General features: G+C 42.1%; 3 protein-coding genes across 5 annotated transcripts in view; 1 reads left to right on the forward strand and 2 right to left on the reverse strand.

The window, feature by feature from the left end:
* The first annotated feature begins 1,984 nt into the window (after window positions 1-1,984).
* On the forward strand, window positions 1,985-46,447 carry CD247 (CD247 molecule). Of its 2 annotated transcripts, none has more exons than XM_053455503.1 (8): window positions 1,985-2,391; window positions 39,507-39,610; window positions 40,315-40,362; window positions 41,144-41,224; window positions 43,317-43,352; window positions 43,486-43,542; window positions 45,244-45,285; window positions 46,148-46,447. In XM_053455503.1, the coding sequence occupies exons 1-8, from the start codon at window positions 2,334-2,336 to the stop codon at window positions 46,211-46,213; spliced, it is 492 nt and encodes a 163-aa protein (XP_053311478.1). In that variant the 5' UTR covers window positions 1,985-2,333; the 3' UTR covers window positions 46,214-46,447. The 2 variants fall into 2 exon arrangements, with proteins under 2 accessions (XP_053311478.1, XP_053311479.1); XM_053455504.1 differs by having other exon boundaries at window positions 45,247-45,285.
* An 11,877-nt stretch (window positions 46,448-58,324) lies between these two features.
* Window positions 58,325-109,038, reverse strand: POU2F1 (POU class 2 homeobox 1). Its single transcript, XM_053455492.1, has 16 exons — window positions 108,963-109,038; window positions 75,857-75,919; window positions 75,540-75,640; window positions 71,993-72,046; window positions 68,692-68,811; window positions 66,923-67,102; window positions 66,699-66,825; window positions 65,911-66,005; window positions 64,760-64,933; window positions 63,012-63,153; window positions 62,715-62,860; window positions 62,065-62,244; window positions 60,619-60,724; window positions 60,201-60,528; window positions 59,244-59,332; window positions 58,325-58,892 (listed from the first exon to the last, which is right to left on the reverse strand). Exons 1-16 carry the CDS (start codon window positions 109,006-109,008, stop codon window positions 58,588-58,590), a joined length of 2,256 nt encoding a protein of 751 aa, XP_053311467.1. The 5' UTR covers window positions 109,009-109,038; the 3' UTR covers window positions 58,325-58,587.
* A 25,231-nt stretch (window positions 109,039-134,269) lies between these two features.
* The window catches only part of STYXL2 (serine/threonine/tyrosine interacting like 2), a 23,183-nt gene continuing 13,273 nt past the window's right edge, over window positions 134,270-144,179 (reverse strand). Inside the window, exons 3-6 of one of the 2 annotated variants that reach the window (XM_053455491.1) lie at window positions 142,513-142,607; window positions 140,680-140,911; window positions 139,789-140,006; window positions 134,270-137,151 (exon numbers count right to left, since the gene is read on the reverse strand). In XM_053455491.1, coding sequence (XP_053311466.1) covers window positions 134,552-137,151; window positions 139,789-140,006; window positions 140,680-140,911; window positions 142,513-142,607 — 3,145 coding nt within the window. In that variant the 3' untranslated portion in view covers window positions 134,270-134,551. Of the gene's footprint in view, window positions 137,152-139,788; window positions 140,007-140,679; window positions 140,912-142,512; window positions 142,611-144,179 lie in introns of both variants that reach the window. The other variant, XM_053455490.1, reaches the window with a different exon arrangement.

A 144,179-nucleotide genomic window follows, 5' to 3' on the forward strand; every position in this document is an offset into this window, starting at 1 on the left:
GGCGGTAAAGGTGTGACAGACACACACTGGTGATGTAGCTGGAACATCATTTGGTTGAGATTACTGTTCAGGCTTTTATGTCAAGTGTGAAGGCCTTTAACTCCCACTACTTTCAGCCAACATCTTTCACAATGGAGAAATACAAATACCAACATGTTTCTGAAAATATGTTTCTGGTTTGCACCTGAGTTTTTAATCCCAAATTCAGGGTCTTAGGGTGAAGGAGCAGATTCTCAGAGTCACACAGTATGGAGTCATCTCCCTATTGTGCTCTGACCAAAAGATATCTGGGCGACCCGGTTAGTACTTTTCTCAGCTTTGTAATGGATATTGTATATTGTAGCTATGTATTAGATATTATAGACATGTATTGGATATTGGATATTTTAGATATGTATTGGATATTAGATATCTATAGTATCTAATACATATCTATGGTGTATAAAGTGTCTGGTAGATATCTACAATATATAATATATATCTATCCTCAAAATTGTAAGCTTGCGAGCCGGGCTCTCTCCACCTAATATATCGGTTTGTCTTAGTCTGTCAATTCTCGTCTTGTCAGACCCCTTGAACATATGTATTGTATTAAGCGCTGCGGAAATTGTTGGCGCTATATAAATAAAAGATAATAATAATAATATAGGTGGTCTGTATGAATGAGTATGCGTGATTGAGGGAATGAATGAGTATCTGTGAATGATTAGTATCTGTGAATGAGTAAATGAATGAGTGAATGCATGTTTGTGAATGAGTAAATGAATGAATATGTGTGCTTAAGCATGGATGTGTAAGTGGGGGGAGGGTGGCACAGGGAGGCTGTAAGTGATGTGTAGACCCCATACTGCTGGCAGCATCAATACACAAGGGGGGCAGCTAGACAGATTTCAGCATGTATTGGCTGCTTGTGCTTGATAGGAGCGTGATTGCCATTGCTATTGCTATTTTTTTTGTCCAATTTTGGTGTGTTACTTTTAATAAAAGTGTGGTTATTTATTTTTATTATTTTTTTAAAAGGTGTGGGTCATTTTGGTTTCGGCCAAGAGAATCCTGAATTTTCAGTTTCGGTGCAGAATTTTAATTTTGGTGCATCCCTAGTGTTGGTGATGCAGAGCCTGTCCTGGTCTGTGTTTGGGTGGAGGTGTGACAGAGTCTGTCCCGGTATGTGTGTGTTTGAGTGGACGGTAACGTATATTTCATACAATCACTACATAAACACATACCAAATACATTGCAGCTATAGTTTGAAGAGAATTTGCTTATAAAAATGTTTTTTAACCATTTGCCAATTTTAAAAAAAATGTCCCCGGATTTCATTTTAAAAATCTGGTCACCTTAACCTAATATGTATATGATGGGAGCCCTAAGGATCTGCATTAGTGTTCTTCCCCCTTTTAAGTTATCCCTCTCCTGTTGTTAAGTTGCTGATTACAGTGATCTTAGTTATTCTGAGAAGAACGTTTATGGTATATATCTTAACTGGCCCTGTGGCCCTAAAGGCACTCACACAGCTGCTCGTTCACTCGGCATATGTAAAGGAACTGCGGTCCCCTTTGTCAGAAGAAGCTGGCGTCACAGGCTTCTTGGTGGCAGATACTGCGTGTCGGTGTTTGCACTGAGCACTGTTACATTTGAATCGATTTAAATGCCTGAACCTCCTTTAGGTCATTCCCTTCCTGCAATTTCAGCGCTGGTCACCGTGTGGTCAGCAGGCAGGGAGATCCTTTAATAATAATAAAAATAATAATTATTATTAGTAGTATTATTTCTTATCAACACATTAAATAATAAAGGAAAAATACAAAAAATGTTAAAGTTAAAGTTTTTTTGTCTTTTTTTAAAGTTTAATAATTTGCCTTTTTGTTTCATTGTATATTTTGTTTATATAATAAAAGAAAAAAAAAAACCCTAATTTTTCTCGCACATTGTCCTTCTCCACCTATAAGCATTTATGATGTCAGAACCCTACGAGTCGATGAGGGATGCCGTAGGTTTATTTCCAAAGAGAGTAAGAAATACTTTTGTCGGCGAAATTAATATATTCACTAAGTTAGGCTTTCACGTTCAATGCATTCCTTATCAACGTCAAACACAGCTTCCAAACACAGAGGAAAAAGGAAGAGAGATACTGAAGTGGCAGCGGTGAGAGAATCCAACTGTGGTCTGTTTGTGTGTCGGTTGCTGAACAACGCAACACGAAAAGAGATGTTCGAGATGTTCCGTTTCCGGGGCTGCTGCCGTAGCAGAGCCGTGTGGGTGAGGCAGTCGCGCAAGCTTCTCAGGCAGGTGGATGCCAGTGCTGGTCCTTTGTGTTTAATTTCGCAGTCACCATGAGGTCCAAGTGGATCCCTTTATCGGCATTACTGCTGACAAAAGTCCCGGCAGCAGGTAAAGTGAAAAACAACCATTTCTGGACATGCTTTTTTTTTTTTTAATAAAAAATTACTATAATATTGCTTAAAACGGTACTCAAGTATCGAGAGTCGTTTTAAGCAATATTATAGATACAATGAGTCCCTCTGCGTCGTATAATTTTATTTATGCTGTAAATTATAGGTCATATGTTCCAGAGTCTTAACACAGCCGAGGAAGCCCTTTTAAGTGAGCGAAACGCGTCAGGTTTCTACATTTTTTTTAAAAAAAACAGAGCGTGGTTCGAACCGATCACATTTCATAAGTGTATTGCCCAAAAAATGATGTATTAAAAAGAATTCTGTATAGTTTTAGATTATTTCTCTGTATATTTAAAGGGGCGCCTGCACTAGTTTCCTGTTTTAAGCCGAGGGGGGTCTCGCCATTGGCAGCCTCCGGGGGGGAAACGCTGAGAGGAAGGCGCAGACCTAATCTGTTGTATTTCCGAAGTACAAATGTAGGATTATTACGATAAAAATTATGGAAAAAAAGGCTGATTAATAATAGGCTAAATTATATTTTTGTGTTCCCCCACCATAAATTAGGGTTTGCGTAAAGTTACAAAACTAGACTTTATTCATGTTTTTTGCCACTTAACCGATATATTGTATTGTGCTTTATGATTATAGAGCGAGGTTTCTAACACGGCTCTGCGTTCTTAGTCATTTAAAGGAATACATATTTTTTGGACGGCCATTTTTGTTGTAGATCGTATATCGTTGATTTATTTTGACGTAGGTACAAATTTTATTTCCATGCTAAATTTATCAGCAAAAAACCCCCAAAACAATATTTTTGTATGTTTGAGTGGCTCCATAGTATATATAAATATAAAGGTAAGATCCTTGGGGTCATTAACTCGTTATTGGCGTTGGACGCCGGAATGTTAGACGCTTTTAAGGGTGCTTTTTAGAAGCCTCGGCATTAGATCTCGGATCGCCCTGTAAGCAGACGCATGGGCATTCACATTACGGCAGTTTGAAGCGTAAATACAGATAAACCATAACGGGGTATTGCACGGAATAAGCCCACAGAGTTCTGACGATCTGTTTACAGGAAGATCAAAAGTTCTAAAGTCAGCATCTGTTATAACGCTCATCATATAACGCCGCCTGACTCTGCCATCGGTGGGGTCTGTATGGGGCGTATAGACCACAGGCAGATATTAACCCTCTCTGAATTATTGCTGTTATGGCGCGTTTATCCCAACAGAGGATCCAAATCAATGTTTTCAGTGATACAGCATAATATATTTACATATGTATAGATAGGTCTGATACGTGTAGATATGTATAGATACGTAGGTCTTATATATATATATTCGTATGTATAGAGAGGTAGGTATGAGGTCCGAGAAATTTAGGTATGTATAGATAGGCCTGAGGCATAAAGATAAGCAGAGACACATAGGACTGATACATATAGATATGTATAAATAGATAGGTCACATATATATATCCATTTGTATAAATACATAGGTCGGATACATATAGAACATATAGATATGTATAGATAGGTATGAGACATATAGATACGAATAGATAGATAGGTCTGATACATATAGATAAGTATAAACACATAGGACTGATACATATAAGTGGAGTGAAGCATTCCATTGGTTGCTATGGTGATTGCACCGCTCTAACTAGTTGGAAACGGAACTGCACTTTATTCATAACCCCTAACATGCCCGGTGGAATCTTGACAATATTTCGTATGCATTTCAAGTATATTAACAACTTTAAGACTAAAGATTCTCATTGGAATAGAAGATTTGTGTTTGAGGTTCCAAGGCCGACATAGTTTGGTGGATTATCGAACACAACGTGCCATTGGAACGTTGTGATGGGAGTGATAAAGGGCCATTGGAACACAGGAGTGATGGGAGTGATAAAGGGCCATTGGAATACAGGAGTGATGGGAGTGATAAAGGGCCATTGGAACACAGGAGTGATGGGAGTGATAAAGGGTCATTGGAACACAGGAGTGATGGGAGTGATAAAGGGCCATTGGAACACAGGAGTGATGGGAGTGATAAAGGGCTATTGGAACACAGGAGTGATGGGAGTGATAAAGGGCCATTGGAACACAGGAGTGATGGGAGTGATAAAGGGCTATTGGAACACAGGAGTGATGGGAGTGATAAAGGGCCATTGGAACACAGGAGTGATGGGAGTGATAAAGGGCCATTGGAACACAGGAGTGATGGGAGTGATAAAGGGCCTCTGTGCGCCCGTGAAGAGATTCCATTAAAAAACAGACGTTTCCAGCTACAATAGTCATTTACGTTAACCCCGTCTGCGCTGGGTTTCTGATCCATTTCATGTTATTTTAATGGAAGAAAATTTCCTTTTCTTTCAAAAACATTGAACAGTAGTGTAAGCCTAACTAGAGGGGGACAGGTAAAACTTTTTGGCTCTGTGGGTCTTACTGGATGAACAGAGGTTCACTAACAAGTATCACAAACCTCTGTGATCTTTCAGTGTAATTTGAATGATGAAAGAGTTGCTAAAAACAAAGGAATCTCATAAAATGTGCTTTTCTCTGTGTTTCTAGGTTTATCGTTAGCAGCGGTGTCTTAACTTAGAGGTGTGGAATTGACCCTTTCACTCCCTAGACAAATCTCCCATGGGCTCGTAACAACGGATATAGCCGGATGAGCCGTAGAGAAAGTGCTCTTTAGTTGAATTTACTAACTTTTATTGGGGCAACATAGAAAGTGATGAAGAAGAGACCTCTGAGGTCTTAATTGCATATGTCATTTTATATCTTTTTTGTATGTTGGCTCAATAAAAAGTATCAGCTTCAACTAAAGACTCCAAAATACCGTAATAACGTGAGAGGAAAGGGTTACAAACGGACATTGAAATACATAAAGAGAAGTATATATCAAATAAGGAGAAATGTCATGCAGGAAGTCAAAGTTTAAAACAAGAGGGTCAGGATCTTAGGTGTCACATAGGGAAGTTTAATTTTAATGAAAGAGTGGTACATAAGCGGATCAGCCTCCCAGCTGAAGTGGCTGTGGTTAATACATTAAGGAAATGTAAACATCCACATAGATTAAATGACAAAAAAAGTATTAAAGCTGGCAGATCATAGAGAGATAGACACATAGGCAGACAAATATAGAACTATAGCGATGTATAAAAGGGGTGGTAGATAAACAGAACAGCCTCCCAGCAGAAGTGGTAGAGGGTAATACAGCGAGGGGATTTAAACACGCACGGCTTCTGAATGTAAGACGAGATTAAGGTTTGAGTCTTTACAGCAGGAGAAACGGGCGACTAGACGGGGGCCGAATAATAATAATAATAATAATAATAATAATATAAATCTAATAATTTAAATATTTATATTTAATATAAATCTGCAATAAAACGCCGAAGGATCCATAAGACCCGCTGTAGCTTTGTCTGGCGGTGAGGACATGGAAACAAATTATAAATGAAAGCAGCCTCGCCGCCCAGTATATTTCTGTATAAATTAAATGTCAATCATTTTCTGGGTCGGGGTCTTATTTGTAACAGAAGGCTGGGAGCACCGTTACGTTTAACCCCGGATACGCCTAATTTACATTCTTCCTGTAAAGAGAAAAAAGATTTATATTTTTAAATAAAGCATGTTTCTGTCTGATTTTCTCGGGTAATATTTTCCTTTTTTTTTATTGAGTAACATCTCTCCGAAAAGAAGCTTTTTCGCTTTTCTTGGAAAAAAAAATAATTAAAAAAATAAAAAATATATATAGTTAAACCCAGTGCCCTTTACATCATACAGTATATATACAATTGTACAGCACTGCAGTGTATGATGGCGCTATAAAAATCAATAAATAATGATAAATAAATAATATATCAACAATAATATATCAATATATTACTACCAATAATAAAATATACCCATAAACATTTTTTTTATTACAGCTGTATTATTATTAACACTATTAAGTACTGGATCTTTTTGTTTTGAGAGGCTGTACATCGAATTTCACTGCCAATCGCTAATAGACTTAATCTCATACTAATATCACATATAATAAAAATATAAAGTCATAAATGGGGAGAAAACAGACATTAAAACTCCCCTGTAACATACGCAAGCCCTGCTAACTTTTTGATTTTAAGTATAAAAATATTATAATATTTTACAAATTCAGTTAAAGCTGCTAATAAAAAAAAATATAAAACATATATATATATAGATATATATATATATATATGTATTAATAAAGAAGCTAGAATAAATTTATAATTTATTTATAAATAAATGTACAACATTTATTTCTGTATTTGTTGGCTATATTTTGGGCTGGCTGCCTTTTTTAGTCAATATATATATTTATTTATAATAGTATTTATTATGTATTTTTTTACATACTATTTACTAATGTGTTCTGCATTTTTTTTACTTCTCAATATAAAAAAGGATATCTAATAATTCAAATATATTTAATCCAGAATTTAGATTTAATTGTTGTTGGAAACTCAATCTCATACTATTCTATTTTATTAAGAAAAGATTTCGTTATGTAACGATCTGGATTGAATATTTTAATTTAGTTTTTTTGGATTTTCTCAACAAAAAAATGGTATCTGCTTGCATTATGTTCTAAGGGGTTTCAAAAATGCTTTGTCTGCATTTGATATTCTGGCCCCTGATGTCTGAAAACCCCAATCTTTCCAACTTCTGGTGGTAAAGGTTGTGTTTTTATGGAAGGCAGTTTTACAGAGAGGGTGGTAGATAAATGGGAGAGCCGCCCAGCAGAAGTGGTAGAGGCTAATACAGCGAGGGTATTAAACATGCATGGGATAGACATACGGCTCCTGAATCTAAGACGAGACCAACGACTGATTAGGGTCTGAGTCTTTACAGCAGGAGAAACGGGCGACTAGACGGGGGCCGGATGGGGCCGATCTGCCGGCAGATTCTGTGTTAAAGTGTTAATGAAGGGGGTCAAACTGTATCCTGAAGAGTTAACATTTAATCAAACAATTAATATTGGACATCACTGATTAATCCTTGTGGGCTTTTGACTCTTGATAACCGGAGTCCATCACCCCCCCCCCGGACTAATGTTGCATAATACATTTTATAGACAAGAACAAGACAATAAATCTATATACAGCATATTACATCATCATGGAAGAATCCATCCATTTTATTACAGAAAAAAATCATATGAAAAATAATTTATTATTATATTATTTATTCTTCATGACCAGTGTTCTATATGAATCTTTTGTAAGAAATATGTTATTTTTTTATTTCATTTTATTTTAATTTTAAGCTACGGCTGTTTGATTGGCTTTACATGATATGTACATGATAATGTAGATTCTCCGCTTGGCTCGGTTGCTTGAGAAATGCTCTTTGAAAACAGGCTCACCTGAACAAGGTTTTTTAATGGAGCTAATATATAATATATATATATATCTATATATATATATATATAAATTGTATTTAGCTTTCGGAAGATTGGTTTCACTTTCCCATATATTTTAGATACTTTGTATTTGATTACTAAGCTACCTTAATTTAGGCAAAAAAACATTATATTCTGGCACATGCTGAGCCTTCTCATACATTTACTATTGGCACTTTTTTCACAAACGTTTGAAAGAATATATTCTGTCTATATAGAAAGAGGAAGCATGGAGCAAAAGTGAGATTGGATATTACAGTATCCTATAAATTTATTCCAAAGGTCCACAGGCCAACAGACATAGACCTTCTTCCAGGAATTACAGAAGCTATGGTGAAAATGTCCATCAAGTTCCGAATTTCCAGAATCCTTAAACTCATTCATCTACTTTTTGCACAGAAGGGGAGAAAAATAAAGTCTGTTATTCCAGGGGCAGTTCGAATAAAGCCAGCATTACTAACTTTTAAATTATAAGGGGGAACTTTTTCTTGTGAATGCAGTTTATTCTCAAAGAATAGTGTATTCCGGAGCTTTACAGCCCTTACTGTGGAGAGCATCCTTCTCTGTTGAAGATGGAGCTGTGAATCTTATAATTTTAATGAGCTTTTAATGAGCTCTATCCGCGGCTGAACATTTCCCCTGCCACGGCTGCATATGGACCTGGCGTGTATTTGCACGTTGTGCTGAGGTCACACCGCAGGTCATAGTAATTTAAGGTGAAAAAAAGTCCAAATTGCATCAAGTTAGTCCTTTCTACCGACCCTTCTGGCTTTTAATCCAAAAGAAGACAAAAAAAAACGTAATTATGCTCTTTTTCAAAATGCTGTCACATGGGGGAAAAATCCTTTCTTGACAGCAAAAGGCATCCAGATTTCTCAATGGATAAAGACGCTCTAAAAATTAACCCATTAAGGACAATAAACCCATTGAAAACAATGCATTTTGAGCCCGTACATGTACAGGCTTTGTCATTAAGGGGTTAATGTTTATTTTATCATTTATAGCCCTGTGTGTTCTGTGTTTTACCCTTTTTTGAAGACATCCATTGTATCTGATAAAAACTCCTCTGTCAACAGTGAATTCCGCACCTTTACTGTCCTCACTGTAAAGAATCCCTTCCTTTGTCGTCTATGAATCTTCACTCTTACCGTCTCGGAGGATGATCTTTTGTTCTTCGTACATTTTTGTTAATGAACAGATCACTTTATATTGGCCCCCGCACTTATTTTTTCTAAGACAAGACCAAAGGCTGATCAGTGATTACGATCAGAGTCTTTACAGCAGGAAAAACGGCCAGACCAGACGGGCCGAATGTGTTTGATCTGCAAGGTTTCCATAGTCCATGCTTTCTAAAGTAAATAAATCCAATGACACTAACTACTCTTAGCCGAAATCACCCATGCCCCTTATAAGTATGTCGCTTTTTTTTATAGTTTTTCCAATAAAGTCACATCTTTCTTATAAACCGCCTCCCAAAATGTAACAATGTACAAATTATTTTTTTTATGAGAATAAAAGTTTTTATAATTTTTTTCCTGTTTTTTACTTATTTTTCCTCCAGTATTTTTCTTACTGATTAATGTCCAACGTTTAGGTTGAACGATGAGATTTTTTTTATTTATTTTTTTAACAGTTTTTCCTACAGTAAGATCAGTAAATATATAGAATTCACCATGGAGCTTGCACTATAATATAAAGATCAAAGCCTTCACGTCGGGGCTGTAGGATCAGTAGTGAGCGATATGGATATTTTGCCGTCCTATTTGCCCGTTGCATGTTACAGGCAAGCTGAAAGTCCTGCCTATGGGTCTCTCCCTGGAGGGGTAACATTGGCCGGTGAAATAAAAGAATATCATTGTAAAGGATTTGTAGCCTTTCACTTGATTCATCGTACACAGTAAATGGACTTATATAGGAGGATGGACTATAATAGAGATACTTATCTCGCTTCGCAACAATATATATGCAGATGTAAGCATCATTTTTCGTTGGGGGATGGGAAAGAGGTTACTGGTCTTTGAAAAAAAAAAGAAGAAGGAAGCCCCTCTGACACAGAAGGTATCTGAAAGCGAGATACACACAATGTAGGTCATTTGTGAGCTCGATGCGTGATTGTGGGTTTAGCACAAAGAGAATGTGGTAGAGCCGAACCCTGCGAAGCCTGATGACCAACACAAGAGAACGGAACCCACAGCTAATATGTGAACCGTGAAGCACAAAGAAGGATAATGGCGCGTCACGTGACAGGACGAAAAATGTATAAGTGTACGTCGGCGTATTAGCTGTGGCAGCCTTACATGTGGAGACCCAGAATACAAGCAAGCAGCCGGCCCATCTTGTCACCATAACTGGTGACTTCCCAGGGTAGAGCTTTCCGTCTTTTGGTGGAGCCACTTTGTTAGGGGACAGGGCCAGCCTCAGACAGCCTTTAAACCGGCTGGGAGTAGTAGGAGGAGGATGGCTAAACATCGCTCCCCTACCCCAAGACCCGGGGTGCGACACTCGACCAGGAGACTCCAGGTCAAACCCAGAGTCCACAGATCTCACGCCATCATCCTACTATTATCCCGGTAGCTTTATGCCTATCCCTGTTATCTATCATGATCTTTAGATGTACTTACCGATAATATTTCTACTGGAAGAGCAGCTCTTGCCAAAATAATTGGGGTTTATAAACCAGCGTGTTCAGAGTAGCAGAGAACGGCAGCCGTTAAAAGTGCGATTGCCGATAAATGATACGATCAGAAAGTCAATAGTTAAGAAATCAACTTCTTTGCCTGGTTGCCCGGGCTGGCTGTGTAACAAATGTTTCTCTTTGCTACCGGCTTTCATGTGGAGGAGTAACAAAAAAAAAAAAGAAATTAAATTAAACCAAAACAGGAAAAAGGCACAGCTGCAAAATGAAATAAATGGTGAGCCGTGGGTAAGACCTGAATACAATGTAACCAACGTCTGAAATGTGCTACTCTATAGGGGTGTGAATCTCGCCCGCCATACACTCAACTGGATAGGTACACGTGTATGAGCTGTGGCCGTGCTGTAGCATACTGGGTCTAATGAACGTCTAATGAGTCCTCCTCTAGTAACCGCGGTATAATAACACTTATTATCATTTAGGTGCCCATGGAGTCCACTTTTTATCAGCGTACAATCTCTTCCTCTGCACGATCTTCTAGGTTAGGTTATGACATCATGTCTCTGCCCTCATCGCCCAGCAACTCTTTAATGTAGGTCCTGGGGTGGCTCAGGGTGCTTACCTTTATGTTTCTCCTACCCATGTACCCAATTACGTCATAAAGATGTCGGATATGTGTCCCATGTCCCTTACAGAAGCCACGTATTTCTGAAAAGGCTGCAAAATACCTTATTTCTTTGTATATATATATATATATATATATTAGTATTTTTATATATTAGCAATTAAAATATGTCAACACCAAATAAGGTCTTATATTTTAGATCAGGAAAAATAGGCAGACCAGATGGGCCGAATGGCTCTTTTGTGGCATCAATATGCTGCCGCGGAATTTCTGATCCCAGTGGCGTTGACATGGTTAAATCCCGTGGTAATATGGTGGAAGAATGGCGGAGCGGAGGATCGGAGGTTCCCTGTCAGGAATACAAGCGCGGTTCAGGCGTAGCTCATGCATTTAAATTGGACCTGGATGGATTTCTCTGGGGAAATCACAGCCATGTTCTTAATACAGCAGCCTATCCTATAAAGGGATGCCTGGAAGGGAAATGTCTTTTGGGGGGGGTTTCATCTCCCAGAGGGGAGGGGATAGGAGATTTCATACCCCCCGGACAGAGCCGATGTAACGGTAATTTGTAAACAATGGTCAAACTTTGTGAGGTCATCCTGCCGTCAGAACCTCAAATTAATAAAATGTATTGTGCACGAGGCACACGTTATCTTAAAGGACATACAATGTGGGTTTTTTTTATTAAAAACATAAAATCTGATGGCCACCAATTTTTTTATTGTTGTAAAAACCTGAAACCTTATTGGCCTAATGCTTACCCCACATGTGGTCGGGTATCATAACACACACATATACAGTATATATATTTATATATATTTATTAGATTGTAAGCTTGCGAGCTGTATCAGTTTGTCAATTCTAAGCTTGTCATATCCCTTGAATATATGTATATATATATATATATATATATATATATATGTGAGAAACACTGCGTAAATTGTTGGCGCTATATAAATAAAAGATAATAATAGTATATAAATATATATATATATATATATAGTAAATATATATATATATATTTACTTTATATATATATATATACTTATATATATTTACTATATATATATATATATATATCCTTATTTAACAATACATTTATTTAAGTTCTAAAAGTTTCTGTTTGTGGAGAAATCAGATATTGCAAAAAAAAAAAAATAATAAGGGAAAACACAGCTTAAAGCTTTACTCCTAAAGTATCAGCAATGGTCTATGACAGGGGTGTCCAAGTTTTTTCTGCAGTGGGCCACTTCATCAGAATTGTATACGTGCGCGGGCCGCACTCATTTTTCACTGTGACAAAAAATATGGCCTTTAATAAAATATGCAGATTAAAATAAAGTAAATAACACAAAACCTTTACTCTTCCTCTCACTGATTTCTGGGCCTAGAAAGTTTTGCGACTACAAATTCAGGATTCCCTAGATTTATTCTAGGGATGAACTAAAATGAAAATTCTGGACCAAAACATTCAGGGTTCACTTAGCCAAAACCGAAAATGACCCCCACCTTTAAAAATAATAATAGAAACTCACATTTTTAATAAAAGTAGGTAACACACAATTGGACAAAATTAGCAATATGACTTGGCAACCAGTAAATGCTGGCAACCCAGGCAACCAGTAAATGCTGGTACCTAGGCATGATGGGACTGTGCTCGCTGTGATTGCTGTTAGCAATCACACTCCTATCATGCCAAGTCAGCCAGTACATGCTGGTACAGGGTGGCTGTAAGTGATGTGCAGACCCCATACTGCTGGCAGCATCACTACACAAGGGGGGCAGCTAGCTAGGTTTCAGCATGTACTGGCTGACTTGGCATGATAGGAGTGTGATTGCTAACAGTAATCACAGTCCCATCATGCCTAGGTTCCAGCACTTACACATCCATCCAGTAAATACTGGAACCTAGGCATTATGGGACTGTGATTGCTGTTAGCAATCACACTCCTATCATGCCAAGTCAGCCAGTACATGCTGGTACAGGGTGGCTGTAAGTGCAGACCCCATACTGCTGGCAGCATCAATACACAAGGGGGGCAGCTGGCCAGGTTTCAGCATGTACTGGCTGACTTGGCATGATAGGTGTGTGATTGCTAACAGCAATCACAGTCCCATCATGCCTAGGTTCCAGCACTTACACATCCATGCTATCACACACACACACACACACACACTCATTTATTCATATAATCATTCATTCACAGATTCATTCCCTCAATCACACACACATTCAAACACCCTCCCCACCTCCTTACCTGCAAGCCAGCTCCTCGATGCCGCTTACAGACTTCAGCAGGGGGCGCGGCCTCCCTCTGCCTTCTCTGCTAAAGCACAGAGGAAGTAGGATGTCACGTGAACTCCGCTTCCTCTGTGTGCAGTCCAGAAGACCCTCCCACAAGTAAGTAGCAGGGCTTGAGGTGCGGCTCGCGTAAGATCGGTTGCCCTGGCTGCCGATCTTACGCGGGCCGCACCTCGAGGTCTCGCGGGCCGCATTTGGCCCGCGGGCCGCATGTTGGACGCCCCTGGTCTATGACATCATAACAACGTGCAATGTTAAAAAGTGCGTGTTGTTGCGGGATCAGGGTTGTTCTCCTGTTTCAGGAGACATAACGATATACCTGTCAACACCTTCTACAGCGCCATCTATTATGACTGATCTCTTCCTATTTCTATCAATTATTATGTTCTTCTCCTTCCTACTTTAACCCAACACACCGCCTCCAAACTCAAACCCGAGCACCACCTGGGGTATAAATTCTGCCCTTTGCATAGACTCTTTATAGTGGTCCCGCTTGTCTAGTGCACATAGTGTTGCGGTCTAACCTGTGCTTCGCGTGTCATCTCCTTGTGGTGTCTCGATGGTCCACCTCCCAAGTGTCTCTTTTTAGAAGGACCCCTAATCCCTGTGCCCGTCTTGCCCCCCCCTGCTGTCTCTCTTTTCTAGGAGCCCTAAAAGCCCCAATAATGTGCATAGAAACAGCAGGAAACTGGGTCACAAATTAACCCGTTAATAAAGTACTACTTTTTGTAAGTAGCTTACTCAATTACAAAAATGATTATGTATTTTATGCTGGTTTCCCCATCTCCCCCACAATTATTTATCACTCTGGGACAGTGAATACATTATTATATGATCCATGACAAAATGAAAACTGATTATTTAAAGACTTTTTGCAGTTCTGCCCAGCACCTCGCTGCACGGCTCTCTGTAAGATGACCACATTTCCAGAGGACAGTCCCCAAAATAAGACTTCTGCCCCCAAATATTATTGATCGCTGGAAATGTTCCCTGATCCCTTAAGCCTTAAGGTAACTTAAGGTACTATATATATATCTATATATTTATCTATCTCTATCTATATCTATCTATCTATCTATCTATCTATCTATCTATCTATCTATATCTCTATCTATCTATCTATCTATCTATCTATCTATCTATCTATATATATAGATATAGATATAGATATAAAAATAATAAAACATATATATAAATAAAACAGATATACTAGTTAATGATTTATATATACATATATTTTTGCGTATATAATATAACAATATCCTGTGATTCTGTAATGGCAGCTTTCGTATAATATTCTGGTCGGCGACCGAAGCCTGGAGCATCAGCAGATCACGGCGTGGACTTAGTTTGTTATATGCTGTATTTTTCCGGTGATGTTGTTTCTTTAGCGTTGTGATTCATTGTGCGGATGAAGGTGTACGAGGCGCACCGGGGCTCGCAAACACCCTAGCTGCTAAAATGTGGGAGTTTGTTTTTGCCAACAATCTGTAGATTCAAGCAAATTCATTTCGGTTTTTGTTTTTCAAAATGGTTTTCAGAAACAAAGTTTCAGATTTCCACGCTGGAAAGTGTGACTTTTATTTGTGTTTTGGTCTGGGTGACACATTCTTATTATTACTATTCTATCTGTACCCTGCGTGGCATGTTGGGACAGGACATTTTTTTTCCGCTGAGATTATCCCCGGCTGTTTGGCTTTTAAAATATATTTGAGCATGTAGCTGCCCAGCTGTCACAGAACTATTATTATTATTATTATTATTAATATTATTATTATTATTATTTATTCCGTAGTGCTATGAAATGGAACTATTCCTATTCCCGGTGATTAAAATGATTCTTTTATTTTTTCTGCTAGTGATGGGAGTTGGAATCCAATGGATAGAGAGATGCTGGTTGTTCGAACCTGATTTATGCCTCACATTATCTAAAGAAGAGATTGCATTTAAAGGTGTTGTTAACTAGACGGATTTCTCATTATCTTAATTTTACTTCATTTAATTTCTGTGCGGAACATATTAAGTCTAGAAGCTCAGCCTTCGTCCAGATCCATGGCACGGGAGCAGCACATGGAGTAGGGAGCTGATGGCCAGTAGCCCGCTGGTCATTTGCCCGGTGTGCCAGTCCAGATCCAAGCAGTTATTAGACCCAGTGGAGTGGCCAAGTAACAAAACAGGACCTCAGCCCCATTTCTGGGCAAGTAACAGTGTCTTAAAACAAAAAAGCTGCCCCTTACAATCTGTGCCATGGGGGCACCGTCAGCGTGTATGCGTTATACGGGTCTCGGAAGATCATTGTGCATGGATTATTTGTAGTTATATTATGAAACAAACAAACACAAGGTGCGTATGCGGTAATAATTACAGACATCATTACTTCATAGCTTCGAAGGGTCCACTTGTGCCTCCAGAAGCCTTAGAGGTCCCATAAGACCCAGGGGTTCCTCCCGCAGCCCCTGCTTGGAACTCACCACCTGAATAAAAGTAACTGCAAAGCATGCTGGGAGAGAAACATTCTCGGTACTTCGTTCTTTCTTCTTACTTTCATGACCCTTGGCGTGGATCTTCTTCAGTGTCCTGTTTTCTACTCACCTGGTGTGCGTAGTGTTTGGCTATCATTATCTTATACTTCACAGGTAAATCTGCTGTATGATTACCTATATTTATTTCATCATTTCATTCTTAGAACAGAAAACCTGCCATGGTGGCGGGTATCTCCTTTCCTTTTTTTCTTTCCTTTTCCCTTTCCTGTTCTCCTTTCTTTTATCCTTTTATTTTCTTTTCTTGTTTCCTTTCCTGCTTCCTTTCCTGTTCTTTTTTTCCTTGTTTACTTTCCTTTTCTCTTACCTTTCTTTTCCTTTTTCCTTTCCTTTGCTCTTTCCTTTCTTTTCCTTGTTTATTTTCCTTTTCTCTTTCCTTTATTTTCCTTGTTTACTTTCCTTTTGCTCTTTCCTTTCTTTCTTTCTTTCTTTCTTTCTTTCTTTCTTTCTTTCTTTCTTTCTTTCTTTCTTTCTTTCTTTCTTTCTTTCCCCTTTTTCCTTTTCTCTTTCCTTTATTTTTCTTGTTTACTTTCCTTTTGCTCTTTCCTTTCTTTCTTTCCCCTTTTCCTTTTCTCTTTCCTTTATTTTTCTTTGTACTTTCCTTTGCTTTTTCATTTCTTTTTCTTGTTTACTTTGGTCGGTCCGTCACACTTTCCTTTTTCCTTTCCTTTCTCTATTTCCTTTTCCTTCACTCCATCTCTCTTTTCTAGATCAGTTCTGCACAAACCCACAACCCTGGAAATTAGTAATATGGATACAGCCACCCCCCACCCCCCCATTCAATGGGAACCTGGGCACGTGCCTCAATCGCATAACGGGCGACCCAGTCGTATCAGTTCTGGAAACAGGTCGGTGAGAAGGTTAAACCCGCAAATTAACACAAAGAAGGGAACTCTTGTAGCGCAAGAAACAAAGTAAAGCCACCCTTTTTTTCGTTGCTGAATTACTCGCTTCTTTTGTTCCAGAAGGTTACCGGTTACCAATGAATATCAATGATTCAAATTGTCTTTTTTGGCAAAATAAACCATCTCCCGGTGAATGTAAAGATAGCAGCTGGTAGAGCTGCGGCCCCTGCATATCAAACACGCTTTCTGGGGTTAGAGGTCATCCCCGGAACAATGCGACAATTCCTGCATTCAGATGCGCCCCTGACCCCGTCCTTTGGAAAATTAAAGTGCAGACTACTCCGGAATATTTTCCATCCCCGCATTAATTAAACGAAGTGTCCATGGGGTCAAACTGTAAAATTGGGTGTCTCATTATACGGGTTCTTGCCTTACCAGCTGATATATATATATATATATATATGGCGTATTTATTTATTTATTCTGCTACTAAACATTATAAACACATTTCTTTTAAAATCTGGTTACATTTGTAGGTCAAACTAAATATCTCAATTGATGAATTTTTAAAAATGATTTAATTTAAAAATTATTTTACCGGTTTCAATTTTTTTGGAAAAAAAAAAATACAAAATAGCGATTTTAATTTAATTTGGAATTTTAATAGATTTTCTAAAATAATGATTTCTAAAGTAAATTATAATTTGATAGTAAGACGGCACTTTTCACGCAAAGGGCTAACGAGCAAAGTAAAGCTTTAGTGCAAAGTGATTGTTTATATATATTTTTATATATATATTATATATATATAATATATATTATATATATATAATATATATTATATATATATAATATATATGTTACTGTGAAAGACCGAAATTGGTGAATGTCGACTTTCACCGGTGAATGTCAACACATACCAAATACGTTGGTGAAAGATCGAATATTTCATTTCATGATATTACATTCGGACCCTCACCGGTGTATGTCGACAATCACAGATATGCTCTGGTGGAGGTCAAAAAGAGTACATTCGGACCCTCACCGGTGTATGTCGGAGACAAATAGGCGACTGGCTGTCTCCCGCTGCTGTCAGTCCGTATGCCAAATCCTTTGTTCTGCTGTCAGTCCGTATGCAACTCCCGCCAAATCCTTTGTTCTGCTGTCAGTCCGTATGCCAAATCCTTTGTTCTGCTGTCAGTCCGTATGCAACTCCCGCCAAATCCTTTGTTCTGCTGTCAGTCCGTATGCCAAATCCTTTGTTCTGCTGTCAGTCCGTATGCAACGTTTGATGGTGCGAGTAACGTTTTCTACATTTTTTACGACACCCTTATTTATAATCAATGGATACCGCAGTGAATCGTGATCTTTTTATTGAAAAGTTAAATGCATTAATTGCGGAAAAACGAGAAGACAATTGTTTTTATTTTTCTCAAGAAAAGTACTCTAAAATACTTTCTGAAGTGGTTTCTGCTAAAACTAAGTGCAATACACCTTTGGATTACAGACGATTAAAACGTTTTGATGTTTTAAAAATTAATGATGAAGAGAAGTTAATTGTACCATTAAAACAAGGAGACACGAATATCCAGTATTATGTTACCAATGAGGAATTGTTCAGTATACTATATGAAACTCACACCAGAATAGGCCACGGAGGAAGAACACGTATGCTGAAAGAATTGCAAGTTAAATACAAAAATATTACGTATGAAGTTGTCATGTTGTATTTAAATTTATGCAAACAGTGTCAAATGAAACACAGTGCACCTAAGAAAGGTATTGTTGTGAAACCAATGGTCAGTTCTGAGTTAAACTCAAGATGTCAAGTTGATCTGATAGATCTACAGTCAAACAGCGATGGCGAATATAAATTCATAATGGTTTACCAAGATCATTTAACTAAGTTTGTCCAGCTACGACCTTTGAAAACTAAGAGAGCTGAAGAAGTAGCGCATCACGTTCTTTCAATATTTTTAACATTTGGTGCTCCAGCAATATTGCAATCAGATAATGGTAGAGAATTCAGTAATCAAGTCATATCCGAACTATGCGCTATGTGGAAAGATGTTAAGATAGTCCATGGAAAGCCTCGTCACAGTCAAACACAAGGCTCAGTTGAAAGGGCCAATCAAGATATACAGAATATGCTATCCGCATGGATGAACGATAACGATACAAATAAATGGTCAGATGGTTTACCCTTTGTACAATTTGCCAAGAACACTACATACCACGAAGGAATACGCCAAAGTCCTTATGAAGCCATGTTTGGCGTTAAGGCTAAAAGAGGCATAGCATCGTCTTTTTTGCCTAGCGAACTAATCGCAAATATTGAAACCGAAGAACAACTCAAAGAAATTGCCAATACTTGTGAAACCGAAAAACAGCATGAAGAAACTGTTGATACTTCTGAAAAAAATTTGTGCGGTGGTCTTTCGGAAAACCATATTTCAAGGAAAAATATTGAAGAGGACCTGCATTCTACTACGTTTCCACATCAAGCTCTAACTGGAAAACACGAGTTAATTTCAATAAAAAGAGCGGCCGCGAAAGAGAATCTTGTACTGCAAGCAAACAAAATGTTACGCACCTCACAAAAACAATTTCCTCCTGCTCAAATTGGCGATAGTGTACGAATACAAGTGCCTGATGTCGACCGTGGTCGTACAGATAGCCGAAATGTGTTAGCGGTTGTTGTTGGGATAGAAGACTCCGACTTCTATAAACTGGCAAATAAAAATGGTACCCTCAAGCAGCTTTACACACGTAACCAGTTCGTAATTTGTAAAGAAAAGTTACTTTCCATAAATGAGATTTCGGCTCAAGAAATTTCGCTGAGAGAAGCAGCTGCAGCTAATTCGAGAAGCGGCGGGCAAGGCTATACACGCTGTCATTGCAAAAGGAAGTGTTCCACAAATAAATGCAGTTGCAAAAGCAAGGGACTTCTGTGTAATTCAAAATGTCATAATAGTTTCAGTTGTTGCAATAAATAAGTTTCTAATCACATAATTGAATCCTTTTATTATCACCCTTGTGATATTTTATCGCCGCTGAAATACGGAGAAGAAAATAGAAATCTCCGACATTCACCATTAGTACTTGGTGAATGTCGACATTGGCCGGTGTAAGTAAGAAATAAGGGTATTTAGCAATTATTTTGGACATACACCAAGCGACTATGTGAATGTTGTGACTTGATTACTGAATTCTCTACCATTATCTGATTGCAATATTGCTGGAGCACCAAATGTTAAAAATATTGAAAGAACGTGATGCGCTACTTCTTCAGCTCTCTTAGTTTTCAAAGGTCGTAGCTGGACAAACTTAGTTAAATGATCTTGGTAAACCATTATGAATTTATATTCGCCATCGCTGTTTGACTGTAGATCTATCAGATCAACTTGACATCTTGAGTTTAACTCAGAACTGACCATTGGTTTCACAACAATACCTTTCCTAGGTGCACTGTGTTTCATTTGACACTGTTTGCATAAATTTAAATACAACATGACAACTTCATACGTAATATTTTTGTATTTAACTTGCAATTCTTTCAGCATACGTGTTCTTCCTCCGTGGCCTATTCTGGTGTGAGTTTCATATAGTATACTGAACAATTCCTCATTGGTAACATAATACTGGATATTCGTGTCTCCTTGTTTTAATGGTACAATTAACTTCTCTTCATCATTAATTTTTAAAACATCAAAACGTTTTAATCGTCTGTAATCCAAAGGTGTATTGCACTTAGTTTTAGCAGAAACCACTTCAGAAAGTATTTTAGAGTACTTTTCTTGAGAAAAATAAAAACAATTGTCTTCTCGTTTTTCCGCAATTAATGCATTTAACTTTTCAATAAAAAGATCACGATTCACTGCGGTATCCATTGATTATAAATAAGGGTGTCGTAAAAAATGTAGAAAACGTTACTCGCACCATCAAACGTTGCATACGGACTGACAGCAGAACAAAGGATTTGGCATACGGACTGACAGCAGAACAAAGGATTTGGCATACGGACTGACAGCAGAACAAAGGATTTGGCGGGAGTTGCATACGGACTGACAGCAGAACAAAGGATTTGGCATACGGACTGACAGCAGCGGGAGACAGCCAGTCGCCTATTTGTCTCCGACATACACCGGTGAGGGTCCGAATGTACTCTTTTTGACCTCCACCAGAGCATATCTGTGATTGTCGACATACACCGGTGAGGGTCCGAATGTAATATCATGAAATGAAATATTCGATCTTTCACCAACGTATTTGGTATGTGTTGACATTCACCGGTGAAAGTCGACATTCACCAATTTCGGTCTTTCACAGTAACATATATATTATATATATATATATATATTTTATACACTGTGTGTTAATATATAGATATATATATATATGCAGTATATAGTATATATATATATATATATATATATATATATGCAGTATATAGTATATATATATATATGCAGTATATAGTATATATATATATATATATGCAGTATATAGTATATATATATATATATGCAGTATATAGTATATATATATATAAATATTGGATGATATTGAGAATGGCAAAAACTGGGAATTTTTTTTAAAGGGAGGAACTGTGATATTTACAGAATTTAGCATATATTTATATTTATGTTTATTTAGCGTATAAAAGCATAACTTGTTAGATTTGAGAAAAGTGACTGAGCCGCGATAATAATGTAAACTCTGCAGTAAAAGTATAGTTATAATAGTGATAAAGCGAGCGGTAAGATGTCGCTGCTCCTATAGATTTAGGAATAGGGGGCGACTAAAATCCAGGGCGAGCAGGGGGATAACAAAATAATGTAATATTAATATAGAAAGCGGGAGAGAGCTGCAGTATTTTAAAAGCCATTTCTCCGCTTCGCCTAATTTTTGCTTCTTCAGCCTTTTTTTACTCCCAAGAATCACCCCCCCCTCCTTCCTTCCACTGGAAAGCAATAAAATCCCATTTATTTTCTCTAAACGCGTCCCCCGTGTGGATTCCATCTCGTATTTTACCCCATTGATATAAGGAAGACCCTCAGATTATGAACCGCTAGGTCTCGGCGAGCTCGGCCGTATTCAAGTTTTACGGTGGGTAAAAAAAAACATTAAAACAATTATTTTCCAGGGTTATAAATCAAGGCTGAAATAATTCTAATACAGCAAACATCATGCATAATAAATCGTTTTGGGGCATTTTAAGCACAAATAAGCACTTTAAAGGGCTAAATATGTTCCTTCTTCATGTAAACATTGTTGCCTAAATCAAATATTTAACCTCTTCATATCACATAAGTTATTAACCCATTTGGCGCCGGAGTTCGGTGGCATAATTACAGAGGTAGCTAGGGGTGTAGCAATTCACCCTTTCAATGCCGGAGCTCAATGCTACGAGCACAGGTGTACCCAGCAGTGTAGATAAGGTTGGCTCGGCTCGGTTTGTGAGCAGCTCTACAAACCATGCTTAGTCACCCCATGGGGCAACAGCGGCCCATATTGGCCAGCGGGTCCGCCCCAGCTGTGAGGTTTACCTAGACTTAGAGGGAGACCGGCACTTGTTGCTAACAGTCCTGATTTGTCTGAGACAGTCCTGACAGATTCATTGGGTTATCTGTATGCAAGAGGGATAGACAGCAGGCATTTCGTGGGCAGAGCATTCTGGGATATATGACACCAAGTACCTGATGCCCACGCCGTTTATGAGCGGAGTTGGCACACAGCACATGCTCACAGTACAGCACATGCTCACAGTACTGCACATACTCACAATACTGCGCATGCACAAAATACTGCACATACTCACGATATTGCACATACTCACGATACTGCACATACTCACAATACTGCACATACTCATAATACTGCAAATACTCACACTACAGCACATACTCGCACTACAGCACATACTCGCACTACAGCAAATACTCATGATACTGCACATACTCACAATACAGCACATAGTCACAATACTGCACATACTCATGATACTGCACATACTCACGATACTGCACATACTCACAATACTGCGCATGCACAAAATATTGCACATACTCACGATATTGCACATACTCATAATACTGCAAATACTCACACTACAGCACATACTCACACTACAGCACATACTCGCACTACAGCACATACTTGCACTACAGCACATACTCGCACTACAGCACATACTCCACTACAGCACATACTCACAATACTGCACATACTCACAATACTGCACATACAATATTGCACATGCGCAGTATACATTCTGTGTAGTTGGGAACCCCGCTGTCCCGCCAAGCTCTAGATAGATAGAGCAGGAAAACCGGGACCGTCCCGCGCAAAGCTTCAGACTCTTCTTCAAGGCCCGGAGTCTGATACCCCGCGTAACAACAGCCAGTAAACTGCTGGTAACCACAAATGGTTAATACCCCTCGCTTTGCTCAGCGTGTCCCCGTTTTGAAAGCGACGCGGGGGAAATGCTGACCAAATACCCGGCACTGGAAAGGCTGAGGTGGCAGAAAGTCGGCGGAGAGCCGAGACAAATCAACGCGGCTCCTGTCTGTGAACGGAACAATTAGCCGCGGCGGGGTGAACACCGAAAATATATAATGACTTCTAGGAAGGGCGACCCGCGTCACTCCGCAGAGAACGGGTTATTCTTTTATTGGAAACGGTGTCAGCGAGCGGGGCTTCTGTCTCCGACCCAGACATTTCCCCCAAGCCTGGGGCTTCGTCTCATCTTAAAGGTCAGGCCTCATAAACAGGCAGCCTGCACTTACAAGGGAGGAATATTCAACGCAACACAGCTCGCAAATAGTTAACACACACACACATATATATATATATATACCGCTATATATATATATATATATATATATATATATATATATATATATATATATATACACACACACATATATATGCACTGCCTTCCCCAAGATGGTACTTAAAGGGTTCATTATTTAAGTAACTCAAGCAAAACATGGGTTAAGCCTTTCAGTTCATAATTATTTCTGTCCCCCCTGTTAACCCTTTAGGTATCCCTATTAAAGTATGCATTGATTAATGCCTCCGTTTGTCTGGACCAGAAGGTGGTAGATAAGGGTAACTGGCAGCAAATGTAAATGGAAGATGACCCCCCCCCCCACACCCATGCTTTATTCTCTAACATCCAGGGGGGCTTCCGATGATTACGGGGTAAGTAGGCATTGATTGACAGGTTGTAAAATAGGTATTACTTGTTAGGGTGATTTTTAGATATGCTCCACACATGACACGCGGAGGAGTTTTGTTTCTCCTGTATAAATCTCATAAATCAGGATTAATGGAGGCTCAGCAGCGATGGGTGACAGATCTCTGTATAAACCCCTTTGTCTCTTTATAAGACGATCCAAGCGGTGTTTCTTGTTGTATGGAAGCAGCGCTCGGTTCCCGTGGGATCTCATTTATGGCAGATGAAAGATCCAGCCACGGGCCTGTCTGGGTCTTTATCCTGTTCGGTTTTGGGCTTTTCCAACATTGAGTTCCCTCTGAAAGGAAAAAAAACCCCACAGTTTCAGGGTATGTCAGTCGGCCGTGGCAGCTACGCGCTTGGCTAATGACTGTTCCCAGTCCAAACACAGGGTTTCTTTTAAAAAATGTGTTTTTCAGCCCATAGGTAAATTTAAATATCATTAAAAACCAACATGGTTTGTGGAGATAGTGGTATCCAAATATCACAGAAGACGGAATGAATACATTGTAGCGATAACACACATCCCACTCCCAACTACACAGAGAAACACAGTTTAGTAGCCGAGAGAGAAGACGTCCATAGAGCGGCCCTGGAGTTGGCAATGTGGCTTTACTATGCATAATGAGGGGGTCAAGCCTAGGGAGCCTAAGGCTGGTGCCACGAACGGACTGGGGGGCCTAAATTGGCCCTGGTAGCCCCTGAATACATGCAGCATATTACACAGCTGCGCGAATCAAGATGGCAGCCACCAGTATAAGACGTGAACGACACTGAAGGCACATGGGAAGCGCCAGTGGGTTCTGGCCCATTTGTCAGGTTTGGGTGATGGTCAGTCTTGGTCTGGCTACAGCAACCACTACACGGCTCCCGAATCTTTAGTTTATACCCCAACGTGGTACCTTATCAGGACCCTTAATCCAAGCTCTCTGATTGGTTCTTCGTGTTGGTCTACGCGACTATTACCCTGCGTATAACCCCTGTAGATGCATACAACGTCTGAGCACTAGAAGTTGCTTCGTACACAAAAAACCCTCTCTGACCGTTTTCGTCACGCCGCTCATACGGTAGAGAAAGGAAGCGACAGATGTACGACGGCAGAGTGATTTCCGCTGACTGCGGCAGGCTTGGTTTTCGTGCTGAGGGGGTCTCTGCCCCAGAGAGTGAAAACTGCAGAGCTCGGGGAATCTCTGCCCCGACGAGCACGAGGTGTCACGTATTCCGCCGGGCTCTCAGAGAGCTGCTTGAGAGTCACGCGTGGTTGTTTGGTATCAGGCTTCCCACCCTGAGTGGTTTATTTACAAAACTCGGAGCTTCTGCAAAATGAAACAGGTTTCTTCATCATAGACGACCTTTGTGGTTTCGGCTCACCGACTTCACTATACATTTTACTGGGCCAACCAAACACCTTTAGCTTAGGCAACCGAATGGGGCAGACCCTTCATAAAGCGGAGTTTAATTCCAACAGACTCCCGCTTTAGACCCCCTAATCTCACTAACTATGCAGTATAGAAACTCAACCCTCCGTCTTCTTCTGAAAGGACCTCTTACCGAGTTTACTATCCTTTAAAGGGACAACCCAGTGAGCTTCTCTTCAAAGAAGGGCTGAATTGGTCCGGCAGACCCCTCCAAGCACCTTTTTTTATTGGTAATACCTCACTGAAACATGCCCTAGCCTATGGCTGGTAGAGGAACGGGTAATTTGTTTTAACACCAGTCATGGGCCGGGGCCCTTATGGCCACTTTTGGTTGCACTAAAAATGCCGCAGTAGAGCTGGGCCCTGAAGACTTGGTGTTTCGACCTGTGGGGGACCTTCCTCGGAAACCTCAGTGGGTCCTCTCATTTTAAGTTCGTCCCTACTTAGTCTTTGGTGGAAAGGCAGGGGCCGCATTTTACCCGGTGGGGAATTTAGCCCCAGAAGAGGAAGATTTTGAGACCTGGTTGCCGCACATAGTGGCTTTAGTGCCAACGCAGAGACCTCAATGTATATGGATGAAGGCTTTGGTCGGAGAAGATGACTCCAACCTCTCCTCCCCAATGAACCAAGCAGGCAAAAAAAACTCTTCTTTAAGGATCATGACTTCATAAGGTCCTTTAAATGTTGCTGTTTACTCTGTTATTTGGGGCTCTTGTATATATTATTTTCCCGGGACTTTGTTCTCAGGAGGACTTCTGAAGACCAGACAGAGCAAAAGGTTTTATTTATGAAGCTCTCTTAGCTTTTAAAAGGACATCAAATAAAATTCTAGAGATCAAGCAGAATTGGGTACCGGGCCTCTAACCTTCTGAAACCGTTCTTCATTAGCTTTCAAATAACCAGATATTAGGGCTTTTTAAGACACAAAAGGCTTTCTTTTGATACTACTTTTTTTTTTGTATAGTCCATCATGAATAAAAAAAAATAAAAAATGAAAAACATGATTTTTTTTTTTTTTTTTTTACTTTTGGCACATGGTCCCCAGTCCCTACAAAAATCAGAACTGCCCCAAGGAAAGCATGACGCTTGAGTAATACACACAATCAATGAAGAACCCCTGGCGTTAATGCAGTGTCTCCCTAAAAAAAAAAAATGTAACCGAGATAAAAGAGCATAAAAAAAAATATTATAAAAATATATAAATAAAATAAAAATATTAAGCGCGTTTTTTTTTGTTTTTTTTAGCTTCCCACTCCTTTATGTTAAATGAACCCACCATATAAAATAATAATGAAATAAACGGATGTTCAGCATTTTTTTTTTAGAATTATCGACAAATAAAGACATATAATAATAATAATAAAGGCAATTTTGTTTCTTAGCAAAGGACGGTTTTTATTGCATTTAGCGTCCCGCGCAGTTCATCTTTTTTTTTTATGGCGGGCGGGAGTATTGCACGGGATTGGTGGAACTGGGTTACAAAGTGACATATGTCAAGTGGCTAATCATTGCTCAATTCCCAGTAGCCACATCCGGAGATATTGGAAAGCAAGGTTTTTACGGCCTTGAGGAATGATTTAAGTTCTTAATATGATGGCCAAAATCAGGGCCCTGACTGCGAGTAATGCCTAGGGTTGGTACTTTGCACTCATATGTATTTTTTTTTTATTATGTATTTTTTATGACCGTTACCATAAAATGTTAAAGGTGCCAACTACACGGGTTAAGCTTCTACGACAAAACCTCGGCCGCTAAAATGACATCTGTGTATCTTCAACGGCACGTTCGGCCCCTTTAAGGAGTTGCTCATGTGTTATGGGAATTATAGTTTCTAATCCAGCTTGCAGCCTTGTCCTTTTCTCATGATATCATGAGCAGGGACATACCCTGACCTAGGGCATCAGGTTCCGGGGGGGCAGCAGCCACCCTGGTAAAAAAAAAAACAATAGGGGGCAGGTAGATCACCCCCGGCTTCCCTAGGGGGGCCCCAAAAGGAAATAACTCACTGATCACCAGACACAAAATTATAGGGGTGATAAAAAAAGATTTTCGCATTTAATGTCCCATAAAGCAAATCCCATTCACAAGTATTTTTGGTGCAGAAAAATGATAAACTAGTTTCAAGTATTTTTCTTTAATCAGCGCTAGAGAAAGGTTTCGTCATAGAGGAAAAGGAGGTGGGGCTAGATGGGAAAGTGGGCGTGGCCAAATGCCAGCTTAGAGAAAGAAGAATGTTTGCCGGAGACCCGGGGAAGCAGAGATTGACCAAGAGACTCTGGGTCAAACCCAAGCGATCCCGAGTGAGCAGTGTTCCCAGTGGCCTTTTTAGATCGCTCTATAAAACTATGTTGATTTTTTTTTCTGCTGCCCAAGTAAGACTTTGATATCAGTTTTACTTTACTGAGAGGGTGGTAGATAACTGGAGCAGCCTTCCAGCGGAAGTGGTAGAGGCTTATAGAGGGAGGGAATTGAAACATGCTTTGGATAGACTCCTGGATCTCAGACCAAGGACCAAGGTTTGAGTTTTTACAGCGGGAAAAAGAGGCAGCCGGATGGGTCTGATCTGCCGGCAAATTCTACGTTTCTATTTTAGAAAATGGATAATATTTCAATAAAACGGACCATTAAACGGAATCACAGAATGCTCCCTGAATCCCAAACTCTAAGAGAAACGTGTGATACGGGGGAGGCATGTAAAGGGTTAAAAGGCTGTCGCTAAACACAGTTGTTTTTTCTGCTGTTAATCCGTATTCCTCCCCGTATACCTCCGCAGCCTCCTATACGGGTGACCTTTCTGATCGCTCTGTCTGGCAAACTCATGAAATATTTATTGAAATAAAAATAAAATGAAGTCTGCCCTCTGACTCGGAAAGGTCTGTCATGTAATATGAATATGTCAGCAGCACAAAAGGCGAATTCTCCTCCCGCGGAAGGTTCTGGCGTTGGATATCCTCACCCCGCTCTGCTCTATGTTTATTTGTGTAAATCCCCTTTAATACACGTATTGATTCTTTTGATAAAGCTCGCAAGATAAATATTCTGGATCTTTTCAGACCAAGTTCTTAAAGGCAGTAAACAGCAACCGGAGCTTTTTTTTTTAACCCCTTCATTAGCACCAATGGGGGGGGTTGCGTTTAAAGAACAATTCTGGTAAAGAGCCACATTTTTGGTTGTCTGTTTGTAGAAAGGTTTCAAGGATCAACCCAATATGTTGTTTGACCAATAGGATGCGTTTGGTACATCTGATCGAAAACCGGTCAAACCATCGTAAAAGTACAGGAAAATAGATAAATTAAAAGCTTAAACGAGAGGATCCGTAGGAATGGCCCATTTTGCTTTTTGGTACAAAAAATTAAAACAGCAGAAGAGAAAAGGGAGAAGATTGGGCCATTGGGCCATATCTGTTGTGTTGGGGGTTTGGCACATACATGTAAAAATAAACATACAAATGAAGAAGATCTGTCGAAAGGCACAGCTCCATCCCATGTCTGTTGACTTCGGAAGTGGTAGGTGGAAGCATCAACAACAAAGAAGCAATGAAATAATAAATAATAATAAATGCCTCCTTTGGAGGGAATAACATCCAGATTATGTTGCCTTGGAGCCCAACACAAGTAGCCAAAAAAAACTCAAAGGCGATTGAAGAAAATTGCCATTTTTGTAGGAGCCCCAGGACCTCCCGTCACTCTTATGTTGAGTTACGAATCAAGCATGAAAGCGGGAAACAATAAAAAAAATAAACTTTGAATGAGTTCCATTCGGAAGGAACCATGAGTTGGATTCCAGGACAGGTCAGCAAGTAACTAATAATTGTGAAGAGGTGAATGAAAAGGGATCTGAGGTCCTCTCCTACTTACGCTGACACAACAAGGAAAAAATGTCCATCTTAATGTAAGCAGAGAAAACAAAAAAATTAAGAAATATCAGCAAAAAACATTTTATGGCACTTGTTACGATTCTGTAGACTCGGATCTTGGCGGATAAAAAAGATGATGTCATTAATGTTTATGAGAGGAACCTGAGGTCCTCAGCCGCCTGGCCCCATTTCTTTTGAGTTGAGTCACAGCACGTTCAAGCGACACGCAAGCAACCGCAAACAAAGGAGTCAGATGGATGGAGCCTCCCCCGGCCTCTGTTTACTCGGGGCAAACACGCGTAGGGGCACTTGTTTTATTTGGGAAAACACAAAGGGATTAGAGGAACTAAAAGCAAAGAAGCTACGAAAGACGTGGACAATGGAAGGGAGGACAGCCTGCCCCGATGCCATTCACTTGTTGCTTGAGACATGGAAGTAACAAAGTTACCAATGAATGGTAGATTTTTAGGTTGGAGACACATTTAAAAAAAAACGAATAACAAGAGCTTTTAGAAGGAACCCAGAACTTCCCCTCGTTGGTTCTTCTGTTCAGTTGGACTCATTACATGTAAGCAACAATAAAAAAGGAAGCAGTTAATTGGAATTTAGACGGCATTCCTCATTTTTTAATTTGTCCAGCTTAATGTGGCTGTTTTAAGAAAAAAATGTAGTAGTAGTAGTAATAATAATAATGTTTAAAATGAAGCAGTGATGATTTGGGGAAAAGTATGTGGATTTAAATAAAGAATTGTTTTTCAAAAGCAGTGGGAAAAAGAGTTGAAAATGGGGAAAGGTTGAGAAAAATATTTATATATTTATATATTTAAAAACTGTGTGTTCTGCAGGAATACTCCATATTGTTTCTATGGCGACTTTTACCCCTTTTATCCGCTAGACATAACCCTTAATTTTTTTGAATGGACCTCCTTATTAAATTTTGAACTTTATTTTGTAATATTTAGAGTACAGGTTTGCAGTTTATTTTTGCTGGGAGGATAGAAACTCAGTACAATAAAACATGACGATGCAGTGAAAGAAATTCTACATTTTTGTTTTTGAAGATTTTAAGTTTTTGAAGAAGCCAGAAATAAAGAGATCTTTTCAGATCTCATAATTCTCTTCTTCAGGAATGTGTTGGAACTGCTTAATGTACATAATAAAGGGGGCCAATATCTCGGGTGTTACGGTATAACAAATGTTTTTGAACATTTTAACCCAAATGTATTTTTTTTTTGTTATACAAGTGAATTACTTCTGTACAATTGTCTTTCGTTTATTTAACGATAGCGTGCGGAGATATAAAATGGGGGTGATTATTAGATTAGATCTCCTGGGGAAGTTTATTTAGTCAAGGAACTGAATTAATAGTTGAGGACTTTGGTGAAAAATAAAATTACCATTTTTTTTGTGGTTAATGAAAACAAGCTAAGCTTAAAAAAATATACTTTTTTTGCTAATTTTGTTATACTTACATTTTCTTGCTTTAATAATGACATTTTTTAATGATAAGAATCATGTCTTTATTATAAGATCGTAAGCTCCTCAGGTCAGAGACCTCCTCTATTCTAACATCTGTATATCTATTGTGGGTGGTAGAAAAATTGGAACGGCATCCCATCAGAAGTGGTAGAGGCTAATACGGTAAGGGAATTTAAACATACGTGGGATAGGCATGAAGCTATCCTTAATCAAGAGAAACGGAAGACTAGACGGGGGCCAAATGGGGCCGATCTGCTGGCAAATTCAGTGTTTCTATGCTTCTCCCTTACTCCAGCATGTGTTGTCAACATTCTAAATATCTCTCTGGGGCTTTAATATTTAATATGGTCTTTAAAGACCCCCAAAACGTCTCCACACTAAACAAAAGAATTCTACACATAGACGCTAAAGAACAATAATATAGAACATTCCGCCAATACGCTGAGTAAACGTCACCCGTGGGTTAAATTACAGCAAATTGCTTTAAGCTGAATTGTGTTGGAACCATAACTGATCCAAGAAGCGCTATAAGACCTTCCTCACATCACATTTACTTAGTAAGTCTAGGCAGGTTCATAAAGATTCGTTCATAAGGATAGATAATCATCATATGGGCTCGAAAACGGGGCAAATATTATTGAAATATATAATTACTAGATGCGGCCCAGCAAATTCAGCGGACCACCCACCGACGTCAGTGGGACCACCTACCCACATCCCGAAAAGGCAGAGCTCCACATATGGGACAGGGTTAACTGGATGTGTGAGTGAGGATAGTCTCAGACAACCTTGAGTAGGAGGCTAAGTAGGCATTGAGTGGCCAAACACTGCTTCCCTTCCCCAGAGAAAGAGGAAAGTGACCCAGAGACCCAGGGAAGCAGCGCCTCCCCCCGGAGACTCCGGGTCACACCAGAGAAGCAATGGCATCGCAGGCAAATCCGTGCCAACCAACTTACCGGAGGGTCTTCATCTCAGAGCCACAAACTTTAGAACAACCGCTAAAATATATGTTCTGCTAAAAAATAGAGCGAGAGGGAAATTAGCCGAAAATGCAATGTAGGGTAACTTAAAAAAAAAAAGAAGCCATTTGCAGGTTCACCGCATTCTAAGCTCGGTGCTATTTTTAGGACATCTATCTGATCGAAAAAGTTAAACATAACACACAAAATTCAAGTGGAAGAAAACGAGACCCCCTCGCTCTGCCGAACGCATCAGATGTACGAGGATCGGCACACTGTACGCGATGACAATTACAAAAGGTAACGGATCAGGGGTTTATTTGCAGTATTGAAAGGGTTAAAGGTATTGGTATGGCTCACGAAAAGGTTTGAGAATAGGGTGTAATCGGGAGATCTTACAGAAGCGAACTTGGGAAAGCTGTTACGATCTAGAAAGCAATTCTGGAAAGCTCCCAGAATGCACTGCAAGCGAGTAAAAAAAGGATATTTTTTGGGGAGTTTTTATATGTTTTTAGATTATTTGTATTTCATTTCTTACATGTCGTACTGCCCTGTGGCATGCATTGTGAATAATTAACAATATTCATACTAAACAGCACAAGGGCTATGACATAACCTTTCATTCCTGAAATAAGTGGTAAAAAACAATAAAAAAAAATCCATTTAATAGCATTTTTTTTTAATTAAAAAATTTCAATTTACCAAAATAGAAGCAACCGTACGCAGCTATTTATTATAAAACTTCCCAAAGAAAATAATTCATAAGAAATTCCCCTGAAATGTTTTATGTTTAAACAATTCTCCTTTTATTTTATAAATTTACAAAAAGCGTTATGTTTTAAAAACTTTTCTTATTATAGAATGTTAGAGAACATTTGTAGCATGAAGCCTTCTGTGTCTTCTGAATTAATCAGTGATGAAATCAGCAGGTTCAGAAAGTTTTACAGACTCACAAAGACAACACAAGGTGTAGACATTTTGAAGAATTATAGTAAATTTCAATAATCCTTTAAAATATTTCAAGATTTCCAATTTCCAAAAAGTGCAGGTCTGCTCGATGCGATTTTCTAAACAGATTTTATTTAAACAGACTGTCTGGGAGCCGTTCAAGATGATGATGAATACGGCTAAACCCAGTGACCTCCAAGAAGCCCAACACACTTGTCAATAAACAAACTATACGAACATATTTAAGCAATTAACCGAATTACACTTTAATTTAGATTTATTATTTTTACCGCATATGCCGGAAGATTATATTTATTTAAATGACACCCAAAGTGTGATCTAATTATTGAAGTTACGAACACAAAGGCATCCTTGTCTTGTCAGTTGTTTAGGAAATCTAAAAATAAGACTAAATTGGATTGAAATTTTGGATCTAAAAACACTTTTCTTTTTAATAAATCTACAATATAAAAATTACAAATTTCACAAAAAGAAAAAGAAAAAAAAATATTTGCAAATTCTGGAAAACTTTTATAGTTCTTTACAAATTAGTTCTTTGAAAAAAAAAAAAGCTTTAAAATATTTTAAAAAGCACGATTTGGAGCCTTTAGACATTTAAAAAAAAAACCAGATATAAACTTTTTAATAATAATAATAATAATAATAATAATAATAATATATTTAAATAATAATAATAATATATATAAATAATCTGAAACCCTCATTTCATTGCAAATGTTTTTGTTGCTGAGAGAGTTTACTAAATGGAGAGATTAAAAACAAGGCGACCCCCGTAAAATATGTTTTATTTTCCGGGTAGAAGTGGGAATATTGTAGATGGTTGCCACATGATTATTAATTATTCATCTTTTTGGCTTCCAAAGGGTTAACAAAAGTTTTTTTAAGCATTTTGAAGTATATAAGCTTTCTTAGCGTACACACAGGCATAAAACAGAAACAAAAATACGGTCCTTTCAAATGATTCCAACTTTTTGTTACAATCTCAATATTTTCAAATCTACTTCTAAACAGCTACGTTTTCTTTACAACCGAATCGGACTGTTTTCACCCCAGATTTGTATAAAGGCTGATACCATAGCTGAGTATAAATGACGTATAACTAAACATTTTTCCTCTTCTGTTCTCTATCCGTTATGCGCGTTATAATTAAATTAACATTTGGCGGTTCATGTTGTAAATACGCATAATTTAATACAATATTTTGTTGAATATATTGTGTGTAATTTATTATTTAATATGAATAGACAGACATTTTTTTACCTTAATAAAACAAAAACACAGTGACTCCCCCACATCCTCATCTTGAATCCTGACTTATTATTATCAAGGCAGGGATATAGGATATAGAAACATACACTCTGCCGGCAGATCGGCCCCATCCGGACCCCGTCTGGTCGCGCGTTTCTCCTGCTGTAAAGACTCAAACCTTAATCAGTCGTTGGTCTCGTCTTAGATTCAGGAGCCGTATGTCTATCCCATGCATGTTTAATACCCCTCACTGTATTTCCCTCTACCACCTCTGCTGGGAGGCTGTTCCATTTATCTATCAACTTCTTCTATTGGATTCAAATCTTTACGTGCACCTCTTGCCCCACAAGGAGAGGGTATTATTTAATGTTTAATACAATTACTCTTACGGTAAGGTGTATGATCAGATTTCTAGCGCCATACAGTATGTATCTAAACCAAGAGGTAAATGAAGACCCCAACAGATTTGGAGGGCTGGTCACCTGTTGCAACTGAGACATAGGGATGAACAATGGTGGAGGAAGACCCTGTGCACTGAATAAGTGAATAAAACCACAAACAATCTGTGTGTCGCTGGGCACATACTGGGAACGAGAGAAGAGACACTTTAGTCAACCGGAGGCAGAGGTCACCCTGGTTTCTCACTGGACCCCCAGGAACAGAGATCAAAGGGGCCAGGGCAAAGTTTACAAACCCCTCACGTTACGACGATGCGGTCACAAATTTCTTTCAGATTTGCCAATTTCATTCATTACGAGACCCCTCTATCTCCACTCTCAAAAAAAACCACAAATGCAGTCAAGATGATGGTGAATACGGCTAAACCCAGTGACCTCCGAGAAGCCCAACACACTTTTAGATAAAAATACTGGAGTCATGGCTAGTTTTTTCCACTCAGGGGGTCATTTGGTTTCCAGAGTCCTCTGACATTCCATGAGCCATGCAGAAGCCACAATTAGTTGCCCAGCTTAACCTCACCATTTGTGGGGCAGTTTGGCTACAATGTTGCTGACCGGATGTATTGGCTGTAATTACCCGATATAACGTGATGGCTCCCTCCTTTATGAGGCTCACTTGGATTTGATAGCTAAAAGTTGTGACTCAAGACGATCGCGTCACAGACGAGAGCCGCAGGAGTGAGTTTTATCGATGACTGGTAGATAGGGCTGAGAGTTTAGTAAAGCTGTACAGGAAACCCCTTGATCTTGAAAACACAGCTGCTTGATATAACCGCACCGCGCTCAAGTCGTGTCTTCGCTGTTAGGACTCGTCTATAGCTATACGGCAGGTTCATTGCATTCTTCTGGTCCCCGCTGTTTGTAAACTCATCTGCAGCGCCCTTATTATTATATTCTGACACAAGGATGATACTGAGATCACGTTGAGCTACACTCAGGGACTTACTAAGAGTAAGCTGGGGCAGATCCTATATTTGGCCCCCCACCCCACACATGTAAAAACGCCCGCATTCTCACTCTTACACTCTCTAAGAGTTTTCTGCCCCTCTCTTTCTCCACAAATCTGTCTGCATTATTCTGGCCTCTCGGAGCACTACCTCGAAAGGATGGAGCCACGGGGACGACCTCCCCCCCGTTCCTCCAACAGAGGTGCGGAAGTGCTCCGGGAGCTCTGGTTCATAGAGAAGACATAGGAGAAGAGAATGAAGACGGAAGAAAGAAGACAGAAGAACAGAAAAGGGCAAGTGAAGAAACGGAGCTGCGAGGAATGAGATAAAATAATTAACCTCTTAGTGACAAAGTGACACGCCCATTGTCATTAAGGGGTTAATACCTATAAAAATTGGTTTGGACCAAAACATAAAAATGATCTAACATTTTTTTGTCCTACTATAGACATTGGGGGTAATTCTGGGATTTTATTACCATACCAACCAACGGAATAATCCTACTGATCGGACCATCCCATTGGTCAAACCACCAGAAGTTCTAAATCTATATCTCCACCCTATAATAAAAATAAATATATTTCCAACACGTAAATAACGTATATGACCCGAAGAGACAAAGGATTCTCCTATCTCATAATAACGCTCATTATAAAGCTCTGTTCTCGCCGCTAGTGACTCGGGGCATTCTGACATTTACACGAGAAGCTACCTGCGACCACTAATTAATAGAGATAAATCACCCTGACCTTTCAGTTGGCACTCGACTTTCCGAGACTCTGTCCAGACCCTTCAGAAAGCCCATGTTTTATTGACATCTAAAACCCAGCCGCATGAAATAAACTACTGGAAACACATTGAATACCGTGTCTCATAACACAAATTCCTGCTTATTTTTACAATAGCGTGAAAATGTATCATCATTTTATCAAACATACGACACGTAGACTTTACAGAAACATCTGCATTAAAGGCAAGACAAGGGGCTTGTAGAGCGATCAGGGTTGCTTTTAGGGCTACCTGTGAAGGGTCGCAGGCTTAGGGCATTCGTATCTTTCTAGTTAACCCACCTAGAGATTCCCGTGTGTCCCTGAGACAGCATCAGACCGTATTGCCCATGAGGCACCAGTGAGTTCTCCGAGTTTGACAGAGGCCAGGCCACTAAGTGGAGTCTCCAACCTACTTATTATTAATAAAAAAAATTTAGGCCGAAAACGAAAATGGAAAGTAAATGGACATTTGAGGGATTGGAGGGGTAGTTGTGACCACCGGGTCACTCAAGAGCCACTCAATGGAAGCCAAAGGGTAGGAGCCCTGCTCTGTCTTTAAAGTGCCAACACTGAGGACACGGCAGTCTGTTATCAGCATCGACGGTGCCTTTTTTGTCGGCGACCAACTCTGATCACATTGACATAGAGAAAGCACATGGCGGCACGTGATCGATGATGAGTAGGTTGAGCTTCTTTTTCTACATTTAAGCTCTTAAGAAATTGATTAACCAGACGTTACTCGTTAAAAGTCATTATTATTTGAAGACTTTAAATAATTTGTATCCGCTCCCTAAACTCATGGAACTCGAGAGTCGTTCCCCTCAATATTCGTTTTACTTATTTGTTTTCCAGACGCATTTCCAAGTATTTTTATATATATATATATATATATACATATACGCCCACCTGCAATTTATTTTGCAAGGGTTAACAACTGAACAAACCTGAATTAATAATATATATAATAAGCAGAAAAGAAATAAGATATTTGTGTGGTTAACCGACTCGTTCTTACCCCACCTTACAAGAAAAAGTATTCGGAAGGCTCAGAAGTAATCAGAATGAAAGAGAAACCGAGCAGACGTCATGGACGGCGGTGATAAATGTTTTGGCCGCTTTCACTGGGCTCCTCTGTTAGGGTTTATGGGCGTTGTGTGTAAGGAAGCTTTATTTTGGTAGATGAATGGAACAGCCCCCCATCAGAGGTGGTAGAGGCTAATACAGGCTAATATGAGATGAGCAAGGACTGGTTAAGATCAGAGTCTTATATCAGGAGTTATGTATAAAAAGTGATTCTGGTTTGAAAAGTGTTTTTATTGCCATGGTAACCAACAGAATGGCCCAATCAGCAGCAGCAGCGTCCCTTTCAGCGCATCAGTGATAAGACCATCTTTTAACATCTTCACAAGAGTCACGTTTTATACATAAGTCGTTAACGTGTTTATGAGCATACCTGTCTCCGGGCATAATATGGAGAGTTTCCATGTATGGTTACTGCTGGCTGGAGTTGCCCCCGGGGGTTGAATGTTGCCAATCATTCACTGCGTAGATCCCAACATCTTACATAGTAACTTTTTAACGCCTTTAAGTTTAGTCCTTTAAGTGTGTTATAAATGGGTTAGAATTATATTTAAGGTATTACAATATAATATTTTTATGACATCATCACTGTGTACCAGCCTCCTCCACCCTCCATGACATCATCGCTATTGATGCATGTGGTTATCCCTCCCCATGTAGCACTCAGAATTGCTCTTTATAAATAAGACCCGGTGGGCGTGATGTGTAAGAGCAATTCTGGCAATCGCCATGGAAACAAATGGAAGGACCCTGCTGATGGCAGGAAGATGCTCCACGCGTAGTTTGCAGGATTTAGGGAAGAACAGAAGGGGATTTTATATATATATATATATAGTTTTTATATTTATGGCCAATAGTTTTGGATGTGTTTATACTTATTATTATTTTATACCAAACTAGCATGAAAATCCCAGAACTTACCTTTAAATAGCTTTATTTTTAACACTATGGAATCACTGATTATACCCCCCTCACCCAGTATTTTTCATTCACAAGTCATTCACTAAGTTTCATTAGCGGATAATTGAATTATATATATATATTTTATGAAACAGAACCTCCTAGGTCTCTCTGTAGCCATTCTTCACTCATTCTTCACTCCGCAGTGTTGTGGCTGTGGTAGTTAGTGTTACCACCAACGAACCTGTCTAAAAGGGACAGTTTAATGTCCTAGACAGCCTCACCCGAGAAGAACACACATTAAGGGAGTGCTTTCAGATGCATTCATTTTAATTACTTACCTAAGGGAGAAGCTGCATTTCCAGAGCTCCTCCATGGCCTGGCGTTTTGTTAGACACCACGTGCCGGGAGATGTGTTCGGCCGAACTCATCTCCTGCATGGCAAATAGCTGGGGGACAGGCAAAGGGGCAAACGTAGATCTCCAGAACCCCCCCAAATGCCTTTGCAAAGGGGGAGGGCAGGGGCGTAACTAGGAACCTCAGGGCCCCAGTGCGAGAATCTGTTAAGGGCCCCCCCACCTCACGATCTACCCTCTTCCTCCCTACCCCCCCACCTCACGATCTACCCTCTCCCTCCCTACCCCCCACCTCACGATCTACCCACTCCCTCCCTACCTCCCCTTCTCACGATCTACCTACTCCCTCCCTACCCCCCCTTTGTAGGTCACTTACCGTCAACTCCTGAGTTGGGAGCGTGAGGCATTTGTCTCGGGTGCCGGCGCTTCACTGCTGAGCGCCGGCATTTGACGTCATATGCCGGCGCTCAGTGTGAAGCGCCGGCACCCGAGACAAACGCCTCACGCTCCCAACACTGCACTCTGGGCAGCGCTGAGGCAGGCGACGGCAGCGGCGGCGGCAGCGGCGGGGAGCAGAGGCATCCTGGATTTCTGTCAGTCAGGGGGGCCCAAGAGTTGCTGAGCAGTCGTTTTCAGCAACCGCTCGACACCCCTTGGGCCCCCCTGACTGGCAGAACTCCAGGGCCCGGTCGCAGTCGCGACCTCTGCGACCCCAGTAGTTCCGCCACTGGGGGAGGGGCACCATGAAAATTTAAAGGGACTACTCCGCTACCATATGCAGTAAAATGTCCCTTTAAGCATGAGATTGCCGCTTAGTTTGGACAGATGGTAAGGTGCTCCAGAATTACCTATTTAATTTTTTTTTTTTCGGGAGCCAGCTGTGCCCCGTGGATTGCAGATTTCCATATACAGGACTTTAAGGTTTTACCCCAATGTCAAGGCGATTGGGAAGACTCTTAGGGTCACACAGTCAGGAGCCGACTCCTTCATATTCTACACTTTGTGGTTTCATTTAGGATGAGAGCATTCTTTGTTCTTTCAGATGCCCAAGTGACCGGACTGCTGGATCCTCGGCTCTGCTACATACTAGACGGGTTCCTATTCTTATACGCAATCATCGTCACGGCGATGTTCTTTAAAGAGAAGGTCAGTCACACAGCAAACCTATTCAAAATCTACCCATTGCTGGATTTTCAGGATGCCTGTGAGCGCCAGACACGTTTAGTGTTCCTCATACAGCATTTCTAACGCTCCTTGTAATTATAATGGATGTGGGTCAGGGTGTTAGAACGTATCGGTGATTTTTATGTATCCAGTTTCGCGGAGCTCTGGCCCTGGGCAACCCCATCTCAACACTAGCCATTCCTTACGTTCTGCCCTCCGTCTGATGACGGGCTCTGGAATATTTTTTTTTTTTTTGTTATTAACCCATTATTAGAGGCTTATGGAAGCTCCCTCTAACCAATAGGCTGAGCTTTCAGATATTTATCAAATATAATTATTATTTTTTTATTATTCCTAGCGATGTCTTTTGGGATTAGATTCCCCTGATTTATATTTGTTTTTAATTCTCTAGAAATATTTAGATCGATAAAAGTTAGGTTTTAATTTTTTAATAATAAAATAAATAAAATAATAATGGTTTAGGGTTACCCCCCGCCCCCCTCAAAAAAAAACATGTCGTGGAAACTTTTATCACACTGTAAAGTCTTTGATGAAGTATTCTGATACCTGTCAATCAAACGTGTTTATAGCCACTGGAACGCAGGGGGCTGGCTTGATATTAGCCCCACCCACCCCCAAAACTGCACCCATATAAGGCGATGATAATTTCCGCTTGTTTATTTCAGCTGACGAAGCAAGTCCCAGAGACAATACAGCAGGACAGCACCTATTCTGTAAGTATCACGGAGGTCGGGCGTCTCGACGTAACGTTATCACACTTTTTATTACTTTACGCACATTTTATTACTTTACGCTCTATAGTACAGATTTTACATCTAACACAAGGATCTCATTTAAGGAGCGGTAGAAATAACAAAGGAATCCTCGCTTTTCCATCTTTCAAGTTCCGTTTCCTGATATAACAGAACCATTCGGTGGTCACCGGTATATCGTAAACTCCCCATCACTTAGAGTGTAAGCTCTACAGGGCAGGCTCCTCTTCCTAATGTATTCAATCAAAACAGCACTTATTGTACCTCTCTTTGTATTTTTTACGGTAACCTGTAAAAAGCTAAGTAAATAAGAATATACATACATTACTTACCCCGATGTGTACGGCTGGCGTCAGGGTTTCTGCCACCCTTCCTGCCAGCTAACCGCATGGTGATGCCCCACTTAGCAGGCAGCCGCCTAATTTGCCAAGAGAAGAATTACTACAGATGGATGTAAAGTGGGAAGCAGGGGACACGGCTTAGGTGGCAGTGAGTTTCCCCTCAATTTTTCCTCTTGGTAGGCAAGAAAAGCAGCCTTGGTCGGGAGGTCCGTCGTGCGGAGGCTGCTGCAGCACCTGGATGGGGTCAACACTGCATCTCCAAAAAGTTTGCAATTAGGGTGACTTTGGGCTGCCAATGACCTCAGCACTACTAGATTATGGGGGTACTGTTATAGGGCTATGGTTAAAACATAAATATCCTCGATATCCTGGATATATTCATTATACTTTACTTTTTCTAGGGCATCGACTACCTGAAAAAAGACCAACCCTACGACCATCTGAATAAGAGACGGGACCCAGAGAAGGGAGAGAGGGGTCAGGTACGTCAACAATGCATCGAGTGGGCAATTTATCTGCTTGGGTGGCAAAAAACCCTAAATACATCAGAGTTTAACTGAATTCTGAATAATTCAAACCACAGTTCAATCCAACATAGACTTAGCTTTTCGGTTGGACTTTCTGGGAACGTGGTGCATGCCCTCACCATGAATTCAAGATGGCCACCGGATATGGAAGATGCATAAAGGGACGCTCCAGCATCCCATGCTTTACATTCGACTTTGTAACTTTACCTTAATAAGCCTTCTTCAAACCTAAAAGAATAACCACTTACGTTAAGGATTCTGAGGATTGCAATCAGTTGTGTGAACCATTGGAGCTGCAGCTTCTACCGAAAGGTAGTAAAGTCTTTTTTAAGTACGCGTCCTTTGTTTAAAGGGCTTTCTGGGACCCTGGATTGTCTCTTTAACTGTCTATTCATCATCTTTCTATAAAGTATCAGAAACAGAACCCAAGTTTGCAGCCTCCACCCAGCGGCAGAGGTCCGTAGCCTCGGCAATCACACGTATATCTCTTACACGCCGGCCTGGGAACGCATTTAATTGGCATCTAGATGAAAAAGATTGCGTGGAAAGTGGGTGCGAGAGCCTCAGCCTAACCCCAGGAGAGATCCCTATCTGCGTTCTGATTCCGTCTGCTTCAATGCGATATGAACATGCAGCTTCTCGCCCTGTGATGTCTCTCGCCCGCATCTCACCGCGGCACAGAGAGTATACCGACAGCGGAACATCACAAAACATCAACAACAAACAGGTACTCCGGGCTTTGAAGCGCAGAGGCTCGGCGATGACTTGTATCCCGATGCAGATCGCGGAAGCTCAAAGCCACCCGCTATCTGCACATTAACCGCTTGGCCACCGAGCAGAGGAGATGGAGAGAAAACACCGGTCCTGGAAGCCGTTCCTACGAGATTTACTGGGAAAAAAATAATCTTCACGGAACCACAATAATTAGAGGATTCTAGAACAGATCTGAAAGGTCGGGCGAAGGATTCACAAACAAAGGGACAGTTTAATGTCACTGACAGCCCCACTAAAGAAAAATGTGTGCTAAAGTACTCTGTGAGCAACTATAACCCTGTGTACATTAATAATCATTCTTCCAAAAAATAAAAAACACCCGAGGTAGAAGCTGCAGCCCTCCTCTTCTGTGGTCCAACAATTTAGCCGGTTAAGAAGCCAATCAGTGGCAAGAAAGCCTTCTATTGAAATCAATGAGCGCGGTTTCTAAGCATCCGCACAGCCCCCGGTACTGGAACCAAATGGCAAGAAGTACAAACACATCTCATGGACGGAAAATAGCTGGGGGGTGGAGAAAGGGGCAAATGTAAATAGGGGATTCTGCAGAATGACCCCACGCGTATGCAAGGGGATACCACGAAACCTTAAAGGGACCAAATACATTACGGGTATGTATGTGTGTGTGTGTATATATGTATGTATGTGTGTATATGTGTCTGTGTGTGTATATATGAGTGTGTATATGTGTGTGTGTATATGTATGTGTGTGTATGTATGTATGTGTGTATATGTGTCTGTGTGTGTGTGTGTGTGTATATGTGTGTGTGTGTATATGTATGTGTGTGTATGTATGTATGTGTGTGTGTGTGTGTGTGTGTATGTGTCTGTGTGTGTGTGTGTGTATATGTATGAAATGCAATTCCATAGAAGTGTAAGAAAGGAAAGAATTATCAGGAAAATTCCATTAGCTGCTATGGCGACTGCCTCCTTCCTGTTCTAGGCGGCTGTGATTATACATGAGACGGCCAATCGGTGCTTCTGCTGTTACGGTTGCCACACCTGCCAAAAGTCTGCTATTGGGCCATTTGGTGAACACATTTGACGAGTATCTACATAGAACATTCACGATGGGCCATGAAAGGGTTTTTGTTCATTTAGAAAATTCCCAGATGTGCCAACGGAAAGAGGACAGAAAACATTACAAAAAAGGCATTACACGAGGCATTACAAAAAAAATTATTACAAATAAAAATCTACATTTTCAAATTAAAAAAAATAATTAATAATAATGATTGCAGATGATAGAAGTGACTTTGCCTTTTCTTTCCCGCAGCTCAACCGCAAAGTGCAGGAGAATTCTGTCTATACGGTAAGTGCCGACATTATAGGAATTCAGGACCCCCGACGGCTCTCGCCCGATCTGTCAAACGACAGCGTCCAGAAAAACCGAAATATGTTCATTATTACATAAAAAAAATGTTAAAAAATATGTTTTCTTTCAGGGTCTTCAACGTGATAAGTTGAGCGAGCCGTACAGCGGTATTCACATCAAACCAGAGGTGACTTTATGATTCAATGATTTTTAAAGTTGTTTTTACTTCTAAAAAGCCTAATTTACTCGTTCATTTGGATCGGTACGAATTTCAATTTTAGTTATTTTTGTTGAAATGGTTAATTGGTAGCAATTGCAAAAAAAAGGAAAAGCTGGAGAGTTATCCGCTGGCCAGCCCTTATAGATGGCACCCGGTACACTTTTACACTTAATTCAGTATCATAAATTTAGCGGAAAATACAGAAAGGGAAGCAAACCGTAAAAAAGCACACATCCAGATTCTGGGGTTCTGCTGAAAGACCAAATCAGCGCATGTCTAGGAAATACTATTTAAAAGCCCCTATCTGAGGCATAAATATTGGGGGTTCCGTCACTCTATACGGTCATATATTGTACAGCCCAACAGTACCCCCAAACTACAGCCATGTTGGGGCTAGATAGTTATTCACAGCCCGCGTATACATCAGAAACAACTGTGGCGACCTCAAAAGCCCCCCCAAAAAATGGAAAGAAAAATCGTGGGGGGGTTTAAGCCAGCAGAGACAGGAAGTGGGTGCAGCATGGGTAAAGCCACACCCACTTTTCTCCAAAAAAGGAAAAAAGCCCATGAAACCACACCCACTTTTCTGCCATGAGACTCCAGAAAAAGTTTCACTGCACAACGGGAGGACGACATGGTTACATTCTTACAATTAACCCTTTATTTAATGAGGCAATTGCCTGCTGGGAGACTGCGAAGACGTTCGCTCATCAAAGGGACGGCTCAGGGCTGCCCTCGTCGTTCTTGGCTACTCCTGCATAAAAGTCGCGCAGAACCGTAGGACGCAGCCTGAAAATCTTCCGATGGGACCCAGGGGGTTTGTGTATTTATTCTGATGAAGTCTGATCGTTCGCCTGTATAAAAAGGTAGACGTAGAGAAAATCCAAGGCAGCGTTTTTTATGTCTCGGTGACACAGAGACCGAACTCGAAGACTTTTATTGCAATATACAACTATCAAGGGATGTTCAGTCTGAAATAATAAAAAAGAGAGCATCAAGTGAAAAAATAATAATAGCGTTTTTTTCTCTTCTCAAACCCCAATCGGGAAGTCAGACTGAGAGAAAAAAAACTGAGCGGAGAGCGCATTCGAAAATCAAACTGTGCAGAGATACCCGTCACCCAAAAAATGCCATCCTAACATAATCTCGCCAGTCACAATAAATCCCCCATAATTACCGGCATTGACGTGAAATACATTTCTAGCAGACTTGTTGATAATGAAATAAAAATATCTATTTTTTTTTTTTTAGGTATGTTAAAGGAATTATTACAAAAATTATAAAATTATAATTTAATAAAAGTATAAAAGTAAAAAACAAGCAATGCTTTTGTGAACTACAATTGGAGACGAGGGTAATACGGGAGATAAAAAAAGTAGAATAAATAATATTAAGAAACTAAAACAAAGGAAAACTGTATTAAAAGGTGTAAGCGTGACTCTGTGGTGAATATGGCTGCCATGTGTATATAAATGTGCAAATAAGTAAGACAAGTGCATTATAGACCTTATCCCATTATTATTATTATTATTATTATTTATTGATTTATAAAGGGTCACTATGAATATAATGACCCTTTATAAATCAATAAATAATAATTTATTTAGCGCTTTTCTACATATTATTAGGGCTACGCAAAATAACGTTTTATTCCTTTTTTTCTCCCAGCAGCAGAGGAGGAAGGGGAAAGGAAACGATGCCGTGTATCAGGTAACGCGTCACAAATGTCTCGAATATTGGTTGGTCCGGGAATTAACAAATATTTTTCAGAAATTAATGCAAAGTTAGCTTTTTGAGAAATGAATGCAAATGTAGCTTTTTTTATATACTTTTTTGAATATATTTGATTTTTTTAAAAAATGTATTTGAAATATTTTTTTTACATTTTTTTTTCAAATTAATTGTTTCTTAATACTTTTAATTGCTTTAAAATGTCTTTAATTTTTTTTTTCATTTTTAAAATCCTTTTAAGATATTTTAAAATAGTGTTAAAATTTCTTAAATTTTTTATTCCATTTGTTTTTTAAACGCCTGCCAATTATTTGCCCTCCACCTACACAAAAAAAACCCAACAGTTTTGTCTCGGTTTACGGCAAAGCTTTATCAGGCTGCTCATAGTCGTTATGAAATTATATTATTTTATATAAATTATAATTATATTATATGAATGAAGCAGGAGGAGGACATTTAGATCGTTGAATTTGGGTCTCTCTCTACTGGAGACCGGTCTAGTTTAAGAAGGGATGGAGGTAGTGAAGTAGAAGTTGATTATGTTTCCGGGTTTTAACTACAAATTTTAAAAAAACTAAGAAAAAAAAATTAGAGGAGGGGAAAAAAAATAAAAAAACGCAGTGACCCTATCTGCTCCGAAATCCCCAATTAATGTAGCAAGAATGTGAAATTAGACGGGTCCTATGATGCGTCTCATTGTTCTCTTTCTTATGATTCTGTTTCTTTAACGAGCATGTGACCCCAAAACATAATCAGTATTATTGGACCATCATGTGACTTATATTAAAGCACCAGACTGAATACATTGCGTGTCCGATTCATGTACGATCTCGTGTTCCAGGGACTGAGTTCGGCCACGAGGGACACGTACGACGCTCTGCAGATGCAGACTCTTCACCCTCGCTAAGAAAACGAGAGCTCGTGAAAGATACATTTCGAGAGGGGACTCCACACGGGAACACCTGGAAAGAAATGGGACGCGCTGTGTGTTCACATCGTTACATCGAGGGTTTCTTTTTATTTCTTTTGTTTAATAAATGATAACGGCTTTGGTTTAATCAGCGTCTGACGCAAACACTTTGGAAGATGGACGGTTGTTAACGGCTCTGATCTCTATGCAGTGCAATACAGGTTACAAAAAAAATAAGATATTTACGCGCTTCTGATACATCGTTAGAGCTTTCGTTATGTTTTTATTCCCCCCCTGCCCCACACACATTTTAAAGGTGAAGTTCCAGCACTTACTTATTGATGACATCGCGGTAGATGCTGTGAATTGAACAGAAACAGATTTTTTTTTTTTTTTAAATAACTTCCCGCTGATTAGATCCTTCCGTTGGTTGCTATGGTGATAAAGCTAATTTTCAAACTTAGCACCAGAATCACTTTTTATGAGTAACCAATCCTTTTGTTTTCCGTTGAGGGAGAAGCGAGGCGTCTGGACGAAGAGCGTTTATTCACTAAAGAGAGAGATGGCAGGACAGTTGTGGTTTCAACTCCCTCCCTTCACTATTCATGATGAAGGGTCAGCACTACCAGGTTTCTCCAGCGTGAAGGGCTGAGCTGACCTGTATAATGTATAATGTATAATCATACCGGGGAACTTTCTAAATGAGAGGACCCCAGAAATCTTTGCCCACCGTCAAGATTCTATGTAGTGACTCGCCAAATGTGTTACCCAAATGTCTCTAAATCCCCGTTCTCACGGAAACCTTGACTTTTTTTTTTTTTTTAAAGATACACTTAATTGAGTCACCTGCATTCAAGCAGAGACATCAAGCATAACATACTGGTAGCAAAAGCACCAATCGTGAGTCTTATAGATGAAGAATAGGGGAGAATAGGAAGGAGTCGGCTCCAGACTGTGTGACCCGAAGAATCTGCCCCTCCACCCTGAGATTGGGGCAAAAACCCTGAAATTTCCAGGTACGGGTACAATGGATGAGCAGACTGGAGAGACCTCACTGATTTAACTATACATTATACAGGGCCAGTGAAGCTCTTTCTGTGGCAGAAACGACCCGGGGAAGTCAGAGTCCTGCAAACTCTCTTTTTAGTGAATAAATCCCAGCTACGTTCACACGCAGAGCTCAAAGCCCTGGCAGGCTTTACAACCAAAGGGAACGCTGTGGGGTCTCCGTTCATTTCCTTGCCGCTCCGAAACCACTATTTTTACTTTTTTTAAAGACCTTATTTACGGGGTCTATAACATATACACGCAACTTCCCCTTTAACGCGTTCAGATCTGCTTTCCTTCCGTTGCTCCTCATAATGTTCCGGGGCGGTTTTGGTTCGTTAAGGCTTTTTTATTTTTTGATTAAGAATTTATACTCTTTATATGTTTTCGTTAGAACGGTTTGCTGATATAGAACAAGACGATTATGCTTTCCTGTTAGACGCCATATTAACATTTGCAGATTTAGGACAATATGTCACTTACGTTTCAGTAAAATTTGCATTATTTGTTGATTATTTAACGCAGTATTATAGAATCAATGGTAACGGGAAAATATCCTACTACCTTACTGTGCGTAAGATTGTAAATAAATGTACTCGATACCAATAACCCCCGAAGGTGTATACATACAGAAGAGGTCGATAAACCTTCATTTTTCCTGATCAAACGGTACATATTTTTGGATAAGTGAACGATTTAAATGCACGTCATTTTTGAGTGACCTTAATGGAGGCCTCTATTCCCAAAAAAAACAGATTAAACCTCAAATTAAATAAACTATATGTGCTTTATTTACCCTAAAGGGTATTTATTGATGTCATTGTAAAAATCCCTCTGAGCATCCAATGTTGTTTTGTAGCACCTCTTTAATAAATGTATTCACTTGTAACTGTGTTGTAACTTTGTAGTCTTTTTTTTCTCTTTCTTTAAGCTTTATTCAAATTACTGATTTGTCTATCTTGAAAATACAACACATATGGAAATATATATATATATATGTATCTAGCGATCCCAGGTAAAGGTCCGTTTGTGTGATTCCTCACTGAGCAGAAATCCAGATTCCCGGAAACTGCATTTAATTTTTCAGGCGTGTGAAAAATAAAGTACACCCTCTTTTAATTCTATGGTTTTACAAATCAGGATATAATAAAAATCATCTGTTCCTTAGCATGTCTAAAAATTAGGTAAATACAACCTCAGATGAACAACACATGGCATATTACACTGGGTCATGATTTATTTAACAAAAATAAAGCCCAAATGGAGAAGCCATGTGTGAAAAACTATGTACACCCTTAGCTTCTTAATTCCTATGGAAGCAGTAAGTACCAGACAGGTGCTGGTAATAAAATGCCTTTGATTAATTGATCATCGGCAAATGTGATCACACCTCTATAAAAGACAAAGCTTTTAGCAGTTTGCTGGTCTGGAGCATTCAGCTGTGTGTTAACACAATACCAAGAAGGAAAAGACATCAGCAATGGTCATAGAGAAGCAATTGTTGCTGCCTTTCAACCTGGGAAGGGTTATAAGGCCATTGCTAAACAATTTTGAGTCCATCATTCTACAGTGAGAAAGATTAATCAGAAGTGGGAAACATTCAAGCCAGTTTTCAATCTTCCCAGGAGCAGATGTCCCAGCAAATTCACTCCAAGGTCACATTGTGTAATGTTCAGAGAAGTTGCAAAAAACCCAAGACTTACATCTCAAACTCTACAGGCCTCAGTCAGCATGTTAAATGTTAAATTTCATGACAGTACAATTAGAATAAAAAAAACTGAACAAGTATGGTTTGTTTGGAAGGGTTGCCGCTTCTCTCTCAAAAGAACATGGCAAAGTATTCGAGAGTCAAATCTGAAGCCATCTGTCCGACAGCTAAAGCTTGGCCGAAATTGGGTTGTGCAACAGGACAACGATCCCAAGCACACCAGCAAATATACAACAGAATGGCCCAAAAAGAAAATACTCAAGGTGTTGCAATGGCTCAAAGTCCAGATCTCAGCTAATTGAAATGCTGTGGTGGGACCCAAAGACAGCTGTGCATAAACAGATGCCCACTAACCTCAATTAACTCAAGTAATGTTGTAAAAAATTCCTCCACAAAAATGTGAGACAAATCACTTGAAGTTATCGCTGCTAAAAGTGGTTCTACGAGCTATTGAATCTGAACGTATACGTTTTTCCACACATGGCTTCTCCATTTTGGCTTTATTTTTGTTGAAAAATGACGACACTGTGTAATACGTCATGTGTTGTTGTTCATCTGAGGTTATATTTACCTAATTTTTAGACCTGCTAAGGAACAGACAGGATTAGTTATATGGCCCGGATGGTATATAATATGAAGAATATACAGGGATATAACAGGTTATAAGAAAAGTATTAGTTGTACGGCTGAAGAGTATATAATACGAGGAAAATAACTGTTTATAAGGACAGGATTAGTTATGCGGGCTGGAGAGTATATAATATATAATATGAGGAATATACAGGGATATAACGGGTTATAAGGACGGGATTAGTTATACGGGGGGAGATTATATAATATATAATATGAGGAATATACAGGGATATAACGGGTTATAAGAACGGGATTAGCTATACAGCTGGAGAGTATATAATATATAGTATGAGGAATATACAGAGATATAACGGGTTATAAGGACGGGATTAGTTATACGGGGTGGAGAGTATATAATATATAATATGAGGAATATACAGGGATATAACGGGTTAAAAGGATGGGATTAGTTATACGGGGGGAGAGTATATAATATATAATATGAGGAATATACAGGGATTTAGCGGGTTATAAGGACAGCAAATTATCTTATTTGATCTCATCTGGAGGAGAGAAATGAAAGCAGACGGCATACAATGTTAAAACACTTGAAAAATGGTTTAATGATGTTTACAACAGAAATGAACTGTACAGTTACAGTAAGTTTAATATATATAAAAAAATTACAGCAGACAAATGCATCTACACAAAATCTACCATTTATCCTGATTCACTGTAGTCTACATAATCTTCCAAAGTTCATGAGCACTCGAAGGTGTCCCATTACGGGAAATGCTAGGATGCTTTTAAAGAGACGTCACCCAGTTTCTCCAACGTCGAGTGTACAAATAGTGTTGCAGTAAAAAGGCTGTGTTTGAGCTCAACGGAGAGTAACGAAAATGAGTAATTTCTTTTTTTTTTTTTTGTAGTTTGCCCTTAAATGCATTTACACAGGTTATAAATTCACACCTTGGTTTTCTGGGTGCGAAATCACCTCCGATCACTTAATTTTAAAATTTAAGGTGCAAAAAAACAAAAGAATATAAGGACCGCACTGAGATAGTTTGGTTTTAAATCGTAGGAATGTTCGTGATCGGTACTTATTAAAGTTCCATAGCACAATTATTATGGCTACATTGTACCCTGGGTTTACAACCCTATACCTTTTGTCAACATGAAGAGAAACGAGGGCAGAGGTTTCTTTAAATGTAAATCCCCCCCCCCACCGAGACGGAAACTGCAGTCAGTGAAAACGTGAGAAGTCGATATTCAGACAGCATTTTCATTATTGAATATTATGTACACATCTTAGAACTTTATTTCCTTTTTTTCCCGCCATATTTTTATTATTTTTTTTTTTTAATATGAACATCTAGGCAGTGAAAACTGTTATGTTAATACATACACAGACACACCCAAAACATACAAAAATACTATATTTTGAAACTACTAAGAGTAAGACAGGTCAGTTAATCTCCATGCTATGACTTAAGAGCATTACACGAACGAACAAGAATATCAACAATTTTTTTTTTTTTATTATTTCTTTTCTTTTTTTATTTTTTTTTTTAATATCCCAGAAATATACCAAAATATACATCTAAGCTTTGGAATTACTGAGGTTAGACTAATGCAAGTGCTGGGTTATAGTACTCAATACACAAGTCTAAGGTTCTGCAGGAAAGAAAATTATCTTTGGTATCTGCATCAGGCTATTATTTATTATTATTATTTATTATTATCAACATTTGGATTTTGCTTTGGGATAGAGCTTGTACGACCCTACAACCAGACACCCCATCATCAACTGAGAATAAAAAGATCCATTGTAAAAAGTTCCTTCATTTTGCAATCAACCCGCCCCTCCCCCGACCCCATGAAAAGTTTAAAAAGTCACAGGCATCTACCTAGCCTAGCACAAAAAAGTTGAAAAATACAATGCATAGTTGCACTTGGCGCTGAGAAGAACGTAATAGATAAAAAAGGTGGGATAGGTTGGAAACTAAAATAAATCGCACACAGACAACAATTGCACCTCAGCGTGTATTAATCAACATTACCCAGCTCACTAGGGGTTTCTCGCAATAGAGGGGAGGGCCTTCGAAATGCATTGCTATTTGGTTAGCCAAAGGTCCCCCCCCACTCCGGAAAACCCGTCGGAGGAGCCAATAATGCCCCAGCGTCTTCAGCACGACTCGGTGGAAAAAGAATGCCTTGGCACACACGCATTCTTCATGCCGGGGGGGCCAAGTATCTGAAGAGTAGCCTAGAACATAGTTCTAGGTCTCTCTATTGTATTTCAGACCGAGCACCCCATCTGCAACAGGCTGAAGACGCCCCTCTCGCTCCAACAGTGTTTTGATTTTTTTGGTTTTTTGTTTGCTTTGAGTTTATACAATCATAGAGAAATCTTTGGTTTTGGCTGGAAAATTGAAAAAGAAAAGTAACAAAAACACAACAGAAAAACCCCAATAAACTAACAGTCCCAAGTATTTATGGCAGCAGAACGGTGACCCGCCAAAGAGATGCCTAAGAGCTGGGGGGGGGGGGCATTTGCTACATTCCAAGAAAATGTAAGATGTAATACGAGATTGTCCATCAACTAACTGCATTTTTTGGTCAATACTCGTTATTAAAGCACTGCAGAAAAAGACAAAACAAGAATGGCAGCTTTTGCTCTCAACTTCAACAAGACCCACCCTTAAACTGCTGGACGGCAGGACACGGAACCTGTAAGCCCACCGCGGTAAGACATCAAACATTTTTCAGCCAGCTCATGGTTGTACCTGCACGCTACAGAAGTGGCATCATCACTTAGCCAGACTGTATACAAAAAAAAGCAGATGAAGTGCTTGGCGATTAACGTGACCACCGCCAGTAGGAAAGGAAAAAAAACGTAAAAGACTGTAATGTGCCTTAAGTGTGAATAATGGAAGATGTTGAGAAGCTTTGGGATAGTTTAAGGGGTCAGGGGCCAAATGCCGGTCACTCGGCCAACCTCACTCATGTCAGAGTTGACAACTATGTTGGGTTCTTGGAAAAGGTGTTAGGAGGTATATGACATCTGTGGTACCTGTGATGAAGTGACGCCACTGCTACGTATCTAGGTTTTAAAATAAAAGGGGGGGGCAAAAAAAACCTCGGAGGACCAATAAGTATGGTGTTTGCCACCATGAAAAACTTTTGAGATGATGTGAAACATCTGTGAAGGGTGATCTAGAGCTGAAATGGAAATCAAACTTGGAAAATGTATGCAAGATCACAAAATGAGCGCAACAGATGATGGCCGACAACTCCTAGGGGTGTAGGCTGTGCCCGTGGGCATGGGAGATGAGGTTGATAATCTTTTTGGAAATCCCACAAGCCGGGTTGTCCTTGTCCTCCAAGTATTAACGTCTTGGAAACATCATCAATCGTCTCGCCCCCTAACGCCTACATGCAAACCCGCTGAGATACTCAAGTCCTGCAACGTGAACTAACACAACACGCGTCATGTCTGACGGACAAACGTGTTCATAAAGCTTCCGAGTGACATCTATAACAAAATCAAAACCAAGAGATCTCCCCGACCAAACACTGCCGGTAAGAACGTCCCGCGCTTTCTTGGGCATTGCCTTTCCCTTCCCACCAGGTTTGTCGCAGACATAAAGGTCACTAACAAGATGCCGCCCCCCCATTCCAAGAGGGTATCACCACAAAGGTGTTTTTTTTTTTTCTGGAAAAGCAAAAAAAAAATCTGTTGGGATTCTTAGTAAATGTAAATTCTAGTAATGCAGCAAAATATAAATTCCATCTCAAAGTAGCCCTATTTTAACATTTTGGTCTTGAGCAATTATACTTTCCAAGAGCTACGGACACCACTACCAAGGAAACACGCACACGTTCTGCAAGTTAACAGAAATTTAAAGGAAAAAAACTAAAAAAAACCCACAAGTCTACTACAAACATTAATTACACAATCTTTGGAAATGCATTTCCTGAAGGACATACGGAGGCCAAAACCTTAAGTGCCTTCCTTCCACGGCCCACTGAGATTTTCAGTGTATCGACACAAACCTTCACTCGCCATTTAGTACTCACCAACCCGCGGCATTTTTTACATTTTTTTTTTTTTAAGCGCCTCTCAGACCTTAAATATTCAGAACTGGCCGGATTTTTTTAAAAAAAAGTCAGGCTCTGTCTATAAAACCGTTCAATAGTAGGTAAGGAGGCCACATTCAGAGCCTCTCTTTGCTCGTTAAACCTTCAGTAATCGTTAGGAGCGATACATACATACATACATATCTATTATATATATATATATATATTCATATATATAAAAACACTAAACAAACATCAGTCCATAAAACAAAGAAAGCTATCTGGGTCTCACAGTATTGGAGTAGGTGGCGGGATAAACGACCGGGTGCAAAGAAACGCACGGGACAGATTTCCCTTTCCGTTTTGGTTTTCACATTATGTTTTTGCTTTGCTTTTTGGTTATTTTGTTTCTTTTTTGGTAATGGCATGCGTAGTAGCGATATTATTAAAATAATAATAATAAAAATAAAAAAAAATAACCACAGTGGGGGCTAAACACAAGGAACATGTTTCCTTTCGGCTCTCACTGGTTCGGTGAACACGTCGGCAGTTGTGCCCCCTCTTCCGAACGCCAAAAAAAGGGGCTTTTGATAAATACATTTTAAATTCATAGGACAGGTGAACTCACAAGGAAAGAGTGGGGGAGGGGGGGACGCCGCAAAGCTATGGTCTCCTAGTGAATAGTGAACTCATTCAATTCCTAAATAAAAACCAGAAGGACTTTAAGCCGGATAAAGCGTATTTCTGGAGTGAGTCTACGAAGGCTTTGGCAATTAAAAACAAAAAATCTATACAAAATACATCATTCTTTATAACAAGTCTGTTCTTCACGCCCCAAATATAATAGTCTATATAACCATGATGCACAACAAACACAAAATAAAATCTACATACAGCATGATTAGGTTAAGTAATGTCTTCAAACCTAAACCTCTACAAACAATATTTTCTCAGGGGTTAATAAAGTTATTTTTTCCACAATATTGGAGCGCGTCTATGTTAAAGCCTAGATAAACCGAGGTATTGTTTTTTTTATTTTTTTTTAAATGAGGTGCCCAGAAACCATTCCGGGCAACTCGAAAATCTAAAAGTCCTACTGAGCTGCCACATAGTTTACATAGAAACGAAGGAGATGATATTGTTAAAGCTATTGGGTCAAGCAAAGTCTGGGAGAACAATGCTCAATGCACAAGGCGGACATTGGTAAGGCTTTACCCGATACGGATATGCCAAGCAAAAAAAAGAAAAAGAGAAAAAAAAAAAAAAAAGAGGAAAAAAGAGGAAAAAAAGAGAAAAAAAGAGAAAAAAAAAGAGAAAAAAAAAGAGAAAAAAAAGAGAATAAAAGAGAAAAAAAAAAGAGAAAAAAAAGAGGAAAAAAAGAGATGGGGGAAAAAAATGAAAAAAGAAAACGAGAAAAAGAGAAAAAAATAAAAAAGAAAACGAGAAAAAAAAACACAGAGATGATTTTGCGACCTGGGAAAATATAATCACGTTTTTCCGTACATAGAATTGGCTTTTCATCCAGAATCCTACTGTTTATAGCGATCTTGAACTGTTAACCTTTATTATTTTCCCCTAAAACAGGACAGGTTTCTATTGGCAATGCCCTATAAAATGTTATTTTCTCACGGAAACAATCAAAGTGTTCCAGAGGTTTGCCTCATTGGCAAAATAAAACGGGACTTTTTCTAAAGGCATAAAAATGTAATCGGAATAAACATACGAGAGGCGGAGAATCCGTCCAGGCGTTTCAGGCCGGTTACGAAAACCAAAACAATAACCGGAAACAATATTTTGAGGACACTTTGATTCTTGCACACCTTTCCTCGCTCGTAGTTTTCCCGGGAATATGAAACGGAATAAAACGGCAGCTCTGCTTTAGAGGCTAAATGAACGAGCGATGATCCAAATGAAACCGGCTCTTCAGAAATAAAAACATTATCTGGGGGGGTCTACCGAGAAGCCAAACTGGGCAAATGACCAACAGAAATTAGGAGTTAAGGTGCCCTCCGCACTTAATTCAAAAAGAAGTCTTGCTAGAATTCAAAAGTGAATCATATTGGCAAAACTACCCCAAAAGGCAGTGGAGAAGAGGCTGGCGGCTCAGCAGGGGTGGCTGTTTTTTGGTTTAGCGATAATTACCACTATGGTAAGCGGCATACAGGCTGTGGGACGCGTTGCTGTTTTGTTCTGTTTGGGCTGTTCTTAAAAGCCCAACTCCATGTCAGCTTCAATCAGTGAGAAAGTCTAATTATCCAGTTAATTATATCACCCGCGTTTAATAAATGGAACCCCTAACTCAATACATGGAAGAGATTCCTACGACATCCGTGCGGTGGATCATCTCACATGAAGCTTATCGGGTTCAAAAGGGGTGCAACGCTGTGTATCGGGTCATTATGAATAAATTTAAAGAGGTAATGGGACCCAAACTGGCGGAATTTAATTATTAGAGATGAACGACAGAAAAGCTGACCGCAGCATCGGGATTTAAGCAAATGAAGCCGTTTTTACATCCCGATGGTTCATCTAAAAGCGGTTTCGGGTGACGTGGCTCGAAATGGTTGTGAATGGCAGCGGAACACCAAGTAGATCTATTCTATTCATTTTCCCAGGAAAAACACCAAAAAAAAATATAAAGAAATGAGCAACAGAAATGAAACAAATGGCATTTCCCAAATAACGAGACTATAGCCACTTTCAGGGGTTGGTGCATCAGGCGCCACCACCGAGGACAAGTACCGGACACACGAACCGGCAGGATTCCCCCCCCGATTCCAAAGCAAGCGACGCAGCACGTTCGCCCCCTCGGCAATCGCCTGCCTACACACCTCCCGAGCCAACCGGCGCGACCAACGACCATAAACCAAAACAAACCCCCCCAAAAGAACGCCTACCACTTAATTCACGCGGTGAGGATGACGGGGTGGGGAGCAGGGAAGAGGGTAAAGGGCTGGCTGACTTCAGTATCAGAGTGACTTCTTCATCCAAATATTTACAAGAGCGGATTCATCAAGTTAGAACTCATTTTTAACATAAATCACTGGAAAAAAAGAGAAAAAAAAGGAAACATCCCCAAAACAAGCAGCAATGTTTATATAAAATTAACACCCCCCCACCAAAAACAACAAAAAAAACTCATTAATGAAAGAAATTGTCAGTAGCATCTATGTCGTCACACACTGCGCCCGAACTGCACTTACACAAACTAGTCCATTAGTACAGCAGCTGCTAGGAATTGACTTTGGTTCAAGCTTGTTTAACCGTCCTCCGCGCCGGAGACGAGCAGGCGACCGTACGCACCGAACGCCCTACTCCGGCAGCGAAGGGGTTTAAAAAAAGAACATTTAACAAAAAAAAAAAAAGAAAATCAAAAGTATAAAAAAACTAAACATCACAAAAATCAAAACAATACATTTACAAACACGGTAGAATGACACGGTTAGTATACCGTTTGCAGTTCACGACTCTAGATCGGTTAGAGATGGAAAGGATACGTATTACGAGCAGGCATAGAGGCAAGTAATGGACGAGCCCGGGATACGCGGGGGCCGGTCGGGACGCTCCTACGTCCAACGCGGCCTCCAGGAACCGTCCCGGCCGGGAGATGTAGTGTGAACCGCAACGCAGTGATCCAGTCTGTGTTATCATTCTCTTGGATATTTTTGGTTTCATATATATACGATATTGGTACGTTAAGGTAGAAAAAAATATACAATGCAGACCACGTTCCGTCCTTAAACACACTTATAAATAGCCAGATGCGGCCCCTTGGGCACGGCGACGCAGAGAACCGAAACCGGATGATGTGTGCAAAATGGCCAACGCTTCAAGAGGACACCTTTACTGACCCAATATACAATTATATATATATATATATTTGTAACGGGGGGAGGGGGGGCGAATTGATTATAGACACATATTGAGAGCTCCCCACTGAAGCAACAATGGGGCAGCCACCGATCGGTTAGGGTGAGTGAGCGGTTAACATTACGTCTCACACAGAGCCGGCAACTTTGTACACATCATCTAAAGCGAGGTTTCAGTCCTCGGAACGGAAGGGCCGCCGACAAGTCAGGTATCGCCGAGAGATCGTTAGGCTGTCCTCAAGAACGTAGGAATCCGAACCAACTTGGATCGACTCCGCAGGGTTGGCAGAAGACACCAGGCGTAGTAGGCTTGGGCAACTGTGGACCTTCAGCAGTGGCTTGACTACATCGTCGACGGGTTGTACTCCGCAGGCAGCCGGCTGGGTTCCTCCGACTTGGCCAGGCTGGTCTTGGCGCTCTGGCCTTCAGGAGAAGATGGACAAGCCACCCCCCCCCCCCTTATTCATAACAAACGGGGGCCGCAAGGAACTCGTTTACCTGGAACCGGTAAGAAAAACTCATCTGGCAGAGGAAATAAAGGGGAAAAAAAACATAAAACCAGCAATACAGGCCTGCCTAAATTGTACCAGTTAAGAAAAGGAACCCCAACATTTTGATATGACTATAAACACCTTGCATGACATAAAAAGGTCTGTACAACAGACCGATACAAAATGATAATTAAAAAAAAAATTAAAATAAAAAAAAGTATTCAGAGCAAACCAAATTTCCTCTTCCGATATCGGATTTTGTTTTTGATAACCAAGCTTTATCATGTCCATGTGACTGCTGGAAATAAGTAGTCCTTCCACTTTTTTGTATTTTTTATCCTTTTGTATTTTTTTGATTTTTTTTTTTTTCTTCGTCTTTTTCCTTTTTTACATTTTTGGTTAGAAAGTTCTCTGATCAGCGGTCACCCCCGAAAAGAGATTGTTTGTTATAAAATTAGGCAAAATGTTCTTCGGTTATTTGTTCTCGTTTCGGATCCTCTATTGAATCTCCTCTTTTTCATTTGCTCGGGAGGCAGCCGGACCCCAGGGCCTACCTACGCTAGATGGTGGCTGTGGTCGGCCCCCTAGGAGCCCGCGTGCCGCTCACTGCGCCTTGGAACTCGACGTGGTGGTGGAAACGGCTCCGCTGGCAGAGGCCACGGTAAAGAGAGAGTTCTGGACGGACTCGATGGAGGAGGTGGTGGCGTGAAGGCTCGTGATGGGCATGGCGGCCCCCGCGGAGGCTGCAGAGACCAAGCTAACAGGGTTGCTGGTGAGCAGTGAGAGGTTTTGAGGATTGAGGAATAAGGGTGCAGTCACAATGTTGGGCGTCCCGCCGGCATTGGTAAAAACCAGGTTCCCAGAGGCATCTAGCGATGTTATTGGAAGAGATCCACTAGAAGCAAGAGCTGGCATTGGACGAAACAACAGATTCAATTAGGGTCAATCATCATGAATTACCATACAAGCCATTTCATATATTTATATGTATTTACATATAAATATTCACGCACATAATTTATCTCTTAAAACTATACATCGGCAGCCTTTTAAATTTTAACGGCTCACTCTGAGACTCTTTAACCCTTCGTTGTTCCGCAGGAAGCGACATTTCTCTACCCTTAGCAGACAGATGTCTTGTTAAGTATTGTAGAGATATCGTTATAGCTGGGAATTCTCGTAAAATAAGGAGCGGCATTAGTTAAAACGTCTAGTCTCCTATGTAAAGTAAATGTAAAGTTTATTAAAGCTTGACTGACCTTGTATGGTTGCCAGTGTACTGTTACTCATCAAAGCTGGGCTTAGCGCGCTGCCGAGCGTCCCCGGGCCGAGGCTGAATAATGCCCCTCTGCGAAAGAAACACACGGCAGCAAATTAACACGTGTGCTTCATGCTGCACACACGTCAGGTATCACTGAAGGGGTTAAAGTTTCTAAATAGCAGATTTCTTCAGTTATTGTAACAGAGAAGTGCGCTGAAGGGATAGAGACCTTTGAGAGGAACGGTGCATTTTTAAATGGCTTTGTCAAGCGGCAGCTGTCGGTGTTTGTGCAGCTGCCGGCAGCTTCCAGAAACAGTTGCTGACCTTTAACTTCTCACTGAATTCACGGCATGCGGTAAAAGGATCCGGGGCCACCAGATCTAGAATCCAGGTAAGCAGCCCGGCAACAACTAAACGATCAGAGCGATATATGGAGTAAAGGAGATCCGTACGATTATAGCGGACAGGCGGCAGTAGAAAATAAAACATACATATATATATATATATAAAATTTATAAAGAAAACTGAGCAGCCAGTGTTATTTAAAGAAAAACATATATATATATATATATAAATAAATGTTTTCCTTAGAGATTAATGCAAGTTTCTTTATTTGCAACTTATTTTGCTTAATTCCTTTAATCGTTGGATATTTATGAATAGAAGAAAAAAAAGCTATAGAGAGGTCGGAAGAAGAACAGGAGATAAAATTCTAATTCTGGTTATTACATGCCCACCAAAAACACAGGGGGGGGTGTTATATAACGTTCTCCGTATTTATCTGCTGGGTGTGCGGTTATTTTTTGTATGTTTTGTAAGTGGCGGAATATTCTAGCGTGGGCCGACAGGTTCAGGGGGCGCCTGAGAATCAGCATCACGGTTTAAACCCAGCAGGTTTCCTATTTAGCAAACGGCTCTCTGGAATCCTACGGCATCCTAGCCGCACATTACTTACCCAGCGGCAAACTGAGAGGGTGCCATCAGCCCGGGGTTGAGGCCGGCGGCAGCGGCGATGGCAGCGAGGCTCGCGTTGCCCTGTAGCGCCGAAGCGGCTGCCGTGTGAATCCCAGCGGCCGTCACCATCACCTGGCCGGTATTTAGAGAGGAGGCGAGGGGCGCGGAGGTGGTGTGCGTCGTGCTGGTCTCGCTCGCGCTGGACGCTTCCGAAGTTGCTGCGGAGGCGGACGGGGAAGGAGTCAGAGACGGCGAAGTCAGGACAGAGGACACGGGAGGCACTGTAGATATCACAGTCGCTGTGTTGGTCGCAGGGGTCCCCGTCGTGCCTGGAACGGTCAATGAGCCGATTTAAAGAGGACCCACCGACTTCATAAAACGACTCGCGTCAGCGGGATGGTTCAGGAGGCTTTACTTACCGGAGGCAGAAAAGTTGGTTACAGCAGCGCTGGTGAGAGGGATCACTGGGTTCACCGTCAACGTGGTGGCCGCGCTACTCGTCACAAGGCTCGGCGTACTGGCGACCTGAAAATCAGAGGTTGCCATTTAGTGAGAAGCCACGGAGATCCCGCGGCGATCATTCAACAAGAAAGCGCTAACCTGGCGTATATCACAAAAGGGCAATTTGGTACCAACTGTAAACCTCTGGGTATTCTTAAAGGAAATAGAACACGGAACACGAGTCCGTCAACAAAGACATGATATCACTCCGTATGACATGGAACTGACTTTCAGACACACCGTATCATGACCGAAATCCCCGCTGCGCTCTCTGCATCACGAAGTAATTTATTAACTTTTTATTTCATATATATATATATATTATATACACACATATAAACTTGTGTTCAAAAGTTTGGGGTCACTCAGCTTTTTTTCATGGTAAACAAGGACATTTCTGGCTGTAACAATTCCAAAAAGGTTTCTATCCATCAATTAGTCTTTTAAACTGAAACTTGGATCAGTGAACACAACGTGCCATTGGAACACAGGAGTGATGGGAGTGATAGAGGGCCATTGGAACACAGGAGCGATGGGAGTGATAAAGGGCCATTGGAACACAGGAGTGATGGGGGTGATAAAGGGCCATTGGAACACAGGAGTGATGGGAGTGATAAAGGGCCATTGGAACACAGGAGCGATGGGAGTGATAAAGGGCCATTGGAACACAGGAGTGATGGGAGTGATAAAGGGCCATTGGAACACAGGAGTGATGGGAGTGATAAAGGGTCTCTGTACGCCTATGAAGAGATTCCATTAAAAATCAGCTGTTTCCAGCTTTTATAGTCAGTCATTTTCAACATTAACCCCGTCTGCGCTGAATTTCTGACCTATTTCATCTACATTTTAAATTGTTAAATCCTAAAAAAGTTATGTTCCCATATTCCCGTAGTTGTCACAATACATATATATATTTTTTTTAACCCGACCCATAAAACTGGGGTCTCGCCCATCTGCCCCGCGGTTACTCATTGACGGAGAATGCCTGCCGCACAGGGCTCTGTCGCCCAGCAGACGATCTCACGGCGCAAACCCGCGCTATATCTGTAAACGGCGCGGCCATAACCCTCGCTACGGTGCAGTAATCAGAAGAGCAAGCGGCAACAATATCACCGCTAAACATTAGAGAGAAGAAAAAAACACCGACCAAAATACAAATGCGTGTTCTAATTACTTACTGAGTTATATAGCGCCATCATATTCCGCAGCGCTGTAATAACACAGATGTTTGTGAAAAACATAGCCAAAAATACGGAATATCTTAAAGCTATGTCCGCTAACTAGAGCTCTGCGTGCCGCGCCGTCTCTTTCGGCTCCCGGCGGCCGCCGGCAGTTCAGTAAGTTTGGTTTTTGTCGCGCCTTACCAGTGGGGTTGGAGTGGAGAACATGCTTTTAATGGGCGAGGTGCTGGACGCCCCGCTGCTTGGAGGGTTAATCCTTTTCTCCTTTTGCCGTCGGTTACAGAACCAAACACGGATCACCTCTTTTTCCATGTTCAGCTGGTCGGCAATCATGGTGATTTCCTCCGAGGTAGGCTTTTGGTTCTGAAAGCGTAAAGAATGATATTAAAAATTGTCACACGCAATCCACGTTTGGGAAGCAAAAGCATAACGAGAGAGAGAGAGAGGTAATTATTTTAGGAACTTTTTTTTGGGGGGGGTATGTACACCTGTGAAAATGATTTTTTAACCTAAAGCTTGTGATTTTTGCTTGGCAGATATATGGTCTAAAAAATGAATGTTTTATTTTGTGGCAGGGTCAGCATTATTTCTAATTTCCTAATTCATTCACCTCCCTGAATCCTTATGAAGGATGCCAGCAACTTAATAACAGGGGAGGAATAACTTAACAGGGAAGAGTAAGTTAGGAAGGCTGTTCCAAAGGGATGTTTTAATACATATATAGCTTGTTGAAATCCGGAAACGCCGCTGCATATCCCCAGTGTACAGAACGATGAAATGTAATAAATGGGAAAGTTGGCGAGGACCCCTAGACTCTCGCACCCCCCACTCACCTCCAGGAAACTCTTCTCTAAGGCCACTCGTATGTTGGTCTCTATGCTGGTGCGTTTCTTCCTCCTGCGATTCAGCCCCTCGATTCCATGCCCCGGGGAGTTCAGGACGCTTTGGCTGGTGATCGCAGAGTCCGAAGTGATGTTTTCTAGAACGCAGAAAGCGAGACCTGCGTCAGTGACGTCAGTCCGGCATTACACCAATTAATATATTAATTTAATATATATTAAATTAACCTGTATATAAAAATAAGTAAAAAAAATAAAAAACCTGGCACATGGACCCCCGAGCCCACTTACCTGCATCATTCAGCCACTTTTCCAGGAGGGGCTTTAATTTGCACATGTTTTTAAAGCTGAGATTCAAGGCTTCGAAGCGGGAGATAGTCGTTTGGCTAAAGTCATTTCCATAGAGTTTGCCCATAGCAAGCCCCACATCACCCTACGGATAAAGCCACGGATAACAGCGGTTACAAGAGAGCCGGCAACCTCAATAATAATAATAATAATAATAATAATAAACTATAAAAGCCATCAATTTACAAACGTGTGTGATTGTATGCACACGCACAAAAAATGGATATACATACATACATATATACATATATACACACAAACTACAGTGGCCATTCTAGGCCATATTTCTAAATACATTGCAGGACGCACTGGGGTCGGGCGCACTGGGGTCGGACGCACTGGGGTCGGACGCACTGGGGTCGGGCGCAGGGTAAAGATGTTACTTAGCTCTAGTCTGTCTACGCTCACTTACAGCACTTTATCCCTTTTCCCCCGATTGGCGACATGCTTAAACCCCAAAGGATTTATCAGGAACACAGCTTTTGACTTTAATATATAAATGCCCAACACGACAGCCCGGAACCCTCGTCGCCACGTATGTTACGGACGCGAGAAGCCGCATTAGCGCATTACAGAAAGAGGCCTTCATGCTGTTGCTGAACTACAACTCACATGACTCTAAATCAGTGGTTCTCAACTCAAAAGTGGGTCGCGGAGAGTCAGGGCCGGACTGGAGGCATATTTCACTTTCCTGCCTTACACATTCTAGTGGCAATCCGCGAGCCGCAGGCTTCAGGACCGTGGCCGCAACAATCAGGGCCGTCAGGAAGCCTCCGGTCCGGCATGTACTTTATTACTCCCCGACAGCAAAGCAAGTTGCTCGATTGGTTTGCGGTCGCTGTCTGCTCCTAGTGGTGCTGAATAAAGTTTTTCTCTGATTGCTCCTCCCCTCTTCCTGCTGCAGCCCGCAGGCAGCCTTTCCACTCCCTCATCTTTTCTGAGGTTATTTTTGGGCCGCAACTTAATGACCAAAGACAAACGTGGGTCCTGAGGATGCACGGGTTGAGAACCACTGCTCTGAATCAGCTTTTCTGTTGGATGGCCGCAGTTCAGACACTGAAGGTGGAACGGTTTTTCTGAGGCTACGTAAAGCCAGACGTCCGTCCGCAAATCTATTCCATTTCGAGCATTTCCATATCTATGCGTTTATGCAAATTATCTACTCAGCCGCACACAAACTTCTCGCCAAATCTGCACGTAAGACAGGCTTTGCCACACGGTGGTGCTAAAAGAGCGGGAAATCGCCACCGCTTTCACAAAAGCGTCCTTTTGAGTGTTTTGCATTAACTTAAGACGTCTTAACGCTCATTGGCATGCGAAGAGACCGCGCGAGGCGGTGAATCGCCCGAGACATTTATTACACCTTTTGTGCGGCTTCAGCGCAGTTAACCGGTCTGACACGCTTAAGACGTGTAATTAGGACTTTAAAGGTTACACACTGCGGAGCTGCTTTTTAAGTGTATTAACCTTTAAGACGGAAAATGCTACGCTAGCGAGAAGTAGCCAAGCAGGGGCTTGCGGCGCGGCGCAGCGGTGAGAGCACCGCGCATGCTGGGAAAAATACCCACGAGTTTAAACGGCGGGGCGAATCCGACTCTGGTCGTCTTATAACAAGACGTTCTTCTCCCGGATCCACCTGTCGGGAAAGGGCTCGCGACCTGCCGGGAAAGGGCTCGCCTCCCGCCGCTTACCTGAGTGAATCCAAGTTTGATGCGTCTTTGTTTGAATGTCTTCGCAAACTGCTCGAGCAGCTCCAGGTCGCTCGGCTCCTCCAGACTCGGAGTGTCGATTCGCTTTGGTGTTGACTGGCTCTGTGGAAGTTGCTGCACGGGGGTCGCAGCTATCGTACGCGTGGGGGTTGCTGGCTGCGAGAGATCACAAAATAAAAAATGAGACAAACACGTGGGGCTCTCGGAGGAACTCGTTTTTGGTGGATGGTCTCTGGTGAATGACGCTCCATCGGAGGAAAGCGCTATAAGGGGACAGCTGGATGTATCCCCCTAGGCTGCAGCTGCCCCACTACTGCTCATGCAACGTAAGACCCCAATTAACGAAGCCCCTTGGGGGTCTACACTGCCTGAGATGACCAGCGGTCATCAATGATTTATTCGCTCTGGTCAACATAAAGGACTTGAGATAAAACCCTAACCGCCCCGGCTCGGATAACCGCTTCCCGGGATGGCGGGACCCTCGAAGGCTTGAAACGTTTACGGGATCCCATGATGCAAAATAAAATATTATCTCCTGTACATTCGCGGCCAAGGGATCTGACTGTAACACCCTCCAATAAAATAAAATGTCGTGTAACAGCCTAACAACCGGTTCATATGTTTAGCTTCTTTGTAACGATGCAATCCCCCCCCCCCGTCGGCAGGTACTGAAGGTGTGATGTCATACATTATTCATAGCCAGGAAGGAAGAGGTCAGTCGGATGCCGGGAAGCACAAGAAACTTCAGCAAAAATGAGTTAAAAGCCCTGCTGAACAATCACTAACTAAACAGCGTATAGATTGGGCCTTACTGCATCGATGGGCATAAAGTTCTTATGTTGCAGAACCAAAAATAAAGGTGTGGGGGGGTTGGGGGTCTGTCTACCATCTTGAAGTACATGGTTTTGCTGCTTTAAGTTACCTTTTCGGTATTAAAAAAAAAAAAAAAAAAAAAAAAATAATAGCAAAAATATCCCAGAAACTAAAAATTATTTTATTTAATTTATTGTTTTTTTTGGTTCTGGTTATGAAGTCGCTGGCGGCTTAAGAAGGGGTGTTCGGCACGCCAGACCTCGTTCGCGGCGGATTATTTCCGATAGAGAAGATGGCGGGGAGCACTCGAGAAAGCTGACCTGTGAGGTGAGGGTGACGCTCGGCTGAGACTGCAGGAGGTTGGCTTGGCTTTGCTGAGGTAGTTGCGTTAAGAGATTCTGCGCCTGCAGAAGGCCTGGAAAAAAATAAAATTTATTTAAAAAAGTATAAAAAATATGTAGTAACATACAAGGTATACAAACGCTACCTGAGCTCCATAATACTCAAAGATTCAATCATTAAATACAATCGGGGATAACCGGTCTAAAGAATTATTACAACTCATTTCAAAAAGAGACATTAAAAACCTTTAATTAAAAAAATAATTAAAAAAAATATGTACTACGTATACCCGGCCATCCCGCGGACTAAAGACATAAGAGCTTGGCAAGGTACTAAAGTGACAAAGATAAAAAATATAATTAAAAGCCTCTTAAAACACAACTTCTCTTGTCTAAAATATAGCAAAAGATATATATATAATAGGCAGATATATATATATATATATATATATATATATATATATATATATATATATACATACATATAAATACAGCCCTGTAATATGTAGGTATAAAGATAATGCTGGGCTGCGAACGCTCTTATATTGGGGTCGGACAAATTAGCTGCCGCTGGTTACAATGTAACTACATTCCTGCCAAAAAATGAATGAATAAATGAAATGCAAAGTCAAAAACAAAATAGGCAAAGGGAGCGGGGTCTGAAACACCCGACGCATTTCACCCACGCGGCTTCGTCAGGGGCTGGGTATACGCAGTACATGTAAAGATATTTGTATTATTCTTTGAAGTAAAAGCAGGGCGGTTACCTTGTTGCCCCTGCGGCGTCTGCGAGATGATGAACTGCGCCGGCGGCAGGTTGGTGGTCGGATGAACCAACACGAATTGCTGAAGGTTAAGATTCTGCTGCTGCAGCTGCTGCAATTGCTGTAAATCCTGTATTTGGAAACACACAAGCAATCGTCAGCCCCGTAGCTCAGAGGCGCGGGCAGGGCCGCCTGAGCGTGCTGGGAGTGGGAGGACGGGCTCGTACCTGTGCAATCTGCATGGGCTGAGAGACGGGCATGTGTGTCATCGGAGTGGCAGCCGAGGCGGAGATGGTGGCCCCGGCGGCGCTGTGTTGCTGGCTGGCCGAGTGCTGCACCGCCGCCGCCAGTAACTGTGCCTGCGCCTGCTGTAGTAACATCTGCTGCTGCGCCGGCGTCAACGTCAGCTGCAAGAGAGCAAAACAGACTCGCATAAAACATCGCGATATCAGACTGTACAGATCCAACGATCCGGAAACGGGAGTGCGATGAGCGAACCCCAAAATGTACAAATACACCCCGTTTTAGGCTTCTTTTCCAAACAAAATAACCCTTTAGACGAAACGATCGCATCTCATCCCTCCCTCTGCCAACAAGCACAGAAAATGCGTCGCGTTAAAAAGGCTTTTTAAAGCCACAGGACTTTTCACATAATATAACGGCTTTCATACAGTTGCTCAGCAGTCGTATAAACCCAGAGGGACTCTCTGACTAATGAAAGTCTATGGAGGAAGGACTTCATTAGCATTGCCATAAAGCATCAGCTCAATGTGGTGTTTGAGCCGGGAAAGTCACTCAATAGGTTCGTTGGTCTTTGTCCCCAGAGCCGCACACGGCTCGGCACCCGTAGGCAATGCTTGGCCTGAAGAGGTAAGGCCAGCCTTTCATAAATTTAGTTTTCTGTATAAATTGTAATGTAACCCAAATTTTCAGGTTTTTTTTTTCTTTTTAGTTTTTATAATATCTGTTTTGGGCTCCACAAATGGAACGGTGCGAATAAAAAGGGTTCTCGCTTAGGGGATAGAAACACGCTGGTGTGAGTGGACACACAGGCTGCGCCATCGCACCCCCATGTGAACGCGCCGTTCAGCAGTTACACACCTCGGCACCGAGAACGTCTCCGCTTTTAATATCCTTACTATTTCTTACGATCATGTACACCCCGTAATAGGGCTGCAGCTTGTTACACGCGTGTTACTTGCTGCCTCACCGTAAACGCCGTAACACTTGGGGGGGGGTAACGAAAGTCTATGAGGAAACCGCTCAGCAAGAGCCGCGATAGAGAAACACGCACGGGGAGGGCTTCACGTTTAGAGCACCAGCTCCGGGGCCGACCGCAACCAATAAAAAACGTCCGCTGAGGCAACCAGTAAAAGAGGCAATACCTTCTGCACTGGTTATCCCTTCCGAGCTCCGCTGTGCTCGGGGTCTCGCTTAGGTGGTCTTTGAACAGCGAATTTGGAGTGCTGCCACCTGAAGGCAACCGAGACCCCGAGCACAGCGGAGAAACCAAAACGAGACCGTCATCCCCGCCAACCAAGCACAGCCTCGAGAAGATGTAGAGTGTCACTCAAACCGGCAGCGCTACTGCACATGCACTCTGAGACATCACCGGAGAATTAAACGGGGTCCCCAATCCCGCCAAGCTCTACCTTTGTCCTGAAAAGCGGGACAGAGGTAGAGCTTGAAGGACAGCGGGACTGGGTGTAGAGTGTTGGGACTGTCCCCTGCAAAGCTGGACAGTTGGGAGGCATGTACTAATACATTGTTCTAGCTTCCGATCGGCCCAGCATGCGCAGGAATGGTTAGCAGCCAGCTGGATGAATTAAAACTACACTAGAGCAGATTGCACATTTTCACACTTTTGGCCCAATCCGCACTCGGCGGCCGAGCCCAACGGCAGAGAGCCATTTTTTCAATGCTAAGGGAGGCGCGGATAATCCGGGCATCCGAAACGAGTTCACATATAAAAAGGGCTAAAAATAGCGTTTCTTACCCCAGTGATCTGTCCCCCGGCCACCATGAGCTGAGTCTGGGGTAAGGCCGCCTGGAGTGAGGGCGGGTGGGATGGCTGGACTGCTTGCGGAGACTCCCCAGGCTCTTCTTTAAATTTAGTCTACAAAACAAGGGGTAGAATCCTCAATAGGCAGGAACAAGAACTGAAACAAAGTCTTCCCTTTATCGGACGGAGCCCCGCAGCGTGCGCGGCCAAGCCGGGCCCTTTAACAAGTTCTGTCCCTTTAACAGCTTTACTCAAACTGAATAAACCCATATAATCAACAAAATAAAATAAAAAAATAAAAAACATGATGTAACCGCTTCATGCGCAAAACGTGGAAATAGCCACCCCAATATATTGTTCTAAGGATCTGTGCGATTATTCCGTCCCATTAAAGAGCCGCCGGCCATCATATGGGGGGGGCTTCAAGACAGGATATATTGATTAGATAATACTGACCCTGCCACGGGCTGCCACATATATATATATATATATATATTATATTATATAACACCGCCTGCCAAACCAAAGCTACGGGTGGTTTTGCGGCACGGAGTTCTGCTAAAGCGGCGACTGGCTGAGGCAGCCCGACGGGAGAAAGACGAGCGACACCTTCCCGACGGGAAACTGAATAGTTAATCTTTTAAGCCGAATACACGGACTGGCTAACGAGAAGCACAGAGTCCGGGAAATATTCATTCCGCTCGGCCGGACCCAAAGTGATAGAATTTGCTTTAAATATACAAGCAGAAAAATAAAGAAAAGTGCAGTAAAAGCTGTGAACGCTCGGCAGCTCGGCAGCCCCGCAGAGGGAAGCGGCTGCCAAAAAAACGATTTATTTTCCTCAACGAATCGGAGGTCCAGCAAATGCAGCCCCCAGCTGGAGGAAGAGTATCGGGGGTCCTTGGTTTAACGGAGGGTCATTCCATGTCCAATGCGTGTCTATATGTGTGTATATGTATGTGCGTGTGTATGTATGTATGTATGTGTGTGTGCGTAAACAGAATGTATTCTGGAACCACAGTCTTGTCTGCGAAATAAATCCCATCAAAAGAGAATTCTTTGAAGCCGGTTTGCGTGCCGAGCTGCCGTATCCGTTCCCATGCGCGGCGGCGCTCCGTGTACCTCGCGTGCGGATACAACAATATACATCGGGACAGCGTGTAAAATTGATTTGTGGGTCCGGTAAAAGGCTTTAACGCTTATGAACGGCTTCCTCCCGGGACCAATATCTCTACAAACTTCTACGCTTGCATCATTTAATACGGATTACTCCAAACGCGCTCTCGTTAGTTTACTGATGATCGGGAAATTAGATCTCCGCTCAAAAGATAAATATATGTCTGCCAGCCACAAAAAAGATCCGGGAGCTGAGAGCATCACACGAGGAGCCTTCATTCAAAACGGAGGCAAAAACTGCTGAAACGATTCCACAGACCGAACGCCAGAGGGGAGCCTAACAGAAACACAGAGCCGGCCGGCACATCGGCCCCATTCGGCCCCCGTCTAGTCCGCCCGTTTCTCCTGCTGTAAAGACCCAAACCTTAATCAGTCGTTGGTCTCGTCTTAGATTCAGGAGCCGTATGTCTATCCCATGCATGTTTAATACCCTCGCTGTATTACCCTCTACCACTTCTACTGGGAGGCTGTTCCACTTATCTACCAGCCTCTCAGTAAAGTAAAACGTCTAACATCTAAGCCGCTGACCCTCTCGTCTGCACTCGACTAAAGGGTTAAAAACTAAAGGCAAGATCAGACCTGTCTTGACAATGCCCCGGCTAGCTACCCCCCCACTCCCTTTTTGCCCTTCCTACTTATGCCAAGGCTCCTAGGATCTGCCCTGTTTTCCCTCGACTTACAGCACTGAAGGCACATGTGCCATTTTTAACCCCGTGATGCCTCCTGCCAACTAACCCGGATGTATCGTTGGTACCGCACCATACGCGGCTTCATCAGAACGTCCCCCACTGGGTTTTATTATTTGGGGGGGGGATAAAGAAGAGGAGAAAAAAAACGTAGGTAGAGGAGAGAACGTGCGCGTCGTACGGTAATTAAAACGGGTTCTGCCGAGCGCTTGGGTTCTGCGCTCATTTGCATATTTTCCACCACCTGTTTCAGGGACTGCGGAGCGGCTAATTAGCATAAAGCTCTGATTAATGCTGCCAGTCACTCGCAGATAATTGCAGCGCAGGACTGTAAACATTCTGCTCCGGAGATACCGCCTGTTTGCCAACATCCCTCTCGGGGAGAGAAAAGTTTTGCCATGGCAACAAAAGACTATTTTCTGGCTTCTCCGGCTCCAAACGGAAGGTCGGTGTAGCAGCACAATAGCCGCGCCGACCCCCTTCTACCCGCGCCGGCTCCTTCTGAGCTGCGTTTGCACAGAGCGGGACCCCGGAACCCTCGGCGGGATAGGAATCGTTCGCCGACGATGGCGGCAAACACCGTGCGCCGGGTGCCCACGGCTAACAACATGGGCAAAGGGCATTTTCTTTGCAGAAATAAATAATCCTCAGGGGACGATGCTTGTAAAAGATGGCTTTTTACGAAACGCACACAAAAAATTAGCAAAAAAAAAACTCAAAAAGTTTGTAAAACAATTCAGCAATTTGACGCGGGGCTAAAAGCGTGAGACATTGGTAAAAACGCTATCCCTGGAGCTTGTTGCTGTTCTGGGGCTTAAGCACATTTAACCCTTAGAGTCATTTGCTGCACAATAATCCATAAATCAGTGATTTGGGTACAGAAACCCCTTTAAAATATATATATTCTTCAATCTTAAGAAGCAGTTTATAGGGTTTGAAGATCCCTCCTGAAATCCCATTAAATCCCAGTATGGCAGACTCGGTACCCATTCCCTAACATTTATTCCCCCCCGGGGATTACGTTTCCTGAGCACTTCTGGGTAAAAAGTGCTACAAATTGTGTAAGGCTCCGCAGAAGCACATTTTCCATGGCGATTGCTCCTCATTTAATTGCACTTTATAACGAAATCCCAAACGACCCCCTCTATCAGCTCCCTGCTGTAAAAGCGCCGGTCCTGGCTCATAAAATGGATAGTTAAATCGGCGAGAGGACTTTATGAAAGCCATGATTTAACTATGCATTATACAGGGCCGGCCCAGCCCTTATAGCAGGAGAAGGTCCACTTGGGTTGATCCTTTACATGTTTAGGAGTCGGGGAGCTGAAGCTGCAGCTCTCCTGAAACCTCTTGGCTTTGTAAACCCTTTCTCACACATAGAAGAGCTAGGGACGCCACGCAAGGTTTACAGCCCAGGCACACGCGTGTATTCTTACCTGTACATTTAAGGACTGTGCAGCAGCCTGTAAACTGGATCCAGCGAGCTGAGCCTGTAACGGACAACAAAAGCACACTGATTGATTACCCCGAAATGCCCACCGGTACTCCAAACGGCACTGCCTGACTACAGGTGGGCCACACATAGTAGGAAGTGGGCATCTATGGCTTTGTCAGAAAGGATGGGGACCACACAAAATCCAGAACGGCCGGCAATTGAAACAGATACATTGTAATTCCTCCCCATCCTATAGCACGTCAGAGAAAATAAAATCATCTCAAATCATTAGAATTCCCTCCAATGGCCGTGGAATAGGCTGCGTGGTAACCTCGATCGCAAAATACGCTGTATTTTATCATCATGATTTTAATTTTACTTTCTCAGTCTATTCATTCCTTAGTAAAGCGGTTGAATGAATGAATGAATGAATGCGCGTGGCTCCTTTAAAGAGTCGTCAAGTAGTTAGTTCACTAAATTCGTTCTGCTTCTAGACCCCGGACACCCGGATCCGCTCCTTTCATTATCGAGCGCCCTGAGGCGTACACGGTTACTCCGGCACCTTTCTCTACTAATACATGCAACGTTGTCTCGCGGTGGAAGACGCTGCCGGATTCTGATCACGCAGCGAAAAGTTCATTCAACTTCGTTATCACAAAAAATATTAAATATGTAGCAAAAAATGCTAATTATTTGGGATGCTAAATATTTCCAAAGGAGAAAAAGCACCGAGAATGCAATCCGACCAACAAGTTACTAATAATCCGAAAAGTTTGGAACTCTGGCACTGAACGGGTTAAATACACCGATTACTCTTAAGTCATCGGTTCGTTCATTACATCGGTTGTGACTCTTAAGAGGCGGCCAAGGAATCGTGGGTTAATTTCTCAGGATAATAATTAAAAATATATTTTTCGATGTTAACATTTTAAGTATGTTCTATTAAATAATCATAGAAATATATATATATAAAAAATATACAGATTATATATATAAATTATTTTATATATTATATATATATATATATATATATATATATATATATATATTATATATTATTTATATATCTAAATATAAATATTATATATAACCTTCTTTATTGTAGGGTTAAGTAAAACAAAAAAATAAAAGTACTTTAATACTAAAAGTTACTTTAAATGCCCCTTTGCCCCTTTAAGAGCCGTTCGCTATTCTCGGTCATTATTAGAAAGACGTCTGATATTTAGAGGTTCGTTTTTTCCGACCGCAGGGAGCTCAGCGCAGGATCTTGAATACTTTTAATGAATCTGGTGCGCAGCTTGCGATCTTTTGCCGTTCGGCCGCCTGCGCGAGCTGATGCCGCACACACCGTGCGCGTGCCGATGCCGCACACACCATGCGCGTGCCGCCCTACAGTCCCGCCTCGCGAAAGGACAATGAATATCCGCTGGAAACGGGTCTGGGAAGCCAATTAAAACTTCACGCTGGATATATCTTATCTAAAGTAAACAAAAATAAAAGCAGACAGGAATCTCTCCGATAAGAAGATAAGAAGGCGGCTCAGGGTAGAAGAATAAATACGTAAGGGGAGGGATCTCGGCTCTCCCCGGTTTAGAGCGTTTTGGGAGAATATCCTTGTTTCTGTAAGTTTCAAAGCGTCTATAATCTTCTTTGTTCTGCGCCTCCTGCTACACAATATCAAAGATAAATTATCCGTTCTCCAAATTATAATAGAGCGATAAGAACGCAAATCTCGCTGGAACCCGACGCCACCGGAGGCCTCTTCACTTATTTTCATACTTCTGCCCCGCGCTGCAAGAACACGAAGGGCAATAAAACGTTATCAGCGCCTTTACAGCTGCCTCACGCAAAACGTATACACCACAAAGAAATATAAGGGGGAATCTGCAGATACTGCCGACAGTCCTGCAGTCAGGATGCCATTCCCCTCGTCGAGACCTGGTAATGAGCAGTTGCCGGTCTCGTAGGGCCAATGGCGACTGGGCACGTCGGGCAGTAAAGCGAAGAGACATCACGATCCGCCACAAAGTGTTGCAGAATTGCGTTACCGAGGTTGGCGTCTTTCTAAGCGTTTTGTGGTAGTTGGCAAGAATGAATCCTATTAGAGAGTCCGTGCTCGATGGCGGTAATCCAGGTATTTAAATTGGAATATAAAAATGGCATATCAATGAACAATACAATTTTATAGCCAGAACAGTAAATTAAAAGGAACTTTATGACTTAAGACGTGGGGTCATCTCCTGCCGCTTGGGACATTTAACAGGCTCTGGTTACTCAATGCAGTCAAAGCACAAACAGGGCATGATTAGCTAAATGCAACCTGCCATCATCTGCCAGACCCCGGTATCTGTACCCGACATAACACTGCCACGGCGTAAAATCCAAGGACGGGGCGAGCATCAATTTACTGTCCGTTCAAACGCGCAGCCGTGCGGCCCTTCTGCGGGGAGCCGGCTTTTAGAGGCTGCGTTGTTTGCCGTCTGGACGAGGCTCTGCGGAGCAGCTCTGGAAATAATCTGCGGAGTGCGAATTAAGTAAATCGCTTGCTCTGGGTGCAAACATCTCAAGACATTTTACAGCCGCGGCGGCCTGCTGTGCCGGAGCCCGCTAGAAAGGCTTTTAAAGCTGGAATTCGTCCGGCGAGAACTTAAAGTGGTAGAAAACCATCTTCTTACTTACGGAAAAAGAACCGCCGACCCGGGGCTCTGATCCGCTAAACTAGGAGGCCAATTAACCCGCTCAGCACCATCTCCAACATCTGATAAGGGCAGGTTTACAAAGTAAGAAGCACATGGCAGATATTTCAGCCCTTTAAATCCTCAACTGATCGGCCGGCAACCTTTTAACAAGAAGGAAGGTCTCGCTAATCGGGAGGAACGTCTGGGGCTCTGTCGGCCTCCTCATTCATACACGGCGTGGCTTGCGGAATGAAGCCTATCCTGTTTTAACTTCTGTGCACTGTATCCATCCCCGGGCCTGATGGAGACCCTCTCTGGTATGGTCAAAACGTTGGTATTTATTGCTATACGGCCATTTTTTTTTTTAATACAATTTTGGAAGAATCCGCAGAGGTTTTTTTTTATTTTTTATTTTAGAGTTTCTTTGTTGCCTCAAATTGTATTCCATGATTCATCGATTCCTACCTTCCCACCAGGATCTAAATACTCATGACTTCATTCGGTGACCTCATTCTACACACCGTCCACTCGCAGCATGGCTTTGTAACGGGAAGACGAAATAATTGCCTCCAGGATGAACGTTTTAAACGAGTTCGGACGTAAAGCATACATACAGGTGTCATTACACACGAGACGCCGCTCTGTCCGCACCGCGGTTTATGTATATCTATAATGAAGCTGAGTTTGGGCACAATAAAGACTTTTCAAATTAAGCTGCTTCTATTTATAATAATAATGATAGACCATGCCAAAGTCCCACAATGTAATTTAGATATAATGCTGTTTAGTCGGGAAGTGACCCGTTGCCTGCCCGGCCAGCAATGTGCCGCTCCCCTGGTCTGCAACGTGGCACCTGGGGTCCTTGCTTACCTGGTGGAGGTGTCCAAGGAAGGCCTGTGCTTGGGCAGATGAGATGGCGGCTCCCACAGGCAGTGATTGCTTCTGAAAGTCCAGGCCGTTTGTCTGTGTGCCTGCGCAGATGGCGGAGACGTTAGTTTCTCACCTTGCGAAGGAAGCCAACTTCTACTGATAGAACCTTAAGCACCAGGTGGTTTTACCGACACATTGTGTTTAACACCCCCCCCGGCAGCTTCTACGGGGCTCGTCACATCAGCCAATCCAGATAATCACTAAACGCACAAATACAAAAAAAAAAAAAAATATTCCTGGATGTTTTTCCTCCTTACCTGCATTGCCATCTCTATTCTCTGTTGATTTACTGCTTTCTGACGGATTGTTCATTCTTGCATCTAAAACGGAAAAAGAAAAAAAGAAGATTATGAAGCACATTCCCTGTACGCCGTACTTCATTTTGCGGAAGGCCGTTTTCAGGTGAATGCCCACAAAAAAAAAACCTAAAACGCACCAAAGAGTTTTGGGAATCATCCCAAATTAAATTTAAGATGACGGAGCGACGCCGTCGCGGTACCGACAAAGTACCTGAACTAGTACACCGGCAGAATAAAAAAAAAAAAAAAAAAAAAAAAATAATTTTATTTAAAAAAAAATATATATAATTTTATTTAAAAAAAAAATATATATAATTTTATTTAAAAAAAATATATATAATTTTATTTAAAAAAAATATATATAATTTTATTAAAAAAAAAAATATATAATATATAAAAAAATATATAAATGAGCTATGTATATAAATATATATATATCATGTATATAAATATATCCACAAGCAGAAAACACATTATAATAATGATTAATCCTCATGACGTTATTATGTTAAATGTCAATTCAGTAGACAAAAAATAAATATATAAAAACATATAGAATTCAAAAGAATAAAAAATATAAAATAATGAATTGTGTTTTAGTTACAGAAACTTTTGTCCGCTAGAAAATGCGCAACAGAGGTTTTCCAGACGGATTCATAAAAACTTTACTCCTGTACAGAAAATACTGAGCCCCGGGCTGTTATACGTCAATCACCCAGAATGCCCGGTGCCGGGTGACACCGAACGGTCCTGTGGCGGACTTTAATCAGGGAATACGTAGCGCTCGGGGGGCCGAGGGGCGCTACACGGATGATATTTGTCTGACTGCTCCCCAACAAATTGCTGTCTGATAAGGGACAACCGCGAGACAATTTCTCCTCAATTAGGGACCTCGTTACAATGAAAAAAAATCTATCCTTCACTAAATAAATGACAGGAAACCTGTCTGCCCTTAGGAAATGTCACCCGTGCAGCAAACGTGCATTATAATAATTCTCAATCATCTCCGAGAGGCCTGGAGAGAAGACGTCGGGACTCCGTGTCCTTTAGTAAAGCGAGGCCATAGAGGTATTTATTTCTCTCGGCAGGGATCGGTGAGAAAATCGCTTGTTTTACCGATTGCTCTGGGATTTATTCACTAAAAGGGAGTTGTGCTTCACTTCACTATTCATCATTAAGGGCCGACACCGGCAGGGTTCTCCAGGACGAAGAAGTCGGCCATGTATGATGTATCAATTCGTGGGCGAGCACGGAAGAATTCTCACTGATTTAACCATACATTACACAGGGCCATTCAAGCTCTTTCTGCAACAGAAGCTTGCCGGGGATGGACCCTCACAATGTATAGTGACAACTCTCCTTTTAGTGATCCGATCTCATTGATTGCTAAAGGAGCTGCTCGCAAAAACTGCTCCCGGCACCAAGCGCCCCGGATCGGGCATCTGCACCGCTCTGGCACATTTGGGTGCTCCCAGTTACCCCCCGGTGGGGAGATTCAGGGCTGAGCTCTTCAAGGAGCTTCCTGGAGGGGCCAAAGCCAAGTGTTTCATAGAAGGACTTCAGAGAGAGAGTGAGTGTGCGTGTTATATAGTTTTGTAATAAAAAGTATAGCTAGGTAAAAATAAAACATGTCTATAAAAAAACATCTAGCCAGCTGTACATCACGGCTCCTAAGGGTTCCCCCAATCTAATGAACGCTGTATGAAGAATTATTACCATCGATGGACTTCATGGCAGATAAAAGTCATTGGTCCCATCCATCTCTTTATGCAGAAACGACTCAAATATTACTTAGCCCGTGGCATCCATGTGGCCAATTTAAAAGTGGTCTGAATGGGTGCCCTCTGGTTCTTTGTGTAGTCGAAGTGGTTGGCGTTGTACCCGTATTTTCTTCGTGACCAAGGTGTTCCATTCCTCTTACTAACAAGACCAATAACGGCCTCAGAATAGGCCCCTGCAGCCGCTGACTGACATTGAACACTTTATTGTCTACAATTATTTCCAAATTCCTCTCATTTAATGATTTTGCTAATGCAACCTCATTCAAGGTATTATTTGCACATTCATTTTCTTCCCCAAATGCGTAACTTCGCACTTATCAATATGAGACCTCATCTGCCACTTGGCTGCCCAGTTCTCCAAATCCTCCTGCAGGGAACTCATGTCCAGTTGAGACAGTTTTACCTATTTAATTTTGTCCCCATCTGCAAATACCGAGAGCACGGCTTTGACAACACACGAAATAGCAGGGCGCTTGGGACAAAATCCGGAGGAACTCCCCTCACCACTTATCCAGTTGGAGAACTTTCTATCTTTCGGTGTAAAGACCTTTCACATGCTCTACAGCGCTCCCATCTAGGACACTGAAGCAGTAGCCAATCGCAAATATGCTAGCAAACCAATGTTAAAACAGCATACATGTGATTGGTTGATGTTACTCCCATTAAGTAACTCCCCATTGGGAGTTCTACTGAGCGTGGAGAGGCATCAGCTGAGAAAGTAGCCTGATTTTCTAACAACTAAAGAACGCCTGGACCAATTTGCATGCATTAAATGCGATATGCACTTAAACATGAAAATAGAGCTGAAATGAGCTAAAAAATACCATGTAACCGACAGCCCGCTGGAAATCTGACGCCATAAAAAAGTTTTTATGATGTGTCACTAGTTTTTATTATTAATTTCTGAGTATCTGTATTAGCGTGAATCACAGAATCATTTCCGGTACTCGCGTTAGAACTGTAATCTTGTAACGACTCCTGAAAGTAGCAGATGTGGAGTGAAAAAAAAACCCTGTCCTATTCACAGAAATGTCATAACACTCTCAGTTACTTTATTATTCCACTTAAATTATAATTGCGCTCCCTGGTATACGAAACAAATACAACTTGGCACGTCTGTCACTTTATTCTTCTGAAAGGTTTAATCACATAAAAAACAAGAAAGCGTAAGCTTTTACCGTTTCTACGGCAATTACCAATCGGCGCCTACTTTTGTGTCACGTGTTTGCCACCAAAACGACAAGCGCGGCAAAAACTTATCTCAAGCATGGAAGGTTACCAGGAATGTTGCGTTTATTTACAAAAGGGTTAAATTGGGCAGAGTAGGTGAAAGTCTGAATTATATCAGGTGTATGGCAGGATCCACTGCATTTAACGAAGATACATTATACACACATTGCATAAGGAAAATCCCCAGCAAATGCGTGTGCGAGATATTACACTGGTGGCTGGGGGTTTCCAATATGGCGGCTTGGGAGTTGAGCGTGCATGAGTGCTTACTCAGACCGGCTGGTGCCACTGCATGAATCATCCGCAGAGCCCACCTACCAATTTAATGCCAACACTTAGATTATGGGGGGAAGGGATGAAGATTTGACACATCTCCGTTTCTTAGGCAGTTGGCAAATAAACGTGTCCTCCATAAGGGCCCACCTTGAAAGGTTGTGTTGACCACCGGCACAAATGTTCTAAAGGCCGAAAACTGGCCAGTCCTCTCCAATCCTGACGTCTGTGAAGTTTACCAAAGAGGCACCTCTTGGCTTGACCTCTAGAGGCAAACACTATGGAGAGAACGCACTTCATCCGTATGTTCTACGACGAAAGGTCCTTGGCCCAACACTGAAGGTCAATCTTCCCAGCCAGGGCCATACTGATTTAATGGAAGTCAAGTTTTTTCTTTTTGGCTTTCTAGGAAAATGCTGGTATGAACCGATCTGTCTCCATCTTCTACCCTTCCTAATGATCACTGCACTTTCCTCCCTAACCTGCCTAATTTCACGGAACATGAAATGAAGTAACGTAGCAGGAAGAATTTACAAGGACAGTCTGATGCCGCTCTACATCAGCATACATACATAGTAAGATTTTGGCTTTGACGATCGATACATTAACAGGAATTATTTTCTGATGTAAATTGAGAGACAAAATAAAAATGGCAAGATGAGTTTAATGTGCATTAGGTGTTACAGTCCGAGCGGATTTTGCTGCTGTTCTGGGAACCTGAAGGATTTATAGGAAATATTAGATGAAAGAGCTGTAGCCAAAAGTCAAGGAGTACAAATTACCCAATTTCTTGCCTGAGCACAAAACGTGAGCCACAGATTACATCCGATGCACATCACAAGATAATGTTTCTCTTCTCATATGAGACGCGTGCGTAATATTTATATATATTTCAATTCTCCAAATACATATTTTTATTTGTATATATAATGTATGGGGGACGTAGAGAGAGACGGGGAGGGGGATGTAGAAAGAGGTTGGGGAGACAGAGGGAGCGAGCGAGAATGGACGGGGAGAGGGGAGACCGAGAGAGAATGGACGGGGAGAGGGAGCGAGAGAGAATGGACGGGGAGAGGGGAGACCGAGCGAGAATGGACGGGGAGAGGGAGTGAGAGAGAATGGACGGGGAGAGGGGAGACCGAGCGAGAATGGAAAGGGAGAGGGGAGACTGAGCGAGAATGGACGGGGAGACCGAGCGAGAATGGACGGGGAGAGGGGAGACCGAGCGAGAATGGAAAGGGAAGAGGGGAGACTGAGCGAGAATGGACGGGAAGATGGGGGGGCGAGCGAGAATGGACGGGAAGAGGGGAGACCGAGCGAGAATGGACGGGGAGAGGGGAGACCGAGCGAGAATGGACGGGAAGGGGGGGGCGAGCGAGAATGGATGGGGAAAGAGAGAGAGGATGAGGAGAGGGGAGACAGAGAGAGGAAGGGGAGAGGCGAGAGAGAGGACGGGGAAAAACATTAAGTCTAGCGTTCCAAAAGTTTATATAAGTAGATACGCCGTTGAGCCTAATGCCTTCCTCATCAAAAAGAGAGACCCGCGAGTGGCTCTAGCTCTCTGAATAATCTGTTTGGTCAGCTCACCCACCTCTACAGCAGTTAGAAGGGATTTAGTCCACTGACCGGGGGGGGGGGTACCACCGATGGTTAAACTAAAGCTCCCCTGATGATCTGCCAGCAGCACAGATGACTGCGTCTCCATCAGAGCTGCAGTTCCACATCAGGTGAAAACAGGTCGACAATCCCTGCTGTAGCGTAATGGTCGTAAAATTTAGTTCTCGAGTGGATTACATAATCTCTGCCCCGATAACGCGTCTTAACTTCAGGGCTTTGAAGCAGAGAATATCGTTGGTTGAATTCCTGCAGCTCCGACGGTCATTTCTATTTTGCAAACCACGCCAGCCATCACCAGGTCACTGGGTCTCGCACGCGCCTCGTGTTGTATTTCGGAGGGGTTCCTATCTACCAAAAACGATAAAATCCCGCTCACTATGAGGGTGGTGAATTCAGAGGCAGCGGACTCGGATTCAAACGCCATTTAGTTTTCGCAAGACTGGTAATTATGATCGGCGGACCAAATGCTAATTTATTTTCTCTTTACCATGCTTGGCAATGAAGACTATTTGAGGTGATTGGGCTTTCTTTATATCACTGATTTGTAACGCGACTAATTTAAAGGGACACTGCAGTCATCATACGCACTTAAATACCATAGCAGGCGCCTTTACATTTTCATGAGGCTCCCTTTGCGGCCATTACGGGAGGTGGGGGTCTAATGAAACATGCGCAGAAAGCGCTCCCATTGATATCAATACAAAGACTTTGCTGCTGTTGATTGGCTGCTTCCAGCAGCCTATCAGTGGTGAGAATCGTTGGACCATGGAGTCAGTGCCGCCTTCTCTGCGGAATGTCACACTTTTGTAACTAAATTCAGCATAAGAACCAGGATTTTTGGTGTCGCCAAAAGCCTTCGCCTCAAACAATCCTTTAATCTCGTGCCGAGGTTCATTCGCTTGGTGTTCTCGATGTTTTGTGTACGCGGAATCGCGGAACCGCCAGACGGACTCCTCTCCTCCAGAACTCGCGGACCTCGTTTTATCCCATGCCGGTTATCAGGAAAGACGCACTCTCTTTCTAGATCATTGTGTCTATGCGGGTCACCCGACTTTTATTTATAAAAGCATTTACATTCAGGATTTCCACATACAACACGGCAAAAAGGATCACTTCAACACCAAAATCAAATCCTAGCAGCTGCAGCTCCAGAGATGCAGCATTCCAGTTGCTCCTCTCTCGGAGACTCGCAGCAGCCAATCACTGGCCTGAATGCTTTCCCCTGAAATAAATAGAACCCACCCACCCTTCACATGGGGGTCTCAACACAGGAACACAGAATCTGCCGGCAGATCAGGTGCCATCCCTCCCACCCAGCCAGCCGTTTCTCCTGCTGTAAAGACTCAAACCTTAATCAGTCGTTGGTCTCGTCTTAGATTCAGAAGCCGTATGTCTATCCCATGCATGTTTCATTCCCTCACTGTATTACCCTCTACCACCTCTGCTGGGAGGCTGTTCAATTTATCTACCACTAAGTGGACACTCCCCTGGAAATATCACACGAGTGCTTAATAGGTAAAACAAGGCAACACGCCATACTCATTAACGTTCCGATTTAAAAAACGCACCAACTAGAAACAGCACCTTGCATAAAGTCTGTTTTAAAATGGATATAGACGTCCAAGTCTGCCTCAAGGTCACAACAGACCCTAAAACCTAAAAGCATCTCTCCTTCCAACACCTGAATGCCATTTCCCACAACCGTACGCCATCGGCAGCACCGTCCTCAAACCGCTAGAACATCGGAGCAACCACCCAGCCCCACGCCGGCTGCCAAAATCAGTCCATCGCATTATTATCGCCATCTACGAGCTCAACGCAGACCCTCGCAGATGTTCTCTGCCTGGCGGAACAGTGGCACTGCGTCACAAGACAAGCGCGTGAGCAATGCAGTATTTTAGATCTGTTTTTTAACCAACGTGGCGCTGGATACATTCCATAATCCTGCCGTACTTTCTGAGAAAATAAATTTTATCAGGTGTGAAATCGGATCCAGAGACAGTGATGATCCAGAGACAGATCGTGTCTCTGGATCACAGGTAAGACGGTTCAGAAGAAGAAGAAGTCACGAAGGAACGTTGTGGAAAGTTGGGCACAAAATACCGCAGAACTTATGGCACTTTTTTTTTTATTTAACCCCTTAACGACAAAGCTCGTACATGTATGGGCTCACAACGCATTGTCATTAATAGGTTTAACCCCTTAAGGACAATGGGCAGTCCCTAAACCCATTGAAAACAATGCATTTTGAGCCCGTACATGTACGGGCTTTGTCATTAAGGGGTTAAGGACAACCTGTTGTCCTTAAGGGGTTAAGGAGCTTATATGTTGACAAATGTGCCAGATCACATACTCGTTTTGGAAAAAGTTCTACCGGGGTCCCCTGGGGCAGCCCCGCTGAGGCCAGATAAAGTCAGCCATACGCCGAGCACAACCTCAGCCGGGCTTACAGGTATTTACAGTATCGCCACCGGACGCTCCGCCGCTGCGCTCTACAATAGACACGGCGACAGACCTTCCTGGTGCGGAGACAGCAGGACCCGCGGCGTACGGAGACGGAGACGGAGACATGGATACATTCTTATAGAAAAGCGAAATTCCTCACCTTAACAGATTTATAAAACACCAGCGGACTTCGTTTTACTTTCGCAAACAAGCAGCCAAAACATACGCAAACGAGTAGATTCCACGCACGTCTCGTCTAAGGCACCGCTAAAGAGATCTCCAAACTACCGATTTCTAGCCGATTCAGTAAAATTCACACAGTCTGGTTTTTTTTAGGAAATAGCAACATTTATTAATACGATGACGAAAACAAAAATTTTAATCCTATCAAACACCAAAAAGAGAAAAAGGAAAAGAGAAAAAGGAAAAGAGAAAAAAAAAAGAAAAAGTAAAAGAGAAAAAAGAAAAAGGAAAAAAAAGAAAAAGGAAAGGAGAAAAAGGAAAAGAGAAAAAAGGGAAAAAGATAAAGGAAAAGAGAAAAAGGGAAAAAGGAACTTGGTGTTCTGCAGCCCCCGCCGCTCGCTTACAAGTGGAAGTCAAAGAGAGCGGATCAGCCAGAGGAGTGAAGCCCACTTCACGGCACATGCGATTAGCCTATGCACAGCCAGCCACGCACACCCCCCAATTTCCATATTAAACACTTAGAAGAGCAGAGGAATTACCCACCTAGCACATAGTCGCCGCAGTCCAGCATGATCTTAGGTGGCGAGCGTCACCCAGAATCCAAACCGGTGGAAGGAAGGATATCCCAAATAAAGGAGGCTACGGGGTTTTTTTGACAGCGCGGGGAAAGGGGGGAGACGAAGGAATGGATATTACGCGCTACACCATGGCAATCGCTAACCCAACAAGGAAAGTTGAGTTGCTCGGCGGAGCTTTAGTCTCTCCTGCTAGCGCGAACTGACATTGTCAAGGCAACTGAAGCGTGAAAAAGTTCCCCTTTCTGTAATAAAACAGAAACAAAGATTGCAGCTGGCAGTTTCCATAATGAAGCTTAATCAGTATGCGGCTGATTAGGGCCTTATGCAAATCTCGCCTCGTTAGCACAGCAGCCAGCACTTTGAAGTCCATGAGCAATTCATTTGCAGAGTACACTGAAAGCGCTCCCTGCATAATTTAAATCACGGCATAAATATTTATCAGCTCATTTGCATATTAATTGGTTAGCTCAAACATTCCATGCAGTATGGCAGCCAGGGAGGAAAGGGGGGTCCGGGGGGGGGTATTATCTCCGGAGTGCCAGCATAATAATTAAGGGAACAAAATGATTATTTTTTTTTCTTTCTGCACTGAATTGGCTTTTCTGACCTAACACGAGCAAAGTATTGTGACAGGAGGGATGAGATAGCATCAAGCGAGAAGGAGAACGGGTAAAAGGGAAGGTGCGTACAGTGTCATCCAGACAGAATACATCAAAGTTATATATTTTTAAGAACATAAGTTAAAAAATGTGTCAAACAAAGCCAAAATGGTAATTTAGGGATATGTGAGCTGTGATAAGCTACCGCAGGGTATGAACCCTAACATTACAGAAATACCTTGGAATTAAAAGGATTTTTTTTTAAGGAAAAAAGTTTTAACAACTCTTCATAACTTAATCTGTTATATAACCTATGATACCAAGCCAACATAGCAACAGAAAAAAAAAAAAATATACAAAAAAACCAAAAAATTAAAAAAAAAAATGTAAAAAAAATAATAAATTTAATAACTTAATCCATTATAAATGTATGATATCAAGCCAAAATAGTAACAGGAAAAAAAACCTAGAAAAAAATATTTAAAATCCCTAAAAATATATATATAAAAAATAAAAAAAAAAGTGGTAGCAGTCGGGAGTCCATGGATCAAAAAAAAAAAAAAAAAAAAAAAAAAAAAAGAAAAAAATAGGAACCAGTCAAAAAAAAAAGAAAAAACCCCACAAGTCTCCACATTCCATTCCCTGTTAATCCCCTCACAACAACAGTGACCAGAAGAACATGGTTATAGAGCAGCGTCCATGCTGCCTCTGTGAGCACAGACTCCGGGAGAAGAAGGAAAAAAAAGGACAAAAGATTACAATTAGAAAATTGGCCTTCAGAAAAATAAAGCACGGGTAGGCCAGATGGTTTGACACAAATCTCCGCATGTAACAAAGGGAAAATATTGCAATGGATGTTAACAAGTGGGCACAGAACTCACTAGAATTCACTTACTAAAGTTTGCTATGGATTGAGATTAACCTTTTTTGGGGGGGTCAAGATTAACACAATATGGCCAAACACGTGGCACAGAAGCTCTACTAGTGTGTGCCATGTACAACTGGGGGCCAAGACTGGGCAATAAACTTATATGTTATGAGCCAGGAAAATTTCAGGGATTGTTTTTATTTATTTATTTTTAACAAATAAAAAGAAAAAAAACTGGCATTTTACAATTTTGCACCAGAATTGCTCCTAATGCCTACTGTGAAAAGGAAGCGTTAAACGATTTAAAGATCTGTAAAGAAGGTTACAAACGATGATGAAAACATGTAAGAAAAGAGATTAGTAAGATTTCACTGTTTAGAAGATCCAGCCCATAAAATTGAAAAGCATTGCACTCCTTTGGAGACAAAAACTTCACTTCCGTTTATCCCGGGCAGTGCACCCGGGGACCGGTGAACCGGTTTGGAATATGCAGATGTAGGAATTAAACACGATTAAGTATTCATGAAAAACACGGCAGCTACGGGGAGAAATGGCAGCAAATGGATTACAGAAAGTCTCCGAAACTCTGTACAGTACTTCTAAAGCCCTTTATGGTAATGTCAGCTCCATATATGGTAATGTCAGCTCCATATATGGTAATATCAGCTCCATATATGGTAATGTCAGCTTCATATATGGTAATGTCAGGGGTCTCCCAGGAGCTCGGTGAACCCTTTATGGTAATGTCAGCTCCATATATGGTAATATCAGGGGTCTCCCAGGAGCTCGGTGAACCCTTTATGGTAATGTCAGCTCCATATATGGTAATATCAGGGGTCTCCCAGGAGCTCGGTGAACCCTTTATGGTAATGTCAGCTCCATATATGGTGATGCTTCCATCTTTTATATTATATTGGATATATATATATAACGCCATCATATTCCGCAGCCCTGCCCGACGGGACATTGCATTTGAATCGCAGAAGTGGCGAGGAAGGAGCGGCTCAAACGATCTCACATTAAGTAGCTTCAGCCTATTCAGAAGGCCGATACCCTCCGGGGTAGGACACTGCCAACACATAAAGGACTAATAGACTAATTAGTTCAAGATTGAGGAGCGACCATCAAGTTGCAAAAGACCAAGCGAAGCCTGCGAAAGTAGAGTGTAATTATGCAATCACGGAGCAGCTTGTTGTGGGGTCTCAATCTCACCCCCCACCGAGCCGGCCTGTAAGAGGCGATGCCGAGAGCCCGGCCTCCCGCTCCGCACCCTGTTGAGCTTACTGGGTTATGCAAAGTCTAATCAGCCCTCGGTGCAATCACATTAAAACCAAGAGCAATCAACGAAGCCGGGACTTGAAAGTTTGCCGCGACGCCGGCCCGGAGATCACCCCGTTTAGGCTCCCCGTACGGCAAAATCCACTCGCGGGAACGCTGCGGTGCCCTAATATTTTCCCAAACCCTTACCGAATAACGGTCATCACCGTTAAATCCTTTTATTAAAACCAGCCATAGTTTGTAACCGTTTGGGTGTCTGGTCTAGGACAGGAGGTATGCCATCTCAGGTAAGATCAGCTTGTAAATATATATATATATATTTTTTTAACTTTACTGAGAGGGCGGTAGGTAAGTGGAACAGCCACCCAGCAGAAGTGGTAGAGGGTAATACAGCAAGGGAATTTAAACACGCGTGGGGCGGGCCAAATGAGGCTGATCTGCCCGCAAATATACAAAATACATATATTTAGTAATCGTCCCCATCTGCATGCAGGGTGCACATGTATATTAACCACTTCATTCCACGATCACTCCCTGCAGGTGTAAGAAAGTAGGAGAGTTCAGGACAGGGGGGTAATTACGTACGCATGATTTCTCTATGGTAATTAAATTGTGTTTTGAGGTAAAATAGTCCCGTTTAAGCAAAAGGTCTGTAGAAGTCTGACAGCACACAGAACAGGCAATTTTGATAAAATGTATATATTTAGCAGTTCCACTTTAGGATCTTTTAAAAGGGACAATAATCCCCAATTAACATTGTTTTGGGACATTTTGTATTTGTTTTTTATTTTTTTAAAGATTTTAAGCATTTTTTTTTAGTTTTTTTCCCCATTAAGAGTTTTTGTTTCTACATGGTATTTGCTAAAATACTCGACCATAAAAATATATCGTATAGAACATTTTAGGATATGGGTTCATTTATTTAACCCCCGCAGAGCTGACCGACCCAGCCAGAAAATCCCAGGCAAGCCGAGACAAGACGTTCCATTTACACGTAACTCAATACGCATAATTACGTCATTGGGACAGAAAGTCACGATTCCTGTTTCACTATTTTGTCCTCCTACATTGCGCCAGCCATATAACGATATCACGAATCCTGTAACCTGCAGCATGGTAAGGCTTTATAGGCGCATAAATGGTCATTCTCCCTTCCGTTGGGGGGGGGGGGTTATTTCAGAAGGGTCTGGCATGGTTTAAAGGGACAGAGATAAGACAGGGGAGCTCCCCAATGACTGGGACCCCTGGGCGGACTGATAACCCCCAGAGCTTTAACATGATTAAAGTACCAGGCAGGGTGTACTACAAGCCAAGCGGACAACATGCGCGAAGAATTCTGCATCTAAAGGGGGAACTCATTAGCGTAAGGCCCATTCGCATGTCTGCCAGGAGCGAACATGCGCTTGGAGCCCTGGCTTTGTTTCCGCGCCGCACAGGTGGACGAGATCTGTATTTTTTTAGCAAGGTGGCCGTGTTTAACAGCCAATTTGGGCCCAGCCGGCGGCCGTTCCTCTCGCTCCGGCTGCGGAATGGTCTGTTTTGGAAGGGTCAGGCAGATGTTCCGAGCAGATGCCGCGTTCCCAGAGATCCGCTATCTCTCCTCTGCGGCCAAGCAGCTGCCGTGAAACGAGTGATTGTGCTGCCAGACGGCGAGATGTGCCTGGCACGGCGCGGAAAGGAAAAGGTGGCAGAATACGTATTCCTAGATCATCCAAGAAAAATAAATCACAGCCCCGTCGTGTTACTCGGAGATACAGCCAGGAAAATAATAATAAGTCTATAAAGTGTAAATTCTCCAGCCAGAAGTTATACGGTGGTTACAGAGTTAAAGGCGGTAGTCGTCGGCATCATATACTCACCGCCAAATGCGTACGGCGACCAAAACTTGCTTAGAATACCACAAGCAGCATCCTTATACATTTTTAACCCCCCCCCGTGATATTATGTTTAGTAAGGAAAACAGATGAAGAGCCGCATCGGTCCGGGAGAAGGAGAAGTCTTTAGTCGAAGGCGCTGGCTTTTATTCGGCCAACATGAAAAAGATGTCAGATAAGCTTCCAGGACCTCGGAGGTCTCTTGTGCCATCCGGAGACTTTGTTCCAGACTTCAGCAAAGCCCGAGACGTCTGAACGTTACAGGCAAAAGAAACGCTTTCATGTTCTGCATCGCCCAGGAAGGTGAAGCTCTGGGGCGTACGAACTCCCGCATCATTACCTGACTCGCGGAGGACTTCTACTTCCCACCTGGTGGAGGTGAGGTAATGTCACCCGTCACAAAGGAAGGGCACTAGTCCACCCAAAAATGACACCGTGACCTGCAGAGCCACCTACTGAACGAGAATTAAAATTAGAATTATAATTGTCGTGTCCTGTCCACCCATTGTACAGCGCCACAGAATTTGATGGCGCTATATAAAATAATAAATAATAATAAATTAAATAATTCAGGGAGAAGAATCTCAGGGCAGGACCAGCAAGCAGCAGCCTTCCCCCGGAGACGATTACGGTCAGGAAGCCTATTGACAAGAACGCTAATATTTATTTCACAAGAACGGAACGCTTATCGGGCGCGGAGCCGCGCAGAATCATCCCGTATTTCGGCGTTACATTTAAACAGCTCGGGGCATTTAGCGGAATCATTTCCAATCCGTGAACGAGAAAGACATTCCAAACCATTTCCACTCTATTTAAATCTCACGGCGCTATAGAGGGGGCATTACGTGGTGCCATCGCTTGCCAATCACGCCGATTAAGCCGAGGAACGGGACTGCTCACGTGAGCCAAGCGTCATCTCGCTGCTTGGCTTGTCTGTTGCTGTGAATAACTGCACAGCGATCTAATCGCGAGATAAAAATAAACACAGAATACAGACATCGCGGCTTTGCTGCTGTACGGTTGGAGCGTATGTATGCAGGAAGTTGTACCCTTTTATTGGGGGCAAAACAGGAAAAAAAAGGTAAATAAAAACTTTTCAGACACTTGAAGTCTCTTCAAGAGGTCTCAGTTGGGGCTGGACAGACCCTCTCGGAACCCATTTACTTGCATTGGATCAGGGTGCTGCCATCTTGGTAAAGGAATGTTCCGGAGCGATCACCGGCTGAGCGAAGAAAGGGATTGTTGGTCGTCTTCTAAGCGCATGTAACCCAATGACATGCCAGTCCATTGTCACTAAGTGTATGCATTTCCCTAACTTGTCTGACACACTGTTAAGGGGTTAATATATATATATATAAATTTTTAAACCCTACTGAAGCTTTACACCTGACCTAAACGTTCCAATAACTAATCCCCACCACACTAACTACACAATATAAATGAAAAAGTACATTAAAAAATTAACCCCTTAGTGTCAGGTAAAAAAGAAACATTGAGAAAGAAAGAACAGACAAAAGGTAGTGCTTAAAAGCACAGCCTTGGTCACGTGACAGTATCCGTGCTGGTGATTGGCTCTAGAAGCAATCAAATGCACTGAATCAATGGCATTTCTGGTACGTCATTGGTCAGGAAAGAGTTAAGACTGATTGTTCCTTACTTTCAGTACTTGGGCTGCTCCAATGATTTGGGATGAAAAGTCCATTTTAATGATTGCATTAAAGTTACTCATAAAAAAACAACATGTCTTGGCCTTTTTAAGAGCGGAAAGCGCATAATAAGAACGGCTAAGGAATCACACATTACACCTGTCGCGTTTCCTGCCCCAGGCATTCGGACTCCGTGGGGCCGGGTCACGTCAAACTCTGATCAAGCAACACGGACGGCTGCATTCCTGCTACCTGCCTCGGGCGGGCTTTAAATCTTAAAACCAAGCCGCAGGCTCTCTAGACGCTGCGGCTCTGAACGCGATGCTTCACGGCGGCGGGTACGCAAAGAGCAGCTACCATCACATCTCCGCACGCTGGGCGACACCATGGAAGGTGTAAGAGAGATGGTTTTTAGGTCACACGTTCTGACGAAGAACTCATTCGAATGGTTTTCAAAGATGCCCCGCTTTCAGGTCACGTCATCTGCTCGGTCTCGCTGGGAACGCTGACGGGCGTGAATGGAGAACATCCGCGACTGAAGCACACCCGACGATTCTTGCAAACATTTCTAATGCTCTTTGCATTGTCCCTTGTGTTAATGTTTCCTGGTTGGCCTGAAGGACTATAAAAAGAAGGAAACACCTCTCATTGGCCAATGTGTTTATTAAAGGTTGGGTGATTAAGACTGAGCCATTCTACAGTTCCCCACACGCAGTATGATAAGGAGTCGGGGGGTTTAGTAGATTGGGGCTCAGATAACAGAGCGAGAATCATACAGATGGCTGATATGCAGCTGCCTGAAAACATCATATTATGAGGCAAAAACTGATACTAGAATTTTTTTTAAAAAAGCCAGGAGTTCCCCTTTAACATCTGGTAAATTCTACCACTGAATATTCATTATATGCGGCATTAGAAACTACTTAAGTCAAATTGGGATTTTAATTTGTTTCAAAAAGGAAGGCGCCGCGAAATGCTCTAGCGATACGGAAACGCCACCTCGACACCGGCAGCGGATATCCCAGGGGGGGCAAACGGCTTGCCAGCCTTTCCGTACTGAGGAACGCAGAAAAGGTATCGACATAAAACTAATTTAAAAAAAAAAAAATAAAAAAATAAAAAAAAAAAAAAATAAATCGAAAAATATAGGAATTCACCATTTTGAATTTTGCAAAAGGATGAATGCCAACATCAAATACCAAATTTAACATTATTAGATAATTAACATTATTAGATTAAAAAAAAACGGTTTGTCCCTAAATTCTGTGTAAAGTGGTGAATATCAGTCTATTTTTTTTTTATTTTTTTTAGGGGGGACTAACGGAGTAAACCATGAGATAAGAACAGAGGATTTGAGGGCTCATAAGACCCATTCGGTCCGTCGGGGCTGCCAATCTCATCGTGATGCATATTCCTTTAAATGACCCATGATGTCACCTAAAGCGCGGTTACGCTGAAGGTCGAAGCGTTGGCCGACTACCCCTGTAAGAACGCAGCCCCTCGCAGCTCATTCCGGACAGATCTTGGATAGATCTCCGGGTTGCTTTGTTTCTTAGGAAATGTGCTTCTGTTCTTGTAATTTTCTTGAGTTTACTTGACGGACAGAAGGCTCTTGAAACTCTGCCATGAATGATTGATTTTATTCAAGCCGTGCCTTTGGAAGGGCCACTCGAGAGCATTAAATTTCTTGTTGTTGCACAATCCCTTTGTGGCGCTGGCCTTGGGTCATTCATAATGATAATAATAACTCATATCGAAGGCGGATTTTCATTTGCAGTTGCGTAGGCAAAACAATCTTTCCCATAAGGCTGGACTTTAACCCCCATTCTACCCCTACCGGGTTTCCCCATCGCGTATCAGAGAGGCACCCCCCCCATTGTGGTTGGTTCAGTGACAGCGATGGACCAGTACCTCTCCTGAAATTTAATTGAAAAGGTCGGTTTCCGTATCTTCTTGGAACAAAAGCTTTTTGTGTTTGCGGACTCTATCGCGGTTCGAGATTACGCTTTTTAAGTAATTACTTTCTTTCTCCTGAGGTCGCCGTTGATTTGAGAGCGATATCCCGATTCTGCGTCCTTCATGGCCTGCTAGTCCGTCTAGGAAGCTTCCCTGATCTCGCCCATGGCTGTATAGCACGACGTGTAATCTATTTAACGAGGAAACCTGCTACACGTAGAGGGCTATTGGGCACAAATGTATCTCTTTCCAGATCTCATCCGTTATGTTCGCTAAAAAGTTTTGTAGGCGATTCGCGGCGGGAAGGAAGCGGTTGTCCAAGCGCAAGCAGCATTCTACTCCTCAAAATGCTCGACTTCATTGAAAACGATTTCTCGTCAAGAGACGTTTAAATAAAAATCTTTTAAAATTCAAATATTTGTAGTTATCTGCCACAAACAACTACTTCCTGTCTCAAAAAAAAAAAAAAAAAAAAAAAAGACACTGCCTACTATTAAAAGACCCCAACATATTAACCGGACATTAATCCTGGTTACTATGCGACACTGGCAGTACTGATCGTTACCATAAACGCATGGTTTCATATCACATATTTAACAAAATATTAGAAGAAACCAAATTCCGCTGGCGTCATTTAAAAATTTAGGAGCCAAATTTAATTTGCCTTTGTTGCTTGTCCCAAAAACCAACCGTTTCAGTGACGGATTTGCCTTCGCTTTGGAGGAAATATTGTCCGTGTTGCTAGGGAATTTTTTTCCCCCCATTAAAAACGTTAGTTTTAGAACAAATTGTGCACCACGTTCTAAGCTGAAAAATAAAAAGATCCTTAACAATCTGCCTGCCACAGGGGTCAGCTCCACATTGAGAAAACGCGTCCGTGAAAGAAGAAGAGGAAAAAAAACAAAAAAACGAAGCCTACGGCACACTGGGGCCGTTCCGCTAATTACCAGAAATCCGAGGCTGCTGGATTCCTGTAGGCACCTGCTGCAGGGAATAGGAGGCGAAATAAAGCCACCGCCGGAAGGAGGACAGCAGAGGCCAGGCCACAGGAACCGCCAGAGAGGCCCCGGCACAAAGCGGGTCGCTGCAGAGACGACCTTAATAAAGAACGCGCATGCAGAACGCAAGCGGGTATCATCGCCTCGCCCATCCCCAATACAAAGACGTCGCTTGCCGGGGGCACTAAGTGCGTAAACAGGTTCAACAAACAGGCAGATATTACCCTGTGTTTAAGAAAAGCAGCCATATTTTGCCCAGCCGGCTGGTGGCTCAGACGTCCACCTTATAAGCGCTAGCATATTTACCAAACAGCTGACTTTTTGGAACTCGCCCAATGACCGCACCAATCGCTTCCACGGCGTCATGCGCGTATGGAGAGCGTGAGCTGCGGACTTGGTCCTCTCTCTCTCTCCGCAGCTAGCAAGGCGTATCTTGCAGATCTTAAGGATAAAAGTATCAAGATGAAAGTTTTGTTTGGCGAAGGTTTAACCTTCTGCCCCCGGCTGCTTACATGCGATAATAGATCTTGTAGGAACGTCTCGATTCGGACAGACAGGACACGCAGGGTACGGTCTGTAATTACGAGCTGCCGTCACCCGCAGGAGAGGCCTCTGCCGAAGGACTCTATGTAGCCAACCCTCTCGTTTCTTTTTCGGCGGTGGCTTCGACTTGTAGACCTCTTCCCGTGGTTTGCGCAGGGTAGGAAGGACGCATGGCGGAGAGCGTCAGAGAGAGAGAGGTTACGGAGATCTGGGCACATGAAACGAGCGTGGAAATTTACTCGAGGAGGTGTGGAACGAGAGCCTACTGTATTTACCATATGCGCGGGGCATGCGGATAACAATGGAAGCCATGTCGGGAGCGCCTTTGGTCAGAGCAGAACACGGCAGTCTAATAGGATCCCTTTGTTCTTCAAAAGGGTCTCCTCTCCCCTTTTGTGCTTCACTTAATTCATGGCATCTGAGCTGCTCTTGAACTTGACAAGCTCCGAGAAGAAAAAAAAAAAAAGAATGGGGGAGGGTATGAGGGGGGATAAAAGAAAGGGTCTTCAAATGAATTTCCACAGAATCGGAAGAAAAAAAGAAAAAAAAAAAAGTACTTCTTAAGCCGCTCTCGCTAAAGGCGCTGGACTTTCTGGAAGCCGGATACAGCGGCAGAATTTTGAAACTTATAAAAGTAAAACCAATTGTCTTCTCTCGGCGCTCGCATTAAACTAGAGCTCTACAGCCCGGCTATAATCTGGTCTCTGCCGCTCATCTTCAGACAGGACCGTAACCCTTCCAGTAACGAAACAAAAATGCTTTGCCATTACTGCATCACGACTGACAGAAAGATACTATATAACCGCACGTCTACATGGTTAATATAGAGTTAACGTTAATAAATCATGGCATGATAAAACAGGTTTCCGATATATTTTAAGATAAGGATATTTTTACGTGTTATGCACACATATGCAACAGACTGTGGGATAGGGAGGGAGCAGAGGTTAAAAAAAATAAATTAATAATAATTAGAATAATATTATAAAAACACATACACACACGTTTAATATTACATATAAAATGCAATCCAGCCGTGAAGATTTAGTGTGACCGGGGACGGCCATTGCTTGTTCCCTCAGGGAGCGCTACTCGGTATCAGAGAAAAAAAAAAAAAAAAGACATTGCCAAGTTTCAGTAAAATTAGCCCTTTACTGGTGAAAATCCTAGAAAGAAAAAGGACAATCGGTTAAAAGATATCATCTTTACCAAATGCCCTCTTTCTTTACTGGCTAACTGAACTGCAGATGTAGGCGACGGGGCGCAGGGCAGAGGCGGCGACGGGGCGCAGGGCAGAGGCGGCGGCGGGGCGCAGGGCAGAGACGGGGCGCAGGGCAGAGACGGGGCGCAGGGCAGAGGAGGCAGCGGGGCGCAGGGCAGAGGCGGCGGCGGGGCGCAGGGCAGAGGCGGGGCGCAGGGCAGAGGCGGGGCGCAGGGCAGAGGAGGCGGCGGGGCGCAGGGCAGAGGCGGCGGCGGGGCGCAGGGCAGAGGCGGCGGCGGCGGGGCGCAGGGCAGAGGCGGCGGCGGGGCGCAGGGCAGAGGCGGCGCGCAGAGGCGCAATAACTAGTAAACTAGTTTTTAAGAAATGGTGTCTCGTAACACACAATATACGCTCGAGTATTTATTACGCCGGTTATCGCGCCAGCCAGCGGAGTTTGATTGGGTCCGGTTATTTTCGCAGGATAACAATAATAATCTAAATTCTGTCCAGATTCATGCAACGGTCTCATGTCAAGCGAGGTTTACAAACCTGTGCCTTCCCAAGAGATATTTAATATGTTGCTACATCAGTAACTAAGTATAAAATACATTTGCATTGTAACTTTTTTCTTGTTACATGTTATCGGGGTCTGTTTACAGAGCCTTTGTACGTTGCCCGGCTATCACACTGGAGATTCGCTGTTCTTTGTCAACGGTGGTTATTTAAAACAGGGTCAAAAAGCAAGGAGAACCCGGGACAAAGCAAGCATGTCATACAGATGCAATGTCAACACCGATGACCTGCTTGGAGATGGGGGGTCACCCTGCCCCCAACTCAGCCAGTGACTTTCGGGAGGCATTGGGCCATCTGCTACAGGACAATCCCAGTAGGGGTTAGAACGGCCACAAAGGGCCACGGCGCAGCCTGACACTCAGAACAAATTCGCTTTCTAAAGGAAGAAAAACGGACAACGTGTGGGCGAGCGCTCCGGGGACACGTTTCGTATAAAGCGGCAATTCTTCAGCCATTGACAGGAGGACAATATAAGGGGGCCTGACCCCAAAGCCATTCATTCAGCCCTCCTCTAGTTGAAACAATTTGGAAATTACCTTCAGAAATCATAAATGTACACTTTTGATTCCATAAGTGGCAACGAATGCCACAGCAAAATATGAAATAAATAAATAAAAAAGCCAGGTAAGGATCTGGAGGGGGGGGGTATTATTTTTTGCGGGGGGGGGGGGGTAGTAGTTTTTAAGCCGTTACAAATTGCAGAGGTGTCTCTAAACAGATGGCCTGGCCCTCCATCTGGCGCTTGGATTGGATCGCATAACGTAAAATATCACTATTATTATCTGACATTTTGTCTTACTAGAAGAAATTGGGGGGGAAATGATGAACTTTGATAATATCACTGAGATCATTTTATCATTTCTACGGATAAACTATAAAGTTTGTATTCCACTTAGAAGACGACAAAAATAGACCTCAGCCGTATGACGAGAAAATAACCCTTACCAGACCCCGTCCTTTCATTATTTCCTCTAAAGGTTTTATTTGCATAAAAAACACACTTTCAAGAAGCTTTTTCCAATTTCTAGAGCAACAACCTATCAGAGCTCGCATTCCCATCACCTGACGATTAAGCATTCCCTGGAATATCTAAGATCGGTCCTGGGAGCGTTTGAAAAGGACGGGGTGCGAAAAGAGAAGAACATATCAGGATGGGAAGTTTAGCTACGCCAGGACTGCCAAAGACCCCAATCGATTAAAGCAAACCCAACGAGCGTCAATAAATTGAAATGTAGCTTCACTAAAAGCCGTTAAGGTGATCGCTCCCATTTCATTTTACCACTACGGTAGAAAAAGGACCGTATCGTCCCCCCGCCTTATCATGCCTGACATTAAAAATGCATTTAATTCCACCATTTTTGGTGATTTTAAAATTGACATCCAACGATCTTTTTGCAATAAAGCCACATAAGGTCTTTGCGGCGCTTTACGCAGCTCCAATAGTTAATGCGGCACAATACTTAAACATTAAAAAAGAATTATCTACTAAATCCTCCTTAAAGTTACAATAAAGTCCCCCTGCCGAGGGGAGAAAATTTGAAGTCTGTTGCCTCAGTGGCTTTCGGGTGATCAAAAGCAGGATTTAATCTCCGATGACAATCGGCATCCCTTATCTAGAACTCTTTAGTTCCGCCGAGCGAGCCCCAGCGTTGGCCGCTGTATTAACATCTAGATCTTTTGGGAAGTGAACCCGGGCCTTACTAGGAACACAAAACTTTTGGCAAGTTCGTCAAAGACAGCCGGCACCCGAGCGACAATGCCATTGTGCGTCTGTTTTGTTATTAGCGTGTTGCTATTGAGACCCGCGAGGATCCTACACAAGCAAGAATGGAGCGAAAGGTCAGACGCTGCAGAGGGAGCACGTGACGGGTCTACAGGAATCGGCAGAACAGCAAATATTTCTGCCCTCTCCGGGCTGCTCGCTGGACCAGAACGGGAGGTTTGGTGCTGAACAAAACGCTATTATGGACGGGAATGGAGGAGGGGGGGAAAAGCAAATAGCAGTCCGGCCGAAGCTCCCGCCATCGCTCGCCACCCATACACCACCAAACACACGCCATATCTACACCGGCGCTCCGATTAACCCGGCAAACCCGATGAGCGGCACCGACATTCCCGGCAGCACAAACACGTTTATTTTATTTTTTTTTACACCACAGGTAAAAAAAAGAACAAAGTTTCTCCCCCGCCTGTTCTGCAGAATTGACCTCCGTTATAACCGAGCGCTGCAGTAGAAACATCATTCTCAGCACCGTCAAAAGCCCAAACCCTTCCCAGAAATACTTCTTTTACCGTGAAAGTCTAATTGTCATGTGACACAGAATCCGGCACCGATAGGCCCTCGCCATGGTAACTGAAAAAAGCTTCTAAGAAGTGTCTGCAGTGGTTTTGTGTGACTAAGGCTTCAGAGGAAAGAATAGGACGTCAGATCGGCTTAAGGTTCATCTCTTCACATGCAGCTTTCGCGTTGTTGCAGTGGAACGGCACCTTTAATACACATGTTCAGAGACCTTTTGTTCAGAGACCTTTTGCATAAATCAAGCAACGCTCAGCCACTTTCCATTCTACTTGCTGCCATTAAGACGGTTTGTATTTTGACCCTAAATCACAAAGTCTACGAAAGGTTCTTTATAGGTTAAAAAATGCAATATATATATATTTACATTAACACCTTAAAAACCTGCTGCGTGTGAATACCATGGGTAAGACCTGAATGATGATTCCTCACAGTTAGATGAGACAGAGGGTGGGATAAGGAGATGGGAGAGAACGCCACGACAGAGAAACCATTAATGCTGGCTTTGCCAGGGGCTGCCAGTCCCCTCAGCTTTTATTAGGTGAAAATTTCATCTGCTTAACCCCCCCCCCCCCCCCAAAAAAGGCACTTCATCTTTAGTCAGTATAGTTCTTCTTATTATTTAGCTGCTCCGACATCATCTTCAGCGGAACGGTCATGTACGTTAATGTGAGGTCTGTCCATTTCGCACGGACTCGCCGTCAGGTTGGCAGTTTATAAACGCATAGGGAGGTTTGTAGACGGAAAGATTCAGCTATCCCGCGAAACTTACAAACTTAGTGAATACGCCCCTACTGTGAGCAGCTAAAACGATGGGACTAAATATAATGAAACTGATCAATGTAAAAGAATACAACATTGTTATGAAAATCAATAAATGCTTAAGAGGTTATTAACTAACACCGCGCAATTAAAAGGTTTGAAACAGGATACAACCTTTACGTTTTATATAAAAAGAGGCATGTCGCCACTCGATAGCGATGGATTGCAGGCCTGGATCTCACTAGGGTGGGAAGCCCATCATTATTTTAACGATGAGCACATCCGCTGGTTTATTAATAGTTCTTTAACATTATGGATTTTATATTTAAATTAGCGAGCTTAGAAGTCTGCTATTGGGCAACACCCAATAAGTTTATTTTTAAATGACACATATATATATTTTCTGGTGCAACGCTCAGCGTTCAAACAGTCCCAATTCTTCTAAAGAATTTGTCAAGTAATATAACGAGTGATACGACCGAGCCCTCCGAATACCCCAGAAACAAAATAACACAGCTGGACCTCAAATGAGAGAAAATAAATCACAATGCCGCAGCTCGTTGACTTATACCACACAACACAACACAGGCCAATTATACCCCCGAACCCATGTCTCTTAGGAAAAGGGTAACTAAGAGAAAAGCCTCTTCTAGCCAAGCCAGTTGAATACAACAAAGACTAGCGGGTTAGAGGGAGGCAAAACTTTATTTTCCAGAAGCAAAAGGAGGTTGCGAAATAAAAAGGTCAGCGGTAATTGCTGCTCGGTACAAGGGCTATGTGCTGCGCTGCCGGGGTGGGCTCGGAGTGCCAGCTAACTGCCCCCGGGCTGCGGGCACAACCGGTCACAGACTAACTACCCTCAGAACGGATTATGTCGACCAGGCCCCTTATACAGCTAGATGGTAGAATGCGAGAGTCCCGAGTGCTACATAGAGCAGCTTAAAGGGAAAGGCACAGTTTAGGCTGCTTTTCAAGACCATTCCGGGGTCATGTTCTGCTCCATAGACCTGTTCTAGATGGTCTAGTATCAGCACGTTCCGGATACGTATATAGTTCCACGCGTGTGCTGTAGGAACCATTGCTTTCCTTCTGCTCTGTGAAACGCAGACTTCCCCAGGAACCATGAAGAGGAACCTCCAAGGACTGCTTTCATTTGCAAGAGAATTATCAGGTAGCGGCAGTGTTTAGGAGACATCCTAACTACTGCTATTTCTCCCCCCCCATTTGGCCCCTTTCTCGGTGCTCCTCTATTCAATGGACATTAAGCTTTGGCTACACTTTAAGAAGAGCAACGTTTGCTTCTTGTGTGTATTTTATTCGGTTTGCCAGCAAAAAATATCGTCTCGCTAAACTCAGAAACATGGCATGAGTTTAAATATTCAGACTGACCTCATTGGACCATCCCTGCCTTTATATAAAGCCAAATAATCATCAACTACATCACGCCATAACCAAAACTTAAGAAAAAAGAATATTAAAACGGAGTGAGGGATCTAATCATATATATATATATATCACACACACCCACACATCTATATATACACAGATACATACATACATCTTATATACACACACAGCTCTATCATAGAGAGAGAGAGAGAGAGAGAGAGAGGGACAGAGAGATTTTATACACACCACTCTATATCTATACATTATATACACACAAAGATCTATGTATACATATATATATTATACACACCACTCTATGTCGAGAGAAAGAGAGATATTATATACACACACCGCTCTATATCTATAGAGATGTATATTATATACACACACCGCTATATATCCATTTATTATATACACACATAGATCTATTGTATACATATATATATTATACACACACACACATATATATATATATATACACACACAGATATACCGGTATATAAAAGAGCATGAAGCTTATTCTAGAAGAGAATGATATCCAGGAGTTTGAAGCTAAGCATCTGAGCTGTCACATAACGGCACATAAATATATATAACCGGCGTTTTAGTTTAAGAAAAAAGTGCTGCTTAAAATTGTTGGCTGAAAGTCGAATCCCTTTAATCGATACGTTTAGCGGTACAAAGCAGTAAATGAAGCGCGATCCGGGAGAAATAAAGTAAGAAGTCCAGTGGCAGAGCGAGGCAATGGATGTCGGCGGCTCCTCCGAGCGTCCCCTGGTGCCATCCGGCGAGGAGCCTGGGATTTACAGAAGAAAGCCTCATCTTTTTACAAGCTTTATTTTGGGTTCTTATGGACCATTCGAGACCAGAAAATTGCACAAGTGTACGCCGCGCATGGTGATGCTCTCTCTGATGGACAATATGGCCTAGATCAGCTCCGGCAACCTTACATTTATTACCCAGGAAAAAAAAAACGCTGCTTCCCTGTTATTAGCGCCGATGCCTTCTTATACAAAAGCTTTACCTCGGCAAAAAATCTGCTTCCCAGTAGCACCCAACGCCATCGTTTCTATCGCTTGGCATGCGCCATGCTTGAAATTAATAGCCCCACCAAAAAAAAAAGAAGTTCGTTTTAGAGCCATTTTAATGGAACAAACTTAGCTATATCATATCCTACTGACGCCTCTGATATCTACAAGACTAACAGTCAAACTAACGGGTCATCAGTGACATCACAAGAACCCGCAAACGGCACAAATAGATTTTATTATTATCCGAGAATAAGGCCTGGGGGCACCATGAGAAATCACTAGATTACCCGGCGTGACACGAGAACATCTAGACCCATAATATGCTTTTGAAACTTTGCGACCAATTCCTAGATCGGGTAAAACATAACTCAAACCGAGGCTTAGCTCACACTTTTTTTTTTTTTTTTTTACTTAATTCATAAAAAAATTAAAAAAAAGGATATGAAGCTGCTCTGTATCCACGTTGCTACAAAACAAGAGCTGTCCTGGCAACCCGGTGCTTAACTTATTTCATACGGCTTGGCCCTCGGTAATATGTAACCAGCTAATCGCGGCTATCCGACATCTACGATCCGTACATCTCTCGGCAACTACGTATCCCTGCCAGAAACAAACGACTTGCTAGTCGGCAGCCTTGCCCGACAGGCAAGCAATCAATTGCTTTTTGGTGTTGTGTCCTCCCTGACGGGGTTAAAAAAGAATCTGCGGGAGAAGAAGATGCCCAGGACGGGGCCGCAGTGCTTCCCGTCTATCGCGGCAGTCTGGTAATCTGCCAGGTGCTATGTTTAGCTGCTTTATTAGTCCTGCCTACAATTACGATGGATTTAAGGCTTGCATTTTGAGATATAATAACTCGCTTTATCGCGCCAGCTTTTATTGCGCTTGGTTATAAAGAAAAAGCGCCGACGGGGATCCCGTTTCACAGCTGGCTGTAAAAAATAAAGAAATAAACAGTCAATTCGGTATAAATCGGCCTAAGATTCCTGTGCCGAACGTCAGATTCTTACAGCAGAGGAAAGAGACGCTTTGCCACAAACTGGGATTTATCTACTAAAGCCGGAGAGGCCGCATCGACGCCAGCAGCGGCTACCAAAGAGGTAATCAGCGTTAGAAAACACGGCCGCTCCGAAGGACATCGCCGACCTTCTCAACATTCGCACAGCGACCAAAAGGGGATCTTCCATTACGACGAAGAAACACATGCCTCATATACGCTCGTTCAGCCGTTCTGCGGGCAGAAGATGGGCCGGGGAATCGGGAACGAGCAGCGAGGTCGCTACATTTAAACAACAAGGAAAGGACTCGTTCTTGAGGGTCTGGGATTGTTTTTAGCTGGAGGTCAAAACCCATTCCCAGTTAATGAAAGATGTATCTGCATAACAAACGGACATATGGAAAATGGATCGGAAGACCACTGAAAGGGTTAATCACGACCTGTCCCTGACACAATGTCACAAAACATCGCAACAACCATCATTCACTGCGTGAAACACAAATCCAGGTCACACAACCCACCCCGCGCTTGTAGAGGATTCCCCTTCATTCATCAAAGAACCAAAACCAACGCTTTCCGCTAAGGGCTTTAACGCATCATTAAGATAAACCCCAGACTTCGATCAGATTTTATATTCTATGCTTTTATGAAATCACTGTTTTAAAGGGACGCTTTAATGCGCGATAGATTCCTTGCCGTGATTGGCTGCTTGAAGCGGAGGGGGCCAAGAGAATTTATAGAGGCAAGTACAATTTATTTTGGGGGGTTAATAAAAGTTAAAGCCCCGCGTACATTTTCTGTTGGAGGAGCTGCGTGAGCCGCCATGCTGTCCCTTTAATACTCATTTGAAATAGTAAATGAATTGTATGCTGATTCCAGTTTGTCCACAAAGCAGAGATTTTCTATATTTAAACTGACGCAAAATGACAGTTTTTGGGTTCGGATCACGGCTGAAAACATCTCAAGCGCACATCCTACGCCGAACACAAATTTACATTTCAAAGCAGAGGAGCGAATGCCGCGTCAGATAAGCCCCTTTTGGGCAGTTTTCTATTTTTTGGCATTACATTTGTGTATAAGAGGTTCCGTAGCATGGCGCCCACACAGTATGTGGCGTCCCCTCGCCCCCTATTACACCCTCACGTCTGTAGCTGTTGAGGCCAATGTAGACCTGGCCAGGTAAACCTTTCCAGATTGTACATCGCCGCGGAATAGGATGGAGCTATATTAAATCATTGTCAGCGCCTGGAAGCAAGGCCCTCCTCACCTCTGTTATGTCCGGTTTATCTTTTGTACGGCGCCGCGGAGCATGATAGCGCTATATAACTCAAAGAATGGTCTTTCGCACACAGGTGATAACAGAATACATACGGCCAAAAGAAGCCCATCCCCCAACAGGTATAGTTTTTTTTTGGTATACATTTTGCTTCTTTCCTAAATAAAAATAAATACCCAAAAGGGAAATATTACAGAGACTAAGTCTCACGTGTGTTTGGGTCAGGTAAATATATATAGCTGAGAATAGAACGCAGTTACTGTCCGCGTTCGGCAACAATCACAGACGTAAAGCCAGTCAACCGCCCGCACTGGCTTAGGGTGATAGGCGGTGTAACAGACTTGGACACCGAGCACGGGGGGGGGGGGCAGCCGGTGCGCGGGTGCGATGCCGCCCGTGTCGTGTAGTGACAGGAGCCGGAGCACATGGGCTCGGCGCGAGCTGTAAACAGGGCGGGCCGCTCAGCGTATTACTAAACATGAGAGGCCGGGCGGGGGCTGCGCGCCGCCATATTACAATACTGGGCCCCGCCCCTCCCGCACGCGCTGCTTATTCAAATGAGACGGCGGCAAGATCCGGAGCGAGCGCCTCGGCTGGACTGGGGCCGCCTGCCTGCTCCGTAACCCTCCGCTTGCCGGTGAGGAGGTGATGAGCTAGTGCGGTGTCTCCGGTGCGGTCGCTACTCCCACCAACCTCAGCCAGCTGTGTCAATGAAATGGGGGAAATGCGCCATTAACGAGCAATTCCAACCGGATCCACTTGCGTCTTTTTAAATTATAGCAGCCGCCGGGCATTATCACCAGTACAGCGATATATACATATACAATCATCAATCATCCCAATATATGATAACAGTGACCCAAATCATCCAGCTCAATGAACATCATGTCATTAAAGATGGCTATAGCACCCTCATATTCCGTGGCGCTGTACAGTGAGGATACAGGACGTGAGTAGTGCATCGGGTTGCCGTTTATATAAATCCAAACAAAAGGTAAGAAGGGCCCTGCTCACAGGAGCTTACAATCTACACTCCCACAAAATACACACCTGGAATCCCAAACCGGTCCATGCCCAGGTGTGCGGCCTGCAAAGCAAGGGGGGAGCGGATGTATTTACTAAGAATACCTACAATAGTTTCTACATTTCCCAACGATCAATCAGCATTTTAAACTTAAATCAGCGAACTCACTGTGGCATTGGAACACAGGAGTGATGGGAGTGATAAAGGGCCATTGGGACACAGGAGTGATGGGAGTGATAAAGGGCCATTGGAACACAGGAGTGATGGGAGTGATAAAGGGCCATTGGAACACAGGAGTGATGGGAGTGATAAAGGGCCATTGGAACACAGGAGTGATGGGAGTGATAAAGGGTCATTGGAACACAGGAGTGATGGGAGTGATAAAGGGCCATTGGGACACAGGAGTGATGGGAGTGATAAAGGGCCATTGGAACACAGGAGTGATGGGAGTGATAAAGGGCCATTGGAACACAGGAGTGATGGGAGTGATAAAGGGTCATTGGAACACAGGAGTGATGGGAGTGATAAAGGGTCATTGGAACACAGGAGTGATGGGAGTGATAAAGGGTCATTGGAACACAGGAGTGATGGGAGTGATAAAGGGCTTCTGTACGCCTATGAAATTCCATTAAAAATCAGCCACTTCCAACATTAACCCCGTCTGCGCTGGATTTCTGATCCATTTCATGTTATTTTAATGGACACAATTAGCTTTTCTTTAAAAAACAAGGACATTTCTAAGTGACCCCAAACTTTTGAATAGTAGTGTGTGTTGCTATCGTGTGCAGTTATCTTTTATTTATATGCTGCCGGCAGTTTTTACGGTGCTTCTAAAAATACAATATTCCAGCGACGCGGCTCTGGCCGTGGGGTTACAGATCATTTCCAGGACTCTCCTATCTGCCTCTCAGGGTGGCAGGAGCAGCATTACCTCATCACCCCCCCCCCCTCCGAAGGCTGCCAGAACCAATCAACAACAACCAGCAACTTCATAGCGGAGAGATAACAAGATAGCGCCCCCCTCCCCCCTATACTCGCAATACTTCCTGATACACACAGGAGGATTCCCTTAACCCCAAATACACGGACGCGATTACAACAAAGTCACAGATTCTATTATAAATGTAACATTTCAGTAATTAGCCACAATTATTATTATTTATTGTTTTATATAGCGCCATCATAATCCACAGCGCTGTACAATGGCTATTGCTGTTTAGATTATCACTTCTCGCCATCGTAATCGTGGGGGATTGATTAAAAAAGGTGGATCAAATTTTTTTGGCAAACGGTGCCCTTCAAAATTTCTTCTGATGTCATCAAAGTGTAGTGAAGCACCTTTCAATAGCATAACATATATATATATATATATATATATATATATATATATATATATATATATATATATATATATATCACCCTGTAATTTCTATTTAACTCTCACGTGTCCGGAATACAAATGTTGTGCCATGAAACAGCAGAACACATTGTTACCCCCCCAAAATACAGTAACATTTGGTAAGTTTTTTTTTTTTTAGGGAAGCTTTATCGTCACAGCACTCGCTCGCTCGTCTGGTGGGCACGGCAGGCACCTCGTTTTAATTATCGGCTGTCAGACATCACCAACAAAGCAAAAAGCCAACCTATTATTTTCTTAATAAAAAGTGTAATCCGAGTTCCAAGGTCACCGCAAGCGGCCAGCGCCACATCCATCATCGTTCCGTCCAGGCGCACGGCATCTATTATTATTACAGACACACGACGGTCAGATTGCGGATGGGCTTGACGTATGGCAACTCATAACGCTCCGGTTATTATTCCAGCGCCCGCAGCGCATGCTTCACCCGGCACGCCGCTACTTTTAGCAGTTATTTAAAAAAAAAAAATTGCGGTAACAAGTTTTCACGGAGTATTTGTTAAAACGATTCATCCGATATCACCGTATAAAATTATAGAAAAGGCTGAATTTAACCCCCCTGGAAAAGGCACAGACTGTTTATAAATTGTAAGCTCTTATGGCCAAGGGGCTCCTGTGTTTCTATAGTTACATCAGAAACAACTTAAGTAAATCGCTGATTCTTACTCCTGCATAAAAACTTGTAAAGGTAATTGATGCAAAAGAATAATATAAAAAATATATATATATAAGTTATAATGAAATAATATATATATAAACAAAACACAAATCCATATAAGATGTAGCGTAAGCTTTACGATTCTGGTAACTATCGAATACCGAAACGCGTGGGTCCATCGAAAGATCCGTCGGCCGACACATTGAAGACTCCGCGCTCGCTCTTCTATACTTATAGCCGTTAGGAAACCGTTAGGGAGCGCGACGTAAGGCTTGCCGACTGGTTATGTAGAAAAGGCTTAATTAAATTTGGAACCTGTTTGTACAAGTCCGGGCCTCGGCGATACAGGAAGAAATAAACAAACCGAACAATAGGCACTGAAGCTTTAATGGCAGCAGCCGCAGCGTAACAGAGCAGACCTGAGCCCACCTGGCGAAGGTCATCGTATTAAGAGATGGATTTTAGAGGATAAAGCGCGTCAACGTCACTTTTCTCGGTTCAAATGAAGACACGCCGTTAAGCGGTGAGGACCCAACTATTAAAACGGATACCCCGACAGCCGCAACGCGCCGTGTCCGCTATCAGCTACGGACCCGACAGACAAAAGCTTCTCCTACGCAAGCAAAAACACGCCGGCATCTTATAAACACAACCTCGAGCCAAACCGCGGCAAGTCTAACCAACTGGGGGGGGGAATGATTAAACCCCCCCCCAAAATCAGCCGCGCTCCTTGTTACATTTGCCGCAATGCATTTTCTTTCTATAAAATATAGAACTCTCGCAACGTGCCCTTTGACCTCACCCCCCCCTGCAGAAATACACCTCTTTGTCCCCTTGATCCCGGATGACAATAAGGGATTGTTTAATTACATCAGCGATCTCTAGAGGTAGAAAAGGGGGCTGAGATCACGCGGCGGCCCTGAAATGTGAATTTCGCCTTTACACGTCCCTACACGTCCGACCACGAATGTCATCCACGCTGCCGAAGCTTTGTTGTAAGGTAGTGATTGCCGTAAACAGGGAACGCCCCGTCGGGGGGGGGGGGGAGAAAAGAAAGTAGCAGCCGCTTTAAGGTGATCCGATCGTTAGAACTACTTGAATACGTTAACTCTCCGACCTCGTAGATGTAAAAAAAAAAAAAAGGGGGGGGGTAGAGCCGTGAAAAAAAAAAAAGAAAAAGTGTCCCCTCCGGGTCCGGCTCGTCGGGCTTTGGGATTTTCCAAGCGGCTCCTTGTCTCTTTAAAAAAAAAAAAAGTATGCTAAACCCCGGAGCGTGGAGATGAATATGTAAAATAACAAACAGCGGTGGGAGGAAATCGGCTCTCCAAACACGCCGCCAATAAAGCGAGATACACACACATATAGCGCGCCGCTTTAGGACCCGCAACTGGGTTTCAGCGTGATAACCGCGTCCTCAAATATAGCGCGGGCGAATATTCATGACATCATACTTCACAAACCAACTTAGAGGATAGGGCCCATGATGCCCGACAAATATTAACTCTTTCCCGCAAAAGGGATAATGATTTTATTATTTTTAGTAAACATATTCATTAAATCTACATTGACTAAGCACGAGTAGACAGCACCCGATAATTTAAACTAGAAGAACTTTTGTTCAAATTTAGGTCAACAATTACCAAACAAGTAATCAATAATGAGTTTTTTTATTTAAAAAAAAAAAATATATATATATATATATATATATATTTTTAGCGCACGACAGGTCTGGACATAGCGAGATATAGCTTGTTGTATAATGTCGGCGTCCTCCGAGTAAACAATCGCATCCATACGGGGTTGAACAGGTTAAAAATGCAGCCACTTCCCCCCCCCAATTTTATTAATATTAATATTATTACTTCCCACCTTCCCCCACGACAGACACTTTTTTTTTTCTCAAAGATTCCGCCGTCAATTTTAGTATTTTTTAAAAAAAATTACCTTGGGATTCAACCCACTTTCTACGCTTGAAAAGAGTGAATATCGATAAGCAATATTATAATAAATAGTCAGAAATATAAACAAGTCATCCAGAAATATAAACACAATAAAATAAATTCATTAAAAAATATATATACACAAAGCAATGTTGCAGAAATTGGGTAGAACGCCTGTCATTGATCTTTGTACCGCGCTTCAGAATATGTCGGTGCTTTCCATATCTGCCCTTATCACCCTGATGATAATAACAATAATAACAATAATAATAATAATAATAATAAGGGGTCAGGGCTATCAGGAGTCTAATAATATATGAATATTTAAAATGGCTTCATTGTCCAAAAGCCTGCTGGCCAGGCAGGGTAAAGGGGTAGATGGGGCAGATCTAGAGGGCTCTATTGGGGTAGGAAGCTCAGCCTCCCTTCCACAGCGGGCTAGGTATGGGGCTTTTTGTGCGTCTCTTATTCCTTATTTCTCCCCAAAATGCCCAGCTTGTTTATTTTTACCCCTTTTTTTCTCCCCCTCCCCCCACTGCCCCGCGTTAATTATAATAATCCGGAGTACTAATAAATTATGCTAAGTCGGCAGTGTGTGTATGAATATGAATATGTAAAATGCGGTAATGATTACCTGCTGTTGAACTCTCATCTTGACTCGCTGCTCCTCCGTCCGCCATTTTGAATATTTTAACCAAAATCACCCGGCCGATAAGCCCTCCCCACCCCGCAGCTCCCTCCTTCCATACTCAATCGCTTGTTGGGGAGGTTTTTTCTTGTTTTTTTTTCTTTTTTTGAAAACTACAACTTTATTAACAAGAAGACACTGTAGAGACGGCAGTGCGCTACGATTGGCTGGCGGAAGGAAGGGCGGGAGAGAGAGGAGTGGCGCGGCTGGGTGTCTGGCAGGTGTTCTCTCTGAGGTTTGGAGTGGCGCGCGCGCGCGCTCGGTGACGTCACCACCAACGGTCTTGATAGGTGACCGCTTGCAAGGTGCGCATGCGCGGGGCAGGTAGGCAGATGTGAGGTAAAAAGGCTTTGTCACTTTAGAAAGTGAAGTAGGCGGTTTTAGCCTTTTTTGTTTTGCGCTGGAAGCTAACAGGTGTTCTCCAGTTGGTACAGAGCTCAAACTCCCATGATGCTTAGGCAGCTTCTTAAATGAAAAGGTGTCTGTTGTTAGCTGAGCATCATTGGAGGTGAAGCTGTACAAACAGGTGGAGGATTGAAACTGACTAGATAATTGCTGGAGTTTTTATAACTTCGATATAGCCATATTGGTCCAATAGAGTCTTCAGGCTTAGGTGATACTAGTTATTGAGTTAGACAGAAAAAAAACAACATGTAGAGTCGCATACACTTTTGGTGCCTCAGAAGTCTCTTCTTCAAAACAGTCTCCACCAAAAACACTGAATTTTAGGAAGACCAACTCCAACAGACATCCAAAAATATAAAACAGAAGATATGGGGACTATCTTCAAGCTAGCGTTGATAAAGCCTGGACCATTTGGGTAACAAATACAACAGAAGCAAACTAAAACCAATATGGCTTAATAGAGCAGTCCCAAAATACAAAGTTTAAAACATAAATCACAGGGATCATCAGCATCATTTGTAAAATACAAAGTCGCTAACCAAAATTGCCAATTTTTTTTTTTACGTAAACAATAAAAAAATGAAAGAAGGAAACGGTTGACACGCGAAACTGGCAAATTGGTCAGAGATTTAGAGTTTGATGCCATTTAATTGCCTCTGTGGATGTGGATGAAGAAACAATACCTGCAAGCTTGCAAATTGACGCTACAAAGAAAATTTTTCAGCGAACGTGTGACTGGCTGACGCGGGACAAAGAGATAAACCCGCTAAACGACGTTAAATCAGATCAAGTCCTAGGGCCGGATGGTATTCATCTTCGGCTAGGAAGGGAACTTAGCCAAGAAACATCCAAACCTTTGTTTTTTATCTTCGAGGATTCTCTTGTCTTGTCCGGCATGGAGCCGAAAGACCGGCATAAACCAGAGGTGCTACCGGTATTTGAAAAAAGGGATCAAAATCTCAGCCGGGTAAATACGGACCTGTGAGCCCGACATCTGTGCTGGAGAAATGATCCGACAGCTTGTTAAGGGATAATATTCAGGAATATATTTTAGCCAAAAATATTATTAGTAAAAGTTACTAAAACAGGAAGAGAGTGGTGAGCAAAATCTAGATTCGGGTGTTTTGGTGGATGTGATTAATTTAGACTTTGTAAAAGTGTTTGATATAGTTCCACGTAAAATAGATGGCCTTCGACAATATTGCTTGCGCGGGTATTGTAAACAGGCCAACTAAGGAGTTGTTAATAGAAACATTTCCAACTGGACAAAAGTGGTAAGTAGAGTTCTGATATAGGGCCACCGCTTTTTACTATCGTTGAGTGGGCATTGAAAGCCGAGTATTGGTTTTGGCAGATGACACTAAAAAAAGGTAAAGTAATACAGTCTGAAGTAGACATTATTTCCCTGAAAGGCAACTCGGATACATTGGAGGACTGGGCTGCTAGTTGGCAGATTAGATTTTGTTGACAAATGTAAAGCTGTGCATTTTGGAGAAAAATAATGAATGAAACTGGGTTGAGATATTGACTCACCTGGGGAAAATATAATTTGGCCCCTTATGGTAAGACCACCTTCAATATTCAGTGAATGTCTGGGCGCCTGTTCTTGTGAAGGACATTATGGAACTCGAAAAAGTGCTTACAAAATTAATAAGCGGTAAGGAACACCTAATGAAGAGAGGCTCGAGTAGTTGAATTTGTTTACCGTAGCAAAAAGTCTTAAAGGGGGATATGATATCATTATGAAAATATATTCAGGGACGATACAAAGTACTCTCTGATTACTTGCGCATTACTAGTACTTTACTAAGAATAAGAGGTCATTCTGGAGAAAGCACACCGGCTTCATTGCTGGAGTATGATCAATGAAGCTTCTCGCTTGCCGTCAGGTGACAGGGTTAGCCAGTAAGAAGCAACATCTCTGATCCTATGACATATGTAAAGATAAATACTTGGTTATGTTTAGACATTTGATTATCTAAAGTAAACTTGGCTTAGTAGGAATAAAAAATGCTTTTCATTCATTTCAAATTAAATGGTGAATTATGCTGCGACTATCGAGTGAATAAAGTACCATATTTCCCCATGTATAAGACGCACCTTTTTTAGAAAAATTTGGGGTCTAAAAACTGTGTGCGTCTTATACAGTGGTGATATATATATATATATATATCTTTTTTACCGGAAAGGGGATCTGCTGCTTACCTCTGTGTTGCTCAGTAGCGTCTCTTGATCCGTCGAGGCGACACAGGAACCCAGCGGAGTCACGTCAATGTACATCACATCACATGACTCCGCTCCGTTCCTTTCGAGCAACGCAGAGGGAAACACCGGCCCCCACGGAAGTCTGCAAGCGGCACCAGAAGATCTGCAGTTCAGGTAAGGGTGGGGTAGAAAATGAATTAATATATGTGTGTGTGATAGCATAGATCCGTGTGTAGGGGCACAGAGAGGCTGAAAGTGATGTGCATGTACTGGCTGCCTGAGCATGATAGGAGTGTGATTGCTAACAATTGCTAGCAGCTAACATCAATCACACTCATATCATGCCCAGGCAGCCAGTACAATATATAAATATTTTTTTAAATTTCGGGCCCCAAAATTAAGGTGCATCTTATACATGGGAGCGTCTACGGTAAGTATACGGTAAGTTCCGGAATAGTAGACAAGAAATGTAGGGCATCTGGTGAAAGACAAGGAACCGGGGGGGGGGGAAGCAACTTTATTGAGGGGTCCTATTGAATCCTTCCATTAATTTGTAAGGGACAAAGACAATCATTTAAAGGAAACACTCCAGTGTTGTAAGTAATTAAGTTCATATGGCGCTTGGAGTATCCCTTTAAAGAAACTAACTTAATAGATGTGAGAATATTGCCAGCACTGGTGTGTCAGGCTACTGCTATTTGGATATGTTCCTAAAATGTTGTAAAGTTTCTAAACAGGTAGCTTCCTAGCTGCTACCGAGCTCCAGCCTCTACAATCCTCTGCCAAGATTTGTTCAGGTGACGGGGTAATGCTTGGAGTTCCGCGGCACATGCAGAACTGATTGTTTGCTACCCAACCAAGGCTGTGCCAATATAAACTAGCGGTAGCAAACAAGGAGATCATCATTCATACAACTCCATTGATGCTCAGCTGCCCACATAATAACAATAATGAGAAGAAATGCAGTTATGCTGCACCTGGACAGACACCGGCTGGTTACACCTGGCATTTACTGGCACTTAATACTGCAAATAAAACATAGATTAGATTATTGCATTCCCATAGATCTTTTAGCTTTTACTAGTTGCAGGGCTGTATCTCTTAGGTGTCCCTTATATAGCACCTGAACTACTTTAGACCACCCAGCTATTCCTAAAAAAAACCCCCAATTATCTTCTGCAGACTAGTGGAGTGTCTTCCGGTGAGCAAGTGCTCCAGACGTTATTATTATTGTTTTATATAGCGTCATCAAATACCAAAGCGCTGTACAATGGGTAGACGGGACATAACAATCTGACTTACAGAAACGAGGGTGAGGAGGGCCCGGCTCAAACCAGCTTACAATCTTGGCTCATAACTTAAAACTTCTTGCTGACCAGGACCAATAATGCTCCATTATGCTGATAAATACATTGAGAGTTTTCCAGATGGTAAAAATGGTTGTGGTAGATTACACTAAATGTAAAATTAAAAAAAAATGTCTATTTCACAGCTTTTCCTAATAATTGAGTATCAGGTAAATCCCCTTCTTTCTGTGCTTGTTTAACGAGTCGGTCGTTGGCTGTTCCTGACTCCCCGGTGTGTACTGATGGCATAACAGGCGCGCTGCAAAGGAAAAAACTGATGCGTTGCATTCCTACAAAGCAGACCCATCACTTTCCCAGCGATTATATTGTACATTAAAAGGGACAATTAAATGTCTCAGACACCCCTGCTATAGAAGAATGCATATTACTCTGCAAGTACAATAATACGCATTCTTCCCAAGAAAGCAGATGTCTGTAATCGCCCTCCTCCTCCTCCATGATCCTTCTATTCTTACCACTGATTGGCTGCTTGAAATCAATGTGAGGGCATTCGATATATAGACACAGCGCCGGAGCTGGCTGGAGGTATGTATATCACGTGTGTGGAGATGTGTTCGGAAAACTATTCAGACCTCTTATCTATTGTCTTATATCACTGAATTAATAATAGTATTTTTAAATGTCATTTATTTATATCAATTATCGGACCGGGATATTGTTTTTATTTTTCTCTTTTACTAAGAAAATAGTAAGGATGTTGCATAGCTCAGAAAAGTATATTTTTAAGAATGACAAATCCTCTTTTGGCCTCAAATCTCTCTTTCACCTCCTCTTTTCCAGGAGCTTAGGCTGTTTTCTAGCATCACAGTGTTCTATAGCCCAAAAAGTCACAGTAATACGGATAACAGTGTAACAGAAAATGTGTTAATATGTTACATTGTGTAAGTAAAATGCTTTATTCTTCTTTAAAACACCTTATAAGCAGCCCTGAATAGGTCACAATGGTGCGTAGCGAGTCTCGGTAAATCCCTTACCACACCCTGAACAAATGTGTCGCTCTTTGAAATGTTGGGAGGAATTCAAACCTTTTCCAGCTCAGCCTCTTTAGTGGCAAACGGTGGTCGCATCTATTGAATTCTCGACCAGCTGAGGGGATCGTTCATCCCGGATTTCAGCTCAGTTGCCAGGTGGCGTTCCCCTCCTGAAGGCAAGATAGGAGAGAGCGCTCGTGAGGCGTTCCGAACGAAATATCAGAAATCTGCCTTTTGACTGTAAAAATTACTACAAATTCTAACGTGCTGTAGCGTGGAATTATTCTAATGTTGCGAGATAATAGAACTTATTTTGGTTACATCATTTTGGATTTGTGTTCTAACATATTCACTAGTTTTTGCAAATAAGCCCTGCATTGATGAAAAACTATAAAATTCAATTGTTAAATTAACAAAATCCTTAAAGAATGAGATCTCCAATCTCCCCAACCAGCCTATCAACACATTGGTGCCGCGTCACAAGCTGGCACAACCTCCATAGCATACAGTAAAAGGAGTGCCAGGACGGTGACTGGGGAAACTGCACCTAGGGCAGCGTCCAAGGCAAATGCACCACTGTAAATACCCCAAAATGCTCCATTTTCAGGAGGAAAATAATGTTTCTTGCTTCTTAATTACACGATTCATACGTCTTTCTAAAATGAAATACATTGTGATGCCCACTGATCCTACAACTCTTTTTGAGCTTAAGGCATCTGTCACTCATGAAGAACTCTGCTGTTCTTGCTTTGGACATATCAATACATTTTTAGTTGACAATCAGGTGACCAAATGAACACACAATGGCTTCTTTCTTAATTGATGCATGCTGTGGCAATAGGGAATACTTAAATGACAATTAGGATAGAAAACACAGACAACAGCCGTCTCCCTAGTTCACAAGATCCATCACAAAAGAATGACTTAGCCGGCCTGTGTTATCTGTTTTCTCTGTAGTGAGACTGAGTCAGTGTTCTTTTGTAGCGATGCCAGTTCTTTTTCTCCGTGGCATGTTCTGTCACTGCCAATGAACTGGCGCATTTCCACTATAGCTTTTTTCTCACGCCGATGAATATTGTGATTCGAAAAGTGTTCATTTTGTAAGGGGACAAAAATGTAATAACGTTAGTATTCTTCTGAATAGAGAAGAAACGACTTTCTAATAAAATTCGCCTGTTTGAATCTCAATTAGCTTCAAAGACCATTTAAAAATACTTTGGCCTCGTTGGAAGAGACCAGAGTTGCTTAATGCGGTCATGCTGATCCGGCCGCTGATGGTCTGAGGGGCGTTCAAAAAGTTTCCACACTTTTTTTTAACTCTATTTGTTTCAAAACAAATGACATCAAAAACAAATGACATCACTTTGCTACATAGTCACCTTCCTTTGCGATGCAATTTTCCCAGCGTTGTACCAACTTCTTAATGCCATCAGTAAAAGTAGGTTTTGGTTGAACGTGTAGCCACTGATACTCCGCTGCTTTCACATCATCATCATGATGGATGCTTCCGCTGCATACTCTGCCGCTCGTGAAGGTTTCATCTTCTGCAGAAAATCATCACCTTCTTCATGATAGCGGGCCGCGGGCCGGGAACAAACGTAAGCGCTTGCGCTAATACTCCTCTCTCAGCTGCTTAGGCACCCACTTTACTTAAGGCTATCATGACACAGGGCATAGGCAGATCCAACACTCGCACTCCTTTGTCCTCCCGGCACACCTTCTGCCCACAAAAACCGTATGACAGAACCTCTTTGGTGCAATCTATACGTTTCGCAGCCATCTTCACCCTAGGGCAGGCATGTCCAAACTTTTTTCGAAGAGTGCCAGATTTGATGAAGTGAACATGTGCGAGGGCCGACCATTTTGCCTGACATTCTTTAAACCATTAAAATGAAATGCAAATTAACTATTTTATGCAAAGTTTATTGAAAACGGCATACTTTTCATTTTGTGACTTGGATGACAAATCTAAGCCGGTGTTAAATCACTCTGCCTTTAAATAAAAAAAAAACAGGAAGCTGAAATATGTCAGGAACATTGTAAAGTACATCACACAAAGTACATAACACCAAGTATACATGTGTTCAAGTATATTTATAACTGATTTAGACCAACTGCCATTAACAGAGATCTTACAATGTATTCATCTCAATTGAAAAAAACTTGCCTGCAGTAATGTGAAGGGTGAAACTGAGATCTGGGCTGCAGCACATAGACTAGGTCATCACATAATGGAGTTATAGCACAGTCACGGACAGTCAGGGGTTAATGAAGGGTATGACCGCTTGCTACCACAGATTCCTATATGCTCCCTTGTCTGCTTTATACATGTATTCTGAGTGCACAGCCCTGTCTGCCGGTCAGTGTGTTGTCTGTGCAGTTACTGCTCCTTGTCAAGGTGTTTGGTAGGCAGAAGTTTTTTTTCTTCTTCAATAGCCCTTAATGGTCACCCTTGTGGCTGTGTGTGGAGGCGCAGGGAGAAGGAAAGCCCAAATCTCGCGACATCCGAGATCTCGTGAGATTTGGGCTTTCCTTCTCCCTGCGTCTGCTGATAACATCAAGTCCCGCGGCGAGAGACTCTGATACTAAACTGCAAGGGCAGCCGGCTTGGCAGACAGAACTAGTCACATGACACGCTAAGAAACAACCAATTACTACTCCTCCCGCCTTCACCGTTTCCAACAAAAATATAAAAGTGCAGAAACTTTTGGAACGTCCCTCGTACATCGCTGGCGATGGCCAGAAATTCACCATGACAGGGTGAGCCTCCAGCTGTCAGGCTGATACACCTCTTTCCCATCACGCATGAGCTAAGGGTTTTTTTTAAATGGTTAAATATAATGATATGAAAAATGAAATGCTTGTTTCACAAGGTAAAATGTTGCATATCATGAATGATATTAGGAGTACTTTGAGTGGCCACATTCCTCGTGTTCCCGTCATCTGGGAAATTGTCCTGGCCAATCATATCCCGCAAAGCTGCATTCTGTCCCAACAACACTTCTTATTGAGAGTCCAGCGTTACATATTTGCATGACAGAGAGGTTAACAGGTAAATCACTAAAAAATATGGAAGAAATGTTTTCTTTAGCAGGGCCTTTTCTGTTACTGTCTTTATGTGCTGTTGTTTGCTGCGTACATGACAGAAGACCGTTTTAATTTTCCCAGCAGGTTTGTGGGTTGCAGTGGCATTTTTTGTGTTGCGTTCACCCACTTGCTCCCACATGCTGTTTTTGTAACTTAATACATTATTTAGAATAATATGGTCATTGTGCAATTTCATTCCTAAACACAATTTCTGCACAGTACCATGACTTAAAGGATAGTGACACAATCATACCAAAGAGTGACATCACGTGAGGAAAGAATATTAGATGGCTTTGGGTCCCAACGAGGGGCTCCCCATTCAAAAGGCATTCTTTTGAGGTGAGAATGTCCCAATTTGGGACCTGAGCTCTACGATCCAATTCCCCTAAGAAGACACATTTTGGAATGTGAAATTTTTTTGTCCTTTTTTAGTTTCCATCTGAATTCAAATATTTCATGGTTGATATTCCATAACTGAAGCCATACCCTTTTATCCTTTTATCATGCCATTATCAAGCAGGGAATATATCACGCTGCGCATGGATCACCCATCTTATTCTTTTGTGTTGGTCAGAGCTTGAGCAAGAGTTGATAAAAATGTTCCTGCTGCAGTTACCATGGAAACCACACGTTTACACCTGCTTCCGCAGTAACTCCTGAAAGAGCAAAGATAAGTGTAAAAACAGGCAGAAACCGCCAATTTCCACCAGACATTATGACGCCAATGCAGTCACGTGATGCAAACATCATGATGCTTGTGATGAGATTGTTTTCTGAGTAGGTGTTTCCGCAGGGTGAAGAGCGCTACTTTTTTGGATACGGGTAAAACTTTTCACCGATTTCTACTGATCCTACACACTGGCCCTACACACCATGTATCCCAATAACCACAAAAATGGGTCAATACAATAAATTTTTATGACCAGCTTCAACATTGTAGCACTTTTGAGTTCCCTGGGGGTGCGCTCATCGTGGGTTAGAGATCAAAAGATTTGGGATTGGCTTTCCACAAGTGGGGGGGCAAAAATGTGTGTGCAGCTCCTGTGTTAGAGGTCTCTTGCAGATCACCGTGATATGATGTCCTCTCTATAGAAGAGTAGAAGAGAGCTCTAAAACAGCTGCCAGCACCGCTCGGTTATCAGGGAAGAAACTCCTAAGTTTGTAATTGGTGATAAGAGAAGGGAAGGATGAAAGAAGCGCAAAATGTGGAACTAAAACAGGGAGAGTGATAGAAAAGAGTGATTGAAAGAAAATGAGGAAGGTAGGCCAAACACTCCAATAACTGCAAAAATACTTATTTAAATAATATATATAATAAATAAATATTATATAAACACACCAACTTATTTCTATGTCATTATTGGGAGTTTGTAGATGCATTCTTGCTTTGAAATGTTTGGTCTATATCGCCCTCATATCTATTTTTGTACATCCAACTTTTTCTGAGCACCAGTAGATTCCACAGTTCAGTAGCAAAAATGGAAAATTATCAAACATCGTTAACCCCTTAAAACCAACCTGACGTTCCATTCCTTCATGAAAAAAAGTGGCACAAAAAACCTATCATGATGGCATGGGGAAAAAATTTACATACTACTAATAATAATATTTAAAAGATGTATTAAAAATTAAAAAGATGTCAAAACCTGTCATGCAGGGAATCAGACATTATGGCAAAACACATCATTTTTTTTTTATTGGTCCATACTGTCATATTATTATTATTATTATTATTATACTTTATTTATAAAGCGCCGAGAATTTTACAGATAACGACAAGTACAATACAGCAATTGACATACGGATACAAGAGGAATGAAGAAAATATAAATAAATAACAAAAATCAGACAACTCATACAGCTAACACAAGTCATCTCATAAACAAACATAAAAATATAATTAAAAAGAAATCAGGAGGGTTGCGCAATACATTACCAGCAAAAGTATCTCAATAGACTAGAGGTCCGATGATTGGAAAGTTTTAGCCCAGTGATCCCAGATTTTATATTGTTTTTGAGTAATATAGAACCATGAGGCGACCCCCCTTTCCATTTACAATTTAATATCATTATTTATCTCTACCCGAGAATCTATTTTTTGACGATTTCTAATTTTTGGCAATTGAGATTTTAAAGGCCTTCGGTGCTTGAATAAAACACCTTTTTGGGGGGGCTAACTTAAGGAGACTCAAGTGTAATTGGGCCATAGCAGGTACCCAGGTTTGATTTATTTTTATATTGTTGATATTTGCCAATATATTTTCCCACGCCATTCTAATCAGAGGAAAATTCCGCCATTTATGTTTTACGTTTTATGAGTTCTTGAGCGTACAATTGAGCTAAATACCACCTATTTCAACGTTTGTAGTGGGCTTCCATTACACTTAAACAATGGAGGGAAGAAGAAACTGACTGAAACTCAGCTGTTTTGTTAATATGTTTCTAGGATTAAGAGCCTCAGGCGGGGTTTTTTGCCTTTGGATGGCTTCTTGGATGAAGAAATAAATATTTTGTTACAATATAGGGCTATAAATAGAATTAATATTTTAGAGCTTCTTGATCCAAGGAGGAATCCAATTGCTTTTTGGAGTCAAGAAGGATTTTTTTCCCCCCTGATGACAGAATTCAAAGTAGCTTTATTAGAGTTTTTTGCCTTCTTTTGGATCAAGAATATGAAGGTTAGGTAGAAGGGTTGAACTTGATGGACTTAATGGTCTTTTTTTTTGTCCTGCGTAACTATGTGATATGTTGTAAGGATGTATTTCAGTTTCTTGCTGGATCTGGGGGCAGAATGCTGTCCCCTCCTTCTACTTACAAGTTCTTTCAGTGTTAATATAGGATTTTAAAGAAAAAAGGTTACTGCCCCATGCCACTGAACCATCGATCGGCCTGACTGGATGTCAGATTTATTCTCCTGTGAAGATAGCAGAACAGGTGGATGGAGCGCTACCCGTTATCTAAAAATGTAGATAATTCAGAAGACATTGTATGGAGAGATTCTACCTATATTACTTTCGTTGTCTACTATGAAGACATCTCCCAACATGCCTTTGTCTTTGTTATTTGTTCAGTATTTTTTTATTTTAAGCTTATTGTCTTGACTGGTGCAGAAAACAGAAGATAAGAGGTGGTTTTAAAGCAACACGACCCAGGGGCCAGTCTATTTTTTTCAAGAGTCAGGTCCCTTGGGTGCTTCACTAGCCATGTGACATGAACAAAACAAAAATAAAACCACTGAACTGTTACCGTTTTGAATAAAAAGAAGACTAATTACAAATAAGCTCTGAATACCCAAGGGTTATAAATACGTTGAACAGGATCTATACTGTGCAGAGTGCAATGCAGGACACTGCTGTTTACCCCGAGTCGTGACTGATCCATAAACGATTGCCTCTCATCTAAAATACATGAGCGATAAGGATACATATTAAAGCAAAGTTTTCTTTCTGCATAAAATGAATCGTAACATTGACAACAGATGGTTTTAAATGAAACCTCTTGTAATAAAAGTTCAATATTAATAAGAACAGCTTGTTAGTTACTCACCAGCCTCATCACGTCAGTAATCATATATTATAGAACAATGTTTATGTTGTTCAGCTGGTTATTATTGACATTACATAACTTACTCGTTATAAAACCGCCGAAGTTTCAGTTTATACTCCTTTTTTTAAAAAAAAACAAAAACTTTAAAACGTAAGTTTGGATTATTTTAGAGAAGTCAAATTATTTTTTTTTCCCAGTGCCCCCCAAATTATGAGAAAGAGCAGAAACAGTAAGTAGGATTTCTAGTAGTTCCCCCGCTACTGTTTCAGGGTAAGAAATGAGCATTTCAGGTGCAGTGGGAGAAGACTTCTCTGTCCATATCTGGTCTCAGACATGGACATCTGCATGCGTCTGTAGGCCATCAAGTATAAACTGGACAACTACAGAAAACGAGGTGTATCTCAGTAGAGATTTAGAACATAAATGCCTTTATTTGATCCTTTTAAAAGACAATATCTTTTTCAAATAAAGCACAAGTGATATTAAATAAATGTATTTCCAGTTGAACTCATTAAAAGCAGCCTTTTACAAAACATGCATTTTTTTGTTAAAGGGCATTTTCCACCAAACTCAAGACCTTCCAAATAGGTAGAAGAACAAATTACCAGCACTCAGACCCAAACCTCAGCACTCATTCCTTCAATAAACATGAGGCTTTAATCCTGCATTTTGGCCAAAACACATAAACCCACCTGCCACGTCAACGCACCCCCCATGAGAGATGAGTCACAACTTACCGATCGAATCACTCAACCAAGACAAAAAGATTGGGCTTCGCAACCAAATATCTATGATAACATTGACATACCTCACCCATTTAACCCTTTAAAGAAGCTCAAACAAAATGGGGGGGGGCAGGACTTTTTTGTGCTTTGGCCAAGATACTGTGCTAAAGCCTCGCGTTTATCGAAAGTGTAACTAGTGTAACTAACTAATCGGTTTGGTTTTGATTGCCACTAAAAATGCTTTAACCCCTTAATGACAAAGCCCGTACATGTACTGGCTCAAAATGCATTCTTTTCAATGGGTTTAGGGACCGCCCATTGTCCTTAAGGGGTTAAAACTCACTAATATCATACAAAAGCAAGCCTGCAGCTTTAGCCGGAACCCTTTGAGTAGTTAATACAACTCACATTACATTATCATACAGCTGATTTCTAGACCTTATCACACTGGGGTACTAGAATTCAGCCTCCAATGCCTGTTACCTGGAAAAATACCTTAAAAAAATACCATTTAAAGAAAAAAAAATGCTAGACTCTGAAACGTCTTATTGTGTTATTTAATTGCCGAACTTTACCTGAAGGAGCAGAAAGAAAAAAAAAAGACATCTCGACACACTAAGTGTCGGACTGCGCGGCGAGTTAGTTAGGATCAGACAGCGGGACTGTCCGTATGATGTCTCCGGCACGTTTTCAAATCTTCCGACACAACAAGCTGCAAACAAGTTTGAAAAGCAATTCTATTCCGAGAGCTCATCACTCCTGACGAACACCTGAAAATTAAAAAATAAATCCACCCCAGTGTCAGTGCTTATCTTCTAAAATGCAGCCGGATTAAGCTGGGATCAGGGTCATACATTAAAAGGGACTTTTTCCCCTCGCTGTACCTAAATAAATCCAATGTTATCGCAGATTCCCTGTTGCTTTTTCACTTTTCTTAACATTCTTTTTTTTTTTGGATAGAATTTTTTTATTATTATTTTTTTGTGTGTAAACTCAAGAGTTCATTAAAAAAAATAATGAAGAATAGTTTTCATTGCACTGAAGCGTTATTGCGATCCAGTGATAAACCCAAGGATGTTGTATTTGTTTTTATTTTGGTAAGACGGTATGGAGTTTTGTTAGTAGCCGTGGGATTTCTCTTTTGCATGTAATGCAGCGCTGTATACAGTAATGTTGGTCGGCATTGACAAAAACCTAGTTTTTTCTCTTGTTCCAATACATGTCCCTTATTTTTCTGCCATTATAGGCAATCGTTGTATTTTGGGTGACTTTTCCTGCTCAAGCGCCACACTGAGCTGATTCTTTATGGCGATGCAAATGAAGTCCATTCCTTCATAGACAGAGTGTCCAACGGAGTGATTAAGACTGAGCCTTTCTACTGTTTCCCACAGGCAGTATGATAAGGAGTCAAGTCATTTGTCTAGTGGACTTAGAGTTAAGGTAACAGAGCGAGAACACATACAAATAGCTAATATGCAGCTGAAAACATTATATTATGGGGCAAAAACTAGAAAATAGCACAATAATTTTGAAAATGTATTTTTAATCTGATACTAGTGATAAAATAATTGTTGCTAGTCAGGGCCGGCCTTAGGGGTGTGCGACCTGTGCGGCCGCACAGGGCGCAATGGCAACAGGGACGCCTGCCCGGGACTTAAGTTAAAGCATCGTTCATTATTCAATTTAAGTCCCGGCTAGGGGCGCCGAGTGGTCGCTCGTGAAGTTTTGCAGCAACCGCTCGGCGCCCCTCACTCTCTGTGACTCCGTCGCGGTGCCGTTGTTTACAGCTGAGCGCCGGAATTTTTCCGGCGCTCAGCTGTGAAGCGCGCACCGCGGCAGATTGGGAAGACAGACGCCTCCCGCTCCCACCGCAGGACTCCGGCAATGAGGTAAGTAAGGATAGGGAGAAGGGGCAGTGGGGGCAGTGACAAGGGTCAGAGAGGGGGAGGCAGTGAGAAGGGGCAGAGGACGGGGGGCAGTGAGAAGGGGCAGGGAGGGAGGCAGTGAGTAGGGGCAGAGTGGGGGAGGCAGTGAGAAGGGGCATAGTGGGGGGGGCAGAGAGAAGTGGATGGGGGTGGCGAAAGAGGAGTAGTCCGCACAGGGCGCCAGAACACGTAAGGCCAGCTTTGTTGCTAGTTCCCTTTTATGGATTCCTGTGAATTCATCAGATCTATTATATAGTGATCCAGACACAGATGGTGGTACAGCATGACTCCTATTATTATATAGTGTTCCAGGTTATTCCATCCCTTGAATTTTAAATATTATTATTATTATTATTTTTTATTTATATAGCGCCAACAATTTCCGCAGCGCTTCATACAATACATATATTCAAGGGGTCTGACAAGACTAGAATTGACAGACATTAGTTGGAGAGAACCCTGCTCCTAAGCTTACAATCTTGAGAAATATGTAAAACCAATACATTTTTTATAAGGTTTTACAAATGGGTCGCGCTACCAGTTTGTTTATAGTGAAGTTAAAAGCCCCCGAATTTCGGCAGTAGTGGGAATTTTGTAACACAATAATCCAACAGCATTAGCACTGGTTAGCGGCAGGTGTGAGTGTGTGTTAGTGTATCAAAGATGAGTCTTGCCACTGAACCTAGGCTCGCTCATAGCTAAAATCTCTGCTTGAATACAGGTCTCTTCCACCAGAATATATTTACCTCCCAGCTCGTGGTCTCAATAAGAACCACTATAAGAATAATTTGGTTGCCACCACTAGTACATGACTGCCTTTGTGATGGGTTATTAAAGGGATTCTTTTTTTCTAGGAATAGTTGATAAAAAGGTTCCCAGGTATGCTCGTGCCTTTAAAGTTTCATAGGGTATAATTCTTTGCATGGAAACGCTGATATTAGTAGTTAATGTTAAGAAGCGCTTGATGTTGAAATAAATAAAAATTGTCCCACTTATTTCGAAAAAGAGGAAAATATCAACACATAACATCCTGGATATTTCCAAAAGAGAATTATATTTGCAAATATATGTATGACTTGCAGATGCATGCATTATGTATGCAGCTAATGTATCTATTTATTTCTTGCCGAAAGTTTAAAAGGGTAAGTAGTTATGGGATTTACAAGGAACAATGTCATTTAAATATTCTCCAGTGACAAATAGAACATATTTAATTCACAATGTGCTTGCAAATGAGATGTGTTTTGTAACTAAAATTGCGCATTAGAATTCTTAACGAACAGAAAGAACATTTAGGAGTTTGGGGTAATTGTGTGCCAGAAAGATCTCTGGTGTGACCTCATAACAATGCAGATATCTTTAATAAAAAAAAGGTTTCTTAATTGTCTTCTATGACATTAAACAGAATGCAGAATGTTTTTTATTTTTTTATTATTATTTTTCTTTTGCTTATCGGGAGGGTGAGGTTTTCAGGATAGTTGGGTGCCCAACTCTATCGTAACCAATTTCCCCACACCAGGACGCTCCGGTGACATCACATGTGGAGGCATAAGGTCAATTCCCACTGCACCATGTGTGATGTTGTTACATCACAGCGATTTCTGTGGATGCATAGCGTGTGATGTCACACCAATGCCAATGTTACATCTGTAGCCCATTTTTTTGCATGTACTGTGTCCAATTCAACCACTGTGGGAATGCAAAAGTCCCAATAAATCGGAAGTTTGCGAGGACAGCCATCAACCAAGAACTTAAGGCTTTTCATTTGCCTCATTGTCGCAATTTTTTTATGATATACTTAGCGTTATATATCTGTCACCTTTCCTGGCTTTTTACAGTTCTATACATATAATACATATAATATACCCATATAAGTGTGCTAACAGATTGAAGAAAGCAATATATATATATATATACATGTATTAAAGCCTACATTATACATACTCCCAGGTCGAGGGAGGGAGGTCTTGACACGCCCGCTCCCTGCCCATTTTCCCTTTAAATGGGGATGTTTCCCACGATGCCAGTGGGAACGCCCCCGACATCATTGGGACCGCCAATGGGGTCACTAGGACTGCCCCCGAAGCCAGCGAGACCGCCCACCCGTGTCAGCGGGACCACCGGGTAGCCGGATCCCAGAAGTTCCCAGGGATGCGTATATCATGGGAGCAGCTATATTAACGTCCCGCTCTCAGGATCTGTATGATTTTTACTCCCCATTAACTTGTTAAGTCGCTGATTGTTGTTGATTGGTTCAGCCGACCTCTTTAATGGTGAAGATAGGAGAGGAGAAGGCAGAGAACTTTAGGACAGAAAATCAATGACTCGCCAATTGCAGCTTCCAAGAGCTGACCGTTTAAACTTAACGTTACCAAAATTACTCTGCTCGACCAATAAGACGAGATAATCTTAATTAAGGCAATTAGTTACATTAAACACCGTGATGACCGCTCTCTTTTAGAACTGCCACCAAAATAACTATATTTTAACCAATAATTACATAAAATATATATTTTTTTGGGGACAGTCAGCTATTATATTAATTAAAGTGCATTTGATGGTTGGAGCGCACCTACCAGATGCGTTGACTATACAGAGAAAACACTTTCTGCGCCGAAGAGACATTATGATAGCAATCTTGTCTATATCAATGCTGAACATATTTTATTCCTTTTTATTTTGTTAGCTAGTAGCGGAAATTGGACTCTTTTGTGGCCATTTAAAACGCATCTGTCATCGTTAGCTTAAAGTAACAGAGTTCTGTACACGTTGCGTGGCAGAGGCAGATTTATTGGATGTATTACACTTTGTTTGCGGTATTTTGAGGAATCAATAGGAAAAGGGTTAGAACTACCGAAGGAAAGTAACACTGGAATTACTGGCTCAGCTCCAAAATGAGTACCCAGTAGGAGCCTCCCCAAAACGCATTAACACTCAGGGGCAAAACCCACAGAAGGCCGCGGGGGGCCACGGAAAGAGACGACACGTTGGAGAGACCTGGCTTCATAGGTTTTTAAGTTCATTAAAAGTCCTGTTCCACTTAGACAAACATTAGCTGAGATCTCTACCGTGTTAAGCAAACACACATTAGCAGATCTGTTATTTTATTCTTTCCTCTGTAGAGTTGACCACACACAAGCAGTTTTATAAGACGCGTTTCAGTTTGTGTGGCCACGGTTGCTCATAAGATTTGCAGGGAGGACTTGTCCTTAGGAAGAAGCAAGTGGTGCCATCCCTCATGCTATCCCTCATGCTCATGGAGCTCTTCAGCCAGAACTAGAAAGACCTTAAGCTTGAAGGAGAGTGGAAAGCAGCGGCCTTGCTTTTTACTATGGCAACAGTTGCCTATGGCAACAACCTATCAGTGCCTATGGCAACAACCTATCAGTGCCTGATTTAGTTTCACATGACAATTAAGTGTTCCTGGCAATAACAGGAATAACAAGAAACTGTCATCTTCACGGCTTATAGCACAAAAAAAAAAGCTCCGGACAAGGTAAGGCTGAGGAGGTGTGATGGAGAAGAGGTGTGATGGAGAAGAGGTGTGATGGAGAGGAGGTGTGATGGAGAAGAGGTGTGATGGAGTGAGGATATTTTAGTGTGAATTTGTATGTATAACTAAGTTTGTGGGTGAATGTTTATGAGTAAGTGTGTGTTTTGGGTTAGAGTATAAGTTTGTTTGAATGTTTTAGTTACTGTGGGGGGAGCCCAGGGGCCCTGGGGGTGATAAGGGACACTCTGACTGCTGCATCCCCCTTAATGCTTCCTTCATTGACCTTGTCTCCAATCCAAGTAAAAGGGTGAAGGATTTAGCCAGAAAATGATCAGTGGGTCACACAATGAGTGCCCTAATATATGATGGAACACATCTACCAGTTTCTTGGATTTAACACTTTCAATACCTGCTAGAAAACAAGTAAAAGCAAAGCAGCCATAAAACGAGACAAAGCTTCAGACAAAACAAGACACCCCCCCCTCGGCGATGAATTCACTCTGTGTAACGTTAAAGGGCTTCCTTACTCATTTTAAACAGAAGATATGTTTTCATTAGGGACGCCGTGAATGTGTGCGCTGCTCTTTCTAGATAAGCTCCCAATTATATGATTTACCCCGCACAGAACAGGTCATTTTCGCTAATTGGAATATCTTCCAAACGTGAGAGATTATGTCCGCTTGGGTTAGAAGATTTAATTGTTTCGATGTGGCTGCTAAAATATTCTGCTTGCTGTAATTACGTGTACAGCGTTCCATTTTCTCTCTTGCAGAACTTGTCTTCGGGATACATTATTTATTGACAAACTTTCTCTTTCTGAATGGCGTCCTCTAAACCAGGGCCCAGTTTTCTTTATAAAATCACATGATTTTGGTCCATCGCTCAGTTGCTTAGGTCTAGGTCCCCCGTTTGGTCACCGATGTCCCGAGGACACTACGACCTCTAATTGGGTTACACGATAGATGTTGATTTACTTTGAATGAAACCCTCACCAGGTAGGTCACTGATGCCCCAGGATCAACTGGGTTGCATGAAATAAATTGATGCACTTTCAACGAAACCCTTACCAGGTATTCATTGAAGGAAATAAATCGTCAAATTGGCATAAGCCTGAAAAAAAAAATGTAAAAAAAAAAATCCTGTCCAACAATTATCTTTATCTTTGCGGGTACAAAAGAGCAGAAGACAGCGATGTTTCGGAACTCATGGGCTGGATTCTATAAATGTGATAAATGATTCAATGATTTCTATCTCTTAATAGAAACATCGCACAATAGCAGATAACCGGTGAATGCTTCCTCGCTCCCTGTCCGCTACTCCAGCCTTAAATAAACACTTTTGATATATATATTACCCTACTTACCTTAAAACACAGACTTAATACCTGTTCTACTGAATTTAAAACAATGACGGTTGTTTAGAGAGTAAGTTTGTTGCCGGTTCTTTATAGATCACTTGTGCGTCTTTTCCATTGTACATTCCACCGAACTTTATGATGAAATTAAATATATTGAGTAAACCACCATGAAAAAGACCTTATAAGGGGAAATACCGAAATATTTCTATTTTTATTTAAAAAAATATATATTTATTATTTTTTTTTGCTGAATATAATGTGTTCTAGCTACATATTAGCTTATCCCTGATAAACGACCTTGTCGAAAACAATAATAATAAGCAGGGACTTCGTTAGCATCGCCATAAAGCATCAGCTCGGTGTGGTGTTTGCGCCAGGAAAGTCACCCAAAATATCACATGACTGACAGCAACGGCGGCCTCCAGGTCTGCAGGTAAAGGGGGTTTATTGGAACAAAATTAAATGTGTTTTTCATTTGTAGATACTGCCTAGGTTTATTTTGCTTATGGGACTTTATAACGTACGCCACGTGGAACACAATGCCTGAGCTTTGTCATAGAATGGCTCACTCGCGATCCCACAAGGTCAAGGCGTCCATTGCCCGCACCATGAAGAATTACCGCTCCGCGCTGTGACATTAGCCGCGTTGTGTACATTGTGACATTTGCATTGATTTTTTCCCCCATCTCCAGTAATTATGCTATTCATTAGTTGCCACGAAATATATTTCAGATAATTTCCAGCTACTGGACTGACTTATTATCTACTTTGCGATCCCAATCAATACCCCAACACGAGTGTCTCATCCCGGTTCCTTCAGAGTCTAAATAACAGCCTAGTGTGTAAAGTGTGTCGCACCACATAAAGGAAAACAACATAACATAGTATTATTTCTATATTTAAGTAAAACATTCTGTGCCCTCGATGTAGGGGGGGGCAGATTCGGGACACGTCCCTGTTCCCCTCTTTCCATCTCTGATGTCCCTCCGTTCCAAGCGATCAGAATGTTTTGCACAGACACACAATAATTGTGTAAAGACATACTATTGGGCCTAAAGCCTAAACCATGTGATGAGCGATTCCAAGGAGCATCAAAAAAGGAGGCATCGGCATCTTTGCTTTATAACAAAAAAGCTTATTTTGTTTATTAGGAAACAAGGGGGGTTGTGGAATGAACAATATTTTAGAGCGGTCAACACCCTCCATCCAAATGAAGTGTGTTTTCTTCACGAAAAGATGCCTTATATCAGGACAAATTACACAAATTAAAGATTTTTTGCGCAAAGTGAAATTGACTTTGACCAAAATCTAAATGGCCGGGAGCTTCATCGGATTAGAACGAGGCAGCACATTTTGGATCGGCTCTGGAAGATGCAGTTGAGACTCTCATGCTTCAAAAAAGAGAGGGTAACAGACATTCTCAAGAAACAAGAAGTACTGAAAGACATTGAATTTGACACCAACTCATTTGAGAATGTGTCCCATCCCAACTGACTACTAGGCTTTTGTACGTGGATCAAAAATGATTTTTTTTTGCTGGTGCTCCTGGACTCCTGGTTAATGGAGCGGATAGTGGGAAGAAGACAGAAGAACAAGAAGAGGCAAGAGAAAAAAGGAGACAAGGACATGGAAACGGTTGGCGGAGAAGAGAGAGAGAGCGTGAACGAGTGGACCACCAGCAAACGGTCATTTTCCATCCCATACTACTGTTTTTTTATGCCTTTTGAGTGTGAATGGTTTAAAGTGCATTTTTTTACAACTCTTACTCAATACTTAACTTATCGAGCCAAGTGGACAGGTAGAGCCCGTACAGCTCCGTTCTGCCAAGTTCTTTATCTCTCTCCCCAACAATACCTAAGCCCAGCTCACACGGCCGTATATTTTAACATGCCTGTTATAGCTCAACCAATAGCCTTCAAACACAAATAAATAAAAAAAACTATAAATGAGCCATGTGTAATGCTTTTTCTACAGCAAATTCCATTTCAGTGTATAAATAAATAATAGGACATAAGAAATCGATATTAAAGGGATCTGTCTCCATGCACTGATTTAATGCGCCGCTTTGTTTTAATTCTAATCGTTTGTTAATGTTTTGGAAGTTACTTTACTGTCAGCTGACCGGCCCCGACGGAGTTAATAAAACAAGGAGTGTGCTACAATTGTATGTTCCTTTTACTGAAGTACAACCGGTTGTGTTTCAGCCTTTGATTCATTGGCTTTTTAACATGACCGGCACTTGCCAAATCCGATCTGGCACAAGATGGCTCTACCTGAGATACGTGGGAACAACGCTCCATTGTTAGGGGGAAAGAATGTTTCGTTTTAACAGGCGAAGTGGAACAGAGAAAGACGCCGATTCTTTTGATTTGTTCACAACTTTTTTTTTTTAAAAACCACACAACTCCCCAACACAATGAGTGCCTGAGATGACCTGCGTTGTAAACTGTTCCCCATGTCCTATATTACTTCTCATGTGTTTCCATGATCCATAAACAGATGGGCTGCCCCCTGTATTGAGAATGACCCATTACTACAAAAGGATCTCCACTCAAAGAACCCCAAAGAAGGTGGAGGCCTTGGCCCGCACTGGCCCAAATCCTACTGTACACATTATGATTTATTGGCGTGGGAGCATGAAGGTAGACCATCATACCTTCAATAGCTTTAGAAGGGGACAGCCCCGGTGAGATTCCCCAGGAAGGTGAGCTGGCTGTATAATGCCTCGTTAATAAGGTGAGAGTTCCTGAGACCACATTCAGCCATTTTCCAAGAGGCGTATGCATCCATAATGTGTTGCTTTGTAAGATGTAGGTGGGATGTATGAACTCACAGAATGACATCATTTACTGTCATCTGTCACACTTGCTGGCCGGACCGGTCATTTGACAATTTGGGCAAAAGCACAGAAGGTTGGTGGCATTTACTAGCGCTCCCCTGTCACACCACCTTCAGCAGAACTCTAATGCCCTCCCTTTACCAGGCTTGTGTCTCATTGTTGAAGGACGAGCTGTCCAACTGTTGGACAAACCATTCAGTTTTCCTCTGACATACAGTATGGAGCCCCACTAAGGAACACCATCGCTTTCTTCACTGAAGGAACATTGTTGATTGCCCAAGTATTTGCCCTGTATCTGTTGCTGCTGCGGCTCAATCTCCTCCAGTACTCCGAGGAATCAATTCTTGAATTATTTTTTAATTTTGGGGGGGAATTCAGTGTCTTGTACCGTAGGGTTGGGTGTGAGGATCTCTCAGTGTCTACCCAGTGCCCTGCTACTACTACTAATGTTGCTGCTGCTTTATCACTTACTCTGATCACAATGGTCCGCTATTTGGAGACATTTGGTCCCATAGCTGCTGCTGGCTGTGTATCCATTGGTGCAGAGCTGCTGTTGCTGATTGTGGTCCTGAAGCAAAATCAAGTCTGAATCTTTTTCTAAGCCTTGACACGCTGCTGCTGTAAGAAGACCCCCTTGGAAGTACCCCTCCGAATTTCATTACCGAACCAGAAAAGGCCTCCAAATTCCACCCGAACCGAGCGGTCAGAAAACAAAATTCGCAGTCCAAAAAGCGAAAAACATGACAAAAGCGAAACCAGATTTTCCTCCAAATGTATTTTGCTTGCCGTTCATGAATCTAGCGTCCAGTCGTACAGATATCAAAATGATCGATTTTCTACCCTAGTCAGGTCCTGTTGGGGTAATACTTTACTAGTGCTGGTCGGCATTAGGTGATAAATATATCTGTCCGGCCAAAAATGGCGCCCAATTCATAAGGCATAGTGAAGGCAGGCAGGTGAAACTGCAACTCTCCTGCTGCTTCAGTGCATAAACCCCTTATTCTTAAAGTAATATTTCTAGATTTGTTTCTTATAAAAATAAAATAGTCCCGAGTCCTGAACTATTGGCGTTCCGCATTACTCATTACTTCCAGTGTAAACTGGTAAATTGATGGCCTAACCAATTATTTTGCCTAAAAGTGTATAAGAAAGGATTAAATGGTGCAACACTAAGGACGCAGCGGCAACTTATTCTACCGCAACTTCTACATTCATTAAAATGTCACAGTTTGTGCCCCGTTTACCTCTTCAGCATTGAGGATGTGTGCCTTATTAATAAAATCTCCATGCAAATGAACGTGAGATACCCTCAACACCAACAGATTAACTAAAAATGATATTATAATAAAAAACAAAAAAAATATTATTACAATCGGTAGCTTCAATGACTTTACTGCTCGTTTCATCGGGACAGGCCAACCGGCCTCTGTAAAAGGAATCATCTCTTTTTTGGGGGGGGCACAGGGTCGTATTTAATGGATTTGCAGGGAGCGATAGATTAGATCCAGCCTGTCCGGCACTCAAAGACATTTCACTATTCCAAATCTTTGCCTGCCCGGAGAGCAAATTGTGACCAGCTACAAAGTTGCCGTGGCTCGTATCTTCCCATAAAAGGCTCATAAACATCGACAAGTAGCCCTGGGCATTCTTCAAGGCTGGGTGAATGTGCTCATGGAGTCACATGGGTACTTGTCTGACGAGAGCACGGCCAGCAAAAAAATCTGATTTTTTTTTTTAGTTTTTAAGCTTATTTTTATATTATCCTCCAGTCCCTTCCTTACTGGTCTCAGGCAGACCACCAGCTAACCCCAGCAGTATACCTGATCTGTATACCTTTATGGTTAGCATATCCTCCATATGAAATCATATACATACCTGGGAACCTTCTAAATGAGCGCACCCTGAGACTCTTGAAATATTAACCCTTCAATAGCCCATTGTGACGATTTTATGTAGCGTCTCGCCAAATGGGTTAACCAAATGGTCCTCATGGAGACCTCGATTGGTCATTATTTAAAGATACACTTAATCGAGTCACCTGCATTCACGCAGGGATATCAACTGTAACATACCGGGAGCAGAAGAACCAATTGGGGGTCTTATATATGATCACAGCCGTGTAGAGTAGGAAGGAGTCAGATTAGGGCAAAAACTCAGGTACTGCGAATACTGGAAGAAAACAAGAAACCCCTCGGCTAAGTTTCTTAAACCAAAGGCACGCAGACACCTGCTTTTTTGAGTCGTCACTCAGCAGGACACTCAGGTCTCCGGTCCACAGATGGCTTCCGGACACTAAGGTTTGACCGACGTCCTTCAACTGCAACCCTTCCCAGGCTGTCTGTTAGAAGATCGCAATGGAAGACCTAGCCGTCGGGGTCATGAAGGTCATTTCTTTCCCTCTTACGCTGTGCGTTTATAAGCGATTTATGTTTAACTTCATCTGGATCAATAACTTTAGGAAAGTTCTTGGAAAGGCTGAACTACACGGATTTAGGACTTTTTTTTCAGGCTTACTAGGCAATTTCACTAACACGTCATCCGTTGTCCCTTATGGCACACGGCATGTTCCCCAGACTGAAGAAGGTTTCTTTTTCTGTGGTTACTTGTAACAGGGTCGATACATTTCTTTGCATTACCGCTGCAGTCCAACCAAAAATAAAAAAATCGAGCTAATCCTCTTACTCCCAGATAGAAGGGAGAGGGGTAGAGATTCTTATCAAACTATGTGTGGCCAGCCTTCGTCTTTCTTCCCGGCAAGTTCCTTCTCGCCTAATTGAACATCAGATCTGTCCAGCTCTGGTTCACAATAATCTCGGGGCCTTTTCAGGGGAAAAAAAACATCTAAGAGAGAAAGTAAAGAAACTGCCTCGGCGAACGATGACAAACCACACAATGTGTGTCACTTTTAGGCTTTTTTTTGGAGGTTTTGTGTTGCCGTTCCTGCGAAGATGTTAGAGTGGGGTTTCCACCTCTATAAGGACTCAACTTGGTCTTAACATTTCTTAATGTCCTATATTCTTGCGTTGTTCTTCTCATAAGTGTAACCCCCTTAGCTTTTGGTTTGGCCCAACATGGAAAATGGATTATTGGCTTCCTGCCGGTAACACGTGACCAGGGCCGCTATCATCAATCACGTTTTAGTTGTGATCTATGGAAGTTGTGAGGTTTTGTAAAACAAAAATATATTTATGGCCTTATTTATGGCCTTATTCGAGGGATTAGGCATATTGAGGCAGAGAGGGTTAAACACTTAAATTAAGCCATAACTATTGTGTTTCCCGATTATCAAAAATCCCTTTACAACAAAAAAACACACATAACTTTCAATAACTCTTTTTGTGTGTCAATTTGGCAATATTTATTTCATTAAAACATTTTTCCAGACTTAGAATTCCTTTGCACCATACAAAAAAGCCACATTTCTAGTCGACTTGGTCTGATCAATTCAGTTCATGAATGCACACTTTTTTTTTTTTTTTAGTCGTGCATCAAAAATTTTCAAATAATTTAAAAGGATTTTCATAAAGACATATTTATGACGACATTTAAATGTATTTTTATATTCAGGAAACTATAATAAAAATACTCCACAATTGCTAATCATGGTAGTCATTGCTAATCATCTTCTTGTCTCCGAATTCTTGTCTTCTTTTCCTCCTGGCGACGTCTCCATGCCGCAATTATGTCATCATCATCATCATCCATTTCTCCGCTCTCGTCTTTGCTCTTCCTGATTTGAGCTCGCACATGTGCAGAGTATGATGTCTCCGAATTATCCGAATCCTCCAGATTTTCGCAGGAATACGTTCTCGCTCTCCGAGAATTTCCTAATTCCCCATTTGCTAAGTTATCTCTCTCTCTTGGGTAGTCACCAAAATGTGGTTCTTGGCCGTCTTCACCGTAATGTTGAAATTGGTGCTTGTTAGAATTCCTATGGCGGTAGCTCTCCTCTTCAGACGATGTTGAGAAAGTAGATCTGGATCTCTGTTTCTCTCTGTTGCTTTGGAAGGATGAATAAGAGCGTTCGTCGTGTTCCTTGGCAGCATAGCTGCTTGTTTGAACGTCCAGCTCTTTCCTGGCTTCTGCCCTTCTTAAGTACCTTTCAGAAATATTTTCACTCTTTGATTCTCGACTCTCTTCCTTTTTTACACCACTGAGCCATTTATTAACATTTTTTTCTAACTCGGAGGTTGTGCTTCTGATAGTCGACAAATAACTGGAATTTACTTCAGATTTTGATGAGTCTCGACTTGACTTTATTGAGTTGAAAACATCATTTTCCTGCTCCTCAACGTCCTCAACGTCTTTGGCTTTTTTCTTCTTAAACATATAGCTGCGCTTGTTATCGGTCACAACCTTTTCTTTTCGATACTGATATAGTTTTTCACTTAGCTCTTCCCGTAACTCACTTTCTTTCTCGTTAAGCTTCTTCAGATCAACTTCATCTTGGAAGAGACTATAAAGGGGTACGCTCGTCTGTGTGATCTTCCTCTTCGCGCTAGATAGGTTCGTGTTTGCACTTGCTGACGTGTTGCATGACATAACTGAGTCTGAGCTCCTAAGATCTCGACCTTGCAACAGTGAGCCGGACAAACAAGAGCCACCAGCAGCAGCGAACAACGATGACCTATCGTCATCCATTTTTTGACACTGATCTCCAGGTGCTGTGCTTAGAACTGAAGATGGCCGGGACATCATCAATATTTCATTCTGTTTCTGGGCAATGGTTTCACTCACCACACTGGCTATCCAGTTTTGAATGCTAGCTATAGAAATAGCATCTGGCGTTCCGGGCGGCATGGTTTGGGTTGGAGGTATGGGACTATTTGTTTGACCTGCGGCACTTCTCGCCTGAGATAGGCGCGATGCGTTGCTTCGCATGCTCAGCACAGATGCCGCATCGTTAACGCTGGACGCTGAAGGCGCGCTTTGGAAAAAGGCAGACAACGGGATGCTCCCACTCAAGGCACTCTCAGTCTCCCAACCGCACATGGACTGGCTCTCTTCCAGGTTCTGCTTAGAACGTTCTAGGATCTCGGCCCTCCTCTGCTTTCTCTTAATAGATGCGCTGTCTTCGCCTTTGGTAAGTTCCACAATTTCTTCTTTGTTTTCATTGCCTACTTTCTGTTGCTGCTTGATTTTCCATGACTGATAAGCAGTTAGGTCAATATCAGATTTACTCGCTTCATCTTCCTTCTGCCCTTCGCTGCCCTCTTTCTTTTGGTTATCCGAAGCCTCCGAGTCCTTTTTATGATATCCAAACTGGATTCTCTTGACTTTCCACCTTTCTAGCGGAGTGAGTTTGTGTTTGTTCTTCGTGCAAAAGTTGAACAGAGAGCCAGTTTCTGAAAATACGCTTTCTTCATCTATATCTTTCTTTTTGTCTTTAGAAGTATGGTCGGATCTGTCTTTAGCTTCCTTTTCTATTTCCTGGAGCCTCTGGTTCCACATGTCCCATGTGCTGTCAGTACTTACTGAATCGTTACGGCCTCTGCTCGTTCTATTGATTCTACTTGATTCAAGTTGCTGCTTAAGCATTCGTATTTCCTGGGAGGTCACACTCTCTACGTCGCTTATTTCACTCTGTGCGTACCTCCTCTCTCCCATCGAAGACTCTCCGTCGTCTTCAAGCCCAAGGGACTGATATTTAGCGCTTTGACGTTGCCAGTTTTGGATCATCTGCTCCGTATAATCCACACTATCTTCTCCGTTCTCAGGAAATGTCATAGCTTGTTCTTTGTCTGGTAGTTCTCTAGGCGGAAGTCCTTGTTTTCTTCTCCATTCCTCATATAACTTCTCCTCTTCATCTTCGTCAATTAGAGTTGGCTGTTTTGATACCACGCTTGACTTTCCCATTATGGAACTCCCCATTAAACTTGTGGTGTCCTCTTCCTCAACAGTAATAGAGTGGACCTTCGCCCCCAACACACTTTCCACATCTTCTTCCTCTACCATTATGGAGTGAGCTTTGGCTTGCACCACAGATTCTTGACTTTTGTTATCATCATCATCATCCGAATATTCACGCTCTTCCAAAAGTTTTTCGTTAAGCTCGCGTAGCTGCTTTATAAATTCATCATTGGGGTAAATGGCCCGTTTTTTACGTATTGTCATCAGGGCATCCGAAATAGTCATGTGGTGGAAGATCATTAAATAAGCAGCAACGAGGATCGCTGACCGGCTGATTCCCATTTCGCTGTTGACTAAAACTTTACCTACGTGGGGAAAAAAAATTAAACAATTACTGTAGTTTGAAGCAAATGACATTTGACATGCGAGGATGTGATGTGTGATCATCTTGATCACGCATCACATTTAGACTACAAACAATATACGTTTCTCCTCTTGATTGCTTCCCTCTTACCAATGATTGGAGCATCCAAATATTCCACAAATTAAGGTAAAGAGGGAGCCCCAATCCATACAAAAAGTAACGTTATACATCACAACAAATGGCCATAAGTCATGTTCCACTAAAGCAGACATGCCAACTCTCCCGGAAGTTCCTTGAGTCTCTCGTATGTTCATAGCAGCTCCCTGAGCGAACGCGCGAGAGAGAATTCAATCATGACCACTGAACTCACACTCGAGAATCTGTGCTCAGGTTCTCCTGTGGCCTCCGGTGCCTGTGCCCTGGTCCTTCTCTGTAGCGCGCCCTGATTGGTCTCTCTTTGTGTTAACTAACCTATCGGTTTTCTCAGTAGCCCGCCTACCACAGCGAAGGACCAGGGCACAGGTATCAGGGGACGGAGGACACCTCTGGTGCCCGTTCATACATGTTAAGGGGCCCAGTGAAGCCACCTCCCTGAAATGACTTTTCATGGGTTGGGATGTCTGCTAAACAACCACATGACCAGAGTTTAAATAGTATGATTATATATCATGTGACAGGAAGAAGCCATAAGGCGCTTCTGTGTTGTCATGGAAACATCTTGGAGGTGGAGTATTTTGTTATTTCCTGTCACATGATATAATCATAATATTTAAACTTTGCACATGTGATCGTTTAGTGCCCTACATTAAGACTTTAAGTTACTTTTGTACATCGGTGGTCTCCTGTAACTCCCATTATCCCCAACCAGCTAAACAGCCTTTGTTAGCCCAGGCTCGCTTGAACTTAAGGATTGTTCATTCTGGCCTTTTGCAAAGTAAAAAATAATCATTCATTCAGTAAACTGGATTCACCAAAATTCACCAAATTAGACAGATTTTACTTTTTTTATATATTCTATATATTTTTTTATATTGTTGTGTGCCCTGATATTGCAATATTCTATACATTAATGCTCTTTAACACCTTTAATCATCAGTAATGTTATCTCTGTGGTTAAGATGCTGCAGATTATTATTGTGGTTCATCTCTGAAAGAACGGCGTGAGCCCCGACGCGCCGTCAGGACGATACAAACCTCTTTTGAAGCTTTTTATCAAATATTATTGGCAATTAATAGATTTTTTCCCCCCTAATAGCGCACGGCCTATTATTATTTTATATCTAAAGCTGCTGCGAGGCTTTGCGCGGCTTTGACCTGGTTTTGTGGCTGTAAAACTTTGATAAATGACCCCCGTTGAGATCTTAGACACCCAGCACAGAGGGTCTCAGCGTGAGTCGGGGCTTATAATGGCATTTTTAGGCCAAGGTTGCCGGCCACGAGGCTTTGATAAAGAGACCTCTAAAACGCTGTGTTCTTGGAACAAATGCAGGAAAAGCCAAAGTAATAAAATCAGGACGTTTTTTTTTTTTTAAACGTTACATTTCAGCCGTATTAATAAAATTCTTATTTAATGTACACTTTTACTTTTGCACACTTCACAAGTGTCCCTCTTTAGGAGGGACAGTCCCTCCTTTTTTGGGCCATATTAAATGCTGGCAGGCATGCTTCGCTGGGTTCTGTTCTAAGTACAAGATCACCTTTATATCCCAAATATACGGTTTTTTTTTGTTTTTTTTTCAAAAGCTAGATTTATCCCAAAGGGAACAAACGTCACTTTATCCAAAAGGGATATAATTTAACCCAACGTGGCTTTTTTGGGGGGGAAAACCAAAACCAGCGTTTTCTGGAAAGGTTATTATTGTGCGGTGCTGTATTTTTAGCCATTGTTATTATTACTCTGAAAATACACCCCGGGTGATTCACCGGCGCGTCTCCGGACGGTCTCACACCGCGGGGTTATTTTTATCCAATATCCTGACGGAGGGGCCCCTCTGGAAGCGAAGGGACGGACGTCCACTCTGTTTTTGGGAATAAAAAGTATATTTTGTGAATTTAGAAGCCTCGTTCTCTGTTACGGAAGCAAGAAGCTGAGGTGGGTTCATATTAAATAATGAGAGTATGAACTGGTACCCGGGTAACGGGGGGGGGGTATTTTCCAATATTTTTAGTGCGGGATGGGACTAATTTATTGAATTTAAAATTCTAGCTATATTTTCTATAACTTTGAAATGTTTAATCCCCAGATCTTTTGTTTGCATTTTGCGTAGGTCAATTCAATTATACCCTAAGCCTCTTTCTGATTGTGCTCTTAAAAATCAGGACTGTCCCTTGAAATCCGGGACGCTTGTCAGGTACGCTATCACAATCTCCCCAACACTTTCCTGTTCTTTGCACCATCAGCCTCTGCCCCAAACCTCCCTCCGTGAGACTTTAGCACAGGGGTGGTCCAACCTGCGGCCCTCCATCTGCTGCAGGACTACATCTCCCATCCTCCTCAGCCAGCCCCTTAGCTGAAAGAGCATTATGGGAGATGTAGTCTTGCAGCAGCTGGAGGGCCGCAGGTTGGACACCCCTGCTCTAGCACACTGAATTTTACTTTGCGACGTATCACTTAGTAAATAGGAAGCGCAGTTATTACCCCTGCATGTGAGCAAAGCCTCGTCGAGGAACTCAGCCGCCGGTCTGAAGAACTTGGAGATGTCTGAGTCTGGGAAATCGTCCACTTCCACGCCCATGTACTGGATCTCGGTGCCGGAGTAGAATTCGGGTCCGGTAAAAACGGTGGTACCATGCGCCGCATTAAGCACATGGGTGATGCCCATCCTTTTCAGACGCCCTTTATTAACAGCGACGCTCCTGTAAAGAGTAGGTAATGGCGTTATTTGTCTGCATGTTCATTTCTACGGTCCCAGGCGAGTGCGGGGTGACACCAATCGAGCCGTGATATGGAGAAACACGTCAGGACCCCAGATGGACCTACGGAAATCACGTTAATCGTTACAAGGAAAGCGTGTGCCGTCGGGTCATAGATTTCTCCGTGTGTTGGATGAACCAACGTAGACCCTCCATTTGTTGCCATCAGGGGGACTGAATTGACTGGAAGAGGCCTAATCCTCAAATAACGTAACACAATGTATCCGATGAGAGCTAAACTATTTATCTCTCCCCATTGAATACTTTTTTACCATCTAAAGATCCTATAACCTTATTCTTCAGACTGTGATGTCTAAACAACTGACACGAACATTTAGATGTGGAAGTTTTACTTTACTGAGAGGGTGGTAGATAAGTGGAACAGCCCTCCAGCAGAAATGTTAGAGATTAATACAGTGGGGGGAATTTAAACGTGTATAGGGCAGGTGTATGCCTATCCAGAATCTAGGATGACACTAAGGACACTAGGCAGGCTAGACGGGCAGAATGGTTCCTATCTGTCATCATGTTATCATCCAGCTGTGCCCACAGACAGTCATGAAAGGTCTCCCAATTCTTATAAGTGTTTGGATGGGGATCCCATTCTTGAACTCACTTTTCAGCAATGAAAATATTGGGCCAGACCTCGTCCACCGAGTTGATGGGGGCTTCCATGCGATCCTTCACGAGCTCCCTCTGAAGGTCCAAGACACAGGGAGTGTTGAACAAGCTTCGGTCATCAATCTTCTCCTTGACCCGGTTATAGAGATCCTCGACAAGCAGCTGCTCTGCCGACTCCAGCATCTCAGGACACATTGTATCCACCTTCACCTCTTTGTGCTTCAGCTCTAGAACGAGAGGTCAGCCGTCATCTAGAAAGCCCCAGAAACGGACTATTCTTATAACACGCGATTTGTGCTCAGACCTATTACTCCAAAATTACTTTTTTTTACTTTTACATAAAACATTTAAACTTTTTGCGTGGTAGATATGGAAACTTTGAAGAACCCGGGGCTTAAAAATCTTCCTACCGTTTCAAAGAACCCTCTCACGTTGACATTAAAGTTTGTCCTTCTGCACCGGACACGGCACTTAAATTTATTGCGGAGTCTCGCTGCGAAGGTTACCTCCGTTTCATTCCGGTTCACAATTACTACTCCGAATGTACGTTAGCGACACAAGATAAATCTTTACATTTAACAGTTACCCTAAAGAAAAACTGTTACACCGAGGGGGTTATTGGGGGTTTTGAGTCGATACTTATTATTGTGCCAACTTAGAATAAGATATAAAGTTATGTAGAATTTTGGGACCTCCAATGCCCAATTAATTGACCCAAATAAATGTATCAAGTTTGCCTGAAGATTCCATTTTATTTTGGGCTGATATGGCTATATCAATTTAGCGTCCTTTGACTTAGAGATTTAATTTTTTCTGTTAAAAATCAACTATTTTTTGAAAAATGAATAAAAATGAAATGAATACAAACATATGGCTGAGAAATGTTCCATTAAGATTCTGTGTTTCTTCTCAGTGGAGACAGTTATGAGGATCGTGGCATTTACGTGCATAACGGGAAATTGAGTGGAGAAATACTAATATTAGTGGGAACTGATTAACCCCTTAAGGACAATGGGTTGTCCTTAAGCCCATTAAAAACAATGCGTTGTGAGCCCGTACATGTACAGGCTTTGTCATGAAGGGGTTAAAAATTCCAGTCTGCATCGGAAAGGTGGACAGTGGAGGGATTGAGAGGGTATTCTGGTAATTTATGCCCCTGGAAGGCATCTAGGGGTCACTTTTCTCGCATGGCTCGTTAAAGCCCAGGATGGTAGGGTAGTCCACCGGGCGTCTGGGCGGGCGCGAGGGAATTAATTAATATAACTCCGACCTAGAATTATTGCGGATAAATGCCCCATCCCTCTTTTTGCCCTCTCATCTAAGATGATGGGATTGGTTTTGAGACGCTTGGGTCCTAGGATGGAAAATGGGGCAAAAAGCCCTAAAAAGAGTGATACTTGTTGGGAGGGGTCGGGAGTCCTTTAGGAGCGAAAGCCACTACTCATATTCATATTGGAGAACTTCCAGATGAGGTTGGTGGTAACTGGTGTTAACTGGTTGGTGGTTACCAGATAGACCATGACCTATAAAGAAAATGTTTTATTCAGAATTTCATAATAATTAAATATAATGTTGAAATTTGTATGAAATTCTGAATGAAACCATATTTCAGGGATGGGAATGCCTTTCCAGATTTAGAATATTTTTTTTTAACATCATTCTATTTTTTAACAATTTCATTCACGTGAATTTTTTTTCTTCTGATTTAATTTTAAAAACTGGCACAGAGGAACCAGAATTTAATCTTGGACCCAGTATGCGCGGCCTACGAGGGACGGCAGCCAAAGCTTAAATCGAAAATGCAAAGCATCCAAACTCAATAATTCACCTTCGTTTATTATTTGCTTGGCGGCCACGGATGAAGAGAGGTGGATCGGCTCCATGAAGATGCTCTCGGTGTAAGCGTCAGACACCATGGAGAAGCTGGAAATACCGCAAAAAAAAAACGATTAAAATAACGTTCCAAGAGGACAGGAGGCAGCCTGCGTCCACACTTCATTAGCAAACAAGAACCCAACTTGTAGATATTTTAATTAGATGGATTGGATTGCTTGGTACAGCCGTGATGAAGGCTTCTGGGTAGCACTGTTCTTTTATTTTGCTGAAATTTTGTTTTTATAAACCCTATATATATATATATAATCACAAAAAGGGAGAAAATTTTTATCCATATTAAGAAAAAGCTGTTTCACAAAAAAAAACTTGTTTTAATCCAATTACATCACATTGTTTACATCATAATGCAGAGACCGCCTTTGTGAATGAATATTCAGAGTTCTTGGGTGTTCCACCACACATGTAGAAGAGGTAATCGTGGATACTTTTCAAACAGAACCATAACTGGGGGGTTCTCGGGGTACGCCATGCGGAGCTCCATCTTCTGGTGGGGGTAGCATTGCGTAGGGCCGGGGTTGGGGTCAGAGTTAGCTCCATGCAGCCCTTAGGGGCAGGGAACCAGGTGAGGAGGGGATGAGGTGGGTAACAGGTAGGACACGGACAGGTGGGGTGGGTTTCATCACATCTCGCTCCCTGTCCACAAAAATAGCAGGTTGACCTGGAAAAGCAGAGCTTCTCCCGGAGACTCCAGGTGAAACCAAGAGCTCCCAGGCGTACCCAGCACCAGCGGTCACCTCCGTCTGTCGATCAGCTGTATGCGTGGATCCCACTTATGGTCTCTGTCACGGTCAGGACTACTTGCCAAGCCGTGACTGTGTGGAGGGCATGGGCATGAAGGGGTTAATAGCACCAGGCCTCTGGATTTACTAACTTCACCTCTTAACAAGGCATAAATTACACCAAATTAACCCCCAAATCCTGCCTGTATCCCCCCAGGTAGTCTGCCACCACTCACGATTTTGATACCGGATTCGTGAGAAATCCGAATTAGAACCTTTATCTCTATATATATATCAACCCACCCCGGGCAAACAACATATATATATATCCAGTAGAACTCAATAACAATATGGTAACGTGTTATCCTCTCTTAGGGTTTGTGGATATCGATACTAGAGCCCAAAGACAGACTTGGATTATGAATATTTTAATAACAAAAATACAAAGATTACACAGTGCCAGAATTACAAAAAACAAGACATACAAAATAAAAATAAAACAGCAAACAGTTCTTAAAAACAATAGGACTTAAACACAGGACCCTCACTCACGAGTTTCTCCAATAAGCAGGCCTGTGGAAACTCCTTAAGTCCAGACGGTTCTTACGATGTTGTTCCGATCAGAGTATATCATGGAGTTCTCTTTTGAGGTTGCTGCATTGTCCCTAAATCAGACTTTTGCAAGCAAACGCCCCTCTGACCACATGACTGATTATATGACACCATCCCCAAGAATCGGGTCCCATCTTTGATCTGCCAATAAGTTATGGTGGGGTAAAGGTGATGGAAACCCCTCCACTTAAGATAGGAATGGAATTCCTATAACTAAGGATCCTTATCTGTTAGGCCATGAATCACCACAGGGGTCCTTTGGGAAGAT

This window comes from Spea bombifrons, chromosome 2 (genome assembly GCF_027358695.1).
Source record: "Spea bombifrons isolate aSpeBom1 chromosome 2, aSpeBom1.2.pri, whole genome shotgun sequence".
NCBI classification, from domain to species: domain Eukaryota; kingdom Metazoa; phylum Chordata; class Amphibia; order Anura; family Pelobatidae; genus Spea; species Spea bombifrons.

Coding starts and splice junctions, on each gene's coding strand:
- CD247 (XM_053455503.1), top strand. CDS start 2,334: ATGAGGTCCAAGTGGATCCCTTTATCGGCATTACTGCTGACAAAAGTC. Junction 2,392..39,506: donor GACAAAAGTCCCGGCAGCAG/GTAAAGTGAAAA, acceptor TTGTTCTTTCAG/ATGCCCAAGTGACCGGACTG. Junction 39,611..40,314: donor CGATGTTCTTTAAAGAGAAG/GTCAGTCACACA, acceptor TGTTTATTTCAG/CTGACGAAGCAAGTCCCAGA.
- POU2F1 (XM_053455492.1), bottom strand. CDS start 109,008: ATGGCGGACGGAGGAGCAGCGAGTCAAGATGAGAGTTCAACAGCAG. Junction 67,103..68,691: donor CCGGGGGACAGATCACTGGG/GTAAGAAACGCT, acceptor GCTCTCTTGCAG/CTGACGTTGACGCCGGCGCA. Junction 60,529..60,618: donor AACCAACTTTTCTGCCTCCG/GTAAGTAAAGCC, acceptor TGACCGTTCCAG/GCACGACGGGGACCCCTGCG.